Source organism: Erpetoichthys calabaricus, chromosome 3 (genome assembly GCF_900747795.2).
Source record: "Erpetoichthys calabaricus chromosome 3, fErpCal1.3, whole genome shotgun sequence".
Taxonomy (NCBI): domain Eukaryota; kingdom Metazoa; phylum Chordata; class Cladistia; order Polypteriformes; family Polypteridae; genus Erpetoichthys; species Erpetoichthys calabaricus.
The window spans coordinates 19,111,459-19,242,649 of NC_041396.2; the positions used below are offsets into that span (position 1 = coordinate 19,111,459).

General features: G+C 40.9%; 1 protein-coding gene and 1 non-coding gene across 2 annotated transcripts; both read right to left on the reverse strand.

The window, feature by feature from the left end:
- Positions 1 to 6,786: 6,786 nt before the first annotated feature.
- Positions 6,787 to 103,662, reverse strand: ipo9 (importin 9). Its single transcript, XM_051924408.1, has 24 exons — positions 103,423 to 103,662; positions 79,867 to 79,928; positions 56,800 to 56,886; positions 55,261 to 55,462; positions 49,742 to 49,830; positions 45,707 to 45,793; positions 45,298 to 45,417; positions 40,473 to 40,573; positions 40,223 to 40,281; positions 39,854 to 40,005; positions 39,400 to 39,498; positions 39,215 to 39,321; positions 35,086 to 35,225; positions 34,839 to 34,998; positions 34,287 to 34,513; positions 30,942 to 31,090; positions 30,484 to 30,612; positions 24,512 to 24,787; positions 23,976 to 24,142; positions 23,732 to 23,865; positions 20,890 to 21,015; positions 16,092 to 16,187; positions 12,893 to 12,969; positions 6,787 to 7,737 (listed from the first exon to the last, which is right to left on the reverse strand). Exons 1-24 carry the CDS (start codon positions 103,598 to 103,600, stop codon positions 7,627 to 7,629), a joined length of 3,135 nt encoding a protein of 1,044 aa, XP_051780368.1. The 5' UTR covers positions 103,601 to 103,662; the 3' UTR covers positions 6,787 to 7,626.
- On the reverse strand, positions 82,800 to 82,927 carry LOC114649761 (U6atac minor spliceosomal RNA). Its single transcript, XR_003715907.2, has one exon. It is a non-coding gene; the product is annotated as a U6atac minor spliceosomal RNA (small nuclear RNA).
- Positions 103,663 to 131,191: the final 27,529 nt, after the last annotated feature.

A 131,191-nucleotide genomic window follows, 5' to 3' on the forward strand; every position in this document is an offset into this window, starting at 1 on the left:
AGATGTCGATGTCATTTTAGAGGCTGTTTGCTCTTCACTACTCATGCATGAGCAGGGAATCGAGGTCAAATCAACAAAGCAACTTAACTTTCCTTCAACCAAAGAGAGTCGAACTAAAAGTAAGGGAGAGTTTTTTTTTGCAGTTTACAGCCAATTACCATCCTCTACCCTTAAATTTTGACAAAAGTCAACATCAGCCCTGAAAGAGTTAAAAGTAAGTGTCGGTCGTTCTAAAACCATTCACATGTGAGATGCCCGTGCACTGTGTCATCCCCGGGAGCCCAGGAATTACATGCGGGATTCCCGAATTCCCAGGAATGGATAAACCCATCCGGGAATGGGTCAGTAAGTGGACAGACATCGGATATGGACACAATACTAGATTAGATCTACGCAGAACTCTATCAGAGCTGGGCGACGTTAACAGTGGTGTCCAAAAGGGGTCAGTGCTGCGGCTGCTGCTATTTTTAAAATACATAATTTGGGGGTTCCTAAACTCGGTCCTGGGGATTCCCCTGGAGATGCAGGTTTTTGTTGCAAACCACATTCACAATAAGTGACAATAATTGATAATAATTGATCTCATTTAGGGCGGCACAGTGGCGCAGTGGGTAGTGCTGCTGCCTCAGAGTTAGGAGACCTGAGGTTCGCTTACCCGGGTCCTCCCTGCGTGGCGTTTGCATGTTCTCGTGTCTGCGTGGGTTTCCTCCCACACTCCAAAGACATGCAGGTTGGGTGCATTGGCGATTCTAAATTGTCCTTAGTGTGTGTGTGTGTGTGTGTGTGTGCCCTGCAGTGGGCTGGCGCCCTGACCGGGATTTGTTCCTGCCTTGCTGCCCTGTGTTGGCTGGGATTGGCACCAACAGACCCCCATGACCCTGTGTTAGGATATAGCGGGTTGGTAAATGACTGACTGATCTAATTTAGTTAGCTGGTCTTTTTTCCTCTTCTTTTATTCTACATTCAGAAAAGCACAGCATTATGATTGTTACAAGACATTTAGAAATATTTCTATAACTTTAAATGCTTAACTCTATTTTCCGATTATTTTTCCCTTACTCTGTGTAGTCTGCTCCCTTCACTGTATCCTCATAGTGACCATTAAAAACAAGCCAAGCAGACGCCTGGGCGAACAACACTAAATGATGAAAGGCTGCAACTTCTTCAGCATCAGACCCAACAATTAGTCAATAATGGAAAGGCAGAATGGAAATGAGGAGGATATATTTATACAGGGTGAGCCAAAATGAAGTGCCACATTTCTCAAGGTCATTGCATGAGGCAGAGGCAGCCAAGTGGGTTGGGGGGTCCTATGATAGGCAATCCCTTGTAGATGCGCTCCATGCTCTCACTGTTGAAGCGTTCTTCAAAAACGACCGATCCATCATCACTACATAACACACCTTTGTGTGTTTATTATAAAAAAAAAAAAAATTTTTAATAAAATATAAAAAAAAAACAAGTTAGACAAAAGTCGGTATGGCGTAACATTCTGGTGTGTTCAGTGACCAAGTTAACCGATAAGAAAGTTGGTACATTTCACATCTTTTTCTTTTCTTCATCCAAAAGTCAGTTATTATATTTTTGTAACAATGAGTCATACTCAAAAGTAATAAAGATAACAAAATACAATTTCACGTCAGGGACATACGGTCAGGGGAGGCAGGTGAGGATCATGAAAAGTAAAAAAAACTAATAATGATAACACAATAAATGTGTCCACTGGTCTGTGCTATAAATTTGTTTTCTGTACGATTCCAATAATAGAGATTACTTTTAATAGTCAAAAATCGCTGAATTGGCGCATTTTCTGTACAAATACAGGGGAGAAACGTGAGGTGCAGCAGCGACGAGCCTCACCTCTCCTCGGACTGCGCTCTCCCTCACACACGGCACCGATGCCTGCGATTGGCGCGTGCCCGTCGCTGTCTCTCTGTATGTTGCCAATATAATGTTTGCGGACACCCTGACTGTCCAAAGTCTGGCTAATATCTTTAATGAATGTGTGTGACATTTAGTCTTGCTGATCAGACATAAAATCGCAGTGAAAAGACACAAGGTGAGGTAGACAGTACCGTGCCGTCCTGAAGGGGGCACATGTGAGCCCAACAGGTGCTTGTTGCTGCCGTTCTTGAAAAGGTCAAAATCGAAATCAGTTTTTTTGTATACCACTCAAAACTTTGATTTGTATTGTATGAGTATGAATTGTGGATTTGCAACGGCAAATTTAGAACATATGGAGGGTGCAGAGCAAATGTGCTCTCTCTGCAATAAAAGTAACGTTTTTAGCCAAATATGTACCTTACCTGTGTGTGTGTGTAAAGAATGCTGATGAGATATGAAACATAACCAGTAGTCAGTGTGCATGCTGCAAGTTGAACAGTGAATAAGCTACTCTTTGGGGTTCATATATTTGTAAATGAGTCTGTGCCTCACCAGCCATAAACCTTACTCTATGTCACTGTTTCACGTATCAGTAGACAATATTAGGTACACACTCTTTAACAGCACTTTACAATGGAGTTATAAACAGAGAACAAAGCGGCTTGTAGTGGCTCAACGGCTTTCATACACGATAGACTGCAATTCAAAAGATGTGAAAATGGCATCAACTGGTGTGTGTCAATAGTGGAGAGTCTGCGGCTAATTGTGTCATTTCTTAAACATAACATTTTTTAATGTATACCCATTACAGTCATCTCTCTCTCTCTCTCTCATATATTTTATATATATATATATATATATATATATATATATATATATATATATACACACACACACACACACAGCACCCCATATTGACAGACAAAAAAAAGAATTTTTGAAATTGTTGCAGATTTATTCAGACCCTCTGCTCCGTATTTAGTAGAAGCACCCTTTTGAGCTAATACAGCCATGAGTCTTCTTTTTTCACACCTGGATTTGGGGATCCTCTGCCATTCCTCCTTGCAGATCCTCTCCAGTTCTGTCAGGTTGGATGGTAAACGTTGGTGGACAGCCATTTTTAGGTCTCTCCAGAGATGCTCAATTGGGTTTAAGTCAGGGCTCTGGCTGGGCCATTCAAGAACAGTCACAGAGTTGTTGTGAAGCCACTCCTTCGTTATTTTAGCTGTGTGCTTAGGGTCATTGTCTTATTGGAAGGTAAACCTTCGGTCCAGTCTGAGGTCCTTAGCACTCTGGAGAAGGTTTTTGTCCAGGATATCCCTGTACTTGGCCGCATTCATCTTTCCCTTGATTGCAACCAGTCGTCCTGTCCCTGCAGCTGAAAAACACCCCCACAGCATGATGCTGCCACCGCCACGCTTCACTGTGGGGACTGTATTGGACAAGTGATGAGCAGTGCCTGGTTGTCTCCACACATACCGCTTAGAATTAAGGCCAAAAAAGTTCTATCTTGGTCTCATCAGACCAGAGAATCTTATGTCTCACCATCTCAGAGTCCTTCAGGTGTCTTTTAGCAAACTCCATGCGGGCTGTCATGTGTCTTGCACTGAGGAGAGGCTTCCGACAGGCCACTCTGCCATAAAAGCCCTGACTGGTGGAGGGCTGCAGTGATGGTTGACTTTCTACAACTTTCTCCCATCTCCTGACTGCATCTCTGGAGCTCAGCCAAAGTGATCTTTACCTCTCTCACCAAGGCTCTTCTCCCCTGGTAGCTCAGCTTGGCCGGACGGCCAGCTCTAGGAAGGGTTCTGGTCGTCCCAAACGTCTTCCATTTAAGGATTATGGAGGCCACTGTGCTCTTGGGAACCTTAAGTGCAGCAGAAATTTTTTTGTAACCTTGGCCAGATCTGTGCCTTGCCACAATTCTGTCTCTGAGCTCTTCAGGCAGTTCCTTTGACCTCATGATTCTCATTTGCTCTGACATGCATTGTGAGCTGTAAGGTCTTATATAGACAGGTGTGTGGCTTTCCTAATCAAGTCCAATCAGTATAATCAAACACAGCTGGACTCAAATGAAGGTGATCTCAAGGATGATCAGAAGAAATGGAAAGCACCGGAGTTAAATATATGAGTGTCACAGCAAAGGGTCTGAATACTTAGGGCCATGTGATATTTCAGTTTTTCTTTTTTAATAAATCTGCAACAATTTCAAAAATTCTTTTTTTTGTCTGCCAATATGGGTTGCTGTGTGTACATTAATGAGGAAAAAAATTAATTTAAATGATTTTAGCAAATGGCTGCAATATAGCAAAGAGTGAAAAATTGAAGGGGGTCTGAATACTTTCCATACCCACTGATTATATATATATATATATAAAATCCCTATGTGCGTCCAGGTGTCCGTGTGTCTTCTGATGAAGTGCGCATGCGCGGGGCATGGTGCGATGCGCGATATTACTGTCAGAGAAAGTTACAGGCGTTTTACGGAAATACAAACCAGTATTACTGCGAGAGGAAATTAAAGGTACACAATACAGTGACGCATATTACAGCCACATATAAGCCAGTATTACTGTCAGAGGAGATTAAAGGCATATTACCGACGCGCACGTCTGTATTACCGCCAGAGAAAATTAAAGGTATATTATGGACGTACAAGCCAGCGGACGTACAAGACGGTATCCTTCAATAAGGGCGCGCACAAAAAGGCGAGCCTCAAAAGGGCGACCTCAATTGGGCGCAGCGAATAAAGGCGCGCGTAAATAAAGATCTGCACCTCTGTTTCTCTTCACATATTCCAGAGCCATTTGAACTAAATTATCTGCGAATGCCTTTATTCACCGCGCTCAATTGAGGTCGCCCTTTTGAAGCTCGCCTTTTTGTGGGCGCCCGTATTGAATAGAGCCGTACAAGACGGTAATACTGTCACAGAAAATTAAAGACACACAATACACGGCGGCAGCCCACGAAGAACGGTCAGCTCAGCAAGTAAACATCAACAAAAGAAAGGCTGAAAGAAAGAAAAATACAACCAACAAAAAGAATGAGGTCAAAGTCCCTTGCCATTTAATGTAGACTGTTCCTACTGTTTATGCACTACTGTTCTAGCACCCATTATTGTAACGGGCTAAATGACTAGTATATATATAAAATCCAATGTCCGTCCATCCGTCCATCTTTCACAAGAGAACTACTTAACGAATTTAGATCAGGTCTTTTTTTCTATAATTTGCTTGAACATTCCCGTTGATTTTGCAACTTCTCTCACGTAGTGAAGTATTATACTTTGGTTGCGGCACCAATTTATTCGTGCAAATCTGATAGACAGGCTGCAGGCTGAGGGGAGGAGGAGGCGGGACCACTGGAGTAGGGAGGCGGGCGGAGCCCTCCTCTCTCATAAGCAGGCCTGCATTCGAGTCACTATCTTTCACCACATGTTCAAGCATACCTTGCCTCCACTTAGCTAGCGATACCTGTTTGTTCAACAGACATGATCATCTACAGATTGTTAAGGAGCAACATTTGACATTTTTGAGAGAGAGAGAGATCAGAGCTATGTGTGTTTCTGCTCATTGGCAGAGATATCACGGCCATGTGATCTTCTCCCCACGCAGAGGACGCTCTCCCGTCAAAGCTGAACACGATCAGATACAGTGGCAACGTTTGACGTTGGAGCATACCTACCTTCAGCTTGGCCAAACATACCTTGCCAACTTTTAATATTTTTGGCAAAGAAATCACAGCTACATTCTCACCCCTGAAAACAAAGGCAAAAATATTGTATATCAAGTGGCCCTCTGATACGAAAGATATCAATATCAATTCTTCTCAATACAAATTATTCTTTTTTTTTTTTTTTTTTTTTTAATTGATTTTTTAAAGTTTCTCCTGTTTCACAACTACGTGAGCGGAGTCATGGCGGACAGCTAGTATCCAGTAATTAGCAACTAAAAATATCAGTATTCTCCTATGAAAGGAACTGAAATAAGTGCCCCATCTAGTCATTAGTATTAGCTAAAACACAGTAATTTGGTAAAACTATATAATTAAGTAAGAACTTGGAAAAAGAACTGTTTTATTGTAGAACAGGAATACAATGCGCAAGAAGATTAGGGGCTTGCTGCGATTGCTTGTGTATGTCTGGGACAGAAAATAAAGTCAGGGTCTGGGGGCCAGAGATTATTAAGTTAAGCTCCTGAAGCCCCCCACTTCCTTTTTTTAAACCCATCCTCTGTTTATATCAGCTGTGCCTTTCCTACATTATCACTTATTTCAAAAACCATTTAGATGCAGATTAATAACTTTGGTTCTTTAATAATCAATTAACAATCTGCAGATATTGTTCAATCAGTTCAGTTTTATTTATTGCTTTCGAATTCCATTTATTTCCAGAGAAGTAGTTAACTTACCTTAGGCTGCTGTGTGTGCTGTTTGCCTGCACGCTCTGCCCGGCGTCTTGACTCATTTGCATTAGGCATCCAAGCGACTGTCAGATAAATAAAAGAGGAAAACATACAACATACACAAGTTCAAGCAAACGCTCTCAAGGTAAAACTGAAACCCTAAACTCATTCCTAGTTGAAGTCACACAGAACGTTTCTCGGTTTTAAAATGGACGAGTTTGCGAATTCACCTGTGCTTTTTAATGGGAAATTTTGAAATTTTAAAACTTAATACAGCACGATAGGTTTGAAGTATCTGAACAAAAATTGAGCTGTCTCAACACATGTCTTTGAAGAATAAGCCTGTCACATCTCAACAAAGTTGGCTCGCAGAGGGCAGAATTTTCTCACGCAGACAGACAGGGTCTTTCTCAATAGGTACTTTGCGCATTGTATCCGAATGCACCTAACAAAGAAACAAATTGGATATTGAAATAAAAAAAAATAATGTAAAACTGCAAACATTTTTAATTATCTTTATTTTTTGTCACAAAATAAGATTTATAAAAGAAAAAAAAAGAAAGGCAAGAAACAGGTGTCATGAGACACGGCAGACTAAATTAACAGATCAAATCATAATGTTATGTGGAGCAGTCATTTACATGACCCACCCTCCACTCAGCCTTCAATTCTTAATGCTAGAAGGTCTCACCAAGGTGAAGGGGTTTTGTCCAATTAGTCCATTAGCCAGAATCAGGGTTGAGGGGATCCCCCATTTTTGCTTCTATTGAAGTGCACATCAGTCTCAAAACCTTCAAAAATGGTCTGCAAGCCTGCACTCGGATTTTTAATATGCGGCTTTAACATCCGCTTTAAAAGACAAAAACCACGGTGAGGTTAATCTGCACGTCCAGCTCTTAACTAGTCCATTAAAGTGCTCTTAGGCACCTTTTTTTTGGCTAAGATATGCCCCCTTTTGTACCATCTTGACTGACAATTCCCATCCGAATTCAATTCTGCTCCACTTGCATACAACTATCTTTTCCTTTCTCAAACCCAGTCCGTAAAACTCTGACCCTCACAAAAGTGTGCTGCTTCTTCACCAGCCTGCAAAAAAAAAAACACGTCATCATCATTGTGGGTGCCAGAGCTTCAAAAAATAAAGAGCAATAAGCTAAGTGCCTTGTAAGCATTAGTGTTTATCGCAGAGCAATGGAGCTTTAGTCAACCCACTCCCCACATCCCTGGACAAAGCCAATAAGTGTGCGAGGCTGGGTGTCCCACTAAGGATGATGAAGGAATGCAGACAGGGTTTGGGGGAGGGAATCACTAGATGGGCAAGAATAAAAAGCCACTTTCTTTAGATGGCAATTGACTGAAGAATCCTCCTCTCTGCCTCATTCAGGTGTCCCGAGAACATACTGTAGCATGGTTGCTGAGCAAATTGTCGCAGGAAATCCGTAAGGTAGGCCTGAAAAAGAATTAGGGGAAGCATCAGAAGTGTTCGTATTATGTTGTGTATTTTTTTTTTCTCCCAAATCTTTTACCCAATCAGTCAATCAACTTTCTTTTTTTTTTTTTAAATTACGCTGAATTGGGCCAAATAGGAAACATCATCTCCAAAGAGCAGAAATTAGATACTCTCCGAGCCCCAGCTACACCATAACATCAATTAATCTAAGATTTTATAGAATTTAGGAAACTGGACAGCTCAGCGTGTTGCTACCACAAACCTCTCCAGGGAAAGTTGAAGTGGCCCAAAAGTGTGCGAATGTCCGTTTAAATCAGGCTGAATGGCTTCTGACTTGCCTGTCATGCTACAGAAATAACATTAGAACAATCTGGACAAGAACAGACCATTCAGCCCAACAAAGCTCATCAGACCTATCCATTTAATTCTTCAAAAATAAAATCAACTCTAGTTTGAAAGTTCCTAAAGTCCTACTGTCTACCACACTGCTTGGCCACTTATTCCATGAGTCGGTGGGTCTCTGTGTAAAGAAAAACTTCCTAATGTTCTTGATGAACTCATTTTAAAGTCACTACCTCCATTCACCATAATAATTCCCTTTATAATTTTAAACACCTCAATTATATCTCATTTTATAAACCAAAGTGGCTCAGCTCTTTTAATCTTTTGTCATAACTCATCCCCTGTAACTCCTCTAAACCTACACCTGAACACCAGTAAAACCAAAGAGCTGGTGGTGGATTTTAGGAGGCCCAGACCCCTCATAGACCCAGTGATCATCAAAGGTGACTGTGTGCAGATGGTGCAGACCTATAAATATCTGGGAGTACAGCTGGATGATAAATTAGACTGGACTGCCAATACTGATGCTCTGTGCAAGAAAGGACAGAGCCGGTTATACTACCTTAGAAGGCTGGCGTCCTTCAACATCTGCAATAAGATGCTGCAGATGTTCTATCAGACAGTTGTGGCGAGCGCCCTCTTCTACGCAGTGGTGTGCTGGGGAGGCAGCATTAAGAGGAAAGACGCCTCACGCCTGGACAAACTGGTGAGGAAGGCCAGCTCTATTGTTGGCATGGAGCTGGACAGTTTAACATCTGTGGCAGAGCGAAGGGCGCTCAGCAGGCTCCTATCAATTATGGAGAATCCACTGCATCCACTTAATAGTATCATCTCCAGACAGAGGAGCAGCTTCAGTGACAGACTGCTGTCACTGTCCTGCTCCACTGACAGATTGAGGAGATCGTTTCTCCCCCAAACTATGCGACTCTTTAATTCCACCCGGGGGGGTAAACGTTAACATTCAACATTATACATAGTTATTGTCTGTTTTTCACCTGCATTATTATCATTCTTTAATTTAATATTATTTATTGTATCAGTATGCTGCTGCTGAAGAATGTGAATTTCCCATTGGGATTAATAAAGTATCTATCTATCTATCTATCTATCTATCTATCTATCTATATCAGCCTAGTCGCTCTTCTCTGGACCTTCTCTAGTGCTGTTACGTCTTTTTTGTAGCCTGGAGACCAAAACTGCACTCAGTACTCCAGATGAGGCCTCACCAGTGTGTTATAAAGACAGAGCAGGAGATCCTGTGACTTGTACTCCACACATCAAGGCGCTATATAACCTGACATTCTGTTAGCCTTCTTGACACTTCTCTCAACTGTCTGGCTTTAGGCAGTGATTGGTCCATTATGAGTCCCAGGACCTTCTCATAAAGGAGTACTTTCAAGTTTCAGAGCTCCCCTTGTGTATTCAAATCTGACATTTTTGTTGCCTACTTTACATTTACTGACATTAAATTTAATTTGCCACAAATCGGTCCAAGTCCCTCTGTGATTATTCAATGCATTTGAGATAATCTGCCAATTCACTGAGCTTGTAATCCCCTGTAGTCCTCTCATCAGCCGAGTTGCTCTTCTCTGGACCTTTTCTAGTGCTGTTATGTCCTTTTTGTAGCCTGGAGACCAAAACTGCACCCAGTACTCCAGATGAGGCCACACCAGTGTGTTATAAAGACTGAGCAGAATGTCCTGTGACTTGTACTCCACACATCAGGGGGCTATATAACCTGTATAGTGGGCGGACAGGTCCCATGCCCAGCCGGGACACCCCTTCTACATATGTTCCGGGGGAGCAGCCATGGGCATCTCACTACCTACCTCCCCCGGGACGTTTGGTGGCAGCCTCCCTGGCTGACGACGGTGCCTCAGTTTCTCGCAGGGTTTCATGGGAGATGGAGTTCTCCACAACCCTGTGGGGATCTAGGGTGGCCGCCAGGGCGTGCTGCATGGAGCCAGGAACCCACCTGGACATCTCTGCAGCCCCAACCGGAAGTGCAATTAGCCACAGGTGATCAAGCACCTGGAGCACTTCCGGGTGGGCTATAAAAAGGGCCAGCATCCACCACTCAGGAGCCAGAATCGGCAGGAAGAGGACGAGGTTGCCTGGGAGGAGTGGTGGCGGTGTTGTTAGAGGATTGTTTGTGCAATTTAAAGTGCTTGTGGGACTGTGTTGGGCCTGTGGGACATGGGGAAGGCGTGCCCCATGGCTGAAGAGAAATAAAGAAAGTCTGTTTATTTTACACGTGCCTCTGCGTCAGTCTGTGCCGGGTCGGGCGCTATATAGCGCCTTATTACACCTGACATACTGTTAGCTTTCTTATTGGCTTCTGAACACTGTCCGGCAGTTAACAGTAAAGAGTCCACTATGACTCCGAAATCCTTCTCATAAGATGTACTTTCAACATAAACAGACTACCATCCCTACACTCCAGTATATTATTATCTATCCATCCGTCTTAAAAACCTACTTAACTTTAGGGTCATTAACAGCTGGCAAAGATCCCCAGGACAGATTAGCTGTCTATCGCAGAATATAATCATTCTTGGACACCAGCATTCAGATGTAAAATGAACTAAAGGAGTTAAACAAAAACTAAAAAATGTTTCAAACAAACAATTCAGTCCTCTTGGAATTTAGCACAGATATGCAGAAATACTAGGACTGTCATGTAAACCAATGGTTTGGGTCTCAAACTCAGTCCTGGGGGATGGCTGGCCTTGTGGCTACAAGTGTTTGAACCAGTTTGTCAATTTATCAGTCATTATTACCCTTTATTGATCTCACTGTTTAATTTTTATCTTCTTATTTTATATTCAGAAAGGTGCATTAGTGTTATTTTCTATTTTATTCACCTTTCCTGTGGAATTTGTACTCCTAATTGTCTCCAAATACTGACAAGCATAGCAGACACTAGGGCCTGCTGAAGAATGATGATTTTAGTAAAAGTCATTTGTGTGCTTATTAGTAATTAATGCATATATAACCAGAAAATTAAAAGTAACATAATGCAAAAAAAAAAAAATTAAAGAATAATTCTCATGCACCAAAATTCTTATTAAATTAAAGTTGTCCCACTTAAAAGTTTTTCCAAAGTTGTATCTGTCCTGGTGTCCAGTTTCTGTATTACATCTTACCTGAAGAAAGGGACCTGAGCTGCCTCAAAAAGCCTGCATATTATAATCTTTTAAGTTAGCCAATAAAAGGTGTCATTTTGCTTGACTTTTCATTAACTAAATTTAGCATAATAAGTTTGTAATTTCTGGATTGACACAAATAAAAAAAACAAACTGGAAGAAACAGCCAGCTTAATTTATGTAATTTGACAGAAGAACGTGACAGGATTAAAAAACTGCAGCTTCAAGGAGCCTCCAGGGCTGATTTTGAGAATGACTGATCAAAACTGTCATCTGAAATCTCAATGTAATGTATTTCAGATGCATTAGCTTGAAAATTTTCAAATTGGGGAAGTGAGGCAAAAATTTCCTGATTCGTTCAATAGCACGGGAGTAGAGTGTAGTTATCGATGCCACTAGCTATACTGTATGCCTACATTCTTGCTAATCAGTCTGCAATGTGGCACCGTGCTGAGTTGATTGAGATGCCAATTTCAGACATATACTCTACAACATAGGTGACTTCAGCAACTGTTTTTTCTTTAAGCCAAAAATGGCACATCAAGTCATCGAATGTGAAAACAATGAAATGATATTAACGGACATGTTAATGAAGTTTCCCTCTGAAAAGACTATATTAATCAGCAACATTGCACTAAAATGCTGATGTGCCTGCGGGTAAGCATCAAGAGCTAGGGTGCATGCAAAACTGTTCTTGTACCACGACAGCGCACTCACAATGTTGTTTAAAGAGTTAATGTGACAAATTTTGCAAAGCAGCATTATGCATCTAGAACACATGCTGCTAACTGGAGACACTGAAAATTCAAGTTTTAATGCATTTTTTTAATATATTCAAAATTTAGACATGAATCTAGAATATACTGTTTGGCATCAGTGATACCTTTAATAATATGTCTGGAAAACCATTTATGAGTAGTTATGGTGTAAAAAGCAAGTGAGAATTTCATTGAGTTCCAAAAAGGTGACCCCATTGATGAGCCAATTAGTATGCAATAAATCATTGGTAATGGTCAGATAAAATAAGGCTGGTTGATTACTATTCATCTAAAGACAGGAGAAAAAGAACAATTCAACTTATGTTTGGTATTATGTTAAATATGAGAAACACCACCAATACCCCCCCAAAAAAAAAAACTTCAAGAGCTACAACTGAAGCCTAAGCACCACAGCAGAAAATAAATTAACATTTTTCCTAATGGCAGATAGAGTTGTAAACTATATTCTGAGATTTTTCAGGCAAGAACGACAGAAGCTTCAAGGAAAGGGTACAGCAAACAGTTCTACTCGCTAGTCATGGTGCCGGAGAATGGAAACGTGTTAAATGTTGATCAGACACGCACGTTTGAATAATGACCCTGTGGATGCATATGCTACATCAAGTTAAACTTACGGCCTCTCTGACCTCATTGAAAATAAATAAAAAACATTCTCTTGTTTATTTTTTTTTACTGTTACTGGATGAACTACATGAACAATTTAATCTTCACCTTTATTTGAGTAATTGAGAACTGTATCTGTGCAGTCAACTTTGGATCACAGGGGCTTCACTTACAAACTAAATTGGAAAAATGCTTTCCTTGTGGTCAAAACTAGTTCAAAATCAAAACATTTAATGTGCTCACAAATCAAAGATATTTTAAACTTTTTCAAAAATAATATTCTACCTGCAGATCAATTTGATAAATTGGATCCTTCATAGCATCAGGGTCATCATCTTCATCATCCTCATAATAGTCATCATCTGTCAAGGGAAAACAAAACGACACAATATTAAAGTAGAAAATGTCATGTGTCCAGCACATAACTAACTCTTTATAAAGGTGTCATTTTAGCAGTATTAGATTTCAAGTCAATACTTTGTCTATATGGAATGAAACAAAGGAATTCTGTCTTGTGGAAAAATTACACTGTTACTGTCCAGTTAGGTAAAAACAAACAAACAAAAATCATTCACCATCTCTATACAACTAAATCTATTGAAAAATCAATACACATCAATATTTCTTGACACTATTAAGTGATGATTCGTTTTCAACGTTTCCACGGACTGACATCCTGACATCTCTGATGTGCCTAAAACATTAACATCCATTTTAAAAACTTTTTTTTATATACCTACCTGTTTATACCTATGCTGTGTTAAAATTCATTTGAACTTTGGTTTGTTTGTTCAGTAATGTAAAAGACAGGAAAAGAGGAAAAATAAACAGACCCGGAAAAAATGTGGCTAAAGAATATTGTTTCACATTTCGATAAACCTGTGCTCAAATACCTGGTAGGCCATTGTGCACAATTTAAGCCCTCTTTACGACGTTCGTTTGTTTCTGGTATTCTGGTTTTCTTCTACATCGAAAAGAAACGCGCCTTATTTAAACTACATTTCGCCATATTGGCCCAATATGTCAGAATGTTGGGTGTGCGTCCTGTGGTGAACTGACATTCCATCCAAAGGAGAGATGTACAAGATACTATCCAGGAGAAGATCTGGCTTTCCTTTATGGGGAAAAAGCAGCTACAATTGAGCTTCTAATACCCTTTGCGGATGGATGGATGGATGGATGACTTCAACATGCAGTTTGCCAAGAAAGTGTGGCCACTGATCTTTCTGGTCCAGGCAGCTACCTGGAAAGTGCCTGGATAAGCTTCAAGAGCAAAAGGGGCCCACCTTATAATATTCAGAACATCAACAAATGTATTTATTGATTAAAAAAGGTGGGGGTTCAAAAACAAATTAATGTCATCGTTATAACTTAAGATTAAAATAGTTGACAATGAATTGTGAAGTCAGTTTGTTGCCCTGTTGCATATTCCATGCATCACTTAACTGACATACACCATTAATCATAATTTGGGATATGGTGGAGACATTGGATGTAAATAGGGCAGAAAGTCAAAGACCAAAGAACTCGCATGCAAATACTAATAGGAAACCATTTCTTGCAAGATCAGTAAAAATAAGCTCTCTTGATAGAGGAACAGAACCACAAGCTGCTGAAAACAACACACTTTGGTGTAGTGGTGATTCCTCTCTCAATGTCAAGGAACTGGTTACTGACTTTTACCACACCAAAGAGCGTTTATGTCTGATCACTATTCAGGAAGTGGGTGAAGGGGTGGTTCACGCTTACACTTGGGGGTCCACATCAATGACAGGATGTACTGGTCTTGTAACACAAAGGAACTGAAGAAGAAGGGGCAGAGCAGAATCTTTTGTTTTAGGAGCCTGTGGTCCTTTAATGTGGAAAGTGGCATCCTTCACATCTTCTATAACTCGTGATGGTCATTGCAATTTCCTATGCTGTAATGTTCTAGGTTGGTAACATCAGTTCCAAGAGAGGCCCACTGAATCAACAAGCTGATTACAGGGCAGGGACAGTTATGGGATGCACTTGAAGGTCGTGGCAAAAAAGAAAATTAAAACAAAACTGACTGCAATTATGAAAAATTCTGCACATCGTCTCCGTGACACATCAACACTGTGGACTTCCAGCCAACAAATTACTCATCAGAAGTGTGTCAAGATACGCTAGTGGGGCTACTTTATACCAACAGCAATACGTCACCATAATGACTCAATGTGACTGTAACAGCCAAGTAAGAACTTTACTTTTCTTTTGAATTTTCTTGCTTTATGGTTATTCTAATGTGTGTTCAGGCCAAAGTGTGAGTGTATATATTTATTTAATGAGCTTCTGTAAAAAGCCAAAATTTCCCCCTGGGGACAAATAAAGTTCTACCTACCTATCTACTGTATGTCCTTGATGATAAGAAGGATGAAAACAGCTGACAATGAATTATGTTGTTAATTAGCTGCCCATTTACATATTATATACACCACTTAATTGATGAAGTTTAATATTAATCATAATTTGAGATATGGTGGAAACATTGGATATAAATTGGAAAGTCAAAGACCAAAGAACTCTCATTCAAATATATAAAGAAATTTGAGTCTTGCAAGATCTGTAAAAATGAACTCACTTCGTACAGTTGCAAAGTGTAAAGAACACACTTTGAAGTAATGGCGATGGCTTTCTCATTTATACTTGGGAGATAATCCAGATGTACTCTCAGTGTTTTTTTTTTTTGTTTATGGCAGTTCAAAATCCCCATCTGACAGTGCAGAAGCAGTCAGCAACAAAATGGAAAAGTCCTTCTGCAGAGTTATTTCTTTTGATGATCGCCAACAGTGGCTCAGATCATTTAACAAATTTTACTGCCATCCAGTGGATAAAATCAAACAATACACTGTAGGCAACTTTTTTGTTGACACGTATCAATGGTTTCAGCGTATCTCCTTGATTTTGACACCAGCCTTAAAAGTGTTAAACTAGACTTTAGAGAGTTAGTAATAAGACTTGCTATGTACGTTTTGATAAATGTACTTGTAAAGCGTACTTGCACTAATGTTATAAAGGAGAGAACTGTGCAAATAAATATTTTTCACATACATGGCATCATCTTAGTTGTGCGTGCCTTTGGCATTCTTTGATTCTATCAGCTTAATCTGAACTGTCAAGTCCGGGAGTGTGTCATTTGTAAATAAAATGCTTGCAAATGCGTAGCATTTATTAAAACCCCAGAATAATCAAGTTTTTGGAATAATAATCACCCATCTAACCAACAGGTAACTCTGAAGTAACATACTGAAAAGGTTTTTAGACCACAATCAAAAGTGGCAAGGGGTTTGTTTCCCATTTACAAGTTATTAGTAGTTCAGATTTTTTATTTTATTTCTCGCCAAATAAATGTCTTCATTATGTCACTTCAAGACAACACATCCAGCCTACATGCTGGTATTCACGTTACTCTTACTGATCGCTAGTCTTATCAGTATTGGAATGAACCAAATTTAACTTTTACCATATTTATTGGATGAAATTAGATCTGAAAGCAGCTGCCCAGCAAGCCCTTCATCTTCATCGTCATCATCTTCATCTTCCCACATGTCATTGGAATCTATAAATTAAAAAATAATTTCCTTATCTATTCATGTTACAAGCTTCTCTCTGCTAGTCTGCATAAGTATGACAGAAGCACCAGGTCACTTTAGCGTCATACTGCATACCACCACACTTCAGGACTCTGGCACTCTCGCTCACTCTACTTTGTTCAGCTAATCTAATGATGTACTGTGTTTTTGGTACAACTGAATGCCACTCTGCCAGTAAACTATGGCATATGTTTGGAAAATTTCCAGAGTGCTCTAATATTACCAAATAATTAAATATTTCACATCTATACTTACTTTTCTGATTGTCTCACACTATACTTCTAACTAAACATCTTTCATAATTTATGTATTTCTAAGTTTATGTACCAAACAAAATAAAGCAAAAATAAGGAAACTGGAAACATCTTTTAAATTTTACATTGTTTCTAGAAAGACAACTAAAAGGCATTTAATAAGCAGAGTGTGAGCACCCTTTATGGGTTTGTACAACTGTTTTTGTTGCACAATAACAAATAAATGTGTTTTTATACAATTTAAACATTAATATCAAACATGGTGGTGGAGGTGTTATGACTTGGGCATGTTTGGCCTAGCACACTTCTCTTCGTTGATAATGGAACTGTTGACAGAAATGGCACAATGAATTCTGAGGTGTACAGAAACAACTGATCTGCTCAAGTTCCAGTAAAGGCCTCCAAACACAGTGGACAGCACTTCATCCTAACATCAAGATAATGATCTAAACACGCTGCTGAGGCAACAGTGGAGTATGTCAGAGCTAAGTAATTGAACATTTTTAAATGGCCAATCCTGTCACACAATTGAGCAGGCCTTCCATATACTGAAGAGAGAACTTAAGGCAGTGTTTTTCAACCTTTTCACTGGAGTGGAACCCTGCGCGAATGGTTACCTTGCTCACGGAACCCTGTGCAATTATCCACCAGTATGTCCTATATCATGTAATAAACCAGATGAGCAGAAAAGTAGCTTTTATGTTTAAACATACTATTTTCAAAATGTATGTTCGGCCTATTCACAGTTCACCAAGCGTTACTAACAACAATTTTTAAAAAAAAGTTGCATAAAAGTTAAAACCCGCAATTATCTATAGTAGAAATTTAAGATGATGCTTTTATTATAGTTACCATTCTATCGCAGTAGTCAAAAGTTCAATGAGAAATTTGCGCTTCATGATTTTAGCTGATAAGTTGAATTCTGGGTCGTGTTTTAGACAGACACACACACAAAGTTCTTCTTCGACTGACAACAGTCGTTCTTGCTTCTTGTGTTTAATTGTGGTTAAGGATAAAAATCCAAACTCGTAAAAGTAAGATGTTGAAAATTGCACCAACAGTCGCAGAGCTTTCTGAGCAATTGATGGGTACTCCTTTTCAACCAGCATCCAGAATGCATCCAGGTTTAACTCTGAGTGTTTAGCCTCAGTGTTCTGTCACTTGCAACACTAGCAAGCTGTTCCTCTTCTGACAAGGTGAACTGTCCTTCGGACGGTTCAAATTCTACAAATGGGCTTCGAACAATACACAGTGGTGAAGGGCAGTCAGGAACTCCCGTCCAAGTGAATCCCACAGCTAAGTAGTTGTCACTGTACTGGCAAACTTTGAGTTGCGGATTTTTCAGCAACTGCAGTTGAGTGGTTGCAGTGCTAACAGAAGCAGCTGCAGCTTCAATCAACTGCTCCGGAACCTGAGTATCGTCGTGTGCTGTGGCGTCTTCTAATTTACGCTTCTTAACAAATCGGTCCATGTTCGAAATCAAAACAATAATTTACAAAAATTAATGCAAACGACAAGCCTAACTGCTATTACACCACGTAAACTGCCATCCCCGCACAACCGCCACCTATAGCTAGTGAAAGCACACCGTCCTTATACTTTGGCCGTCATTTAACTTTGGGAGCGAGAGAGGGGCGGAGATAAGAACGGAGGAGCAGGCAGTTAACCGGCCTGTCAGGCAGATGAGAATGAGGCAGTAACATAGACTAACAGAGAAACAGCAACTGACTAAAGAACGATTAATAACCACATAAAACCACGATGCTGGATTTTGTCCCAACATTTTCCGGAGATTTAGGACTTTTTCGTCGGAACCCTTGGCTAGCACTCACGGAACCCCGGATGAAAAAACTGGGTTAAAGGGACAAGCCCCTGAAACAAGCAGGAGCTGAAGATGGCTGCATTGGCGGCTTGGCAAAGCATCACCAGAGAAAATCCTCAGCACCTGGTGATGTCTATGAACCACAGACTTTAAGTAGTCATTGCATGTAAGGGATATGTGACAAGGTCCTAAATATGACACCTTTAATAGACCTTCCATTGCTGTGTCCAAAACATTATGGTGCCTTGAAATGGGGGGGACCATGTAGAAAAAGTGTTGCCATTGCTACATTTTGTGATGGAAATTAATTCAAATGCCTTTAAATGGCAGCCTGGAAAATGGACACTTTAGTCATAGCTGAATTGTTTGATTTGTAATTTTAAACTGTGGGGCAGAGGAGTAAATCATAGAAAAAAAATCTCTTTGTCACAAACATTATGGAAGGAACTGTATATACTTTTTCCTCCCTTGAGCTTCTGTAAAGATTTAATTTTCCCTGGGGACAAATAAAGTAAATCAAATCTAAATCGCTTTACTTTATATACCGAGAATTACAGTGTATACCATTACAAAGTGCTCTACAAATCACAAAAATAATGCAATTCAAAGCACAAGATGCAACATGAAATTCAAATACCTGTGAAATCACAAGAATCTAAACTCTCTACAAATTAAATTTAATTGTTAGCACATAAAAGGAAAGAATCATTAAGACAGTGGTTGTCAAACTGTGGGGAGGGCCCCCCTAGGGGGGGCGCGAAGTAACAAAAAGCGGGGCGAAGATGTGAAAAAAAGAAAACAAGAATCAAAAATATGAAAAATACATCTATTGAAACCAAAACAAATTAACTCTGTTAAATCCTCATGGACCCCATGATCATCAGAGGTGACTGTGTGCAGATGGTGCAGACCTATAAATATCTGGGAGTGCAGCTGGATGATAAATTAGACTGGACTGCCAATACTGATGCTCTGTGCAAGAGAGGACAGAGCCGACTATACTTCCTTAGAAGGCTGGCGTCCTTCAACATCTGCAATAAGATGCTGCAGATGTTCTATCAGACGGTTGTGGCGAGCGCCCTCTTCTACGTGGTGGTGTGCTGGGGAGGCAGCATAAAGAAGAAGGACGCCTCACGCCTGGACAAACTGGTGAGGAAGGCAGGCTCTATTGTAGGCACGGAGCTGGACAGTTTGACATCTGTGGCAGAGCGAAGGGCGCTCAGCAGGCTCCTATCAATTATGGAGAATCCATTGCATCCACTAAATAGTATCATCTCCAGACAGAAGAGCAGCTTCAGCGACAGACTGCTGTCACCGTCCTGCTCCACTGACAGATTGAGGAGATCGTTCCTCCCCCAAACTATGCGACTCTTCAATTCCACCCGGGGGGGTAAACGTTAACATTTAACATTATACAAAGTTATTGTCTGTTTTTCACCTGCATTATTATAATTATCAATCTTTATTTTAATATTATTTATTGTATCAGTATACTGCTGCTGGATAATGTCAATTTCCCATTGGGATTAATAAAGCATCTATCTATCTTAAACTACATTCTGATACTAGAAAAATAAATATAGAGTTAGATAAATGTTGACAAACGTTAAGGAGGTATAATAAAATATGCAGCTATGAAATATCCATCCATTTTCCAACCTGCTGAATCTGAACACAGGGTCACGGGGGTCTGCTGGAGCCAATCCCAGCCAAAACAGGGCACAAGGCAGGAAACAATCCTGGGCAGGGTGCCAACCCACCGCAGGACACACACACACACAAACACACCCACACCCACACACAGTAGGGCCAATTTAGAATCGCCAATCCACCTAACCTACATGTCTTTGGACTATGGGAGGAAACCGGAGCGCCTGGAGGAAACCCACACAGACACGGGGAGAACATGCAAACTCCCCGCAGGGAGGACCCGGGAAGCAAACCTGGGTCTCCTAACTGCGAGGCAGCAGTGCTACCACTGTGCCACTGTGCCGCCCGCTATGAAATATCATTAATTAAAAAAGAACAAATTGGTATTAGTGGGCTCCTTTCAAAAAACGTTAGGGGGGCGCAATTAAAACTTATGAAAACTCGGGTCGCAAATACTTAAAGGTTGAGAAACACTGGATTAATAGATGGTTTTACAGCATTTACTCCATTTAGGGAAAAAGTCAACAATCATACTGTACTGTGATCTTATACAAGATCATGTGCCAAATGTAAAATAGTAATAAAATAATTGACTTAAAAACATGAATGATGCGTTTTGCACGTCACTTTGATATACTGTAAATGCATTTTCATTCAAATTTTGAAATATTGAAATCAGTCCCTTGTGAGGCCAGTATATGATAAAGAAAACTGCCATTTGGATATAGAACTCTGCATATATGTTATTCTGTTGCCTCCTAGAGTTTTTGATTTTTGTGTTATTGTTTCAAGACACGGTGTGCTTGACAAAATAAGATGTCTACATTTGTAACATAATGTTATAATGAAGAAACTGCTTTCAAATCTCACACTACAAAATCTCTTTGGGACTGGTGGAAATTGTGAACTGAAAAAAGAAGGGGAAAGGAAAGAGGTTCAAACCTCCATCTTGATTCCAATCTGCAGTTGCTGATCTTGATGTATTAGCCTCAATCACTGTGGATAATTCATTGATGATGAGTTTGAAGACCTTTACCAAAAGTGGTATGGTGGTCCAGCGCTCAGGATCTGCCATACATAGAGAGAAGGAAGTGGTCAACAACAAGACAAGATACCAGCTAAAGGGTTCATGTGTCAAAGTCCTAAATTATGAACTTCCAATTCTACAATAAAGGCATAACATTTCTGGTTTCTTTTATGCAATATAAAAGATATTTAGAGTTACTTTATGAGGTTAATAAAAACAAAGAGTAGCAAGGCTTTTTTTTTTTTAATTAAAGCACAACACAGAATAACAAAACACACTTCCAATTAGTACTATATTTGGTATGTAATAGAGAACATAGCAGGTACAATAATGTTACAAAGACAACCCATAAAGCCCAGTAATCAACCCTTCACTCAACTCAGACAGCTACACAACAAGGCTAGTCCAAATAAATTAGTTCTTCATAGAATACAAAAAAAGCAGATAAAATACTGATACAGTGGGATTTTTTGAGCAGTGGAGCATAACTCTAAGTCGTTGAAGTAGTCATATATGTTACCATAAGAGATCCCTCCATAGCACAATTTTGTCTTATCCAATGTTACCAATTACCTAATATTGCTGATAAAGGCATTAGGAGAGATTGAACTCCAAGACTATCTTAGATGTACAAATTTTTTTCCCAAAATCATTTGAAGTAGAATTTTCCCAGAACATGGGAAAGTGTGATCTTGGTCTGGTTCCATTTCAGACAATTTTAGACTAGATACACATGAATGATGAACACTTTTTAAGGTAATTAAATTGAGCATGGTATATATTGAATTAGAATGCATTTTGTAAATTGCAGAATTTCACTCAATTTCTGAAATATTACTTGAAAGATCATTTCTTGTTATTCTTCAAGATCATTAAGAGGCAGTTCCCTTAAAATGTGTTACTATGATCTAAAGATGTGTTAAGGTCTTAACTCAAACTAGCCAGTACCATCTCAAAGATATAGACAGACAAAACATGAAGTTGGGTTTGACAAAGTTTCTAATTTATACACGCTACAGAATAAAAAATGTGTTGCAATAGATTAAATATGGAGCCTAACGGTTCAAAGGACACAATACATTATCAATACAGAGACCTGCAAATGTGATAATACCCAATTATAGCCACAGTCTGAACACTGCTCTGGTTAAAGAAGGAAGAAAATGACAGGATTATTATGTCTAGGGGCAGAAGATAAGAAATTCTTTGTCTTACATTTCACATCTTTACCAACAGTTATGTGGACTTCTGGCAATTTCTAACAATTCAGCATACAAATATTTGCAGACCAGCAATAAAACTGAAAGTTAGGTAGTACAATGCTGCCTCCATATTTAGACCTCTGTACAGCAACGTCCACCATGCCCTCTCAGTCGCGAAAAGAAGATTATAGAATGTTATCATTGAATCAATGAATAGTTTTACTGTCAAATAATGCAAAGAGTACGCGACACATGTTTCGCCCTTATGTATTATTATTATTAATATCATCAGGCATACACACTCCACTCCTCGCGGGGATCGAAACCTCAGACAACCACCCATGTAATCAGATTGTGTTTCAGACTATGAATGCTACGAATACATTTATACGCACACACACACACAGTGCGCACATATATATATATATATATATATATATATATATATATATATATATATACACACACACACATACAGCATATACAGTACATACACAGATAATCAGAACATGTAAAAATGTAAAGTGTTGTACTCTTTAAATGGTTGTTCATTTACTTGCCATTTTTCTCACTTTAGATTAACAATACTTTCAGCACTTTACCCTGTGACAACTTTTCATAATTAAATTTACTCCCACCTTGTTTTATTCATTAATTTGAGTTTATACTACTATCATAACAAAGTGATCGACAAAAGGGAAATTAAAATAAACTGTTTTTAAGATTTTTAAGTTAAATAAAAACAATAATAATAATAATAACAACACATAATAATGCAATTTCATGTATTTAAAAAACAATTAATGATGAGCAGATACTGACATACCAAAACAAAACAAACTGAGTCGAAGTGAACACATCAATCATTGAGACACTTGTTATTGCTTTTTACCTATGGTTTTGGATATTTTTGTCATAGTCATTGAAAGAGCAAGTCTCATATTGTCTTTGGGAACTAATCAAGATCTTTGCAGCTTTGGCTTTTATAAGCAAATCTATCCTTGAGTAGGTGAAATTTACGCCCAGTTGGGGACCTCTGCTTAAGGCTATAAAGACAGTTAAAACAAGGTACAACTCAGAAGTGAATTACATCAAGTACATGGTGTGCATGAAAAGAGGTTTGAAGGGTGTATGACAAAACATATTTCACACATAATTTTAAAGAGCTTGTAACGTCTTTTGCCCAAAAAAAGACTTGGGGGGGGGGGAAAAACACAATAAGCATGTTGTATCACGTGCTATACTTTCTCTCTTTTCCACTATTCCAATAAGCACTAATCTGAACTAAAGACTAAAAAAGTTACTACTGGGTTTCTAGCTATAAGTAAGTCATCATCCAAATACTGGATAACTTCTTAACCCCATCATTCAGCTGCCACTCTGTATTTCAAATAACTTCATTAATTAGGCAAGAGGGCAAATACTGTTTTTTGGAGATCTCAATGGATGCAATATAAGAATAACAGGCCAGTTTCAGTTGGGGTTGAAAGTTTCAGAGTAGTCAGCAACTGGCACTTATAACAACTCAGAATTCCCCAATTTAAGAATAGCTTACTTTTTGCTGCTTTTGACCGGGTGCGAATGCCTTCATTGGGATCACAGATTTCCTCACCCTTTACAATTATGTCCTGAAGGCGTTTGTCATTTGTGTTGATACCATACTGAAGGAGTTTACAAAGTGCCACAGTGCTGGGGAAAAAAGACATTAAATATGCTCAATATGATTGAGAATAAAGTGCATACTATATAAAAATGTACCTCAAGCAGTGCCCATACATGAAATGTGAAGGCCTCCTTACCTGACTTTACCCTCATATTGTCCATAGAAAAGGTGCTGCCGGTTCATCCATTCAGCCATAACAAACTCTAATGCTGGTTTCCCAGTGGGGCCAGGAAGGCTGCACAAGAATTCCAACAGAGGTTCAAGCTGAGAATGTATGAGGTGAGCAAACACCATGATGAGAGACTGAGGAAACGATACAAAGAAAATGGGTGGTGAGGAGAAGGTTACATTTGGCTTTCCTTGTTATATACATCTTTGCAAGTTATCAATACAGGTAAATAATGTAATATCAAACAGGAATTACAATTTATAAAGGCTGGTTAAGATTTTAGATGGTTGGGAGTCAGTAACTGACAATAAAACACAAATAAATATTTATTCCTTTTGCAGTCAGAAGCCAAGAATGAACAAGGACGATTTTCTGTATGAAACCCAAACTAAACATGACATCGAACGCAACAAAAGAAAAAGCAATGAATCTCACATATCCATACATAATAATCCTAGTAACAGGGTCACGATGTGTTATAATAGCAACATCAAAAGGCACACCTGCATGACACTGAGGGTCTCTGCTTGCTGCATCTTACTTAAAATGGCTCTAAGGATCTGATCGAGGTTGTCCCCCAGTTGCGCACCAGCTTTGGCAATAAGTGTTGACACCAGACGACCAACAAAAGCAGCTGTAAACTCAGAGGTACGTGGATCCAGGAGTTGACTGACAACCTGCATAACATACCACAGACCACTGTGGCCCTGTTCATCATGCCATTGGGCAATCTGCTCCAGAGCAACAGACACGTAGGCTCGGAGGCACTCTCCACCATTCTAATAGAAGAGAAAAGAAAAAAAAAAACAAATCAAGTGAGTTAATAGATTATCTTTTCCCTTATTTACTTTTTAAACAGTGGTGAGAAAAGACCGATGTAGGCCTTTATCCTAAATTTTATTGTGAGGAAGAATTTCCACTTAAAAAAAGGTGGCTTGTTCTTTTCACATTTAAGATTCAAAAATTCTACATACATGAATGAGATATCAATAACCAAAAACCACTACTAATGCAAAATACATCTCTTTGTATTTAAACAATATTGTAATGGAAATTGATTCAGTAAATCAGCACGAACAAATATACCCTTACAGCCAGCTAACCATTCCTAGTGAACAATACTGAATACTTATACAGTTGTGCTTGAAAGCTTGTGAACCCTTTAGAATTTTCTATATTTCTGCATAAATATGACCTAAACCATCATCAGAGTTTCACTCAAGTCCTAAAAGTAGATAAAGTGAAACCAGTTAAACAAATGACACAAAAATATTATACTTGGTCATTTATTTATTGAGGAAAATGATCGAATATTACATATTTGTGAGTGGCAAAAGTATGTGAACCTCTAGGATTAGCAGTGAGTTTGAAGGTGAAATTCGAGTGCGGTGTTTTCAATCAATGGGATGACAATCAGGTGTGAGTGGGCACCCTGTGTTATTTAAAGAAGAGGGATCTATCAAAGTCTGCTCTTCACAACACATGTTTGTGGAAGTGTATCATGGCACGAACAAAGGAGATTTCTGAGGACCTCAGAAAAAGAGTTGTTGATGCTCATCAGGCTGGAAAAGGTTACAAAACCATCTCTAAAGAGTTTAGACTCCACCAATCCACAGTCAGACAGATTGTGTACAAATGGAGGAAATTCAAGAGCATTGTTACCCTCCCCAGGAGTGGTCAACCAACAAAGATCACTCCAAGAGCAAGGCGTGTAATAGTCGGCGAGGTCACAAAGGACCCCAGGGTAACTTCTAAGCAACTGAAGGCCACTCTCACATTGGCTAATGTTCATGTTCATGAGTCCACCATCAGCAGAACACTCAACAACAACGGTATGCATGGCAGGATTACAAGGAGAAAGCCACTGCTCTCCAAAAATAACATTGCTGCTCGTCTGCAATTTGCTAAAGATCACATGGACAAAACCAGAAGACTATTGGAAGAATGTTTTGTGGACAGATGAGACCAAAATAGAACTTTTTGGTTTAAATGAAAATCGTTATGTTTGGAGAAAGGAAAACACTGCATTCCAGCATAAGAACCTTATCCCATCTGTGAAACATGGTGGTGGTAGTATCATGGTTTGGGCCTGTTTTGCTGCATCAGGTCAATGACGGCTTGCCTTCATTGATGGAACAATGAATTCTGAATTATATCAGAGAATTCTAAAGGAAAATGTCAGGACATCTGTCCATGAACTGAATCTCAAGAGAAGGTGGGTCATGCAGCAAGACAACTACCCTAAGCACACAAGTTGTTCTACCAAAGAATGGTTAAAGAAGAATAAAGTTAATGTTTTGGAATGGCCAAGTCAAAGTCTTGACCTTAATCCAATCGAAATGTTGTAGAAGGACCTGAAGCGAGCAGTTAATGTGAGGAAACCCACCAACATCCCACAGTTGAAGCTGTTCTGTACAGAGGAATGGGCTAAAATTCCTCCAAGCCGGTGTACAGGACTGATCAACAGTTACCAGAAACGTTTAGTTGTAGTTATTGCTACAAAGGGGGGTCACACCAGATACTGAAAGCAAAGGTTCACATACTTTTGCCAATCACAAATATGTAATATTCGATCATTTTCCTTAATAAATAAATGACCAAGTATAATATTTTTGTCTCATTTGTTTAGCTGGTTTCTCTTTATCTACTTTTAGGACTTGAGTAAAAATCTGATGATGTTTTAGGTTATATTTATGCAGAAATATAGAAAATTCTAAAGGGTTCACAAACTTTCAAGCACAACTGTAAGTTGCCTTTCTTCAAGTGAACTTACTTGAGGATCTTACAGCTTACAGATGTTGCTAACAAACCTTAACCTTACAATCCTTCAATAAACACTCCTCAGGCTAGTGAGAATGTCTTTGACTCTCTATGCTTTTCCTTTCACAACAGTTTTTAAAAATTACTCTGCCAGTGGAGATGCTATGTGTACCAAGATGTGACCTAGCCATGCCAAAATTTTGATTGGTTCATTAATGAATGTTCTTTTCCTGCTACCTATACTTTACAATAGACCTGCATAAAAGATATTCTAATAATCATATTGGTGCTACTTCCTGCTCAATAGATGGAGCAGAAGTAACAACTCTTTCCATTTCTGTTTACAGCACCACAGAGTCAAAAGTTAACTTCTGCATACCTCTTACTATCCTAGGTACACAGAAAGGTCTCTTCCTTTTCTAAAGTTATAACCACTTCAAAGATGAAGTTGACGTCAACAGTTAATCACTTGGAATGCAAAGTTTGGTTTATTGATCAACTGATCCTGTTAGCTGCAGTGGCATATCAGAACAATTGCAAAACACCAAGGGTCTGTGTGAAGTCAGCATGCTCTGGCAGGGCATGCGTGTGTGTGTGTGTGTGTGTGCAAGGAGGTGGGGGGGTTCTTTTTTAATTTAAAACTAAATGTTTCACCTCGGTACAAAATGTTTCTGGGGCAAATTAATTCCACTGTTGTGAGAAAATAACTTCCATTTTCAAATTTCTTACTCCTTAAATTCACCTTCAATTATGAAGTACAAGTTCAGTACTGTATTTTGAACTTCATATTGTTTAAAAGGGGTTATTATTGTGGTTGCTGAATAGAAATTCCACAGATGAAGCATGTTGTCCTTCCATTCATTTTTAAACCTGCTTAATTTACTTCAGAGCAAAAGGGTCTGCAGGCTGCCCAGGAACCTTTGAGTATCAAGCAATAACTAAAGCCGTCTTTGTTCATCTGCCTTCGAATCTGTGCTTTAGTATATCCGACTTGTCTGTAGACTGCAGTCAGTATCCCTGTGTTTCGCCATTCAGCTGCATGGTAATGTGGGAAACTGCTAAGTGCATCAAAGTTGTCTTGACGGTTGTGGCGAGTGCCCTCTTCTACGCGGTGGTGTGCTGGGGAGGCAGCATTAAGAAGAAAGACGCCTCACGCCTGGACAAACTGGTGAGGAAGGCAGGCTCTATTGTTGGCATGGAGCGGGACAGTTTGACATCTGTGGCAGAGCGAAGGGCGCTCAGCAGGCTCCTATCAATTATGGAGAATCCACTGCATCCACTAAATTGTATCATCTCAAGACAGAAGAGCAGCTTCAGCGACAGACTGCTGTCACTGTCCTGCTCCACTCACAGATTGAGGAGATCGTTCCTCCCCGAAACTATGCGACTCTTCAATTCCACCCGGGGGGGGTAAACGTTAACATTTAACATTATACAAAGTTATTGTCTGTTTTTTACCTGCATTATTATCAATCTTTAATTTAATATTGTTTATTGTATCAGTACGCTGCTGTTGGAGAATATGAATTTCCCCTTGGGATTAATAAAGTATCTATCTATCTATCTATCTATCTTGACTAAACTGTGAAGAACTACAAGGTACTTAGCTATTCTCACACAGTGAGACACAAAAGTATCTAAAGAGGAGTGCAAACATTTCTAGGAGATGTATACTTACACAGCCTTACATGCATTCTTAATGAATTTGGAGTTTCCATTTTGTAAAAATGCTTTTATTTTTTTGGCAACACTTTAGCTACTGCAAAAATGCATGTATTACTCATGTACTGTCGAGTAACAAGGTAGTGACAAACACTTCTTTTGATTTTAATGACATTTACAAAGCATTAGTAATTCATCTCTGCAATGTGACGTATTAACAAAACTTCACTTTGGAGTGGTCTGAAGTGACTTAACTGAGACACATTTCGCTTGATATTACGTATTTAGTATAAGACTTACATTTACATTTTATGTATTTGGCTGACGCCTTTATCCAACTTACAACATTTATGATACAATTGGTCACATTTCTTTTGGTTTTTGCAAAAGGAGCACAGGCAGGTCAAGTGATTTGCTCATGGTCACACAGTGTCAGTAGCAGGAATTGAACCCACAACCTCAGGGTTTGAAGTCCAAAGCCTTACACAGTACACTACGCTGCCTGCAAACATTTATAAAATCCTTCAAACTAACAAGTAATTCTACCATTATATCAATATGCCACACTACACAGAGATTAATAAACTACCTACTGATGTTTTATAAGGGTTATGAAGGCCAAAAGAAGCCATCACAGCCCTACCTGTACCTTACACTACACAAAATGATACATAACAGGTGGAGTGGTGGCTCGGAGGCTAGGGATCTGCACTGGCAATCGGAAGGTTGCCGGTTCGAATCCCGTAAATGCCAAAAGAGACTCTGCTCTATTGGGCCCTTCAGCAAGGCCCTTAACCTGCAATTGCTGAGCTCTTTGAGTAGTGAGAAAAGCGCTATATAAATGCAAAAAATTATTATTATTATAACAAAAACCTGAAATTTAAAGCAAATATGCAACTTAAGAGTTTTGTTAAACTTGACTTGCTTGTATGGAATGTTGTTTGATTTCAATACAATCAATAAAATGTTTAAAAAAAAATTTTTTTTTTTAAATAAACTCTAAAAAAAATGACTATGACTAAAATAATGAAAAATGGACACACACTACTGGTATTTATTTGGTAACAGACAGCTGGATAGTGTTCTTTTTTAACAAATGTAACGTGAAAGGATTCAATGCGTGCCGTGCTTTCACGCAAGGTGCCCTGACAGGTTCACCATGCTGAATAACTCTTAAAGGCAGACAGGTCAACTGATTAGCTGACAAATGGTGGCATACAAGGGAGAGAACCACCAAAAAGAAAGATGGTTGGATAATTTTTTTTTTCTTCTTAGCAGAAGTCAGAATGTTACAATCTTTTATACCCTTTTCAGTAGCATATACTTGTCACCGAAATCTTATCAGTCCACAAGGATGTATCCTGTTAACAGTAGACCTTGAAGCTGAATACTAAACTTTTATTAACAGGTGATTCGTGCTTATTAAATTAGGGATGATTTTTTTCAACACTTCTTCTAATTAGGATGTTTATTCATGCCGTTAATAAATCAGACAGTCACACTGAAAATTCATGAGAAAAGCAGCCAGCTTCCAGCTTCCTGTGTCTACTTCATAGCAGCAACAAGACTGAAGAAATAACTGATAGCCTTGCCTTCTTTTAAATTTTGAAGAATGAACTTAGAGAACAGTCATTTTTAACAAAAGCACTTAGTACTAATGTTTAACTTATACACACCTATGTGTAAGGTTATATGTCTGTTAATACAAGAATTATAAAAACACTGGTCTACAACCATTACATACGATCGATAGATAGATAGATAGATAGATAGATAGATAGATAGATAGATAGATAGATAGATAGATAGATAGATAGATAGATAGATAGATAGATAGATAGATAGCAAAACTAAGTTTATTTGCATTTCAATTTACCCCAACATGTGAAAAACATTTTGAAAACAACTGAATTATGCTAAACAGTCAATTTACTATATTAATTGACGGACTTGCAAACCTGTTATTTCATAATTAAACGGTACACTGCTTTCCTTACGGACAGACTTAATCAGAAAAAAATAAATGCCCATCCCAACACCCTTTTTCACCCACCTGCATAATGGCATTGTCGTCTGTATTGAGAGTACACTGTGCAACAACAGGGAAGGCCTGGCAGATCAACAGCTCAGAGAGTGGAGGCTGTGTGTTCCTCACCACTGTTGTCAAAATATCAATAGCTGTCTGAGGCACAAGAAAAGTTGATTATTACGATGATCATGGCACACACAATGACTGCATAATGAAGAAAACGTTTGGACACAACCCAGTAGATCTCTCTATTGTACTGTATGGATTTGCATTGTTGAAATGATACAACAAAAATTTTACAAAATGTTACTAGAATTAATGTATATGTAACAAGTGAATTACTATACGAGACACATCCTAAGCAATATTATTACACACATTTTCAATAAACTAAAAAAGAAACCACATAGGCCAGAAAATTAAGATCTTAAAACAAAAGCCCGTCTGCTTTCGCACAATTTATCAGCAACTCTTCAACTCACCGCACATAGGCCAGAAGGAATTTTGTCAGCTGGAGCCTGCATAATGCTGACCAAAGTTGGAATAAGCCTCATCTGCATGGGCCCCTGGCAAGCTTCAATCTGGGCCAGTTCCTTGAAAATATCTTGGGCTAGAGAGGCAACAACTGGATCTGTAAATAAATAAATAAAAACTTTGTAACTAACTTACTTTTAGGTTTTACTTTCTGTGGAAATGCAGGTAAACAAATATGCACAAGAAAATCCATTATAGAAGATGCCAATGCATGTACAAATTGTTATAACATCTCTAGTGGGTAATAATGTTAGATACTGATTACATTGCAGCTTTCTCTCCCTCTCTCTCTCTTTTTTTTTTTTTTTAACACTTTTTAGTGTTTAAGATTTAGTTATAATAAATATTGTTTAAGGAAAACTCAGGGAACGCCACTATAATCTCACCGATTGCTGTCCTCAATGATACAGTAACGACGTCTTGCTTGATAGCACAGTGCACACTTGTTAGCACTTCACTTACTTAGTATCCTGGGGTTGAACCCTTACATATCAGGTTGTGAGAGTGCACTGATACAGTGCATTATCAAAACCCACCTATCAAAGTCTGTCTCTGTCTCTCAAAGTACTATCCAGAATCTGTTCTAAATATATAATGTATATACTACATATACCTGTACCTTTCTAGCTTGTTTTAAATAATAAATTACCAATTATGACATGACAAAGCTATTTGCAGCAGTTTAAGACAGATTTTATATAAAGATACATGTACAGAAGTAAAATAATCAGAAACACACTTAACAAGTGTGTGCAAACTTGCAGGCAGAAAGCTCTTTTGTGATTATGCTTTTGGATTTATTTAGATGCCTCTATTTAAATTTGTTTTTAGAATTTACAAGTACATAATACATACAGTTTGGGAACCCCTCTTAATTCTTTGGATTTTTGTTTCTCATTGGCTGAGCCTTCAAAGTAGCAACTTCCTTTTAATATGTGACATGTCTTATGGACACAGTAGGATTTCAGCAGTGACATTAAGTTTATTGGATTAACAGAAAATATGCAATATGTATCATAACAAAATTAGACAGGTGCATAAATGTGGGCACCCCAACAGAGATATGACATCAATACTTAGTTGAACCTCCTTTTGTAAATCTAACAGCCTCTAGACGCTGTCCTCCTATAGCCTTTGATGAGTGTCTGGATTCTGGATGGAGGTATTGTTGACCATTCTTCATACAAAATCTCTCCAGTTCAGTTCAATTTGATGGCTGCCGAGCATGGACAGCCTGCTTCAAATCATCCCATAGATTTCTAATGATATTCAAGTCAGGGGACTGTGACGGCCATTCCAGAACATTGTACTTCTCCCTCTGCATGAGAGCCTTTGTAGATTTCCAACTGTGTTTTGGGTCATTGTCTTGTTGGAATATCCAACCCCTGCGTAACTTCAACTTTGTGACTGATGCTTGAACATTATCCTGAAGAATTTGTTGATATTGGGTTGAATTCATCTGACCCTCGACTTTAACAAGGGCCCCAGTCCCTGAACTAGCCACACAGCCCCACAGCATGATGGAACCTCCACCAAATTTGACAGTAGGTAGCAGGTGTTTGTCTTGGAATGCGGTGTTCTTGTTCCGCCATGCAAAGCACTTTTTATTATGACCAAATAACTCAATTTTTGTCAGTCCAAAGCACTTTGTTCCCAAATGAATCTGGCTTGTCTAAATGAGGATTGGCATACAACAAGTGACTCTGTTTATGCTGTGAGTGCAGAAAGGGCTTCTTTCTTATCACCCTGCCATACAGATGTTCTTTGTGCAAATTGCGCTGAATTGTAGAACGATATACAGATACACCACCAGCGGCAAGATGTTCTTTCAGGTCTTTGGAGGTGATCTGTGGGTTGTCTGTCACCATTCTCACAATCCTGCTCTTCTGCCGCTCCTGTATTTTTCTTGGCCTGCCAGACCTGCTGGGTTTAACAGCAACTGTGCCTGTGGCCTTCCATTTCCTGATTCCATTCCTTACAGTTGAAGCTGACAGTTTAAACCTCTGAGATGGCTTTTTGTAGCCTTCCCCTAAACCATGAGACTCAACAATCTTTGTTTTCAGATCTTTGGAGAGTTGCCTTGAGGATCCCTTGCTGTCACTCTTCAGAGGAGAGTCAAAGGGAAGGAAGCACAACTTGGAATTGACCACCTTAAATACCTTTATATCTCATGATTGGACACACCTGACTATGAAGTTCAAGGCTTGACGAGCTCATCCAACCAATTTGGTGTTGACAGTAATCAGCATTGAGCAGTGACAGGCATTCAAATCAGCACAATGACAAGGGGACCCACATTTGTGCACAGCCAGTTTTTCACATTTGATTTAATTTCATACAACTAAATACTGCTTCACTAAAAATCTTTGTTCGGAAAACACCGCAGTACTCCGATGTTCCAAAGAAATGAAAGACATACCACTGTTATCATTTTTGTTGAAAGTAGAGTAGATTATTATGCAGGCTGAGAGGGGTTCCCAAATTTTTTCATATGACTGTAGTTTCCAAAAAACAGTGCACTAGCAGGTGAAACAAACTGAGGGTTACAATGTGAGGGAGTATTGTTAACTTTAACTTGTAGCAATTTAATGCACTGGTATTCGGAAAGGTTGCCAGTTCGAATCCCGTAAAATGCCAAAAAGGGACTCTGCTTTGTTGGGCCCTTGAGCAAGGCCCTTAACCTGCAATTGCTAAGCACTTTGAGTAGTGAGAAAAGCGCTATATAAATGCAAAGAATTATTATTATTAAAGAATTAAAGTAGCCCTTGTTCATAAAAGTAAACAGAAAAATGAGTCATAGTAAATTTGTTGCGACTTTTAAATCATATCAACAATACTTACAAGTAAGAATTATTAGTATCAAGACTTAAACATTAGTTAATGTGTGGAAAGGACTCTTTTTTTCCAAGTTGGACAGAGCAGTTTTAACACAAGAAAAAAAAAGTTTTTAAAAACCTCTTTTGACTACAGAGAAATACACAGACAACTTAAAAATGGGGCATAGTGCCAGTTAGAGCCTTTTCACATAAGAGGAACTGGTGACTAAATTCAAAATGCCATCAATAATGCCATCTACAGGCAGCACTGTTTCATTAAAAGAGGAGGAGGAGGAGGAAGAGAAGGCATATCTTGTCATCACATAATCTCTCTCTCTTTCACAGGAGGACCACCAAGGCTATCAATAAATAAGGAGGAATAGGTACAACATTAAAAAATATTACAACATGTAGTGGTGATGTAGAGGTGCTGCCTGCCAAAAGAAAGATGAAGCAAACAGTGGCACAAACTCTCACCATTACTATACTTGAGGAAGATAGCGATTGTAAGCGGACAGATCTTGTTTTCCACGCTAGATGTGAAATCTGGACTGACTGTGCATACAATGCACAGGGTCTCCATGACCAGCGTCAGCACCTCAGAACTGAACTGAGCTGCCAACTGTATGAGCCCTTCAAGAACGCTAGGTAGAAAAGGTTGTAAAATATGTGTGCTTTCTGAGATCTTCAACTGGTCACAGTACCTAGACAGAAAAGAGTAAATGATTACACTTTTGACAATATTCTATAAATGCTTTCACTTCATACTATAACCAGGTATTTCAAGGATCATATACAAATCAGAGCATCAATTTAGTTAAAATTTAGCCCGATTCCAATTTCATTAATCCAGAATAACTATATAGGGAATGGACTGTACAAATCTTAAAAATGCTTAATTTTTCCCCCCCAAGCTAAAAAGAAGTCTTTAATATCTGTAGTTAACCCACTACAACAAGCTTGACCATCCTGCTCATGAAGTACTATATCATCTAGCATAATGAGACACACTAATAAAAAATATCTCACCCCCAGATAGCACGGACAGCAGAGATCCTGACAGAAGGAGGCTGGTTTTCATGGAGACCACTAACTGTCGCTTGCAGGAATTGCTGGATGAGCTCAGGGGACATAGCAGCAGTAAAGCGGCTCGCTGCCCATAGGGCACGACCCAGGAGAAAAGGGGAAACTGCAAAGAAACAAAGAGTGGTGAGGAGGAGGAGGAGGTGACAGCTTCTGCTTTAGAGACAAAGAAGACAATAGAATATAATGTTACCCGAGAGGTTGAGGTCCGAAAGAATGACATTTGTGAGGAAACCATGCATATCAAACTGGATATGGCCATTCTTTACATTGTCAGTTATGATACTCTTCACAGAGCCAAGAGCCAACATACAGGCTTCATGTACTTTCCACCTACAGAAACAATGGTAAGATAATTGGTTAATGTCACAGGCAGTTTCAAGGCTGCACTCTGCATAATCCTCTTATCAAGGCTTTTACAATGATATAGTTGATGTCCTTAATTAAAATGACTTGCAAATCAAAATCACGTGTGTAGAGAATAGATATGTTTCTATATTATAGAACTGTGAGTATCATCAGATTAAGTAGCCCACTCAAAGTCACATATAGATCCAGTAGTGAGTCATCCAGCCGTGCAAGTTACGTTAAATCTGCACAGCCATAAACCCGGAATAAGTAACGGTTCCTCTCTATTGCTGTTATTTTTTTCTCCTATCAAGTAGGTTTATATGTCTAAATGAATCTATTTCAATTACGAATGGACATCTGCTCCACTGTAAAAGTACCAAAACAGAAAACGTGATATGTTCAGTTTACACAAAAAGCAGAATACGACATTTCTTGTGAATGGAGAGGAAACAAGCAAATTGATTTTTGCGTGCAAAGCATTATAACCATTTAGGGCAGTCGAAGCTCTCATTTTAGGTAGTTTGGGTTTAGACCACAATCTACACATGAAAATTCTACAAACCTGTTGGTGCACCCTGTTTTTATCCGAATAGATAAGGCACATTCTCCCTACATCCCTACACCCCAAATTGGCCATGTAAGAATGTAAGTGACTCCCATCCTACTCAGGGTTGGTTCTTAACATGTGCACAATTTTGCTGGGGGGGCTTTGGATTGGAATAAGCAAGTTTGAGGATGTTGTGACATATATCAGTATAAACTAAAAAGCACATCATCTTGTTGGATGACAAACAAAAGATATGCTGCACCCCTCAACCAGTGTTTTAAGAGAAATGCCTCTGCTATAATACTGTACTTATATGATTATGTAGCAAAACTCTCTAACCTTAGCCTGATTACAACTGGGCTGACACAAATACACTACTGGATGGAGTCAAAATGTGCTGTGCCAGTGAGGCCCTTACAGTATACCTATAAAGATTTCCCACAACAGAATAGACCCCTGATTTCTCTCTTTGCATGGTAGTTGCGAACACAAAAGTAGAGCAAAATTTACAGACCTGCCCATATGTTTACACTTTCCATGCAGAGATAAATGTCATATGAATCCTATACACCATACTTCATTACTGGGATGATATTTTCATGTTGCTATGCAATGTCCTTTATATGGTATATGTACTGTTGAGTATGCTTCCCAAACAACTCAACCATGGTTTCTAAAATCCACAAAACATTTTCCCAATACCACTGTGGAGCATCAAGATGGTATTTGGCAAAGTTTCAGAGTTGAGTGATGTTTTTATTTGGAGACTGGCTGCTTCCACCTTGGTTTCCTGCCATGGACACCATTTTGCCTTTTCAATGTTTTGTGTATGGTTGACTTATGAACAGAGATTTGAACCTGTTCCAGTGATTCTTTCAAACCTTTAGCTGTTACTCTACAGTGCTTTCTTTCACCTTGCTGAGCATTCCGAGATGTGCCTTTCAAATCACCTTGGCTGGATGCCCACACCAAGGGAAGTTAGCCGCACTACTAAATCATATCCATTTAAACATAGTTAGTCTAACTGCAGACAAATGAATAACTAAACGGTTTCAAATTCTTTCATAACCCTTTCCAGATTTATTGCAAATTAAAAATACTTGATCATAGATCTTCTGAGATCATTTTTGCAAGACATGCTTCATATCAGTACATGCTTCTTGTGAACCACAAACTCAAAATGGAGACTTTTTTTAGAAAGAAAAACAAAAAACACCTCAAAGTACTGTAGCTCTAAACCACACTTCCAAACTTGTTTGATTGGTTGATCTCTAGGTTTGCCAACTTTCTCCAGTTAGCTTTTGTTGACGTCATTAGCCTAGGAGTCCACAGAGTTTTTCCAACCTACACTGACAATGTTTGAATGGTGTGTTCAATATATACAAGAACAATACAATAATTTGTACATATCAGTTAAACCAAACTCTGCTTGTTCATTATTGTACATTAGATGGAGATCAGATCATTTTTATGACAAAATTTATATATAAACTCTGTTATTCCCAAAGAGATGACATACCGGTGCTGGTCATAAAATTAGAATATCATGACAAAGTTGATTTATTTCAGTAATTCCATTCAAAAAGTGAAACTTGTATATTAGATTCATTCATTACACACAGACTGATGTATTTCAAATGTTTATTTCTTTAAATGTTGATGATTATAACTGACAACTAATGAAAGTCCCAAATTCAGTATCTCGGAAAATTCGAATATTGTGAAAAGGTTCAATATTGAAGACACCTGGTGCCACACTCTAATCAGCTAATGAACTCAAAAGCCTTTAAATGGTCTCTCAGTCGAGTTCTGTAGGCTACACAATCATGGGGAAGACTGCTGACTTGACAGTTGTCCAAAAGACGACCATTGACACCTTGCACAAGGAGGGCGAGACACAAAAGGTCATTGCTAAAGAGGCTGGCTGTTCACAGAGCTCTGTGTCCAAGCACATTAATAGAGAGGCGAAGGGAAGGACAAGATGTGGTAGAAAAAAAGTGTACAAGCAATAGGGATAACCGCACCCTGGAGAGGATTGTGAAACAAAACCCATTCAAAAATGTGGGGGAGATTCACAAAGAGTGGACTGCAGCTGGAGTCAGTGCTTCAAGAACCACCACACACAGACGTATGCAAGACATGGGTGTCAGCTGTCGCATTCCTTGTGTCAAGCCACTCTTGAACAAGAGACAGCGTCAGAAGCGTCTCGCCTGGGCTAAAGACAAAAAGGACTGGACTGCTGCTGACTAGTCCAAAGTTATGTTCTCTGATGAAAGTAAATTTTGCATTTCCTTTGGAAATCAAGGTCCCAGAGTCTGGAGGAAGAGAGGAGAGGCACAGAATCCACGTTGCGTGAGGTCCAGTGTAAAGTTTCCACAGTCAGTGATGGTTTGGGGTGCCATGTCATCTGCTGGTGTTGGTCCATTGTGTTTTCTGAGGTCCAAGGTCAACGCAGCTGTCTACCAGGAAGTTTTAGAGCACTTCATGCTTCCTGCTGCTGACGAACTTTATGGAGATGCAGATTTCATTTTCCAACAGGACCTGGCACCTGCACACAGTGCCAAAGCTACCAGTACCTGGTTCAAGGACCATGGTATCCCTGTTCTTGATTGGCCAGGAAACTCGCCTGACCTTAACCCCATAGAAAATCTATAGGGTATTGTGAAGAGGAAGATGCAATACGCCAGACCCAACAATTCAGAAGAGCTGAAGGCCACTATCAGAGCAACATGGGCTCTCATAACACCTGAGCAGTGCCACAGACTGATCGACTCCATGCCACGCCGCATTGCTGCAGTAATCCAGGCCAAAGGAGCCCCAACTAAATATTGAGTGCTGTACATGCTCCTACTTTTCATGTTCATACCTTTCAGTTGGCCAACATTTCTAAAAATCCTTTTTTTGCATTGGTCTTAATTGATATTCTAATTTTCCGAGACACTGAATTTGGGACTTTCATTAGTTGTCAGTTATAATCACCAACATTAAAAGAAATAAACATTTGAAATACATCAGTCTGTGTGTAATGAATGAATCTAATATACAAGTTTCACTTTTTGAATGGAATTACTGAAATAAATCAACTTTGTCATGATATTCTAATTTTATGACCAGCACCTGTACTTTTTTTGTGCCACTATATCACAGTAGGAAGTCTTTCTGTGTAAATTACATTCCATAGAACTGTTTCTGGTCATCTTGAAATCCTGTGCCACATCTCTGATATGGCATTCTAAAGCAAAAAAAGCATTAAATTATGAAGAAATCTTCTATCCTGTGGGGACAAAAAGAAGTCCCTTTCTCTCCATCTCAAAGCTTGACTTAGGCCTCAAAAACATTTCTCGAGCCAGAAGTTTCAAACTAAACATCTCAGTGTATATTTTGCCTTTAGTTTCAACTTTCTGTCCCATTACCCCATTCTCACCAGTGTTCATTGCCTCCATTCTTTGCTTGCTCTGCCTCCTGTAAGTGCCGAGTGGCAGCAGCAGCCAAGGCAGCAGCACTCTCATTCTGAAACTCAGTGGCAACTGCCTAACATGAGGAAAAAAATATATCAGTTGCAAATTGTGCAGAAAATTCATCTAAAAACTACAGATAAATATCACACACCAGCAGTAAATCTTGAGCAGAAATCCGAACTGAATAGGAAAAGGTGTCATCGTCCTCGTCCTCAACAAACTGCTGTGGATTAGCGGTCCATACTTTTATCTGCATGTGAAAAACAGACATTTTTAAAGAAAAAAAAAGGCCTCACATTTTAAAACATATTCACACCCCATGCCTACAATTCTCATAGCGCTTCTGGTTTACATGATATTATTCAAAACTTAGTAGATCACCATGCTTTTCTAAGGAAACTGAAATGTTTAATAAAGTTTACATATTCACATCCCCATGCCTAGAATTCTCATAGTACTTCTTATTTACACAATATCATTTGAACTTCAGTAAACCACAATGCTGTTATATACTCAAATATTAATCCATATAATGAAAATGACTACTGTGAATGCCAAGGGAAATACATCAAAAAGTTAAATGTTGTTTGCAGTCTGGGCCTCACCTGGTCTTCTGTGATCTGCATGTATAGAATGATGTAATAAATGAGCTCAGGAAGGGCTTTCTTCACAGTACTTTTAAACTTGTTGTTCTCTAACAAGGTGTGCACAAACTCAAAGATGCTGAACACAAGGTTTTCAAAACCCAGAACCTCACCTATAGAAGAATACGATGGAAGGAGATCAGGAGAATTACCAAAAATGGAGGCTGTAATCCAACTATATGAATCCAAGACAGAAAATTATATAAACCTTGGCCCAAGCTGACTATTACTCCTTGTAATCAAAGTAATTTATCTTCGACTAACCTTCCGTCCTGATCCAAACACTAATAATAGGAATAAGTAGCAAAATGTATACACAAATAAACTCACCATCAGAGTCAACAGGATCATCTACTTCCTCGGTGTAGTTCACCTCTGTCCTCACATAGGTAAAACCAAGAAAGTTAAGGAACAAATACAAAGGAAGAAAGAATGAGACATGCAAGTAGAATGGCATGTCACTGTTCCCCAGCTGCCTAGTAAATCAATAACAAAACCTTCAAAGATATATAACAGCATTATTTACACTGAAATTGTGATTAATATCCATAACAAAATGTATCCATTACTAAAAGGATATAACGCAGCACTTTCAGTCAGTGTGTTCCACACAATTGGCAAGATCTGTTGCATTGATGACACCATATGCTTTGGGAAGTTCTTTACAAGTGCTGTCACTGCCTAGATTGAGAAGTCAGAAAGATTACCAAATCAGTGACATTTAAATTATACCTATAAAGGGTTACAGGAGGACCAGGACCTGGTCAGCCTTAGGTATACACCCAAAAAAGAAATCCACAAGTGTAATTTTAAGTTGACACCTTCACCAACAGGAAAAGACCATAAGTTCACCAGGAAAATCTGGTCAGGTAATAGTCCCAATTCACATCTTTCACTAAGTCTTTCCAGAGTCTTGAAGCTGAAGCCGTGTGTTGTACATCCCACAGACGTACGTATGTCTTTAATTTACAAAATTTTATAAAGATTTGTTATGGAATAAGCTTTGCAATGTCTTTAAGAATACTGAAAACCTGGATCAGACAAGTAGAAAACATTCCTTATATGAGACAAAAAGGTTCACTTTCAGCCAATGAAATTTTTAAACGCCCTTCACTGTATATTAACATTAGCTGCTCTTGTCTGTTCAGCTTCTATGGCTATCATGTTTTTTTCCCTTTATTGGTATACCACAAACACTACCAAATATTATAAACTTCTTTTCAGATTTCCTTTACAGATTAAGCAGAATGTCCTTTGACTTTAATTTTTATCCTCAAAAACAACATTCATCTTTCTAACTCACTTCTGTAAAGTACCTGGAGGATGAAAGGTTGACTCCAACATAAAGTACCTAGTCATTTTCACAGTTTACTCCTTACAGGTCAGAGTTGCCCATCTTTTATGTATACAGTCAATCCTCAATATTCGTGTGTTTAACCTATGCAACTTCAAGCATTCAAATTAGTTTATTTGTAAGCTCATTTTTACTTTTGCATTGGCAATCTTGCACATTTGCGGGCTTTACAATTAAGTGTCATAGAGAAAAAAAAAAATAAGGCAAGATGCATATAAGTCTGTGGAGCAGCTAGCTATCCTACTAGGTCTTTTAGTCTTGTTCTCCCTACTGTTGTAGCATAAATGCTCCCCGTGCATTTTTTTTCTTGCAATTATGCCCCCAAAAGCATAGTGAAAATCCTTCGGGCTCTAGGCCCAAGTGTGCAAAGTAATAATAAATCTTTACATTTATACAGTGCTTTCCTCACTATTGAAAGGGCTTACGTAGAGAGAGTAGGGAGAACTTCAACCACCACTAATGTGCGGCATCCACCTGGATGATGTGCCAACAGCCATTTTTGCGTCAGTTCACTCAGTACACATTAGCTGTTAGTTCATGAAGAGGTTAGAGGTAGTTAGCCAATTAGAGACAGGGATGATTAGGGGACCAGAATGACTAGGCAGTGGTGATTAATTTAGCATTACATCGGGATACACCCTACTCTTTACGAAGGATCTCTTATGACCACAGAGAGTCAGAACCTTGATTTTATGTCTCATGTGAAGGATGGCGCCATTTTTACAGCAGTGTCTCCATCACTGCACTGGGACATTGGGATCCACACTCAGACCACAGGGTAAGCACCGCCTACTGGTCTCATCAACACCTCTTCTAGCAACAACCCAAGCTTTTCCTGGTTGGTCTCCCATCCAAGAAATGGTTGGATGCAAACATGCTTTCCTTCAGATGGATTACCTGTTCTCAAGTGCATGAGGCTTAGTAAGAAAATAAAGGTGTTTGATAAACTTCACGATAGAATGTCGTCAGCTACTGTCAGTTGCAACCCGCTGGCTAGAGGCTATGATCAATGATGGGATCGGCAGTCTCAAAGTTATCACCTCTGACATGCTACCATATGACAAGACCCCTGAGGATCTCGAGCATTGCACAAAGCAAACTTTGCTGATGTATTATTTCAAGCCGGTCGCTTCATTCACAATCTTCAAAGCGATCTGCCAGCCGTGAAGGACAGTGTGTCAGAGGTGATGTTGAGACATCACCAGTCCATCCATCCGTCTTCCAATAGCAGCAACTAAAGTACTTTGAAGTAAATCTAAAAACTGGATAGATAATGAAAGAGTATTTGATCATTGATTAGAATTAAGAGTATGTTAAGTCATGTCAAGAACTGGATAAGAATATAATAAACTGGTTAAGCCTGCAGATGATACCAAGCTAGGTGGATTGGCAGATAATCTTGAATCAGTTGAATCATCACAGAGGGACTTGGACAGCATGCAGGCTCGGGTAGATTGTGCAAAATTAAATTTAACATCAGTAACTGTAAAGTATTACACATTGCATTTACTTTTCATTTTGTAAAGTATTACACATAGGAAGTAAAAATGTTAGGTTTGAAAACACAGTGGGAGGTCTGAAAATTGAAAGTACATCTTTATGAGACAGATTTAGGAATCGTAGCAGGTTCAACATTATCAACTTCCAGACACTGTTCAGAAACCATTAAGAAGAGTAACAGAATGTGAGATTATATAGCATGATGTGTGGAGTACAAGAAAAGGTTCTGCTCAAGCTATATAATGCACTGGCGAGGCATTGTCTGGAGTCCTGTGTGCAGTTTTGGTCTCCAGGCCACAAGAATGATACAACAGCACTAGGAAAGGTCCAGAGAAGAGTAACTAGGCTGATTAGAGGGCTACAGGGGATAACTTATGAGGAAAGATTAAAAGAGCTGTGCCTTTTCAGTTTAAGCAAAAGAATATTAATAGGAGACATGATGGAAGTGTTTAAAATTATCAAGGAATTAGTATGGTGGATCAAGACTTATTTTAAAATGAGATTCATCAAGAACACGGGGACACAGTCAGAAACTTGTTAAGGAAAAGTTTGCACAAACGTTTTCAACACAGAGAACCACAGGTACATGGAATAAGTGACCAAGTAAGGTGGTGGACAGTAGGACCTTAGGGACTTTCAAAACTAGACTTGATGTTATTACAAAAGAATTAAGTGGGTAGGAACGGCAAGCTTTGTTGGGCTCAACGGCCTGTTCTCATCTTCATTGTTCTAAAGTCACTTTTTAATGTAGATAGGCCAAAACGCTAATTTTTTAAAATACATACTCTAGTTACACAAGGGGGCTCCGCCCCCTGCTCGCTTCGCTCGCCTACCCCCGGTGTTTTGAACCTGTGCCCGCTGGGCAGCCACGTGTGAGGATGACGCACGTTTAATACGGAGCGTTCGCCCGTGTACCTGTTTATGACGTTTTACTTTGATTTCCACTCTGTCTTTTATTTCTGATCTCGCTTTATTCTACTTTTGTTTTAATGACACGTGGTCCGTGGTGAATATATTTTGCCTTTTTCGAGTAATAATGTTCATCTGTTTGCGATACTGTGATGTTTATCGAACTGTTAATAATGCATCACTGTAATGTGATTCACTTAGGGGGTTAAACGTTAACATTTAACATTCTACAAAGTTATTGTCTTTTTTTCACCTGCATTATCATCCTTCTTTAATTTAATATTATTTATTGTATTAGTATGCTGCTGCTGGAAAATGTGAATTTCCCATTGGGATTAATAAAGTTATCTATCTATCTATCTATCTATCTATCTATCTAGCTATAGTTTGGACGTGTGAGGATGACGTATGTTTAATACGGAGCATTCGCCCATGTCACTGTAGCTCTTTCCGAACTATTATGCTTTGTTTCTTTAATCCCTTTATGAAGTTTTACTTTGTTTCCAACTCTGTGTTTTATTTCTGACCTCGCTTTATCCCGCTTGCGGCATCTCTTTATGATGTTTTAGTTTGTTTCCTACTCTGACGGTTCGTAGTTTCTCCCGTTTTTCACTGTTGGGGGGGGTGGGGGTGTGGCGCCTGCGCACGTGCGTAGTCTCTCCCGTTTCACTGGGGGGGGGGGGCTTTGTGTGGCGCTTGCGCACTATGTCTTTTGCGTCCACGGGCATGTCCCTGCTTCCATATCCGGTTTACCATTCTCGTTTAGTAATATGGATCCTGAATGGTTCAGGCTTATTATGTAACCCTTCCCTGATTGTCACCCTTCCTGGAAGAAAACAATATCAGACATAGAAGAGCTGCTTTCCACGGCACCTACTGTGTTGCTTACATGTATGCAAATAAATTAAGTTTTGAACAGTTTGAATGCTACATACTTGCACAAAAGGCAAATACTTTACCAGCCACTAAGTCTTTGTGACAAATCCGATGGCCAGTGACGTTACCACCCCTTCAAGGATTTTTCCCACCAATGCAGACTTGCCTAGTGTAGGTGAACGTCTACATCATTAGCACGTTTGGTCATTTTAGTATGGAAGGATATATTTTCGTAAACAATGCAAACAAGCTAGTACAGATGAAGATAATTTTCTTTTTAAATGTAATCGTAGCAATGTGAACGCAGCCTCAGACTCCCTCCGACTACAGGTTAATCTCACATAAACCAATTCATATATAGTGACAATTAAAGTCAGAGGAACACCTCCCGCTATTCTGAAGTGGTCTGCTCAAAAAACACTTCCTCAGTCTTTGAGCACAGCTAATCTATAACCCTTAACGGTATGCTGTAATGTTCTTTAAATTCCAAAATTTCATTTGAAGCAATAGACTTGGCCAGAACAGGAATTTTCCCCCACTTGCTTAGTTACACAGGTGACATTATACTGCTACTGCTTACAAAGCATATCATCATCATGTTTAATGGTGTGATAGCCCTCTATTTTTTGCCTTTTGAGAACACCACCCTAATTGTACCAAAAGATGAATCCAAATGAAACATTTGCAGTACCTTTTAATTTTTTTTTTAAACTATGCAGCTCTGTCTGTTTTCAGACTATTAAGAATATTTAATTACTGTGTTTACCTTAAGGACTTCCATTTTCAACCCACTATCAGAGGAGAGGCCATCAGGCATCTGTAACGCTTGGACAAAAGCAGCTGTGAACTGTTGGACCACAGGAAATATGAGAGCCTTGGCAGCCCCCTGGCAAAAAAGAAATTAAGTAATATTCAATTCAGGTATTAAAAAAATAAATTGTAAAAAGAATTACAATGCTGCTGAATAAAACTTAATGACAGACAGCTGAAAATGTTTCAAAGTAAGCAGGTATTTAAAATATTTTAAAAACAAAGTTAACAAAAAAAGTCACACTGGACAAGTAATATTGTTATTGTTTACTAGTTTATTTTCTTCATTTATGTGTTTCTCTTAATAAACATCTTTTCTGAATATTGAAAAACATCAGTAGTTTATGGGGTGATGAGCCACCTACCTTCTCCACTTCATCGATGGCACATATGAGGTTGGCGCAGGTGGTGAATATCTCTACAGCACGGGACCTTGTCCGAATGCTATATACCTGTAATGAAAAAAGGGACAATTGTTAAAATTTTAAAATATCCATTTAGTTGGCATGAAAAAAGGTAAAATTGCTTTCATTACTGAAGGCATGCTGACTTGTATTAAAGCATCATAGTTTGCTGGATTAACTAAGTGGAACAGCGGATTATAACCACTTTAAACAAACATTTCCCTCACATTTCATTACCAGTCCCCCAACACATCCAATCACTTTAGGCAGCACCCCTCAGAGAATAAAAAGATATTTTACAATGCATACAATATTACAATTCACAGCAAAGCAATACAATGAAATAAAAGAGAATTCAAATTGATGGAAAAATAAAATATGAGAAGAGGAGAAAAACAAAAACAGATATGCTGAATGGCTCCTAATAAAACTCAATAAGTAGCACAGTGCAAAAGTCAGCAGCTCCAGAGTGACTCTTCACACCCATAATTTATACCAAACAGAACAAAGCATTAAAAATATCTATAAAGGCCTGGAAATTGGAACAAACTAATGAATTTACATCAGCCTGGTCAGCTGGAAATTAAATCCTGCTGTACTTCTTTATATGCCATGCTTTGTGCCCCAGTAAATACTAACTTCCGTCAACATAGCAAAAATACAAAATATGGAACCAATGCAGGACATACTTCAAGCAGAGAAGCTTTTATCCGTTGCTCCTCTCGACACTAATCACCCTTTTTAAACCTTCTCAAACCTGCTGAATATTCAATCTTTGGAAATCTCTCAGGATTAAGAAACTTGGGGAACTGTACATGGATAACATATTTGCATCATATGAAGTAGTACACTTCAAATCTTACCTTCTAGTAACACCATTTTTCCATTATTATCAAATGAGAGACTTAGTTAAAAGAAACCTACTCAATTTTTTACACCTCCCACCCGTTTCTATCCTAGAGGCAATACTGGTCATTCTTAAAAACTCAGACATCATCTCTGTACATAAATATCTCAAAGAAAGGTACGGTGGGAAAAGGACCCTATAATTAGCAGCACAGAAAAGGAGTGGAAGTCAGCCATACATAGAATATACTCCTAACCGATTCATTCAATCTGCACCAAAGTCTCACTTTGGGGTGAAGTGTGTAGATGGGTCCATCCATCCATTTTCCAACCCGCTGAATCCGAACAGAGAGTTATTGTGGAAGGACCTTTATAGAACTGGGGCATGTCAAGAGTGGTGTCCCTCACAGGTCTGTGCTAGGGCCGCTGCTTTTTAATTTCTTGTAAACAAAGTATAGGGAAAGTATTGTAATCGTCCAAAAGCTCAACATCAAGATTTTGATGCAGGGATAAACAAGGCACAAAAATCACAGTTATGGTAGCAAGAGTGACAGGTTAATGGAGAATGGGTTACATCCCAAGAGACTGCAACACTAAGTCAACATAACCACTGTAGCTGGCACCAGAATAATGGGATGCTATACTCCAGGCTTTTTCAATCACAATGCCTGAAGCAAGTACCAGTTCAATTTTCAAAAGCAACTCTGTTATACTAGAAAACAAAAAGTTCAGCAACCATTCTGCTGGAACAGAAAGCAGCCACGTTTTTGAAGTGATAGGGCTGATGCAGGGGACTCCGTCCTTGTTGGCTGCTGTTCTGTGTGTATGGCTGAATCTATTTCATACCCAAAAGTGACAACATGATGCATATTGTTCAGATAACAAGTAAGAATTACACTATATTATCTATACAAATAATACTAATATGTTATTACACACAATCTTGTCTTGTTTACCTGATGTACATACTGCCAACTTTCAATTATTTCCTCATACTGGCTCATGTATATAGAAAAAACCCTAAATATGAAAATTGAACGATTTATTATGATCTATCCATGTCTCCATCTATTATCCAATTGTTTAACCCTATTAAAGGTTATAGCAGCTGAAGTGAATGCTGGCAGCATAAGATGCAAGACCAGAACCAATCCTGGATGGAGTACCAGTGAAACTCCCATAAAGCTACTATACAGTCAATTTATGGCAGACTGAGTTGAAGCCATTCGTACTTCGAGTCATAGGCATTAGAAAAACGACAGGATAATGTTTTAGAAATTGCCAAAACCAGCAGCAGTAATAAATCTTTTTTATAATTAATATTAATTTAACAGAGTCTCATGTTTTCTGACTCTTGGAGGGCCCTTTAAGGTTTGTTTTGATCTGCGCTGCTCCACATGGCTAATTGTTATGCATTCAGCCTGCACCGCCTTCACTTACATCAGTGTTTCTCAATATTAATGGCTACATGACCTAGTTTTGTCTTTTTAAATTAAGTGATGAATCACTAGCAGCAATTGCAAACCATTCCCTTGGTGAAAGGAGTAAAAGCAGGTTCCACCTTGGTGATACGCGCTCACTTAGAAACGTGGAAATATATTGCAGTGCTGTTGATCGTTTATACCCCTGCAGCCCACTCGCAAACAAGTGATGGCAACCCGCGGCCCAGCAGCAGCAACCTGCGACTCACTCGTGACCCAACTTCAGCAACCTGTGACCCAAAAGTCAGTGATGACCCAGTGGTTGAGAAACACAGCCTTACATGGACGTGGCGTGCAGATACCAAGACAAAGATCAACCAGTGCTACCCAGTAGCAGCAGTTAAAGTATGGATACTGATGACCCACATTGCACCCACACAGCATTGTTTGCAATGTCCTGTATACTTTGTGACTGACATACAGTCAATCTGACATATGGCCAACTGGATATGTGAGTGACTGCATGACTTTATTATATTGCAATGAACATAATGAAAACAGGATACAAATATATACAGTAACTATTAATCTTCTGAATTCAGTTCACGTTAAGCAGTGACTTCAGCACATAAGCCAGATGCAGAGAACGATATTTTTACAGAGCCGACACAAAGGTTACTGGATACAATGACAATTCGAATCCGAAAACAAAGCTGCAAAAAATATACAGTAAAAGGCTTTAAAAGGAATACTCCACCCAAAAATATTTTTGCCAAAGTAAATTGTAGTGATGGCCAAGGAAAAATGTCAATCTCATGTTTTCATCCAACACAGGGATTAAAAAAATAAATAAAATAAAAACAGTTTGATATAATAAAAGCCAATGGGGACCAGTTGCCTTGCTGAATTAAAAATAAGACTCTTGACTAAAGAATGAGTGGGAGCGGCGGATCTCCAATTCAAAAATAGCAATCCCATGTGACTTGTGTTTCCTGTTTGTTGTGTGGTGATTTTTCCAGAAGTATCTATTACACTATATTTCATCAAAACACGCATGCGTTTTGAGTATTTCACTGGGTAACTGACATGTGCATTATGTCATGGAGGTTACGTTCATGGACATTTTTCACATTGTTTGCTGTTGTACAGCACTGGTCACCATTGGCATGTATTAAATCAAAGTTTGTATTTTTTAAATTATATTGATTCTGTATGAAATTCAAAAGTATGGGATGAAAAATGTTTCTCAGGCATCACTACAAGCTACATGGAGCAGGAAACATTTTTATATCATTTTTGGTGGAGTGTATCTTTAACATATCAAACTATGACCTTATTCCCAGTTGGTTTAAAATAAATATGTTTGGAATGGCAAAAAAACAAAAGTTTAAGACCTAATCTACCCTTAAAATTCCAATTTGTTGAACTCTTAAAGAATTTCTGAATGATTCTAAATAGTATGCACTTTTACACTATAACTTATTAAGTTTTATTACATAGGGAATTCACAAAAAATTCTTTTTGTTGCCGGTAGATGGCAGCACCTGCCCTGCATTCGTTTATTACAAGATATTTTGAGCAATTCTTTTGTCTTGCATTGTTTTCCTGCATTGCATTAAAAGTTGCATAATTAGATTTAGACCACCCTATATAACTATGTGCATATGAAGATCTACTATCAGCCAAAGAAAATAACATTCAGAACTTAGCTCAGCAAATGAGTACCAACCTCAGCCATGGTAAAAATCTTGTACATCTCAGGTAGAATCACTGGAGCCACAAGAGGCATCTGAGTGTCAGTTACTTCACGTGTAAATTCTACAATAAAAAGAAGAGAGTGGCTGAAGAACAAGTCAGTTCTCTGAAAAGGAGGAGGTTAAAAAAATGTACCAAAGTCATCAGGCGTGGCAGTAAGATACATTAAGAAATCACTGCTCACACTAATCACTGTATAACAAAGCTTCCATTTAGAAGCAACTACAGCTAAAAACTACTCTTTCACAATTCCACTACAAGTTTGCTAAGGTCACAACACAGTTGTATGTTAAAGTAGATCTTTCTAAAACATGGTCAGGTCCCCAGCATTACAGCATTAGCATTGAAGAAAAAGAAAAAAAAATAAATTATTTCTATAAACAGACAAGTTGGCAAAAGTATAAACTTAACAAAGATGCTATCAGCTGTAAAGAAAAGTCCATCGATTTTCTTTTTAATATGTTTAGCCATGGCAGACTAAGCCTGCCTACAGATTACCATGGATCAGATTCAACTTAACTTGAATTTAAGAATACTCGTTCAAATTAGTGCAAAAACTAAACAAAAATAACCCTTAGCCAAATATGTTGAAAGAGCAGATATTAGTTAAAGTGACAGAATGACATCCATCCATCCATCCATTTTCCAACCCGCTGAATCCAAACACAGGGTCACGGGGGTCTGCTGGAACCAATCCCAGCCAACACAGGGCACAAGGCAGGAACCAATTCAGGGCAGGGTGCCAACCCACCGCAGACAGAATGACATATAAGTTTGAATAGGAATTATCAATTAAGAAGTTAAAAAAAAAAAAAAAAAATCTAGTTACCTAAAAATGACTTTGTACTGATTTTTTATTTTTTTAAATGTCATCAGGATATCTGCTTCAGCTGTAATTAGAAATAAGGGCGGAGTGGTGGCTCTGAGGCTAGGGATCGGTGCCAGTAATCTGAAGGAAAACGCCAGAAAGTGATTACACTCCATAGGGTCCTAGAGTAAGGCCCTTAACCTGCAACTATTTTGTCATGGGTATGACGCTAATCTGAATCCACCCTGCAAGCAGGTCCTCCAACTTACAAGGAAAACTTGGGGGTTGGTGGCAAGATTGGCACTCCAGCCACCGTCATAAACCTCACACTGTTCCAGTGTGGTGCTGAGGTGTCACCTGCTGCACTCGGGTCCCAATCCAGGTGATTCATTGTGTGGTAGGTTTGGCAACGCGCTACTAGCACATGCTCCCAACCTCTGTAATTAGAACGTGTTCTCCAGATTAGGACTTTTTGAATCTGCCCTCTTATCTTGCATATGCACATGACTTATTATAAAACATGAAAGAATTCATCTAGGTAAACTACATCAAAGAAGTTACAAGATTTGAATTAGATCCTTAAGTAGCATTCTCTGAACAAGACTAAAAAGTCTCAGTGTTCTTAGCTCATCATAGCAGGAGATAACCTTTAACACAAAGAAACAGCTGATTTCAGTGTGTCATATCTTTTATTTGAAACTCTTTTTTAAATATAAACACTGTGATCAGAGCTGCATCATCTATTAAAAATGTCATTTGAGCATAATGTCTTCTAATTTAGATAGATAGATAGATAGATAGATAGATAGATAGATAGATAGATAGATAGATAGATAGATAGATAGATAGATAGATAGATAGATAGATAGATAGATAGATAGATAGATAGATAGATAGATAGATAGATAGATAGATAGATAGATAGATACTTTATTAATCCCAATGGGAAATTCACATTCTTCAGCAGCAGCATACTGATACAATAAATAATATTAAATTAAAGAATGATAATAATGCAGTGGTTTTCATGAGTAACTTACCACCTTATTACTTTAATAGCATCTGCCATAATCACCTCTGTAGGACAGTATTATTCATCTTATATTTTTTAATAATGTTCCTTTATTTACATGACTTGTCTGAATTGAGATTTCAAGCATCTGCCATATTTGAAGACTGTCCTTATCTTTCAAAACTGGTGTTACTGCCTCCAAAGTATTTGTTACTCAGATTTTGATGACATAAGCAAATTTCTAAAGTTTAGTTAATGTACAAAAATCCCTACTAGATTAAAAAAAAGTAACGATACTAATGCAGACCTTTTCAGCCTTTATTCTCCTCTTACATGCACTTCATTTTCTATTTATTAATAGACTTGTTATCCAACTTATGCCAATTCCAATTACTTCTAGGGTCATGTTACCTCCTTCTAAAAGTGAAAACTATTTTTTTTACTGTATATCCCTTGTTTTTGTCTAATAATTACTCGCTTGAAAAAGTCAGGTTTGCCTAGAAGGACGTTGTCTGGCTAAAGCTATGGTCATCACTTTCACAGAAGTAGTTTTTTTACTTTATTTCTATCAATTTTTATGATTTTACACAGAATAATTAAAAGGCTTAATGGCCTGTCATGACTGTGATCCATTTTAGTTTCTTCTTATTAGCTGGAATATCTTTTAACAACATTCCCACTACCTATCAAATCTGCAATTTAAATAAATACTGAAAAATGTATAAAGAATTAATAACCCTACAATATGTAAAAGTTCAGTTAAAACTACTGTAAGAAATGATTCTTAATACAAGGGCCACAAGCAGCTACTTGCAAAAGTCCCCTAAAATTAACAGTCCTAAATTATTATGTTGTGAAGTAGTTTAGGAGGGGTAATTGCTGAAACAAAAACATGCTATTCAACCTCCTACACAGAAGTATTTATTGTGCGATAGATGGCACACATGGGCGGTTTGGTCTCCCCGGCTGAGAGGCCAGTGTGATGCATGAACAGGAGGAGACAAAACATTAGGACTGCATGCTCCCCTGATAAACATGTACAGACACCCACAAGGCATGCTGGGAAGTGTAGTCCTGTGACTCAGCCTTGTCAGGTTCCATGGGGGCCTCCATGGGATGCTAGAAGGATCCATGATCCTTACTTTGTTGGGCTTCTGTTTGACCATGAAGTACTTCCAATAGGCTATGCCTTGGCACTGGAAGTTCTTCCGGGTCCAAGATAAAAAGTCACTCGACCTCATCCAAGTGAGCTGAGGTTGAGAGGTAGAGGACAAAGCTCACCTGCGGGAGTGGAAGGAGAAAGAAAAAGAGAATTGAGCTTGTGTTTATAATTAAAAGAAGCCTTTTGGTAACGTATTTATATAGATACACCTGAATTTCTGGGAATTAAGGTGATGCAATACATCTACTGGTCACAAACAATAAACCTCAAAGAAAACCATTTGCTGGATAAAAGTCAATGAAGTTGGGTAAAGTTCAATCCTGTCTACAGTTAGGTCCATTTGGACAGAGACAACTTTTTTCTAATTTTGGTTCTGTACATTACCACAATGAATTTTAAATAAAACAACTCAGATGCAGTTGAAGTGCAGACTTCCAGCTTTAATTCAGTGGAGTGAACAAAACAATTGCATAAAAATGTGAGGCAACTAAAGCATTATTTTAACACAATCCCTTCATTTCAGGGGCTCAAAAGTAATTGGACAAATTAGATAACTGGAAATCAAATGTTCATTTCTAATACTTGGTTGAAAACCCTTTGCTGGCAATGACAGCCTGAAGTCTTGAACTCATGGACATCACCAGATGTTGGGTTTCCTCCTTTTTAATGCTCTGCCAGGCCTTTACTGCAGCGGGTTTCAGTTGCTGTTTGTTTGTGGGCCTTTCTGTCTGAAGTTTAGTCTTCAACAAGTGAAATGCCTGCTCAGTTGGGTTAAGATCAGGTGACTGACTTGGCCATTCAAGAATTTTCCACTTCTTTGCTTTAATAAACTCCTGGGTTGCTTTGGCTGTATGTATTGTCCATCTGTATCATGAAACGCCGTCCAATCAATTTGACTGCATTTAGCTGGATTTGAGCAGACAGTATGTCTCTGAACACCTCAGAATTCATTCGGCTGCTTCTGTCCTGTGTCACATCATCAATAAACACTTGTGTCCCAGTGCCACTGGCAGCCATGCACACCCAAGCCATCACACTGCCTTCACCGTGTTTTACAGATGATGTGCTATGCTTTGGATAATGAGCTGTTCCACGCCTTCTCCATACTTTTTTCTTGCCATCATTCTGGTAGAGGTTGATCTTGGTTTCATCTGTCCAAAGAATGTTTTTCCAGAACTGTACTGGCTTTTTTAAGATGTTCTTTAGCAAAGTCCAATCTAGCCTTTCTATTCTTGAGGCTTATGAGTGGCTTGCACCTTGCAGTGCACCCTCTGTATTTACTTTCATGCAGTCTTCTCTTTATGGTAGACTTGGATATCGATACGCCGACCCCCTGGAGAGTGTTGTTCACTTGGTTGGCTGTTGTGAAGGGGTTTCTCTTCACCATGGAAATGATTCTGCGATCATCCACCACTGTTGTCTTCCGTGGACGTCCAGGTCTTTTTACATTTACATTTACATCATTTAGCAGACGCTCTTATCCAGAGCGACTTACAACAGTGTTGGTTAGTGTTTCTGCGGTGGGTTGGCACCCTGCCCAGGATTGTTTCCTGCCTTGTGCCCTGTGTTGGCTGGGATTGGCTCCGGCAGACCCCCGTGACCCTGTGTTCGGATTCAGCGGGTTGGAAAATGGATGGATGGTTAGTGTTTTCGCATACCCCTTGGGGTCAGAGCGCAGGGTCAGCCATTGTACAGCGCCCCCTGGAGCAATTACAGGTTAAGGGCCTTGCTCAAGGGCCCAGCAGAGTAGGATCTCTTTTGGCAGTGACAGGGATTCGAACCGGCAACCTTCGGGATACCAGCGCAGATCCTTAGCCTCAGAGCCACCACTCCACTCCACTCCACACCACTCCACACCACTTTTTGCGTTGCTCAGTTCACCAGTGCTTGCTTTCTTTCTCAGGATGTACCAAACTGTAGATTTTGTCACTCGTAATATTGGAGCAATTTCTTGGATGGGTTTTTTCTGTTTTCGCAGCTTAAGGATGGCTTCTTTCACCCACATGGAGAGCTCCTTTGACCACATGTTGTCTGTTCACAGCAAAATCTTCCACATGCAAGCACTACATCTCAAATCAACTCCAGGCCTTTTATCTGCTTAATTGATAAAGACATAACAACGGACTTGACCACACCTGCCCATGAAATGGCCTTTGAGTCAATTGTCCAATTACTTTTGAGCCCCTGAAATGAAGGGATTGTGTTAAAAAATGCTTTAGTTGCCTCCCATTTTTATGAAATCGTTTTGTTCACCCCACTGAATTAAAGCTGAAAGCCTGCACTTCAACTGCATCGGAGTTGTTTCATTTAAAATTCATTGTGGTGATGTAAAGAACCAAAATTACAAAAAAGTTGTCTCTGTCCAAATATTTATGGACCTAACTGTATATCAAATCTTCTGTTGTATTATACTATACAGAAAAAAATGCTGTTAGAGAAGCTCAAGGTTACATAGCTTGAAAGAATAAACTCTTATATATTGTTATGTAATTCTTGATGACATCTACATACCAGTTAGCACTCGCATACCGCCATGTACAGCATTTACATCTCCGCTGACCAGCATCTCCATGAGCAGGCTAAAGAGCTGTGGCCAGGCTTCTGGCCAATCCCAGTGAGCAATGGCTGAGATGGCATAAGCCACACTCGAACGTACTTTGCTGATGGATTCCCTTAAACCATTTGGAAGAAGTTCCCGTATAGCACTTTTTGCCTGCAAATAACGTATAGGGAAAAACATGTTAAAAAAGTAAAACATGGTAATAGCTGCTTCTGCCCAAGCTCGCTGGTACAATCTTAAACAGCTAATCCATCCATCCATTATCCACCGCTTATCTGAGGTCGGGTCGCGGGGGCAGCAGCCTAAGCAGGGAAGCCCAGACCGCCCTCTCACCAACCACCTCCTCCAGCTCCTCTTTGAGGACCTTGAGGTGTTCCCAAGCCAGCCGGGAGATATAATCCCTCCAGCGTGTCCTGGGTCTGCCCCGTGGCATTCTCCCAGTGGGACATACCCAGAACACACCCCCCAGGGAGGCGTCAAGGGGGTATCCAGACCGGATGCCCGAACCAACTCAACTGACTCCTCTCAATGCAGAGGAGCAGTGACTCTACACCAAGTTTCTCCCAGATAACTGAACTCCTCACCCTATCTCTAAGGGAAAGTTCTGCGGAGAAAACTCATTTCAGCCGCTTGTATCTGCGATCTTGCTCTTTCGGTCACTACCTAAAGCTCGTGGCCATAGGTGAGGGTAGGAACGTAGATCGACTAGTAAATTGACAGCCTCGCCTTTTGGCTCAGCTCTCTCTTCACCACGACGGACCATTGTAGAGCCTGCATTACTGCGGATGCCGCACCGATCCGTCTGTCGACCACCCGCTCCATTCTTCCCTCACTCGTGAACAAGACCCCGAGATACTTGAACTCCTCCACTTGAGGCAGTAATGTGTTCCCAACCCGGAGAGAGCATTCCACCCTTTTTCCGGCTGAGAACCATGGCCTCGGATTTAGAGGTGCTGACTCTCATCCCCGCCGCTTCACACTCGGCTGCGAACTGCTCCAGTGAGAGCTGGAGGTCACTGTCCGATGAAGCCAACAGAAGCAGCTAATGTACATACAAATCAATGCCAGTATACTACAAACAGATATAAATATTTGAATTTGAACATTGTTCTGCTAATAGTATATGAGATCTCTTACAAGACAATTACAATTACAGATCTGTACTATCAAATTCAAGGCAGGAAATTTAAAGGTAAAATGTTATGAGTGCAACACAAATGTATTGTAGCATGGCACAAGGAAGCATTCTGAAACTAGTTTACATAGCTAGAAATATCCTGTCATAAAATAGATGGCAGAAATATGCAAGCAAAGCCTATAAACACACCATCGTAAAATGCCATCAGGTGAGATCTTTTGAACTGTCATCAACTTGCAAACCTATGAGGAGAAAAGTGTTCTACACAGTTTACTTTGCTGGAATACATAGGCAAAAAAGATATAAAAAAAAAAAAAAAAAAAAAAAAAAAAAAAAAAAAAGGTGATCTTACCCTGTCTGTTGTCTCCGGGGGTCTGAATTTATCAGACTGAGAGCACCAATGAGTCTCAACATACTGTTTCAGAATCACTGAAGCCAACTGCAAGAAGAATAAATAAATAAATAAATAAAGAAAGAAAGAAAGAAATAAACCACACAACATACTGGTTACTGTCCACAACTAAATAAGTTTCACTAATGTGCCACTAAACAGGACATTAAAATGCCTACACCAAAAATAGAACATCAAAGGCTTAACTGCAAATGCTCTTGTTGCTGTGAGGGAGACCGAAAATTACAGTTTGGTTGCATTGAGGTTAACAGTGAAAAGCAATAAAGCTGTCTTTTGTACCTTTTATATTACTTAAACTAAAGCCAAAGTACACATATGTTTTTAGATAGATTAAACTTTATTTATCCCGAGGGGAAATTACTTTTGCATGACAAAACAGAAGTAGAACTGTCAGAAAGAACCCCGGCAGATAGACAGTTACAGCAAGGCCATTAATCCTGCATAATTTTCATGTAGATAATCAATGTGACCAAAAAGTAAAAGAATTTATGAACCTCCTGGACTCTTTTGATTTGAGACAGCTCGTTAATCAGCCTACACATAAAGCAGGTCATACGTTAGACTTAGTAATTACTAAAGGACTAAAAGTTGATATAAAGCAGGTCATTGATACGGGTCTTTCAGACCATTTTCTTCTACTTTTTAATATAGAAATAATGATAGAAAACACTCATGAGAAGCATATTGTTAAAAAACGCTTCTTTGACTCATCAGCAACTTTAAAACTTACAAACATTCTAACCAATCAGTCCGTTTATAGTGCCAACTATAATAGCGAGGAGAATGTAAATAGTAAGGTGGAAAGATTTAATACTAAAGTGAGGGCTGCTGTTGACATAGTTGCACCTGAAAAGACAGTTAAAAAATCTTCTAGCATTGTTATACCTTGAAGACCCAAAGAGTGTCTGATTTAAAGAGAACATGCCGTAGAGCTGAGCGTAAATGGAGGAAGACTAAACTAACTATTGACTATGAGATATTAAAAGTTAAAATAACAGAATACAATAACACAGTCCGTCTTGAGAGGCGCTGCTATTTCTCTAAGATTATAAATAACAATGCTAGTAATCCCAGAGTCTTATTTTCGACAATTGATCATCTGTTAAACCCAGGTAACTCAAAGGAATGCCTCCTAAGTACTTCCAGTAAAACCTGTGAGGCTATCGCTGTATTTTTCAATCAAAAAATTAATGATATTAGAAATAACATAGTATATCTCCCCAACACTAAGGATCCCCCGAAACCCCAGTACTCCATAATAAACAAATTAGAGTCTTTCACTAGGATAGATTTACCTGATTTACATAAAATAATTTCTCAAATGAAACCATCCACCTGTGCCCTTGACCCAATACCAACAAATTTTTTCAAAGAAGTATCGGGCGTGCTTATTGATAATGTTCTTGACATAGTAAATTCGTCATTAGATACGGGGGTCTTCCCAGACTGTCTTAAGACTGCGGTAATTAAACCCCTACTTAAGAAAAATAATCTCGACCCCTCTGCTCTTGAAAATTATAGACCCATCTCTAACCTGCCTTTCGTAAGTAAAATTCTAGAGAAGGCAGTCATTATGCAGTTAAATGAGCACCTCAATAAACATGCTATTCTTGATAAATTTCAGTCAGGTTTTAGAACAAATCACAGCACAGAAACTGCACTCGTTAAAGTAGTAAATGACTTGCGGGTAAATGCAGACAGAGGCCATTTATCTGTTCTCATCCTCTTAGATTTGAGTGCCGCATTTGACACTATTGATCATAATATTCTTAAGAATCGCCTTAGTCAATGGGTGGGCCTCTCTGGCAGTGTCTTAAACTGGTTTGAATCCTACCTGGCAGGGAGAAAATTCTTTGTTAGTTGTGGTAATTATAACTCAAAGACACATGATATTCTATATGGTGTTCCACAAGGCTCTATCCTGGGTCCGCTGCTCTTCTCAATCTACATGCTTCCATTAGGTCAGATTATCTCGGGACATAACGTGAGCTACCACAGCTATGCTGATGACACACAGCTGTATTTATCAATAGCACCTGATGACCCCAAATCTCTTGATTCGCTAACACAATGTCTAACCTGTATCTCAGAATGGATGAATAGTAACTTTCTCAAATTAAATAAAGAAAAAACCGAAATCTTAGTGATTGGCAATAATGGATACAATGAGGCTATTAGAAATAAACTGGATGCATTAGGATTAAAAGTCAAATCGGAGGTAAAAAGCTTAGGGGTAACCGTTGATTGTAATCTGAATTTTAAATCGCATATTAATAAAATCACTAGGACAGCATTTTTTCACCTAAGGAACATAGCAAAAGTTAGACCTCTTATATCATCGAAAGATGCAGAGAAATTAGTTCATGCGTTTGTCTTTAGTCGGCTAGATTACTGTAATGCACTCCTCTCAGGACTACCCAAAAAAGACATCAATCGTTTGCAGTTAGTGCAGAATGCAGCTGCTAGAATCCTTACCAGGAAAAGAAAATCCGAACACATTTCTCCAGTTTTGATGTCACTACACTGGTTACCTGTGTCATTCAGAATTGACTTTAAAATTCTGCTTATGGTTTATAAAGCTTTAAATAATCTCGCCCCGTCTTATATATCGGAATGTCTGACACCTTATATTCCAAATCGCAACCTCAGATCCTCAACTGAGTGTCTCCTTAGAATTCCAAGAGCAAAACTTAAAAGAAGTGGTGAGGCGGCCTTCTGCTGTTATGCACCTAAAATCTGGAATAGCCTGCCAGTAGGAATTCGCCAGGCTAATACAGTGGAGCACTTTAAAAAACTACTGAAAACACATTACTTTAACATGGCCTTCTCATAACTTCACTGTAATTTAATCCTGACACTCTGTATATCCAATTCATTATAATAACTATTCATTCAAAATTTGTACTAACCCTTACTCTCTCTTCTGTTTCCTTTTCCGGTGTCCTATTGGTGGTGGCTTGTGCCACCACCATCTACCCAAAGCACCATGATGTTCCAACAATGATGGATGGATTAAAAGCCAGAAGTCTGTATAACCATCAGCATAAAGTGACTCCGTGAGAACCCTAACTACAAAGAGGACTATTTCATTTATGTTAGGTAGAATGCCCAAAGGGGACTGGGCGGTCTCGTGGCCTGGAACCCCTACAGATTTTATTTTTTTTCTCCAGCCTTCTGGAGTTTTTTTTTGTTTTTTCTGTCCACCCTGGCCATCGGACCTTACTCCTTTTTATGTTAACTAAGGTTGTCTTATTTTAATTTCTTATTTGTCTTTTATTCTTCTTTTCTTCATTATGTAAAGCACTTTGAGCTACTTTTTGTATGAAAATGTGCTATATAAATAAATGTTGTTGTTGTTGTTGTTGTTGTAGTATTACCTTATCTTACCAGTAGCAAAAAGCTTTCATTTTCACTTCAGATATGCATGGCAGTCAGGTTGACTAAGACTACAGTAATCCCTCGCTATATCGCGCTTCGACTTTCGCGGCTTCACTCTATTGCGGATTTTATATGTAAGCATATGTAAGCTGGTTCGCGGATTTCTGCAGACAATGAGTCTTTTAATTTCTGGTACATGCTTCCTCAGTTGGTTTGCCCAGTTGATTTCATACAAGGGACGCTATTGGCAGATGGCTGAGAAGATACGCAACCAGAGCGCGCATTACCTATTAAATAAAACTCCTCAAATATATTGTGAGCACGGGGGCTGTTCGCACCCCTAGAAGATACGGCTGCTCCTCAAAAAACACTGAAAGATTACCTTTACATTGCTCTCTTCCTTGCTGGGCTTAAATGTGGCTGCTTTGTCAAGCGATATGCTTCCTGCATGGTGCTTCGCATACTTAAAAGATCAAACAGCACGTATTTAGTTTTGATTGTTTACCTTTCTCTCTCTCTCTCTCGCTCTGACATTCTCTGCTCCTGATGGAGGGGGTGTGAGCAGGGGGGCTGTTCACACCACTAGACCATACGGACGCTCATCTAAAAATGCTGAAAGATTATCTTCACGTTGCTCCCTTTCTTGCAGCTGGTTTGTCAAGCGATATGCTTCCTGCATGGTGCTTTGCATACTTAAAAGCTCGAACGGCACATATTGATTTTTAATTGTTTGTTTTTCTCTGTCTCTCTCACTCTCTCTGACATTCTCTGCTCCTGACAGAGGGGGTGTGAGCAGGGGGGGCTGTTCGCACCACTCGACGATACGGACGCTCCTCTAAAAAAATGTTGAAAGACTACCTTTACATTGCTCCCTTCCTAGCAGCTGCGTTGTCCGGCGGTGCTTCGCATACTTAAAAGCCCAAACAGCCCTATTGATTTCTGATTGTTTGGTTTTATTTCTCTCTCTCTGTCTCTCTCTCTGACATTCGCTGCTCCTGACGCACACTCCTTTGAAGAGGAAGATATGTTTGCATTCTTTTAATTGTGAGACGGAACAGTCATCTCTGTCTTGTCATGGAGCACAGTTTAAACTTTTGAAAAAGAGACAAATGTTTGTTTGCAGTGTTTGAATAACGTTCCTGTCTCTCTACAACCTCCTGTGTTTCTGTGCAAATCTGTGACCCAAGCATGACAATATAAAAATAACCATATAAACATATGGTTTCTACTTCACGGATTTTCACCTTTCGCGGGGGGTTCTGGAACGCAACCCCCGCGATCGAGGAGGGATTACTGTACATCCACACTGTTTTTGGTTTAATAATGCAAACATAAGTCTTCATTTATGCCTTTCAACCACACTATCCCAGCGTTTTTAAACCCTGAAAATGGAGACTGTTGAAAATGCTCTCCAATGCCATATACTTCTGAAAATACTGGCTCGGCAATGCAGTCCGGATGGATAAAAAAAAAAGTAAATAAAAGCTTTAATAACGTAGACTTTAATCCACTCTCTGATTTATCAATGCTTATTACATAACTTTTCCCTTCTGTTCTTTAGAACATCTCGCTTCCTGATTGGTCAATCCTTCACGGAAGAAAAGCACATTCCAACACCGCAAGCCCAGAGGAGTTGCTTTCCATAGCATGTTTGCGACGATACGGGTTTGCTGCATGCTCCCATCTGCTCTCCGGGAGCCCTGGAACCTGTCACTGTCGGTAATGCTACCAATGAGCTAAGCAGTGAGGCAACAACATAGCAAGGGGATGGTGCAAAAGTGTCAAGTGCTTTTATTTAAAACAACAGAACAAAAACAGTTGTGACAGACGACCGGCTATGGACTCCGGTCATCACCCCCAGGCCGCTAGGAGGAGCCCTCCGGACAGCATATTTGTGCCCCGAGTTCCAGCAGGGCCTTATGGACTTTGTAGTGTTTTGACACAGCCCTGCTGGATACCTTGGGGGCCGCCAGGAGTCGCTGTAGGGGGGCTAGTGGGCTCTGGCATGCCCTTTAACCCGGGAGTGCATCCCAGTCACGTGACTGGAAGAAGCGATGTGCTCCCGGGATGAAGAAAAGGACTTTGCCCTGACCCGGAAGGAAAACAGACTTGTGGGTTTGGCTTGGAGCCACTTCCGGGTCAGGGACTATAAAAGGACTATGGGTAAGCCCAGACACTGAGCTGAGCTGGGAGGTAGGGTGGCGACGTGTCTGGGAGAGGAGGAGTATTGTTTATTGAGAATAGTTTATTGTATATGAGTGTGTGGAGGAGAGTGCTTGGTGCACTACTGTATAATAAAAATAATAGTTATTGTACTTTCACCTGGTCTCAAGAGTGGTACCTGAGGGTTCGAGAGGTGGACAACACGCTTATCTGCTACACAGTGTTCAAATAAATAAGTGCAGTGCTTCAAATCTTCAATAAATAAATAATCCATAAAAACAATTGTGAAACGTGGAGGTTAAGAATCCATTAGAAATAATGTTTTAAAAACCGAAGTTAAAAACACACTGCAGGCAGCAGTCCTTTAAAATATCATTTCAAAGCCTGGTACCTTATTACTTGGCGGCTCCCCTACTTCTCCCGTCTGGACTGCTCAATAGGGGAGTCACCCTTCCTGCAGCTGGCCTTCTCTTCACTCTGCCGTTTGGATTGCCTCACCGATCCCTGGCTCCGGTAGGCACCACTGAACAGCGACTTGGGATTCCCCAACGACCAGGGCTCTCACGCTGGGGACACCATGTCCCAAGTGCTGACTCCCACTGCCTTCCGCGGAGAGTCATCCAACCTTCACCACTGGTCACTCCCGCTACATGATCACTCAGCGGGAGCGACCACTACTACTACTCCCGGGTGTCGGCCCAACACCGAGGCTTCCTGCACAGCTGCATGCGAGCCTGCACTCACTCGCTCTCTCCTGCGTCCTGCTTTCTCCTACAACCTCCGTTCGTTCTCGTTCTCTCTTTTCTTTCTTTCTCTCCCTAGCCAATTCGCTCTTCTATTTTATCAAGGGGGCGTGGCAGCTGTAGCAAATTAGCAGCCCCAGGAACAATCACGGATGCGGGCGGTCTCTCACCTGTGCACTTAGGTGAGAAACGCCCACATCGCGAATCACCCTGAGAACCGCTTCAGCCACACAACCACCACGCTCCCTCACTAAGCCGCGGTGATTATTTATTTTAAACTGGCCTTTGATGGTAGCTGTGGACCCACTATACCACACTTCTAAATTGGGTTTTGTACAATTTGAAGGCTGCATTCATGCGCAAAACTGAAATCATTTATTATAATAATTATACTGTAAAGTTCTGCAATAAATAGTGAGGCTGGCTGCATTACCACTGCTTCAAAGATTTTTCCACTGATATGCGCATGCCCAGTCTAGGCAAACATTTGCCTCAAACGATTTTTCGGTCACTGAAAATGCAGTAGTGTGGACGAAGCCAAAGTGTCTCAGCAGTTTCGGAGTTAACGCAATAAAGTAAGAGTGCTGGTTCAAATCTCATCCATAAATTGGCACTTCTACAATGTTCCAGCCAAAGTTATAATCTACTGTCATTAATACTACTATTCTAATATTGTATTTCTGAGGTAGCCATGATAGATTGGCCATCTAGTTCTGTGAAGAGGATCACTTGTATTCTGTTTTATGTGTGGTATTTGTGTTGGCTGGGATTGGCTCCAGCAGACCCCCGTGACCCTGTGTTCGGATTCAGCGGGTTGGAAAATGGATGGATGGATGGATTTACACCATTTCTGACACCCATTGCATGCCCAACTTACCTGGAAGGGGGTCTCTCTCTGAATTACCTTTCCCAAGATTTCTCCCATTTTTTCCCCCCCAAACAGTTTTTTGCGGGGGCTGTCAAAAAGCAGGGCCTGTTAAAGCCCATGGAGGCATTCCTTGTGTGATTTCAGGATATCTAGGATTTCACTAAAATGTTCAAAACCTGTTCTAGAGATATCAAAAGATATTTTCCCATTGAAACTATAAATTATGAACGAAGCAGAAAAAGAAACAAAACAAAGTCTGAATATTAAAGAAGAAACGTAGGCGGCCAGCTGGAGTTTATAGAGCTACTGAAAATGAACAAATCCCCACAGACAGAATTTCGTTATTCTCCCCCACCTTACACAGTACAATACAGCACATCTTTATCGGAATATAAAATATCATGCAGGTTTCAAATCTTCCACTTAAAATGTGATGGTAAGCTAATAATACAGAAAAAGGGGAAAAAGCAATAAGATATTCGTGGATCAAATGTATTCCACCTGGAATTACAATAAAGAAGAAAATAAATGTAATTTATTTTGAATGTCCCCTTTGGATTAATAAAATTTTCTAATCTAATAGCATGAGATTCTATGCCAGCAGCCACACTACAAGCACTTCAGAACAGGTCATCCATCTGAAGCTAAGCATGTTCTGGGACAGACAGTACTTGGATGGGCGACCATCTAGGAAAAAGCTTGGGGAGCTCACCCTGTGGTCTGAATGTGGATCCCAATGCCCCAGTGCATTGATGCGGACACAGTGTGGTAAAAATGGTGCTGTCCTTAGGATAAAATGTGAAATTGAGGACCAGACTCTCTCTGGTCATACAAGATCCCTGGGCATCCTTTGTAAAGAGCATGGCGTATTCCGATGTCCTGGCTAAATTGCCAATCACGGCCTAGTCATTCTGGCCCCCTAATCATCCCCTTTCTCTAACTGGCTATCTCACCACTTCATGACCTAATATCTCATGTTTGGCGAGTGTACTGGTACAAATATGGCTGCTGTCCCATCATCCATGAGGATGCTGCACATTGGTGGTGGCTGAAGTGGCTCCCCACTCATTATGTAAAGTGCTTTGGGTAGTGAGAAAAGTGCTATATAAATGTAAAGAATTGTTTTTATGACAGCTCCAAAGCCAATCAATAAACAGGAAAAGGAAGTAGTCCTAAAATGGGCAAGTCAAAACATTTAAGAACGTAAAGGTATTTCTAATATAGATGTATTTATGAAAGGTAAATTTCTGATAATCTACGTTAACAGAGATGCGCTTAACGGGCAAATTTGAAAGGCATTACCCTTGCCTGGCACACAATGAAAAAAGTTTATTCCATTAAAGGGGATTCCAAATGAACTGCTAAGAAACCAATTTTGAGATCCTGTTTCCAGAAAAATTGTATTATGAATGAATTAGTACGGTTTTGGAATAATTGCTTTACCAGTGGTGCGACTTTGCTGTGATATATAAATGAGTAGTGTGATGGATGGCTGGAGAGAGTTTCCGGCCCTCACCCCCAGGCCACCAGGAGGAGCTCTCCCGACAGCATGGATGGGCCCCGAATTCCAGCAGTGCCTCATGGACTTTGTAGTTTTTATGCACAGCCCTGCTGGATACCTTGGGGACCACTGGGAGTCGCTGTAGGGAGGCTCATGGACTCGTATGTGCCCTATAACCCGGAAGTGCGTCATAATCCCAGGACAGGAAGAAACGACGTGCTTCCGGGTTGAAGATAAGGACTGTTTACCCTGACCCAGAAGGAATGAGGACTTGTGGGTGATGGAACAGAAACACCTCCGGGTCAGGGGGTATAAAGGACTCTGGGAAAGCCCAGTACACTGAGCTGAGCTGTGAGGTAGGGTGGCGAAGTGTCTGGGAGTGGAGGAATTGTGTTTGATTATTGATAGTGTATTTATATGAGTAGTGTGGAGTGGAGGGTGCTTTGTGCACATAGTTATTATACAATAAATAATAATTATACTTATACCTGGTGTTTGGAGTGGTACCTGAGGGTTCAAGAGGTGGATCGGAACCTACTGCGACAGTAGCTATGTTGGTTCTGGTGAAAATTCTGAGTTGCATGTTATTGAGGAGTTGCTTTTAATAGTGGGTCTATGGACAAGAAAGAAGTTCAAAAGATGCAATCATATTTTTATCATTAAAGTGTCCACAGGTCTATATGTAATGACTGTGTCACATATTGAATATTTTAGAGGGGTTGTAAATACACGTTTAAGGTTGATTCATAAGGATATGATCAACTGTAACACCTCTCACTTAAGAAAATTATATGCACTGATAGATTCTTAGTGTGATGTAAAGCAACAGACTTTATTTAAACCAGACAATATGCTAGATCTCAATATGTTCTTCTCAATGTGGGAAGCCTCAGTAAAGCTCAAGAGCTATTGTCTCCTCTGAAAATACTGGAATACTAAAGCCAATTCATTTGTTTGTGATATGCCCTGAATACATTTGGGATTGAGACAACAGTTCAGAATTTCATCTTTAATTTCCTGTTAACAATATCCAGATGTGCTAAGCAATACAGAAGATAACACCTTTTTTTAGCAGAACACACAATTTCTTTAGAGGAGCAAATGTATAGGAACAGACAGCCTTGAAGGAAAACAAAGTAAATGAACGCTTGACATTTGGTTGCTTAACATCATCAACACTTGCGACTTAACGACATCACCAGGCAGTTGGTATCTTCTTTTGTTCTGCTTTTCCAGGCTGATACCACTGTCTCTTTCAGTTGTTGTTTTGTGTTTTTCCCCCTTCAGTCTCTTCTTCAAGCTCAGTTGGGTTTAAGGTCTGCTGATTGATTAGGACAATCTAAAATCTTCTACCGTTTCCCCTGAATAAATCCTTTGATAAGGTGTCTGTGTTTCAGATCATCATTTTGATGCATGAAGAAGCTCCTCCTGATTAGATTTGGATGCATTTCTATGTAAATTTCTGTAGACTTCTTGAATTCACTCGGCTGGTTCCATCATGAGTTACATCGTCAATTAAGATTAATAGATTAGTAACAACCCAAGCCATGACACTAACCACACTGCTCTTGACAGATGAGCTCGCATGTTCTGGATCCTGAGCAGATCCTGTCTTCCTCCACACTTTTCCGTCACTTTGGTTAATCTTGGTCTCTTTACTCCACAAAACTGTGTTTAGAGTTTTTGCAGCTCATCTTAGTATATTCCAGTCTGGCTTTCCAATTCTTACTACCGATAAGTGGTTTGCAACTTGTGTTATGGCCCCCAGTATTTCTGCTCGTCTTCTTCAAATAGTGGACCTGGATACCTTCACCCTGCCCAGTGGAGGTTCTTGGTGAAGTTACTGACTGTTTTTTTTGTGTTTTCTTCACAGCTCTCACAATGTTTCTGTCATCACCTGCTGCTGTTGTTGTTTTCCTTGGCTGACCAATTTAACGTCTGTTGCTCAGTACACCAATTTTTTTTTTTTTTTTTTATATAACATTCCAGATTTTTATATTGCCTATGCCCAATGTTTGTGCGATGCCTTGGACTGATTTTCCCTCTTTTCTCAGTTTCAAAATGGCTTGCTCTTCTCTCAGCTCTCTGGCCTTCATTATGGTTAACCCATTTCAATGGCAAATGAAGAGCTCAGTTCCAAAATCAGCTAAGTACAAAAGATAAATTTTGGAGATAAACAGGAAAATCTGGGTTCATAAGCAGATTTATATAGTGATACACTGTTGCAATTAGCAGGTTTTGAAGCTCAAACATATTTTCGGCGCATGGCCAACTGCATGAAAAGTCACAATCACGTGTTCACTAAATTTTACCAAAAGGTGTAATTAGCAGATTTTGGAACTCACATCTTCAAATGCAGTCTTCACAGGTGAAACCCAAGGCTAAAACCGAGAGTTCACATTCAGAGCGATTTACTGATTAATAAACAATCAATCTAACAGGACACACCCAGGTAACAAGAAACCCCTGTCAGTCACGTGTTCCTACGAAAATGGAGTCATCCTTTACATTATTCAACACAACTAGGTGTCAATACCAGAAAATAAAAGCTAGAATTTTAAACTCTTGTCCCATACTCATCTTTTCATCTCGTACCCAAATATCTTCAGTGCACTGCAAAAGCAAATGAAATTCATTTGTGACCACAAGAGGGCACCACTGAGCCTAAAACCCAAGACACAGTAATCTTAATACATAATTCGCCTGCCTCCTAACTCACTCACTCACGCCCGTCCGAAGCCGAATGCACAGTCGCCTTCTGCGCAGCTGCCGGAATAACCTTACAAGACCGACATCCAACCCCAACATCGCGGCAGGCGGCGGATTTGCGGCCACAAAAATTCAAAGAGAAAGGCGACTTCAATTAAAGCTCTAGAGGCCTGAAAGGCGATTTCGACTACAGCTCGAGGCCTAATTATGCATTCTGATTCAATTATGCATTCATTCAATACACCTATATCAGGTTTGTGGTGCTTATACTTATTACTGTTCCATATTGTACTGGAACATTCATCATTCAATATTATACTATAGGCCTGGAAAATTCATCAACTAACAGTACAAGCCTGTACAGTAATAAGTAAAGTGGACTACAATCATTACAAAACAACTTCTTCGTTATTTATCATTTGTTCTTCATACACTGCTGACACAAACTCGTGCCCGTTTCATCTTACTTGTCGAAACGGGCTCTGTCTAGTGCAACATATATCTTCTTCTATAATACGCTACCGTGGCTGTTCGTTTGTCTGTCCAGGATTTTAAAACACCAGTAGCTTGCAAACCATTTTACATATTGACTTGAAATTTGGTACACATATACTACGTGACGTCTACTATCCACTTTCGGGGTAATGATTTTCTTACTCTTTTTATTTTAATTTTATTTTATTGTAGAATCAACTCTCGGCCGCGCGCAACAGGGCGGCCGTGCAGCGCATGCGTATGGGCACCGTTCTCATTCCCTACCACCTTCGCTAATCATTCTTAAGGCAGATTGAAGACTTAAGTGCCAGATTAAGTGAAAAATTAAAGAAAATGTACTAAGTAATTGCAACACAAAAACTAATTTAATCAGTCAGAGAAAGAGGATGAACACTATGAATGCTCAAGTCAAGTGGATTCACTGCACGTTATCGTGCAGTGCGCCGTTACTGATTTTAGAATAAAACATTTTTACTCTTCCAAGCACCTCTTCACAATCCTTTTCAGCGCAATCCGCCACAACAAGACAAATTAACCAATAATAAACAATTCTTCCTCTTTCCTTTCTCCAGTTGAGTGTTGTCCGTTGCCTGTTGACTCTGACTCAAATGAAGTGAGGCAGTGGATTCCTTTTAAGTCGGAGCCGGGAATGCTTAAAGGTGTCAGGCTGTGTCCTCACGGAAGCACTTCTGGGCCAAAGAAAAACTAGAGATGTCCTCCCCTGACAGCACCCTCTATCAATCCCTAGGGACCCCGACAAGGCTGCACTTCCAGACTCCCAAGTCCCCCTGCTGGTGTTCCGACTGGGTTTAACATACGAGGACCACTGCCACTTAGTATATTGGGGATGGAATCACTCCCAAACCTTGGCTTTTCTCTTTCCGTCCATTAAATCATACCAGCTGTTGTGATGTGATATTTTGCATACAAGTTGATAAATATTTTGTATGTCTTTATTTGTAATTTAGGCAAAGCAATGTAATTTTAGTCTTACATTAGTGAGAAGCATTCATGTTTAGAAAAGCCAGGACTGAGTCTCTTTGGATTTTATGGCAGGATTTGGGGGAAGTGCCTGAAACAAGTTTGGTAAATGTTTCTCTGAAGTCTCTCAACTCCCACACAAAGCCAGGCTGCCTGACTGCCAAGCTTTACCTTAAACATATGGTTTTGGTGGATGGCAGGTGTTAAGATGTTCTTTGCCCCATTGGTCTGAAGTATGGCTGTTTGGAATTGGCTTGTATCAAAAGCCTTTAAGTATCATGACGCCCTATTGGCTGTAGGGGATGGACAGAAAGCCAATAAATTTGCTTGCTTTATCTCACTCTGTCTCTCTTACCAAACTGCTGAATGACCATCTCAGACACCATGAACTGAAAAGGACAACACAATGAAGAGCACAGCTCGGCAGCCATATTGAGACAGGCATGCGGCCTGTTCTGAAGAAAGCTGACCAGAAATGATACCTTAACTAGAGACATTTTTAAATAAGTAACAAGTCTGTGTGCCGCCTAAAACTACACATCACCATTTAATCAGGTTGTATGGTTGCCAATATTCAAATGAATTTTACCAATAATACATTGTTTAAATTGTAACTAAACTCCTGCTTGTCTTTTACTACACCTAATTGCCTGAGGTTATAGATGTAGAAGGGAAGGTGTGTAGAAGTTATATACTATAATACCTTATAAACAGTGGTAAGTCTGTGAGATTTGAGGCATTCTGACAAAGGCTACATATTAATAACACAAAAGGGGAAAGTAGAGCAATATATTACAGTAATCCCTCACTGTATCGCGCTTTGACTTTCACGGCTTCACTCTATCGCGGATTTTATATGTAAGCATATCTAAATATATAATGTGGATTTTTCACTGCTTCGCGGGTTTCTGCGGACAATGGGTCTTTTTACTTCTGGTACATGCTTCCTCAGTTGGTTTGCCCAGTTGATTTCATACAAGGGATGCTACTGGGAGATGGCCGAGAAGCTACCCAATCAGAGCACGCAGTTAAGTTCCTGTGTGCTGATTGGCTCAGCGACGGAGCGCCGAATTCGATTCCGCTGCATTAACCAGGAAGTCTCATCTCGCTCATTCAGCATCAACGTGTTTCACTGTGTAAAGAGTTAACTTTTGTGCTCTTTTTTGTTTATCTTTGCGCATAGTCAAGCCCTTCGTTATGGCTCCAAAACAATCTGCTCCTGCTTCAGGGGCTGTGCCCAAGCGTAAACGGAAGATGCTAACGATTGCCGAAAATGTACAAGTTTTGGATATGTTGAAAGCAGGGAACAGCTACACCGCTGTAGGATGCCATTACAGCATCAATGAGTCCACAATTCTTTTTATTTAAAAAGGAGGAAAAGCATATAAGATCTACGGCCACAGTGTCCTTTAACCAGGGCGCAAAACGAGTTGCAAGTGGATGTAATAAGGCGGTAGTCCGGATGGAATCTGCTTTAGGGATTTGGATTGAACACTTGAACACACATTGATTGGATAGGATGGTGTAATATAAAAATCTGAATGAGAGCATCATGGGGCAGCTGTACACATTGGTATGCTTCGCGGTGAGCATTCCTGTGTCCACTGCTTCTGTCGAGCGGACATTTTCAGCCCTAAAGCAAATTAAAATTATGCCAGAAATACGACAGGACAGGTTCAACTTTCAGCATTAGCTTCGATGGCGATAGAAAGGGACTTCGTGATGGAACTGAAGCGCATGGATAATCTGTACGACAGAGTAATTGAACTGTTTTTGAGGAAAGAGAGGAGGATGGATTTTGTTTACAAATAATCCAAATTTTTGGTGAGTAAAATGTTGCGATTTTCCTAACTAATATTGCAAGTTTATGAGTTATTATTGATGTTTTTTATGTGTGTCGCGGGCTGTAGCTGCAGTAGAAAGGAACTTGTTCACCCCTGGTTTGTCTATTCAATAAAGGCATTTATTGTGGCTACAGGAGTTATCTGTGATGCAACGACTCTTTATACTGTATTTCTGCATATTAAGATTGTTTTTCTAACCATAAATTAGTTTTTGAGGGGCGGGTTGATTCAGACGGAGCACTACTGAAGGCCTAGGTGTGAAATGCACGGTCCGCCACTGATATACAGTAGCGTTAGCTTTCTTGATCATCTCTGAGAATCTACTGATATTCCTACTTGCATGTCTGACCAACACGGAACTAGCCACCACTTTCTGGCACTATGATGAACAACAACATATTAAAATAAATACAGTCAATCCTCAACTTTCTCAGGGGTTACATTACATACAGGAAATGATACAAAAGCCAAAAACACAAATATTGATACATCAAACCTATGGGAAATAGGCAGTTAGGTTCTTGCAACCACCAAAAACTATAATCTCTCGCTACAGAATGCTCTTTTCTGCAAAGAATTTTGATAATATGTACTTTTCATAACATAGTAACTTTGAAATAACCCATAAAATGCAGCAATCAAAATAAAACAAGTAACATGCAAAAAAAAAAAAAAAAAAACTTGGGGGGCCCACTTGGGGCCATATAGATTTTTTTTTTTTAATTTTATTGTAAACATTCCATACAAATAGATCAATTTTACAAAAATAGGATTGAAAACAAATCAACCCCCACCCCTGAGAAATAGAGCATGGCCAACAGAGTAAAACTTAAAGCTTGTAAAAATAAGTAAATCAATGAGTTTAATAAGCGGATAAAGATAAATGGAGAAGAAAAAGAAATGGGGAGAGAATCTACTTCCTCAGTGCTTTAAGAGCTTAATCTAAAATGTTATTGATTAGATCCTGCCAGGTTTTTAAAAAGTTCTGCAGATCCTCTAACTGAGAATTTGATTTTTTCCAGTTTCAAATAAAATAAAACATCAGTTACCCACTGACTTAAAAGAGGCGAGTTAGAATTCTTCCAGTTGAGAAAAATAAGTCTGCATGCCAATAGTGTAGTAAAGGCCATTACAGTTTGTTTGTCCTTCTCCACTTTAAACCCCTCTGTGAGCCCACCAAACACAGCTGTTAATGTGTTAGGAAGGATTGTAACCCCCAAGGCTATCTGAAAGGCATTTAAAGATTTTGGCCCAGAATGATGTTAATTTGGTGCAGGCCCAAAACATGTGGCCCAATAAGGCTGGAGCTCGATTGCAACGTTCACAGGTTGGATCTTGCCCTAGAAATATTTTGGACAGTTTTAAGCGAGACAGATGTGCTCGATATATAATTTTGAGTTGAATAATTGTATGCTTTGTGCATATACAGCTCGAGTGAATTCTCTGCATTGCTACCTTCCACTCCTTTTCTGAGATATTGAATAAGAGACCCTTTTCCCACTGTCATCTTGGAAATTTGAAAGGGAGGGACAGTAACATGGTTTTATATATTGCAGAAATGCTATCTCAGTCCTCGAAACTGAGCAATATTTTTTCCAGCATAGAGAGAGGTGGGAGGTGAGGAAAATTGGGCAGGTTCTGTTTAACAAAGTTTCCTATTTGAAGGTAGTGAAAGAAATGTTTTGCTGGAAAGTTAAATTTGGAATGTAATTGTTCATAGGATGAAAAGACGTTGTCTATGTACATACAGATCTCTAAGTGATTTAATCCCAAATGTTTTCCAGATATTAAAAGCTGCATATGTTTGCGAAGGTTGAAAAAGGTGGTTCTCATGCAGAGATGCCACAGATAAATGATTCTCCATTTTAAAAAGCTTCCTACATTGGTTCCATATTCTGAGTGAGTGATGAACAACTGGGTTATTAGTATATTGGCAATAACTTGCATTAATTTGGGCACAAAGCAGGAAATATAAAGAAGTACTGCAGGATTTTATTTCTATTGCGGACCAAGCCTGAGTATGTTCATCTATTTGTGTCCAGGTTTTTATAGCTTGTATGTTTGCTGCCCAGTAATAAACCTGAAAGTTAGGTAGAGCCATGCCACCTTCTGCCTTAGGTTTTTGTAGGGTCGCTCTTTGGATATGTGGATGTTTTAAATTCCAAATAAATAAGGTTATGGTTGAATCTAATTGCTTAAAAAATGATTTATTAATGTATATTGGGATGTTTTGAAATAAAAAGAAGCTTAAGAAGGATATTCATCTTAACAACATTAATTCTTCCAGCCTGAGTGAGATAATAATAATAATTCATTACATTTATATAGCGCTTTTCTCAGTACTCAAAGCGCTATCGATGAAGGGTTGACCATCTATGCAAGTCTTGCTTAATTTCTTCCATACAGATGGCAAAATTTTGTTGATAAAGAGCTTTATGTTTACCCCTAGGTATTTAAACTGATCTGCAATAATAAAAGGAAAGGTGTCCAATCTAATACCGTGTGCTCGAGACTTCACTGCAAAGAGCACACTTTTATTCAAATTATTTCTGAGACCAGAAATGTTTTGAAATTCTGTAAGTGCTGTTAGGACTGCAGGCACAGTATTTTGTGATTTTTTTTAAACATTTTAATAACTTAACTAAAACAGCAGTTTCACAGTCTCGATGCAGTTGCTTCAGCGTTCAATGTCTTGTTACTATCCACTCTGACCTCAATGGCAGATGACGAATTGTACGCAGCTGCTGATCTTCTCGTTGAATGCTATAGCACCGACATTTCACCGCCATTTTGTGCTCAATTGTTGTCATTTCGTGCATGTTTTCAATCCATCCTGTCAACCAAGTCGACTGTTTTTGAAGTAGCTGAACTGTTGCTGATAGGCCACTGTGCACCAATGTCTACTTTCAGTGATGTTTGCACGGCTTACATGTTACTGCTGACTACACCAGTGACTGTTGCTGCGAGTGAACGATCGTTCTCCAAGTTAAAACCCATCAAAAATTACCTCAGAAGCACCACGTCACAAGACAGACTTAATAGCTTTGCTGTACTCTCAGTCAAAAATGAGCGGACCAGACAACGTGACGCCTCAAACATTGTTGAGACTTTTGAGCAACAGAAGGCACACAAGCGAGTATCTTAAGATACTATTGATATCAGAAGTAATATGATTTGTGACTTGTCAGTCAGTTCCACTTTTGTAAGCTTTAACGGTTTAACAAATCTGTAATTTGTTTTATTGTGCACATTAGTGTCGCTACTTGTGAGGATTTGTGAGCATGACCACTTTATGATGTCCATTTTCTCAGAACTTGTGTAAAACAAGTAGTAAACATTGTGTAGTAATATCCTGTCAGCCAGTGTTGTCGTTTAATTTGTTACAAATTGAAAGGCTTCATTTAAGAGCACAGAACAGTTTCTACTTTGTAGCTTACGTTATATTTTAATCATCTTCTTTCACAAAATTGTCTTGGAAAAATAAGCGGGTCCACATTTTACATAGATGTATGTACTAGTATGTTGTGGCGGATGGCCGGGGTCAATGCCTGCCTGGGACGCCCCTTCGTTATATGTTCAGGGGGAGCAGCCCTGGACGGTGCAATACCTGCCCCCTTGGTTGGAGCGGTGCCTCGGTTTCCCACAGGGTTCAATGGGAATTGGAGGTAGATGCAGCCCTGTCGGGTCCCGCAGCTGGGACTCCTAAGTCCGTATGGGCAACATATTCGCCACATCCAGAAGTGCAGCCGGAACTCGCCAATCAACCACCTGGAGAACTTCCAGATGGACTATAAAAGGACCCAGCAACCACCATTCAAGGAGCCTGAGTCAGGAGGAGGAGGAGGATGACGGAGCTTGGAGGAGGAATGGTGGTGTGCTTTATTTTGTGTGTTTTGGGACTGTGTTGTGCTTGTGGAGATCATGGGGAAGACATGTCACACAAGTTAAGAAAAATAAAAGTTCTTTGTTTTTACAAGTTCTTCCAGTGTGAGTCTGTGTCAGGTGAGGCGCCTATATAGTGCCTTTTACAATGTACTCACACCTCCCACATTCCATTCATACATTTTATTTTTGCTAATTTACAGCGGCTGTAATAAAGCCATTTCAAAAGTTATTCCAAATTTCATTTAGAAAGCTGGTTTGTTTGTCACCAGTGTGTAATAGTGACGTGATCGCGGACACCACTGCCCAGCTGACCCCTAGGATCTACTGTAGTTGCGAATAAATTACTAAGAGTTATGCTAGACAGGAGAGGCCCACCTCAGGGGCCAATCAGAGAGCAGGCTACGCCACTGGGTCTCAGTGTCACCTCCAACATGATAGAGGATGCACTGACTCGAAATAATCTGTCAGCAGCGTCTACTTCATGCGATGCTTAAACATCTTGCCAAATGTAAGCATAACCAAGTTTAGCGGATGTTTAACCGCGAGACTGAAATCGGTAATGGGACCAGTAGTATCAAAGTCTCTATCCAGCTGGTTGTTTCGTTAATATCAAAATCGTAGCTGACGATGGCTGCCCACCTTCGGACATGAAGTTTATCCAATACCTTTATTGTCTCACTAAGCCACATCACTGACTTTGCAAGCTTGAGCTTAGTGCCAAGATGACTTGCACCATTCTTTGGGGTCATAATTTCAACACAAAATGAGATATTTTAAGCAAAACAATTTTAAAAAAATGCAACAAATGCATGGGGAGCTCTTTTGTCTACAACAATTAAGTGAACAAGACCAGTGAAGCTTCCAGTAAGATATTCGTCGCAGGACAGTGACAGCAGTCTGTCGCTGAAGCTGCTCCTCTGTCTGGAGATGATCCTGTTCAGTGGATGCAGTGGATTCTCCATGATTGACAGGAGCCTGCCTAGCGCCCGTCGCTCTGCCACAGATATCAAACTGTCCAGCTCCGTGCCTACAATAGAGACCGCCTTCCTCACCAGTTTGTCCAGGCGTGAGGCGTCCCTCTTGTTTATGCTGCTTCCCTAGCACATCACCGCGTAGAAGAGGGCGCTCGCCACAACCGTCTGATAGAACATCTGCAGCATCTTATTGCAGATGTAGAAGGACGCCAGCCTTCTAAGGAAGTATAGTCGGCTCTGTCCTTTGTTACACAGAACATCAGTATTGGCAGTCCAGTCCAATTTATCATCCAGCTGCACTCCCAGGTATTTATAAGTCTGCACCCTCTGCACACAGTCACCTCTGATGATCACGGGGTCCATGAGGGGTCTGGGCCTCCTAAAATCCACCACCAGCTCCTTGGTTTTACTGGTGTTCAGTTGTAGGTGGTTTGAGTCGCACCATTTAACAAAGTCCTTGATTAGGTTCCTATACTCCTCCTCCTGCCCACTCCTGATGTAATCCTTGTAATGTAATGTAATCCTTATGGGTAATAGCAAACTATTTCAATACACTATTTGTAGGGATGGGAATCGAAAACCGGTTCTTGTTGAGAACCGGTTCCCACTGTTTCAATTCCTTGGAATTGTTTGCCATTTTGGCAAACGATTCCCCTATCGATTCCAGTCGCCTCGAATGATGTCACCATGTTGCGTAGCGTCATTTACACAGCAGGAAACATGGCGCCTAAGCGGCACAAACGCTCAAAAGTTTGGTTATACTTTACGAGAAAAGATGAGAACAAGGCAACTTGCAATACTTGCAAAGTAGATATTTCATCAAAGGGAGGAAACACTACGAATATGCAAAAGCATTTGCTCACAAAACACGTGATAACCTTAAATGAATGTCGTGTTTTTGATCCGCTCTGGACTAGTGAATCTCACCCCAGCAGCAGCGGTAACGTTTGCACGTCCTCACCCGTTAATACGGCAGGTAACTAATCAACTAACATTGCATATTATGTTGCCGCGATTTGCCTTATTGCAAAACCTGCTATTACTGTGCATTGCATTTAGATGACCATGACGAGAGAGACAGACAGTCTGGCTGGCTCAGATGCTGGCAGTTCTCGCTGCAGTCTACCGGTAGCTTCTCCTTTCACAAAGGTGGGGAAAAGTAAAATTTCCTTCCTGAAAAAGCAGATATGCTTATATTTCTGCAAAAGAATTGTTAATTCTCCATAGTTGATGGTTGCAGAATTGCACAGTGCACAGTTCCATTGGACTTGAGTTGATTGTATTTGTTGCTGGCTGATGTAGTTTTATTTTTGAGTGCTCAGCTAATATATACTTTTAAAAAGGAGAGTGTAAATGTTACTGGACATTCTTGTGTAATTGCCACAGAATAATTTATGTTATACTTTGTTGTTGCTACAGAAGAATATTTATTTTATTATTATTTTACATTTACAACATTTTTTTCTGGGGACCCCGTGGCACCCCATCAAGGAGCCGTAGGCTGTGGATCTCTTATGATCTCACTGTTGGGTTTGTAAGGTCATGCTACTCCTAAATTTCTATCTTGTTTAAAGATAAGATCTAAAACAAAGTTCTAAGCTAATCGACCTGTGTGTTCTCCTTTTTTAAAAATAAGAATCGATAGGAGAATCGATAAACAGGGTTCCCACTCTTTTTAAGAAATCATTTTCCAGGACATTTCCAGGAGCTTTTTCCGGAAATTCATGACAGGATCTGGTCATACAGTCATACACTTTAGTCGCAGACTTAATGCCATTTTAATTTCTCTTTGATTATGCAGGGACTTAGTGTCACCGATATGCTAAATTACATAAAAGGCAACACCAATTAATGCACTGATGTATAATGGAGTTGTTTGACCTCTTTTTGTTACACACTGTTTTAAACTGCAAAACTCTTTTAAAGAAATAAATGCCTCTTGGATTGTGGAAAACTATCCAAACACTGACATATACTGAGCAATTCCATAATGTTCAGTATAGAGCTGTTGATGACACCATGAAATAGGCTACCATAGTGACCTAATTTCAGTAAAAGTTACTTGCGTATTACATATTATGTCATTGTTTGTATCAAATAAATTTATGTACAATGTTTGTATTAAACAAAACTGCATAAAGCCAATTTATTGCCTATATCATGTGTATGATGCCTATAACACTAATATATGCAACAATTGGCACGCGACAAAACAAAGTCAGAGTTAACTTTCAACTGGTAGCTTTACTGGGAATACAGCAGCTGTAGAATTTGCATAAGTCAACGACAAAGATTATAATAAAAAACTTATCTTTGTGGGAAAAGAAGCAAAATACATCCATTTTAAATCATGATAGCCTTGCCATCAATTCCTGAGTTGAAAACTTGGTTAAACTAGAAAGAATACTAGGAACAAAGGATAAGAGCCTGAACTCCAGTATATTGGAAAAAAACAATCTAAGTCACTGTAGTGTAACCTATGAAAAAGGCATCTGGTGTAGGCCTAGGTTTAGAAACAATGCTGGTGTTGCTCCTTGAGGTCTGATAAAACTGCATCCAGACCGATGACCTCTTTCTTTTTTTCTTTTTTTTTTCAGCAACACTTTTACGATAGGCATTAGATTTTGTGAGCAGTGTAAAGTCCTGTTTTCTCTCAGCCTTCTCTGCCATTGCATCTGCTTCTTCTTGCATTGCCTCAATGCTAGTGATTATTTTCTGTCTCTTTGCTGCCACTTTTGTGATTTCAGAACTCTTCTCTTTGCTTGTCATTTTCAGTTTCCTTTTTCTTCTTTTTTTCATCATCAAGGTATTGGACATATCGCATCCTGGCATTTCTGCAATGCTGCAAGAGAAGCTTTGGCAATGCTCCATCAAATGAGCCACCAGTCAAAGAATCATTTATAAATATAATTGCCTATACATGTCTCAGTAGGTGGAGACATTGCGCAGCAGAGGCCACGACCTAGCTCAGCTGTCATCATATCTAGACTTACGAACACCAAGCTGTTTCAAACAGAAAAATTAAAAAGCGAAAACAGAAATAAAATTCCAGGACAAGAAAGATTATTTCCAGGACATTTGGCCATTTCGATCAGTTTCCAGGTCATTTCAATGACTGGAAAGTAACCCTCAAAATTTTCAGGTTTTCCAGGACGCATGGGAACCCTGGATAAAGAATCGAATTGTTAAACAGAATCGAAAATGGAATCGGAATCGTGAAAATCTTATCAATTCCCATCCCTAACTATTTGTCAGTATTTCCCCAATGATATGTTAGTATTAACCTTCTGGTACATCATACAACTCTTTTTTTTTTCTTCTTCTTCTTTTACACAATTTGTAAACTCTGTTAATTGTCTTTCCTTGTTTTGCCAATAAAGACCAAGAGTAAGAGAAACCTAGGGCAAATCAGCAAAGACCACTGTAGGCAAACATGATACTAACATAGCAGGTTATGGACACCTACCTGTCGAATTGCAAGGGCACCCTGGGGATCCACAGTGAGCTCAGCCAGGTGGACACCAAACTCTGAAAGAGAGAGAAGTAGAGAGATCTAAGACATTTAGCCAGACATAAAGAAAAGAAGTTGAAATGCAAGTTTTAACCAACCTTGTAGCCTTAACTAGAACATAATGTCTAAACAAGTTACACCATTTAATGACTTGCACAGCCAAGCTGATGTGAGCAATCTTTCTGTATCTTTAAGTTGATTACAGTGATCATTAATCTCTGGCACAGTTAATAGATAATTTTAGGAGACCCAGGCCCCTCATGGACCCCGTGATCATCAGAGGTGACTGTGTGCAGAGGGTGCAGACCTATAAATACCTGGGAGTGCAGCTGGACGATAAATTGGACTGGACTGCCAATACTGATTCTTTGTGCAAGAAAGGACAGAGCCGCCTGTACTTCCTTAGAAGACTGGCATCCTTCAACATCTGCAGTAAGATGCTGCAGATGTTCTATCAGATGGTTGTGGCGAGTGCCCTCTTCTACGCAGTGGTGTGCTGGGGAGGCAGCATTAAGAAGAAGGATGCCTCACGCCTGGACAAACTGGTGAGGAAGGCAGGCTCTATTGTTGGCATAGAGCTGGACGGTTTGACATCTGTGGCAGAGCGAAGGGCGCTCAGCAGGCTCCGATCAATTATGGAGAATCCACTACATCCACTAAACAGTGTCATCTCCAGACAGAGGAGCAGTTTCAGCGACAGACTGCTGTCACTGTCCTGCTCCACTGACAGACTGAGAAGATCATTCCTCCCCCAAACTATGCGACTCTTCAATTCCACCAGAGGGGGTAAACGTTGAACATTATTCAAGTTATTGTCTGTTTTTTTACCTGCATTTTTTTATTACTCTTTAATTTAATATTTTTTGTTGCTGGAGTATGTGAATTTCCCCCTGGGATTAATAAAGTATCTATCTATCTATCTATCTAGAATAAATGTATACTGGTATCTCTGCACTTGGTAGATTAAAACATTTCTCCCTATTATAATAAAAAAATCTTGGGACGAGACGTGACTTTCTCAGAGAAACACTTTCATGTCTCACGAGATGAGACTTTGTGCCAAGAGATTTAACTATGCCCAGTCCCAGAAATAAAAGACAAAGAGTAGATGACAAAGTAGAACGTCGTAAAGAATTTAAAAATGTTGGCGTGACACACATGCAGAGCAGGTTAGAGATAATGCAAGTACGAAAATTCCAAAGTCTCAAAAAAACAATAGTAAAGATCACATTAGCGCAAACGGAAATTATTACTCTGTGAAATAACAAAACAGCGAAGAGAGATTGAATATATTGTTTAGATTTAAACTTTAAGTCGGAGACTTGTAGATCGTCTAATTCGTGTTTCAATCAGGGAAAAGTAGTGTTTCTTCCCAATGAAGGCCTATCCGTGAGAATTAAAAGATTTGTTGTTTGGTGAAAGTGAATTCCTGCGAGAGAAAATTTCAAGCCCTAGGAGACAAGACTTTATGCAAAGAGATTTGGAAAAGTTCCACCCACATCTAAAACATTTACAACCACGCACACGGTTCAATCATTTCTCATTTGTGTGAATGCTATTGTCAGACACAGCTCATGTAGAGAGAAAGAAATGATATTCACTCACGGGCAGTTATATCTTGCGTTGTCATGATGTAATTCCAAACACGGAATCAAAATTCAATGCGATATTGACAAAAAGGTAAAAGTGAAAAGAGATCGAATATATGGACATAGGTGATATGACAGAAGTATGTAGATACTGTTTGGTTTTAAACTTTAAGTCAGAGACTTGTAGATCGTCTAATTCGTGTTGCCATCAGGGAAAAGTAGTGTTTCTACCCAATGAAGAGGGCTACCCATGAAAATTAAATGTTTTGTTTGGTGAAAGTGAAATCCACATATGCATGTGGCAGAGATGCAAAGTTGCCAGCAAGTAGCGCAGGCAGTGGGGTTGGTGAGTAAAACGAGCAGGGGGTGAAGCCCCCTAGTTAACTGTTAAATATATCATTGTGTTTGTTCTTTCAGAAGTTCAAACTTCTGGCATCAAAATGCACAAAGTGCTGCTAGACAGCTTTTCGTCAGTATTTCCCCCATGATATGTTAGTATTTATCTCCTGGTACATTATGCAGCCATACCACCAGTGCTTGAATGGGACACCATCTATAGGAAAAGCTTGGGTTGCTGCTTGAAGAGGTGTTGGCGAGACCAGCAAAGAGTGCTTACCCTGTGGTGTGAATGGGGATCCCAATGCCCCAGGGCAGTGATGGGGACACTGTGTTATAAAAATGGTAGCCATCCTTTGGATGAGACAAAAAAATTGAGGTCCTGACTCTTTGTGCCTGGGCATCATTTATAAAGAGTAGAGTGTATCCCAGTGTCCAGGCTAAACTGCCCATTACGGCTTAGTCATTCTGGCCCCTAATCATCTCTCTCTTTTTCTACTTCACCACCTAACACTTAATGTATGGTGAGCGTACTGGCGCAAAAATGGCTGCCGTTGCATCATCCAGGTGGATGTTATAGTTAGGTCCATAAATATTTGGACAGAGACAACTTTTTCCTAATTTTGGTTCTGTACATTACCACAATGAATTTTAAATGAAACAACTCAGATGCAGTTTAAGTGCAGACTTTCAGCTTTAATTCAGTGGGGTGAACAAAACGATTGCATAAAAATGTCAGGCAACTAAAGCATTTTTTGAACACAATCCCTTCATTTCAGGGGCTCAAAAGTAATTGGACAAATTAAATAACTGGAAATAAAATGTTCATTTCTAATATCCATCCATCCATTTTCCAACCCGCTGAATCCGAACACAGGGTCACGGGGGTCTGCTGGAGCCAATCCCAGCCAACACAGGGCACAAGGCAAGGAACCAATCCCGGGCAGGGTGCCAACCCACCACAGAAAACATGGTTAGAGATGCCACGAAGTAGGTGGCAATGCCTTAACCGTATATGTGTTGTAAGGCCACTAGGACCTCTTCCATCCTTGTCAAGGGGAGTGCTAACCTTCTCTCCTTTCATATTTGGTTGAAAACCCTTTGCTGTCAATGACTCCTTTACAAAAGGAGGCTCAGCTAACAGCCTCTAGACGCTGTCCTCCTATAGCCTTTGATGAGTGTCTGGATTCTGGATGGAAGTATTGTTGACCATTCTTCATACAAAATCTCTCCAGTTCAGTTCAATTTGATGGACAGCCTGCTTCAAATCATCCCATAGATTTTCGATGATATTCAAGTCAGGGGACTGTGACGGCCATTCCAGAACATTGTACTTCTCCCTCTGCATGAATGCCTTTGTAGATTTCCAACTGTGTTTTGGGTCATTGTCTTGTTGGAATATCCAACTCCTGTGTAACTTCAAGTTTGTGACTGATGCTTGAACATTATCCTGAATAATTTGTTGATATTGGGTTGAATTCATCTGATCCTCGACTTTAACAAGGGCCCCAGTCCCTGAACTAGCCACACAGCCCCACAGCATGATTGAACCTCCACCAAATTTGACAGTAGGTAGCAGGTGTTTTTCTTGGAATGCGGTGTTCTTCTTCTGCCATTCAAAGCGCTTTTTGTTCTGACCAAATAACTCACTTCTTGTCTCATCAGTCCAAAGCACTTTGTTCCCAAATGAATCTGGCTTGTCTAAATAAGCATTGACATACAACAAGCGACTCTGTTTGTGGCGTGAGTGCAGAAAGGGCTTCTTTCTTTGTGTAAATTGTGCTGAATTGTAGAATGATGTACAGATACACCATCTGCAGCCAGATGTTCTTGCAGGTCTTTGGAGGCGATCAGTGGGTTGTCTGTAACCATTCTCACAATCCTGTTCATATGCCGCTCCTGAATTTCTCTTGGCCTCCAAGACCTGTTGCGTTTAACAGCAACTGTGCCTGTGGCCTTCCATTTCCTTATACCATTCCTTACAGTTGAAACTGACAGTTTAAACCTCTGAGATGGCTTTTTTGTAGCCTTCCCCTAAACCACAGGTGTCAAACTCCAGGCCTGGAGGGCCGTAGGTTTTCATTCTAACCATTTTCATAACAAGTGACCAGTTTTCACTGCTATTACCTTCTTTTCTTTAGCCCTGTTTTAAGGATTCAGTCCGCTGAATTGATTAGAAACAGATTATCAATTAAACTGGGGATTCAAACTCCAACCAATTTCACTCCAACCAGTTTGTTAATGAGATGCTGATTCTTGTTGTTAATTGAACCCGTCATTTAATTCCATGGCTTGTTGCTGCTCTCGTTCTGCCACAGCAGACATTTCCAAAACTGTTGATTGTCTGTTTTACTGAGACCGTCACCCTTCTTTATTTTCAGCTATTGTGTGATGGGCACAGGGGAGCTGGTCATGTGGCTGCTTGTTTTGTGTCTCATTATTGTTTGTCTGCTAATTAAGGACAAAGAAATAACTAAGGGGTCTGAGTCACATCAATTAAAACAAAGGCATAAGAAGTTAATTAGCAGGAAAAACTGACCACTAATTAAGGAGATGGTTAGAAGGAAAACCTGTACCCACTGCAGCCTGGAGTTCGACACCCCTGCCCTAAACTATGAGACTGAACAATCTTTGTTTTCAGATCTTTGGAGAGTTGCTTTAAGGATCCCATGCTGTCCCTTTTCAGAGGAGAGGCAAAGGGAAGGAAGCCCAACTTGTAATTGACCACCTTAAATACCTTTATATCTCATGATGGACACACCTGTCTATGAAGTTCAAGGCTTAACGAGCTCATCCAACCAATTTGGTGTTGTAAGTAATCAGCATTGAGCAGTGACAGGCATTCAAATCAGCACAATGACCCACATTTGTGCACAGCCAGTTTTTCACATTTGATTTAATTTCATACAACTAAATTCTGCGTCACTAAAAATCTTTGTTCAGAAAACACCGCAGTGCTCAGATGTTCCTAGGAAATGAAAGACATACCACTGTTATCTTTTTTGTTGAAAGTAGAGTCAATTATTATACAGGCTGAGAGGGGTTCCCAAACTTTTTCATATGACTGTATATATTTTGGGCGGCACGGTGGCGCAGTGGGTAGCGCTGCTGCCTCGCAGTTGGGAGACCTGGGGACCTGGGTTCACTTCCTGGGTCCTCCCTGCGTGGAGTCTGCATGTTCTCCCCGTGTCTGCGTGGGTTTCCTCCGGGCGCTCCGGTTTCCTCCCACAGTCCAAAGACATGCCGGTTAGGTGGATTGGCGATTCTAAATTGGCCCTAGTGTGTGCATGGTGTGTGGGTGTGTGTGTCCGTCCTGCGGTGGGTTGGCATCCTGCCCTGGATTGGTTCCTGCCTTGTGCCCTGTGTTGGCTGGGATTGGCTCCAGCAGACCCCCGTGACCCTGTGTTCGGATTCAGCGGGTTGGAAAATGGATGGATGGATGTATATATTTTTAAGTTTAGTCTCATGTTTAATGTCATTTAGTTTTTGTTAGTCAATACAACATCGTAACAGCCTTAAAAGCCAAACTTTAACAGGGTAGGGTGCTGAAACGTAGCCTCATAATTCATGCTGGCAGTGATAAAATGTTTTGCATCTTGTATGTTGTGTGCTTTCAATCAATCAACCATAGTAAATATAACAGTCTAATTACAAATAGAGGAGTCTGAGTCGGTGGTAGCAGAAAACTGAGGAGTCAGAGTGGGGAGTCAAAGTTTTTATGTACCAACTCCACAGTCCTGGCAGGATACATACTGCTGTCTCTTCCATAAAATATTTGACTCCATCAAATTGTAGGTGGCTTTAAATGGTGGGTGTTCCCTTAGTGCTGCAATGCAATAGGTGGGTCATATATCCCCATCACTGCCCTAGAATAATTTAACACAGATTATTACAACTGAAAGGGACATCACTTCATTATACAGTAAACCCTCGTTTATCACGGTTAATCCGTTCCAGACTCTAACGCGATAAATGAATTTCCGCGAAGTAGGATTCTTTATTTATAAATCGAATATTTCCGCAGTTAGAGCATAGAAATCCTGTTTACTGCCTTCTAAATACATTTTCTAACATTATTAGAGCCCTCTAGACATGAAATAACACCCTTTAGTCAAAAGTTTAAACTGTGCTCCATGACAAGACAGAGATGACAGTTCTGTCTCACAATTAAATGAATGCAAACATATCTTCCTCTCCAAGGAGTGCACGTCAGGAGCAGAGAATGTCAGAGAGACAGAGAGAAAAGAAAACAAATCAATAGGGCTGTTTGGCTTTTAAGTATGCGAAGCACCGCCAGACAAAGCAGCTGCAAGGAAGGGAGAAATGTGAAGGTAGTCTTTCAGCATTTTTTAGAGGAGCGTCTGTATCCTCTAGGCCAGTGTGCGAACAGCCCCCCTGCTCACACCTCCTCCGTCAGGAGCAGAGAATGTCAGAGAGAGTGAGAGAGAGAGACAGAGAAAAGCAAACAATCAAAAATCAATATGTGCTGTTTCGAACTTTTAAGTATGCGAAGCACCGTGCGGGAAGCATGTCGCTTAACAAAGTAGCTGCAAGGAAGGGAGCAATGTGAAGATAATCTTTCAGCATTTTTAGATGAGCGTCCGTATCGTCTAGGGGTGCGAACAGCCCCCCTGCTCACACCCCCTCCGTCAGGAGCAGAGAATGTCAGAGAGAGTGAGAGACAGAGAAAACCAATCAAAAATCAATACATGCTGCTCGGTCTTTCAAGTATGCGAAGCACCGCGTGGGAAGCAGATCTTAGATCATTGAGGAGTTTTATTTAATACGTAATACGTGCTCTGATTGGGTAGCTTCTCAACCATCTGCCAATAGCATCCCTTGTATGAAATCAACTGGGCAAACCAACTGAGGAAGCATGTACCAGAAATTAAAAGACCCATTGTCCGCAGAAACCCGCAAACAAGCAAAAAATCCGTGATATATATTTAGATATGCTTACATTTAAAATCCGCGATGGAGTGAAGCCGCAAAAGTCGAAGTGCGATATAGTGAGGGAATACTGTACATCAGGCCATAACCGATTGTCTTCTGTACAGGTAAGATCACCATAAAGTCTGGCATGAAGCCTTACAAGAAAGATACTTATTATGCACTAAAACAACACTTTGTTTGCTTCATGCATTCTCTCCATACTTAATGAACATTAACTCACATATAAAGTGAAACGGCTGTGGTACATTGCGAACATCTTGCCCTGCTTATGTTTTGTGCTTTCCCCAAATTCAAAAGGAAACCAATAATTAACGGTTGGTAAGGTGAGCCTTTTAGCACTTGCCTCATACTAGCACCAATTCCTAAATTTTCACACTTGGCTGGATGGTGTACACACAAATGACTACGCAAGTTTGTTTTTTGTGAATATTTCACAACAATCCTGCTTAGTCATCCAATAACTTCAGTTAATCTTTTAGCACACTACTGTCATTTGTTTTGATACTGAAGTATTGCAAAACCGCCAAGGCTGACTTCTTCTTAGGTACCAGTTAGGTCATCTGTGCTTTTCTATATTAAATGATGTTCTTTTGTACCTTGTTGCAATGTCACTTGGTCAAACTGAAAATTATAAAGAACAGTGATGGTGGTTTGCTCAGTCAAAACAGTGATCTCCAACTCCTGGATGTTCAAAGGGACATCTGATTGACATGAGAACTCTACACATTGTCTAGCCCTACTCCATTTACGTGTTTCTTTGTGTATTTTTTGGCCGTTTGCTTTCTAATGCATTTTTCAATGTTGCTCACAGTGAAAGAGGATTATTAAAGCATTTGATGATAAAACTACTTACCCCTCATCATCCTCACACAATCTCACAATCCACAAACTTAACTTTCATTTCTTGCTTCTTCTGGGTGCCGTGTAAACAGCAAACTTTTACAGGAGCTCTCTCTCAATCTCTCTCTCTCCTTTTTTTGAGACAATTTTCTTTATTTTTTTTTAGGTTATTAACCAATTTATTTAATTATTATTAATGATAATGTTAAGATGAGGCTTCTGGCTTGTTACCATTAATCGGAAAGGATTTTTTAAATAGAAGACATGCTTCTATCATCGCAGACATAGACCTGAGCGGTCAGCCCATATCAACTGATTTTTGGATTTTGGGGGAACTTTGAAAGTGATCACAGAGTGAATGAAGAAGTTCAGAAGAATCAAGATGGCTACCTAGGTCTTTAACATTGGAGATAGGAGACTCTGGGCACTTAGAGACAAATACTAAATGTCCCCCTAGTCAGCTGGTAGGTCTGCGATTACTGCCGACTGTTGTACCTTATCATAGAAGCAGCTCGTCCAAAGAGTACGGTGCAAGGATAAAAGTAAGAACCGGCCCGACTCCATAAATGTGAAAATGTTCAATCACTTTTAAAGAAGTTGAATGGACTTTTAATTTTTATGGCAAGGTGGCATTTGTGGTGGGTCAGTGATGGTCTGGGGAGGCATATCCATGGGACGCATAGACCTCTACAGGCTAGACAAACGGCACCTTGACTTGAAGTTGGTATCGGGATGAAATCCTTGGACCCATTATCAGACCCTATGCTGGTGCACGATAATGCCCGGCCTCATGTGGTGAGAGTATGTAGGCAGTTCCTGGAGGATGAAGGAATTGATATTATTGACTGGTCCCCATGCTGGCCTGAACTAAATCCAACGGAACACCTCTGGGACATTATGTTTCTGTCCATCCGACGCTGCCAGGTTGCACCTCAGCCTGTGGAGGAGCTCAGTGATGCCCTGGTCCAGATCTGGGAGGAGATCCCCAAGGACACCATTCGTCATCTCATTTTGAGCATTTCAACAATGACTGAACTTGGTCCGGCATGCATACAAGCACGTGGGGGCCATACAAACTAAGGAGTACAATTTTGAGTTGCTGCAATGAAATTTTGGTAAAATGGACTCGCCTGCCAGCCTGCTGCATCATTTTTACACTTTGATTTTCGGGGTGTCTTTGAATTCAGCCCTCTGTAGGTTGATAATTTTCAATTCCATCAAATGATGTGGCATTCTTTCATTCCTAACACATTACCCAGTCTATATCGGTATAGATATCCAGCAGGATTTTTTTCCCCATTGAGATCTGATGTGTTTTCAAAGTGTTCCTTTGCTTTTTTTGAGCAGTCTATTTTCGGATGCTATTTAATGCAGTCCAGTTTTCATAGTGGTAAAAGAGGACAGGTTCTGGAGACTTATGAAGGAGATGCAAGCTCAATTACAATCAACACCAGTAGGTGTGATACAGACTTTGAAAAATGGACTGAAGTTGTCCATGTTACTTCCTAGGAGCAGCTGCATTGGATGGATGGATCGATGAGTAATTCTGAACCAACGGCATGATCCTTTTTCAGACACAAAAAGCTTTATTCAAATGAACATCCGGACAGGTCTTACGATCTAAATGCCACCTATAGCACTGGTATTGATTGCAGCAGTTCTCCAGTATCAAAGCCAGAAGTTCTTATGTGTGTGTTTTTTTTGGGGGGTGTTGCAGTTTGTTTTATTTATTTATTATACAGTAATCCCTCCTCCATCGCGGGGGTTGCGTTCCAGAGCCACCCGCAAAAGAAGAAAATCCGCGAAGTAGAAACCATATGTTTATATGGTTATTTTTATATTGTCATGCTTGGGTCACAGATTTGCGCAGAAACACAGGAGATTGTAGAGAGACAGGAACGTTATTCAAACACTGCAAACAAACATTTGTCTCTTTTTCAAAAGTTTAAACTGTGCTCCATGACAAGACAGAGATGACAGTTCTGTCTCACAATTAAAAGAATGCAAACATATCTTCCTTTTCAAAGGAGTGCGTGTCAGGAGCAGAGTCTGTCAGAAACAGAGAGGAAAGCAAACAAATCAATAGGGCTGTTTGACTTTTAAGTATGCGAAGCACCGCGGCACAAAGCTGTTGAAGGCGGCAGCTCACACCCCCTCCATCAGGAGCAGACAAAGTGAGACAGAGTTTGTTTTTCAGTCAAAAATCAATACGTGCCCTTCGAGCTTTTAAGTATGTGAAGCACCGTGCAGCATGTCGTTTCAGGAAGCAGCTGCACAAAAGATAGCAACGTGAAGATAATCTTTCAGCATTTTTAGACGAGCGTCCGTATCGTCTAGGTGTGCGAACAGCCCCCCTGCTCAATCCCCATACGTCAGGATCAGAGAAAGTCAGCGCAAGAGAGACAGAGAAAAGTAAGTTGGGTAGCTTCTCAGCCATCTGCCAATAGCGTCCCTTGTATGAAATCAACTGGGTAAACCAACTGAGGAAGCATGTACCAGAAATTAAAAGACCCATTGTCCGCAGAAACCCGCGAAGCAGCGAAAAATCCGCAATATATATTTAAATATGCTTACATATAAAATCCGCGATGGAGTGAAGCCGCGAAAGGTGAAGCGCGATATAGCGAGGGATTACTGTATACATATTTCTCTCTTGGGCTTCAATAAAATTCTAATTTCTCCTTGGGAACAAATAAAGTACATCTATATCTATCTATAGCCTTACACTTCCTTCAAAATGCCTCATGGATAAGTATGCTCACTGTAAAAGTCCAACTATCCGACCATTTTGCAACCCTACCTTCTTCATTTCAGGATGACAGGCAGCCCAACAGCAGAAGGCATAAAGAGGCAACTATTCTCAAACAGAGACACGATTTCATCTCAGTATTTACTCACACAAACAGCCACATTCATTCATACGGAGCCAATAAAAAGTCAACTTTGAAAAGTGGTGGGAGAGAAGAGCAACTGGTTTGTGAGCAGTGAGAGTGTAATAAAGTGCATATGATAATGTATATGACTTTATGGTAGTGGGAAAATACATCAAGCTGTGATGTCTTAATATATAAAATGAACAATTACAAAAAGAGGCGCTTTACCTGGAAAGAGTGGAATTCAGTGCAAATGCGTTAATGTGTTACTTCTTTGTCTTGTCTTTGCACAATGTCTTGTTTGTGTTTTAATTTTAAAATTTAATTTTTAATTCTAATTTTATTTTTTTATTTGCACTGCATGTTGTTACACTGTGGACCCTGAGCTTCGCAATTTCGTCTATCTGTATACTTGTATATGGTTGAGATGACAAAGTTCGCTTTGACTCGACTTTGAAGAGACTGGAAACCGGACAGGGAGGGAAAGCAGTCTCTGGATCCTCATCACCCAGCTGTGGGCAGAACAGAGGTCTGGATTAGGAGAAGAGGAGACGTTTTTCTGTGTGAAATGACTCAAAGACATGATGTGAGCACTTGAGGGTTTTATACTGACTGCCTGATTAAAACAGTCTTTCCATGTTTTCCAGGTCTGTGGAGTCCATGAGTGCCGACTTATTTAAACCTCTGTGGATAAATTAGATAAATATGTGTGTACATTTTAGGACTAGGGGGTTTATTAAGTAGTGTAAGAGACGGCCGGGATGCCTCTAAGATGGAAGGATGGGGGAAGGCAGCTTTTCTAGGACACTGCCACCCCCAAGACACTAGATGGCAGCTTCCCTGGACTGCAGCGGTGTCCCAGATTCCCGCAGGGCACTATGGGACATGGAGTTCGGCAACACAGCCCTGCTGGGTACCGCGGGTGCCACCAGGTGATGGTGGTAGAATAAATTCTAATCTAGCCCAGAAGTAGTTGTGGATCACGAGGACGGAAACCCCGAACTACTTCTGGGCTGAAGAACAACTCAAGTTGTCCACCTGACCCGGAAGTGCTGGCAAGTCAAAAGGAGGAAGAACAGAAGCACTTCCGGGTCAAGGACTATTTAAAGGACTGCTGAAGACCCAGCAGGCGAGCCACAGTCGGGTGGAAGACGCTTGCTGGGAGGTGTGGAGGAGATACAGAGAGAGAAAGAGTTGTGATTATTATTATGGCTTCACTTGTGTTTATTATGGCTGTGGTGCTTGCAGGCACTGAAAAGGAAGAAAAATTAAAGCTCTTCTTAGTGCTTTTCTCCAGCCACCATAAATAAACCTCACACTGCTCCATTCCATCTGAACTAGTGTGGTGCTGAGGTGTCGCCTGTTGCATGGCTGCACTCGGGTCCTAATCTGGGATCCTAAGTTGGTTTGTCGTGTGCTGCAATGCGCTGTATCAGTGTGTGCTACTAACCTCTATCTCTCTCTTAGTGATTTTACTTTGTGTCCTGGGTGTCTGTCTGTTGGGTTTAAAGGGGCAACAGTGCCACCTAGTGTTCACAGTAGGTTATTTTCCTGTGCATTTTGTGAATAAAATTATGGCAATTGCACGAAGGCATTACTGCCACAATATCGTGCTGTGGTGATATTAGTTGGAGGACGCTCAAAATGTTCATGTTATATTGAGTGAAATTGAAGTGTAAGACTGTCTCTGTTAGAAAGACCTCTACTGGGCATTTCATTCTACTATTCTAAGAGTTTGGTTGAATCAATTGGTCAACAAGTTAATATTCCGTTTCTCTTTATGTCCTTTACAGTGCTGTGCTGAAGAGGTGCATATCTCTACATTAAGATGGAGGCTACAGAAATTTTGTAAAATAATCTCTGTGTGGGTTCTGAGTTCAAAGTAATACTGTGCTTACATGCCGTGTTAGAGGCTTAGCAAAATCATTACAAATATCCATGACAGATTAATCGCGGAGAGCATAGGGCAGTGGTCCTGGGGGGCCCACAGTGGCTGCAGGTTTTTGTTCAAACCCAGTAGCTTAATTTGAAACCAATCCTTACCAATAACAGATCTTATTTCATTTCATGCCCGGTTAGTATTTTAACTCTGCCATGTCAGGCCACTCTTCAATCGCACATTTTCTTTTTCTTTCCAAGGATATCATCCACATGATTAGAAGGTCTCAGTTCTTCACTTGTTCCTCATCAGTTTCCTTCCAAATATTTTATTACACCAGGTAACACTAATAATAACACTAACAGGATGCTTTTTGTTTTCTTTCAAAATAATATAGAGTTATGTATTAATGAAGAGGATGATAAATAGAAAGGCCGTTGGTCCATATGACATACCTATGGAAGCATGGAGGTGTTTAGGAGAGATGGCAGTGGAGGTTTTAACCAGATTGTTTAATGGAATCTTGGAAAGTGAAAGGATGCCTGAGGAGTGTAGAAGTAGTGGACTGGTGCCAATATTTAAGAATAAGGGGGATGTGCAGGACTGTAATAACTACAGGAGGATAAAATTGATGAGCCACAGCATGAAGTTATGGGAAAGAGTAGTGGAAGCTCAGTTAAGAAGTGAGGTGATGATTAGTGAGCAGCAGGATGGTTTCATGCCAAGAAAGAGCACCACAGATGCAATGTTTGCTCTGAGGATGTTGATGGAGAAGTTTAGAGAAGGCCAGAAGGAGTTGCATTGCATCTTTGTGGACCTGGAGAAAGCATATGACAGGGTGCCTCGAGAGGAGCGGTGGTATTGTATGAGGAAGTCAGGAGTGGCAGAGAAGTATGTAAGAGTTGTACAGGATATGTACGAGGGAAGTGTGACTGTGGTGAGGTCTGTGGTAGGAGTGACAGAGGTGGGATTACATCAGGGATCGGCTCTGAGCCCTTTCTTATCTGCAATGGTGATGGACAGGTTGACAGATGAGATTAGACAGGAGTCCCCATGGACTATGATGTTTGCTGATGACATTGTGATCTGTAGTGAGAGTAGGGAGCAGGTTGAGGAAACCCTGGAGAGGTGGAGATCTGCTCTAGAGGGGAGAGGAATGAAGGTCAATAGGACCACCAAGACAGAATACATGTGTGTGAATGAGAGGGAGGTCAGTGGAATGGTGAGGATGCAGGGAGTAGAGTTGGTGAAGGTGGATGAGTTTAAATACTTGGGATCAACAGTAAAGAGTAAAGGGATTGTGGAAGAGAGGTGAAGAAGAGAGTGCAGGCAGGGTGGAGTGAGTGGAGAAGAGTGTCAGGAGTGATTTGTGACAGACGGGTATCAGCAAGAGTGAAAGGGAAGGTCTACAGGACAGTAGTGAGACCAGCTATGTTATACGGGTGAGAGACGGTGGCACTGACCAGAAAGCAGGAGACAGAGCTGGAGGTGGCAGAGTTAAAGATGTTAAGATTTGCACTAGGCATGATGAGGAGGGATAGGATTAGAAATGAGGACATTAGAGGGTCAGCTCAAGTTGGACGGTTGGGAGACAAAGTCAGAGAGGTGAGATTGCATTGGTTTGGACATGTGCTGAGGAGAGATGCTGGGTATATTGGGAGAAGGATGCTAAAGATAGAGCTGCCAGGCAAGAGGAGGGCCAAAGAGAAGGTTTATGGATATGGTGAGAGAGGACATGCAGGTGATGGGTGTGACAGAGCAAGATGCAGAGGACAGAAAGATATGGAAGAAGATGATCCGCTGTGGCAACCCCTAACGGGAGCAGCTGAAAGAAGAAGAAGATTCTTTACATTTATATAGCACTTTTCTCACTACTCAAATAGCTTTTCACAGTGAATGGGGAGCCACTTCAACTACCACTAATGTATAGTATCCACCAGGATGATGCAACGACAGCCATTTTTTACACCAGTAAACTCGCCACACATTAGCTGTTAGGTGGTGAAGTCGGTGGTACCAGGAATCGAGGAATCGGGAGTCAGACTTGGACTAAAGGTTTTGTGTACCAACTCCACAGACTTGGCAGGAGACATACATCACTCTCCCACAAAGGAATTGATTCCAACAAATTATGAGTGGCTTTGAAAGATGGCGGTTCCGTTAGTACGGCGATGTAATGGGTTGGTCACATATACCCATCACTGCCCTGCAAATCAGAGACAGGAGAGGATTAGTAGGCCAGAATGACCAGGCCATGAAGGGGAATTTAGCCAGGACATCAGGATACACCATATGCTTTTCAAAGGATGTTCAGGTATCTCTTATGACCACAGAGAGTCAGAAGCTCAATTTTATCTCTCATCCGAAGGATGGCACCATTTTTACAGCACAGTGTCCCCGTCACTGCACTGGAATCCACATTAAGTGAAACAGGGTAAGCGCCCCCTACTGGTCTCATCAACACCTCTTCTAGCAGCAACCCAAGCTTTTCCTGGTTGGTCTCCCATCCAAGTAATGGTTGTGTGAAAACAGATGGATTACCTGTTCTGAAGTGCATGAGGCTTAGTAAGAGAATAAAGGTGTTTGATAAACTTCACGATAGAATGTCAGCAGCTGCTGTCGGTTGCAACCCCCTGGCTAGAGGTTGTGATCGATGATGGGATCGGCAGCCTCAAAACTATCTCCTCTGACATGCTACCATATGCCGAGACCCCTGAGGATCTCAAATAGTGCACAAAGCAAACTTCGCTGATGTATTACTTCAAGCCGGTGCGTCGTTCACAATCTTTAAACCCATCTGCCAGCCGTGAAGGACAGCGAGTCAGAGGTGATGTTGAGACATCGCCAGTCCATCCACACACACACTGGCCTCACCAACACCTCTTTCAACAGCAACCCCAAGCTTTTCTTAAATGGTCTCCTATGGCACCTGAACATGTTCAGCTTCCAATGGATGACCTGTTTTGAAGTGCATGTGGTATGGCACAGAAGTGTACACGGAGACATGTTAAATGGGGGACTGCCATTTCCTTTGTCATTTGCATCTTATCTTATATATAATTCGCCTGCCTCCTCACTCACTCACTCACTCACTCACTCACTCACCCCCGTCCAAAGCTGAATGCGCAGTCTCCTTCTGCGCACTCACTGACGTCAGTCCGAAGCCGAATGCGCAGTCGCCTTCTGCGCCACTGCCCGAAAAACCTTACGAGACCGAAATCCACCCCCCAACATCGCGGCAGGAGGCGGATTTAGCCTATGCATTATACAACTGTCTTCAACAGGTACATTCATGACTTAAACATTTCAAAGTTCGTCTCACTTCCAACTTATACAAATGCCTCCAAAGAGAAAATGTGCTTCACCCGACGAACATCTGTCCTAAGCCGAATGCGCAGTCGCCTTCTGTGCATCCAACCCCAACATCGCGGCAGGTGGTGGATTTAGCCTACGCATTATACAACTGTCTTCAACAGGTACATTCATGACTTAAACATTTCAAAGTTCGTCTCACTTCCAACTTATACGAATGCCTCCAAAGAGAAAATGTGCTTCACCCGACGAACATCTGTCCTAAGCCGAATGCGCAGTCGCCTTCTGTGCATCCAACCCCAACATCGCGGCAGGTGGTGGATTTAGCCTACGCATTATACAACTGTCTTCAACAGGTACATTCATGACTTAAACATTTCAAAGTTCGTCTCACTTCCAACTTATACGAATGCCTCTAAAGAGAAAATTTGCTTCATCGCGGCAGGTGGCGGATTTAGCCTACGCATTTCGGGATTATTATTCTGAAATCCCAAATCCTTCCGCCCAGGCGTAGGATTTTATACCCGATCACAGCCAACCCTCACACTCAAAATAATACGTAAGAACATATTATTAAGTACTTTCAGCGGGCGAGTGATGTGAAGGTGCAAGTTAAAGATGGGCCACATCAAGGGAAATTACTACCAAACAGTGAGAGTGTCTTCACAAAAAATGTAGTCTACAGAGAGATTTTACAACTTTAGTTGCATACTGACAGGCCTCCAGTATACAAACAAAAAACGTTGTCATAGATAGCATGTCTTTTTTAAGTGTACAGTATTTTTTGCCGTGATAAAGTCATACATATCCCAAACCTCTTAGTTAATTATCATTACTTACATCACTTTATTTATTTCTTACTTATCATTTGTTCATCATACACTACTGACACAAAGTTGTGCCCGTTTCATCTTACGTTGTCGAAACTAGCTTTTTGTCTAGTTGCTAATAAGAAGCAATTAAAAAACAGTGAACGCATCTGTTTAAGACTAAAATTAGCAATTAAGGGTGGGAAATGTTAACAAGCGAGACGACAAAAACAAAGCAGAAAAATGTCACTTGAGCAATGAGTGCTTTATCAGCAATAGAACATTAGAACACTCTGGACGAGAACAGGCCATTCAGCCCAACAAAGCTCGCCAGTCCTGTCCACTTATTTCTTCCAATAAAACATCAAGTCGAGTTTTGAAAGTCCCTAACGTCTTACTGTCTACCACACTACTTGGTAGTTTATTCCAAGTGTCTATCGTTCTTTGTGTAAAGAAAAACTTCCTAATGGATGTGTGAAATTTCCCCTTCACAAGTTTCCAACTGTGTCCCCGTGTTCTTGATGAACTCATTTTAAAATAACCATCTCGATCCACTGGACGGATTCCCTTTATAATGGAAAACACTTCAATCAGGTCTCCTATTAATCTTCTTTTGTTTAAACTGTAAAGGCTCATCTCTTTTATTCTTTCCTCATAGCTCATCCCCTGTAGTCCTCTAATCAGCCCAGTCGCTCTTCTCTGCAACAAATGACTTCTCATTAAGAAACTGGGCTGGAACAAAAAACTGCAACCACTGCGGCCCTCCAGGACCTACTCAGGTTGCTCAGCTCTGTCCTAAGACGAGAGGTTTATCCTGGTGCCTGGAACACCATGTAAGTTACAAAATCAGAAAATATTAATGAGACAGCTAACAGGCTTGCTCTGCAACCTTAGAGATGGCAGATGCAACAGCGTTCACTTAAATACTTAGGGGTGGAGTGGTGGCTCTGAGGCTAAGGATCTGTTCTGGTATCCCGAAGGTTGCCGGTTCGAATCCCCGTCACTGCCAAAAGAGATCCTACTCTGCTGGGCCCTTGAGCAAGACCCTTAACCTGTAATTGCTGCAGGGGCGCTGTACAATGGCTAGCCCTGCGCTCTGACACCAAGGGGTATGCGAAAACTAACAAATTCCTAATACAAGAAATTGCAGAAGGCGAAATAAAGAACAAAAAAACTACAGGGACAAACAAACAAAAAACATCAAAGACATCCCACTTTGAGTACCATTTAATGGACAATTTCAAAGTTTTTATTTCTTACTTGCATAGCCGAGTCCTTGGGGATTGAGCACTGCAATTATTATTTCTTCCCTTGTATTATACGCTTTTAGTCTTTAATTGTTACAGCGTGGAGAACCCAGTGACAAGCTGTACAGTGTGTTTTAGAGTTTAATTCTCGAGTTCTGCCCCAAACTAACTGGTGCTCTCTGGACAATAGGGCCTTCAGCTCTGCAGCACCCAGACTTTGACATGGATTCTCTAAAAATAATTAGATCTGCTGACTCGAGGCATTCTTTTAAAAAACCTTAAAACTCATTTCTACAGAAAGGCATTTAACTTAGCCTGATATTCCGCTCCTTTCTTTAAGTCTACCCTCTCCATCCAGGTGCTCAAGACACTATGCACTCGTATCACAAATTAGGTTATTTGTTTATGGGTTTTTTTTTTTTATTTAGTTCTTATTTATTGTCTCCAATTCCAAGATACGGTTTTGTGCTTCCTGTATTTATCTTTATTGTTTTATTATCATTTTCTATCTAATGTGTATTGATCTTTTCTTTTATTCCTGCTCATTCCCATTCTCTACATATTTCAAAGAAATTCAGAAAGGTGCTACAGTAATAATTATTAAGTTTATACAAATGTCGAATATTCCTGTGGTCCTTTTAAAAACAGCATAAGAACATTAGAGCACCACAGACGAGAATAAGCAATTCAGCCCCACAAAGCTTGCCAGTCCAATCCACTTCATTCTTCCAAAATAACATCTAGTTACTTTTTGAAAATTCCTAAAGTCCTAATGTCTGCCACACTACTTGGTCACTTATTCCAGGTGTCTGTGATTCTCTGTGTGAAGAAAACCTCCCTAATGTTTGTGCGAAATGTATCTTAAGTTTCCAACTGTGTCTCCATGTTCTTGTTGAACTCATTTTAAAGTCACTATCTCGATTTAGTGGGCTAATTCCCTTCATAACTTTAAACACTTCAATCAGGTCACCTCTTAATCTCCATTTGTTTAAACTGTAAAGGCTCAGCTCTTTTAATCTTTCCTCATAACTCATCCCCTGTAGGCCTCTAATCAGCCCAGTCGCTCTTCTCTGGACCTTCTCTAGTGCTCTTATGTCCTTTTTGTAGCCTGGAGACCAAAACTGTACCCAGTACTCCAGATGAGGCCTCACCAGTGTGTTATAAAGACTGAGCAGAACCTCCTGTGACTTGTACTCCACACATCAAGGCGCTATATAACCTGACATTCTGTTAGCCTTCTTAATGGCTTCTCAATACTGTCTGGTAGTTGATAGTGTTGAATCCACTACGACTCCTAAACCCTTGTCATAAAGTGTTCAAGTACAGGGGTCCTCAGGTTACGACACAGTTCTGTTCCTACAACAGTTATGTAACCCAAATTTTGGTGTAAGTCGAAACACACCCTAGCCTAAGTCACTTACCTATCCTAACACATTTGAAATATCATAATCTAGAACATAAAAAAACAACTAAGCCACAGAAAAAGGAAAAGAACATAAATATACAGTGAACCCTCGTTTATCACAGTTAATCCGTTCCAGACTCTACAGCGATAAATGAATTTTCGCGAAGTAGGATTCTTTATTTATAAATCGAATATTTTCGCAGTTAGAGTATAGAAAACCTGTTTATGACCTTCTAAATACGTTTTTTAACATTATTAGAGCCCTCTAGACATGAAATAACACCCTTTAGTCACCATTACACTCGTATTACCCAATATATTAGACAAAATAAGAGAAAATAAGACATATTAGACGTTACAAATATATTATTATTATTATTGTACTGTACATTTAATTACACACACACACAGTTCTTACACACAACCACTAACCTACGAAGGCACGAGCTCAGTAGGAAAGTCTTCAGGTTGTAAGCTGGAGCGCTGATCGCACCCTCAGATGACACAGACGCCCCTGGAAAAACCCCTGAAACAGCTGACAGTCTACTTTCACACTGCTGTTTACTTGCGCTGTAACGCGCCTCTCAGCTTTGGATCTCTCTCTCTCTGACTTGTCACGGAGCACGTTTAAACTTTTGAAAAGAGACAAATATTTGTTTTCAGTGCTTTGAATAATGTTCTTTTTTTTTCTACAACCTCGTGACAAGGTGGTGCAGTATCTTCAGCAGGTGCGTCGTTGTCTTCTTCCGCTGAAGAAGTACTAGGAGTAGGCAGTGGGTGTCTGGGTGCGCGGCTGAAGAACATCTTGATAGGCAGTTGCTGGCGCTGTCTTTTCATATGCGTTAGGAGGCTTTTGTAGGGTTTTGCCATCTTTGATCATATCCAAGAGTTTCACCTTCTCCTGGATGGTAAGCATCTTCCTCCGGCGCTTAGTTTCATTCTCAGAAGGCTTAGAAAAAGCAGCACGTTTAGGAGCCATCGTGGGGCTTAGATAAAAGTTCTCAGAAAGCGCATGCGTAGTGACGTAAGCATGTATGAGAAAAAAATCGCGATAGAGTGAAGCCGCGAAAGTCGAAGCGTGATATAGCAAGGGATCACTGTACTAACAGACAAAAATGACAAAAAATGTGTTAAAAAAAAAATCCCTTACCGTTATTCCTTCTCATCTCTTTACAATGTCTAATTTCACTTTCATTGTTATGCCTTCCCTCTTCTTCGAAGCACTACCATCTGAAGACTCTGACTTTCATTTAGGAGCCATGATAAGGGCCAAAAAGTCAGCAAACAAAGCAACACAAGCGGAACACTTGTGCCGCGCACAACCAAACTAGTTCGCCCACATAGTCTGTAAGTACGACGCCAACAGTGTAAGCTGAAATACTCACGTCTCAATTTTTTTAAGTTTTTATGGGAGTGAGCGTTGTAAACTCGAAACGTCGTATGTTGAGATGTTGTAACCCGAGGACCCCCTGTATTCAAAACCTAACATTTTTACTTCCTAGGTGTAATAATTTACATTTATTTACATTCAGTTTCACCTGCCACTAAAGTGAAATGCTGCTAATAAGAGAATACTACTTTTCAAAGTCAAATCATTACCCTTCTTAGCACCAGAGGGTAAGGTCACAGTCAAAATATGTGGTGGACCAGTGGCACTACATTTTGATTCACATTATGCAGAAAAATGTCACAATACTGAATCACAATATTCTAATACTAGTACAATGTAAAATGAATTATAATAATTTTTGAATCTCAGTATACAGTGGACTCTTGACTTACAAACTCAATTCGTTCGCGAGGGCTGGTTGTAACTCAAGTTGGTTGTAAGTCGAGACTATTTTTCCCATAAGAAATAATGGAAATACCCATAATGTGCTCTGAACCTCCTACAGCAACACTTACTTAACCTTTTCATAATAAAAAGGGATGTATAATGTGCATAATTTGCCAAAAACATCAATAATTTTTCTAATGTACTAACCAAAAAGATATAAAAAGTGCCTAGCCTAACAGAAACAACAATTTCATACTGTACTCGCCATTTAAGTTGACATCTTTGGCTTGCAGGAAGGGAGGAGGAGGAGAATGAAATGGAAGGTGGTTAAATCTTTTCTTTGTAAAATTGTCGAGATGGTGGATTTCGACATGCTGTACATATTAGCGAGATCGGTCACACGAACGCCACTCTCAGATTTCCGCATAATTTCCTTCTTCGTTTCGATTGTGATCGCTTTCTTTACCTTCGTTACCTTCTCTTCCTTCCTTAGCTTATTTTCTAGCTTTTTTGGGGCCATTTTGATAGCAATTATCAAAATAAATTATATAAAACACTGCACTGACCGAAATTACATCCACAAACACATGTATTTGGGCTCCGTCTGATGCTTACGAACGCTCTCGGCTGTTTGTTTACAATCGCACAAGCGGATACACGTGACCGCATTCAGGTCGTAACGCCAGACGTTGGTCGTAATTCAAAACAAAAATTTTGGTCGTAAACCAAGTTGTTCGCATGTCAGGCCGGTCGTATATCGAGGGTCGACTGTATTTTAGTGTGGCACAGGACACTGCAGTATAACAAACAGGAGTGACGAATGGTAACTACAATGGGGTATTACTCAAGATTTTTCCCTAAGGTTTCAGGACATGAGTGCACAGAGACAGGAGTAAGGAGTACATGAGATAACTCCATATTTTTGAAAAAACAAACAAAAATCATCTTATGTATTTTAATAATAATTCTTTACATTTATATAGCACTTTTCTCATTACCCAAAGCGCTTTACATAGAGAGAGGCGAGCCATTTCAACCACCTGGATGAAGTGACAGAAGCCATTTTTGCGCCAGTACACACACCACACATGAGCTGTTAGGTGGTGAAGTGGTGAGTGAGACAGACAATTAGAGACGGGGGTGATTAGGGGGCCAGAATGACTATGCCATGGTGGCCAACTTAGCCTGGACATTCGGAAACACCCTACTCTTTACGAATATATTCATCTTTACCACCAGAGACTAGCAGCATGTTGTATATTGCTTGAACCTGCAAATAAAAATGACCTGTAATTTGTACACAAGACAATACTACTAAATGAGGAGTGGCTGAAGCAGAAACTTTAAAAATTTTCAAAAAAAGAATGTGAATGAGACAATTGAATTGAGACAACTCGGCTATCAAACAATTTTGACAGAGTGAATTGCCATCTCTTATTTGGCTCACATGTTGCATTCATTTGAGTACACAAAGAAAGGCTTCACAAACATAATTAAAAATGCAGCTCCAAAAGACACTACATAAAAAGAAGGACTGACCCAATACACAAGACAAAACTTTTCACTAATAACCTATATATTTCTGAAAACCTTGGGATTTATTTTTATGAGGTCTGCTATACAAAGCTTAATTTAAAGGTGATGCTGGAGAAAGCCACTACAAAAGGTATCGAGTGAAATGAAACTTTACTACTTATCAAAGCCCCCAAATCAAATCACAAAGCATTCACTGAGTACCAATAGCTTACTTTAAGTTTATTTTACTTAATATCTTAAAAATTTAATTTTTCAAGTTCATTACAAATTATAAAGCATCCGATTGTATTCACTCATAAAAGAACAATGCAAAACTCGAGGAATAATTGACAACGCCTAACGCTAAAACGATCATCTCCCTATTGGCGCATCACAAGCCTCTCGATCACCACCAGTAAGTGCCCACTTGCCCGAGAGTCATGTTCTTCCGTATTGTTGTTTTGTAACTGTGATACATGTGAATGGCACTGTATAAAATATGAATCGATTCCTTCGGTATCTTCTTTGCAGTAAGTGGTACCCAGGAAACTTCCCTCCTCACCATCGACCCCGTTACCGGCTCGATGAAACCCTACCTTGTCACAAAGCCCCAGAAACCCTTCACTCGTCGTCAACTGAAGCCCCCTTTTCTCATTACATTTGCTCGTCAATAGACTTCCAAATTCAGATTATTACCACTCACCACTTCCACACTGGCGGCCCTCCTGCTCATCCCCTAATGCCCACCCTTGCCGCTTTCCCGCGCCCCACTCTCCCAAGTTTCCGTTCATTACTACTGGGCCTAAGTCACATCATGCACCCCTTCCAATCCACTGCACCCAGCCCTTTTCATCGCTCCCAGTCATATCCTCCGTCATTACTTCGGCACTCATTTTGTGGCAAGAACCAGAACCCTCGTGCAACCTGCAGCTGTAACAAGTCACCCATCTACCTCGCACGCGTGTCTACAACTCACCCTCTGTCACCTCCAGAACTTTGATCTGCTCTTCAGCCGCCGCCCGCACCTCCTGTACGGGAGACAAAATAGCGGTGAGCGTTTCTATCAGCGCTTCTTTTAGTCCTTGCTGCACCGGACCGGACGCCGAAGCCGAGCCCGCTGATGAGCCGGGCCCTGAGCCGCTCACTCCCGCCATCTTCCTGCTTGCGCTACTGCGCCGCGCGCGCCAAGGCTCGAGCCGCCGGTGCCCCGCCCCCAACGCGAACTGCCCCGCCCATTTCATAAAAACGTCACTCGTCAGCTTTTCTTGTGCTGGCGCGCTGAGTCGGCGTCAGGGGAAGTGTCGTGCTGCGTCTCCGGTTAAGAAAACAGAAAAAAAATAAATAAATAATGACGGGTAAATAATGAGCGTCGGCGCAAACTGCATCTCGGTCCGAAGAGCACTGCGATCTCATTTACAGTTTGCTAAACAGACGTCATCATTTATAGACTGTTTTGAATTTTACCTCTCAAAAATAGGAAGTTTGGAACTATAACAGCATTGCTTTCAAAACAAATTGATACGCACCGTGACATTACCGGCGAATGAGTGCCCACCAGCTGCACGGACGGGATGCATGTAATGACTTTAATTTTAGCAGTTCTGGGTAGGGCGAACAAATGGAACTGAATACGGTACAAGCCAAAGTCCACTTCAGACCTGACTTATAGAGCCCTCCATAATGTTTGGGACAAAGACACATTTTTGCTTGATTTAGTCCTCTGCTCCAAAATTTAAAATTACAAGTCAAACAAAGTTTGATTAAAGTGCACATTGCAGACTTGCAGCTAAAGGGATTTGTGTACTTTTTGGTCAAACAACACTTTTTCTAGCCCCATTTCAGGGCATTTTACTATTTGGTGCACAGCAGGTTTATTAAAACTGTCATATTTAGGACTTTGTCGCATTTCCCTTACATGCAATGACTGCTTGAAGTCTGAGATTCATAGACATCAGTAGGTACTGAAGATCAAGAGCGGCAAGTGGGGCAATCGTCACAGGCCCCGCGCCTAAGGAGGCCCCGCTTTTGAGGTCCGCATGTCCCATTCGAGCGGATTTGTCAAGTTATATTCTCTAGTATACAGTTAGGTCCATAAATATTTGGACAGAGACAACTTTTTTCTAACTTTGGTTCTGTACATTACCACAATGAATTTTAAATGAAACAACTCCGATGCAGTTGAAGTGCAGACTTTCAGCTTTAACTCAGTGGGGTGAACAAAACAATTGCATAAAAATGTGAGGCGACTAAAGCATTTTTTGAACACAATCCCTTCATTTCAGGGGCTCCAAAGTAATTGGACAAATTAAATAACTGGAAATCAAATGTTCATTTCTAATACTTGGTTGAAAACCCTTTGCTGGCAATGACAGCCTGAAGTCTTGAACTCCTGGACATCACCAGATGTTGGGTTTCCTCCTTTTTAATGCTCTGCCAGGCCTTTACTGCAGCGGCTTTCAGTTGCTGTTTGTCTGTGGGCCTTTCTGTCTGAAGTTTAGTCTTCAACAAGTGAAATGCCTGCTCAGTTGGGTTAAGATCAGGTGACTGACTTGGCCATTCAAGAATTTTCCACTTCTTTGCTTTAATAAACTCCTGGGTTGCTTTGGCTGTATGTTTTGGGTCATTGTCCATCTGTATCATGAAACGCTGCCCAATCAATTTGACTCCTGTATTTAGCTGGATTTGAGCAGACAGTATGTGTCTGAACACCTCAGAATTCATTCGGCTGCTTCTGTCCTGTGTCACATCATCAATAAACACTAGTGTCCCAGTGTCACTGGCAGCCATCACACTCCCTCCACCGTGTTTTGCAGATGATGTGCTATGCTTTGGATAATGAGCTGTTCCACACCTTCTCCATACTTTTTTCTTGCCATCATTCTGGTAGAGGTTGATCTTGGTTTCATCTGTCCAAAGAATGTTTTTCCAGAACTGTGCTGGCTTTATTCGATGTTCTTTAGCAAAGTCCAATCTAGCCTTTCTATTCTTGAGGCTTATGAGTGGCTTGCACCTTGCAGTGCACCCTCTGTATTTACTTTCATGCAGTCTTCTCTTTATGGTAGACTTGGATATCGATACGCCGACCCCCTGGAGAGTGTTGTTCACTTGGTTGGCTGTTGTGAAGGGGTTTCTATTAACCATGGAAATGATTCTGCGATCATCCACCACTGTTGTCTTCTGTGGACGTCCAGGTATTTTTGCGTTGCTGAGTTCACCAGTACTTGCTTTCTTTCTCAGGATGGACCAAACTGTAGATTTTGCCACTCGTAATATTGGAGCAATTTCTCGGATGGGTTTTTTCTGTTTTCGCAGCTTAAGGATGGCTTCTTCCACCTGCATGGAGAGCTCCTTTGACCGCATGTTGTCTGTTCACAGCAAAATCTTCCACATGCAAGCACCACACCTCAAATCAACTCCAGGCCTTTGATCTGCTTAATTGATAATGACATAACGACGGACTTGATTACACCTGCCCATGAAATAGCCTTTGAGTCAATTGTCCAATTACTTTTGAGCCCCTGAAATGAAGGGATTGTGTTCAAAAAATGCTTTAGTTGCCTCACATTTTTATACAATCGTTTTGTTCACCCCACTGAATTAAAGCTGAAAGCCTGCACTTCAACTGCATCTGAGTTGTTTCATTTAAAATTCATTGTGGTAATGTACAGAACCAAAATTAGAAAAAAGTTGTCTCTGTCCAAATATTTATGGACCTAACTGTATATATATTTGAGATGCTTTTAAGAGGAACCCTTTTAAAATTCCTCTTCAAGGTCAATTTCCATACATATACGTCCACCTTCATCGCCTGAAAAGGGTTGCCAGTATAATCCCTTCCTTAAATAGGTATAGCCCATTAGGCCCTGGGTTGGCTTCTCCTATTTATAGAAAAAGACATTGCATCCAGATTAGACTACGAAGATGTCATCAATGACTTTTCCAATGGGAATGCAAGAAAAGTGGATTTTTGTCTCTGAACCTGGAAACTGGTAAGAGATTTCATGATGATACCTCTACGTTAATTTCACACTTCCTGTCAAAACACTGAAACTCACATTTTTATTTGTAGGCCATAAACATGTACGAATATTAATGCAAAAAAACATGTAATGCTAATGATAACCAGCTGACATAACTTTAACGTGAGTTATGACTTTGACATCCTGCATATCGAGACTCAGAGTATACTTGCAATTTGGGTACTTTTCTAGAAGAGGCCCTGCTAATTTCCCTTGGTCTTTGAATTATGGGGCAGAGTCGATTGTTGGCTAAGAGCAGGAACAATAAAAAAAAAGGATGGTCTAACTGATGGCCTGACATCCTAATGAACGCTCTCCCCTATTTCCTTGTCCATCCGATCCAGCAAGTCAAGTCAACTCAAGTTGGGGAGCATGCACTGGTACAGTGCGTTGCTGCATCCACCACACAACAAAACAGCTCGGGATCCCGGTTGGCAACCCCCCAGGCAGACACATGGTCCAGTCCCACACTCCGGAAATGATCCCCTATCTGCCGCAGCCAAGTGTTACATGGGTGACCCCTTGGCCTGGTCCGGCCACTTGGGTCCCCAACAATGAGGATCCTACGAGCTGAATCACCTTCAAGGAATCGCGCCACATGGCCGTAGTGTCATAACTGACTCTCCCTTATAATGCAGGTCATGTGCCTCATTCAGGACTCCATGAGCAACACAAAGTCAAACTAACGGTACCCAAGGATTTTCTGGAGAGACACAGTACCAAAGGAGTCCAGTCTTCGTCTCAGGTCACTGGATAGCGTCCATGTCTCGCAACCATATAGCAAGACAGGAAGATCCAGCAACCAGAGTAAATATCCATGGATGACTTCATAGCAGTCCACGTGCACCACCGGATGGCCCCACAAGTCGAGTATTCTGAACAGTTGTCACAAGTCTCACAACAGGATGTGTTGTTATTCCTGAGTCTGCCCATCGCAAGTCAAAAACATTTGTCAACCTGAAGGATAAGCACACATCTCTTCCCTTCTGCTTCAGGGGTAGGGAGGTGGGCCATACCAGCACAAAATCCTGGGCGTGAGGAGAAAGGTTTTATTTTGCTGTCAATCCCTTATCCCTTCCTTGCACTGGGGTGGTTGTAGTCAATGGGCATAAAATAACCACACTTACAGATTACGGCAGCAACATTTCTATTGTTGAGTGCCGTTACGTGCTTCCACAACAGTGCCAGTCTAACCTGTATCCACGGGGAAACTTGATGGTACAGGTTTGCCTCTTATATAATCACTTTTCAGGGGGTAACCTGTAAGATCCAGGTGACTGTCATGTGCAGTTCACCTTATCCAGTGATACTGGGGTGGTACTGGTCACAAATCAAAAGCAGAGAAGCACAGACCACCCTATGTAAAAACATTGGGCCTTGCAATTGACAGTGATCCCATCTCAAGCTGTTTCCATACCATGTTGTTAACCAGCCACAGAGTGAAACCACGTAGCCACCCAGTATGACATGAGTGATGTAAAGCCAATGGAGACAGAAGGCGAGATGTCATAGAACATCACCCCACCCACTGAAGTCACTCTGGACACACTCTCGAGGTTACTTTTCCAGTTTAGGGAAACTCTTTTGAATAAAGAGAATGGAACAATGAGCCCCTCATGTTTGCCAAAAATGAGGTTGTTATGATCGATGAGTAACATGCATCACTTCCAATGCCACTGGGTCCACACTTTGTGCTCAAAAATGATATGCTGTACCATGTGGCTGAGCACGAGGGTGAGATGAGGTCATTGAAGTTGGTCCCGCAAAATTACTGGCAGCAGGTTTGTGAACATTCACACACCCACCTACTAGGTGCCTAACTGGGAACCAAAAAGACATTCCAGTAAGAACTGTACGCTGCTATGTTAACAACAAGCCATGGATTACAAGTGACATCAAGGGCCTTTTGAACGAGAAGAAAAGGGCTTTTAAAGACGGTGATCAGCATGAGCTCAAGCGCGTGCAGAAGGAACTCCGAGTCCAGCTCAGGGTGGCGAAGGAGCAGTACAGGAGAAAACTGGAGCAGAAGCTGCAGAATAACAGCATGAAGGAAGTGTGGGATGGGATGAAGATCATCACTGGCTGCAGCTCGAAGCGGGGTACCACCATTGAGAAAGACGTGAAAAGAGCAAACCAAATGAACAACTTCTTTAACAGGTTTGACCACCCTAACCCACTCTCACTCTCACCTTGGAGTACTGCACCCTCCACACATCCTTCTGCTGATACCAGCATAGGAGAGACATTCCCACCCATAATTACAACAGCGCAGGTGAGCAGAGAGCTGAGGAGACTTCGTGCCAGCAAAGCAGCGGGTCCAGATGGAGTATCGCTACGACTGCTGAAGGTCTGTGCATCGGAGCTGGGGGGTCCTCTACAGCGCATCTTCAACCTGAGCCTGGAACAGGGGAGAGTCCCGAGGCTTTGGAAAACATCTTGTATCACCCCAGTCCCAAAGGTATCACGTCCTAGTGAGCTGAATGACTTCCGGCCTGTTGCTCTGACATCACATGTAATGAAGTCCATGGAGAGGCTGCTGCTTCACCACCTTAGGCCACAGGTTCAACACGCCCTTGACCCTCTGCAGTTTGCATATCAGGAGAAGGTGGGAGCGGAGGATGCCATCATCTACATGCTACACCGATCCCTCTCTCATTTGGACAGAGGCAGTGGTGCTGTAAGAATTATGTTTCTAGACTTCTCTAGCGCCTTCAACACAATCCAACCTCTGCTCCTTAGGGACAAGCTGACAGAGATGGGAGTAGATTCATACCTGGTGGCATGGATCGTAAACTATCTTAAAGACAGACCTCAGTATGTGCGTCTTGGGAACTGCACGTCTGACATTGTGGTCAGCAACACAGGAGCGCCACAGTGGACTGTAATTTCTCCGGTCCTGTTCAGCCTATATACATCGGACTTCCAATACAACTCGGAGTCCTGCCATGTGCAAAAGTTCAATGATGACACTACTATCGTGGGCTGCATCAGGAGTGGGCAGGAGGAGGAGTATAGGAACCTAATCAATGACTTTGTTAAATGGTGCGACTCAAACCACCTACACCTGAACACCAGCAAAACCAAGGAGCTGGTGGTGGATTTTAGGAGGCCCAGACCCCTCATGGACCCCGTGATCATCAGAGGTGACTGTGTGCAGAGGGTGCAGACCTATAAATACCTGGGAGTGCAGCTGGATGATAAATGAGACTGGACTGCCAATACTGATGCTCTGTGCAAGAGAGGACAGAGCCGACTATACTTCCTTAGAAGGCTGGTGTCCTTCAACATCTGCAATAAGATGCTGCAGATGTTCTATCAGACAGTTGTGGCGAGCGCCCTCTTCTACGCGGTGGTGTGCTGGGGAGGCAGCATAAAGAAGAGGGACTCCTCATGCCTGGACAAACTGGTGAGGAAAGCAGGCTCTATTGTAGGCATGGAGCTGGACAGTTTAACATCTGTGGCAGAGCGATGGGCACTGAGCAGACTCCTGTCAATCATGGAGAATCCACTACATCCACTAAACAGGATCATCTCCAGACAGAGGAGCAGCTTCAGCAACAGACTGCTGTCACCGTCCTGCTCCACTGACAGATTGAGGAGATCGTTCCTCCTCCACACTATGTGACTCTTCAGTTCCATCCGGGGGGGGTAAACGTTAACATTTAACATTATACAAAGTTATTGTTTGTTTTTCACCTGCATTATTATCAATCTTTAATTTAATATTATTTATTGTATCAGTATGCTGCTGCTGGAGAATGTGAATTTCCCATTGGGATTAATAAAGTATCTATCTATCTATCTATTAGAATGGGTTAAGTTCTGATTTTATTAGCCGGGAATTAACAAGTAGGTCCACAATTTTTGTGCTTTGTGTCCAGAATGTAAATTACGGCAGATTCCTAGGAAGGACTGTTCTCCTCTTGTTTTCCTCCCACCACTCATTGACATACCATTGAAGCGCATAGGACTTGACATTGTAGGACCCCTTGAACCCTTTGCATGTGGTTATAAATATATCCTGTTGATAGTTGACTATGCTACTCGGTGCCCAGAGGCCATTCCCTTGATAGTGGCCAATTCCAAAAATATCACACGGGAACTGGTAGGGATCATTGCGTGTGTTTTCACCTTGGAAACATTCAAAGCGGTTGCCAAGTTACTCCATATTAAGCACCTTAAAACCTCATTGTATCATCTTCAGACTGATGGTTTAGAGGAGCAGTTTAATCAGACCCTCAAACAAATGCTACACAAGGTGGTCAGCGAGGATGAGAGGAATTGGGATCAGTTACTCCCCCTTGTGCTAATTGCATATTGGGCGGTCCCACAAGCCTCCACAGGTTTCTCACCTTTTGAATTATTATATGGATGGCAACCTCTGGGAATACTGGACATATTAAAAGAAGGATGGAAGGAAGAAGCATTTCCTTCTACCAATATTCTTGAATATATTGCGCGATAGATTTGAAAAAATTCAACCAATACTAAAAGAGCATAAGGAGCATGTGCAGTCAGTACAGGCTTGCTGTTATAATTGTGGCATGTCTCTTCAGAAATTCTAACCCAGAGACAGACTCATGGTGTTTATTCCCACTACACATTACTGGCATATTGGCAAGGGCCATATGAAATCAAGGACAGAAAGGGGCTGGTTAATTATTTAGTTAAACACTCAAATCGTCAACCAGCTGAACGAGTATACCACGTCAATTTGTTGAAACATGGAAGGACAAGGGACCCCAATTCCTACTCCGGATAACCTCACTCATTCTTTGCTGAAAAAACAAACCTTAATTTTGGTACAAATTTAACGCCAAAACAATGACAAGCGCTTGAAGTAGCCATCTTGTCTGTCCCAGAAGTGGTGGATGAGCAACCCAGAAGAACTTCCTTGATTGCACATGACATTATCACTGAACCTGGGGTATTTTTCCAAGAACGCCCATATTGTCTCAAGGAAGCAAAGAAAGCAGAAGTGGAGCCAAGGACATTCTGAATGGTAAATCTTGGTGTAATAGAGGAAAGTGCCTCCCTGGTCTAGCCCCATCATTTTGGTCCCAAAGCTTGATGGAAGTTGGCTCTTTTGCATTGACTTCCATTGGCTTAATCAGGTCTGTAAATTCAATGCTTATCCGATGCCGCGAGTGGACAAATTAATGAAATGGCTCAGAAAGGCTCAATTTTGACCACTCTTGACAGAATGAAAGAGTACTGGCAAATTCTTTTAATGGAATCTGCTAATGGCCCTAGCGGCCATTGGCAGCATCGTGTTCTCCCATTTGGATTCCACTTGGCTCCCATGACTTTCCAGCCTTTGGTGGATAGAGTGCTCTGACCCCACAATTCCTATAGTATCACTTTTGTAGATGATGTCATCATCAATTCGAGCACATGGAAAGAACACATACAATAAGTGCGTTCTGTACTCCTGGCACTGAGCAAAGTGGGCCTCAGGATCAGTCAGTCATTTTCCAACCCGCTGAATCCGAACACAGGGTCACAGGGGTCTGCTGGAGGCAATCCCAGCCAACACAGGGCACAAGGCAGGAACCAACCCCGGGCAGGGTGCCAACCCACCGCAGGACAAGGATCAATCCCAAGAAATGTTATTTTGGATTGACTGAGGCAAAGAATTTAGGCTACCTACAGTCTGATCACAATGTGCCAAAGATGATGCCCTCATGAAATGGCCCAGTCCAAAGACTAAGCGGCAGATCCAAGCCTTCTTAAGGTTTAGTGGGGTACTGCTGTTGGTTTATCCTTCGCTTCATTGAGAGGGCGGCCCCCTTGACTGACTGATCCTACAAAGAAGTAGGCCCCTAACAGGATGGTATGAGCTGCTAAAACAGATGCCACCTCCCGTGACTTAAAACAGGCACATACATCAGCACCTGTGCTAATTCCTGAGAGCTTCCTGATTTCTCCTCACCTTTTGTCTTACAGGCCAACGCTTCGGACACAGGTCTCGGTGCAATGCTGAGTGAAAGCATCGATGGTGTTGAACACCCCATCATGTTCCTGAGCTGAAAACGACTGGATTGGGAGACCAGGTATGCAGCAGTGGAAAGAGAAGCCTTTGCGATAAAGTGGGCTATTAACCAAATGAGGTGCTTCCTCTTGAGCCGTGAGTTCACTCAGGTGACAGACCATTCAATCCTCCAGTGGATAGCACTTGATACGGAGTCCAATCCACGTCTCACCAGGTGGTCCTTTTTGGCTCAAAGCCCTTCATCATAAAGGTTATCTCCATGCCAACAATGATGCTCTCTCTCATATCCACGATCTTATGGTTCAGGCTGCCTGACCCAACAGGTCTGGGCTAAGGTGGGGGGTGGTCTTGAAACACACGTCCATATAGAGGATAGCTTAAGTGCTCTGGGGTTGGCGCTGTGTTCTATTGCCTGTTCTCTTTGTCCCTCTGGAGAAAGGATGATTGACAGCTGTAACACGTCTGCCGTCACGTCCGGCGTCCGTCCGCCTGGACCCGCTTCTTCCTCCCAGAAGGACATATAACTGGAAGTGCGACCATTTTAAAATGGGTTCACTGTGGAACTCCTTTTTGTAAAGACATTCCTTGCAATTATTGCTTGTTTTCCACTTTTAAATTATATGGGGTCACCAGGACATGTCCCAGTATTTGATTTAGATAGATAGATAGATAGATAGATAGATAGATAGATAGATAGATAGATAGATAGATAGATAGATAGATAGATAGATAGATAGATAGATAGCTTTATTAATCCCCAAGGGGAAATTCACATACTCCAGCAGCAGCATACTGATAAAAAACAATATTAAATTAAAGAGTGATAACAATGCAGGTAAAACAGACAATAACTTTGTATAATGTTAACGTTTACCCCCCCGGGGTGGAATTGAAGAGTCGCATATTGTGATGGATGAACGATCTCCTCAGTCTGTCAGTGGAGCAGGACGGTGACAACAGTCTGTCGCTGAAGCTGCTCCTCTGTCTGGAGATGATCCTGTTTAGTGGATGCAGTGGATTCTCCATAATGGACAGGAGTCTGCTCAGCGCCCGTCACTCCGCCACAGATGTCAAACTGTCCAGCTCCGTGCCTACAATAGAGCCTGCCTTCCTCACCAGTTTGTCCAGGCATGAGGTGTCCCTCTTGTTTATGCTGCCTCCCCAGCACACCACTGCGTAGAAGAGGGCGCTCACCACAACCGTCTGATAGAACATCTGCAGCATCTTATTGCAGATGTTCAAGGACGCCAGCCTTCTAAGGAAGTATAGTCGGCTCTGTCCTTTCTTGCACAGAGCATCAGTATTGGCAGTCCAGTCTAATTTATCATCCAGCTGCACTCCCAGGTATTTATAGGTCTGCACCCTCTGCACACAGTCACCTCTGATGATCACAGGGTCCATGAGGGGCCTGGGCCTCCTAAAATCAACCACCAGCTCCTTGGTTTTGCTGGTGTTCAGTTGTAGGTGATCGTCGTCTGTCTAATCTTTTATAACATATAAAAAGTGTTGTCATTTCCACGTGGTGTGACTGAGATGTATGAAAATCTCCATAAATAAAAGTCTGCCATGTGCACTCTCTGTAGTCTAAATCAGGGGTAGGCAACGTCGGTCCTGGAGTGCCACAGTATGTGCAGGTTTTTGTTCCAACCCAGTTCCTTAACGAGAACTCAATTATTGCTGATGAAGCACATATTGCTTAAGTGACATTTTAATGCTTCATTTTAGTGGTCTCGCTTGTTAAGGTTCTCCAACCTTAATTGCTTATTTCAATCTTAAACTGCTGCATTCAGTGTTTTAATTTTTTTTTTTTTTTTGTTCTTTGTTTCGCCTTATACAATTTCTTGTATTAGGAATTTGGTAGTTTTCGCATACCCCTTGGGGTCAGAGCGCAGGGTCAGCCATTGTACAGCGCCCCTGGAGCAATTACAGGTTAAGGGCCTTGCTCAAGGGCCCAGCAGAGCAGGATCTCTTTTGGCAGTGACAGGGATTTGAACCGGCAACCTTCGGGATACCAGCGCAGATCCTTAGCCTCAGAGCCACCACTCCGCCCTATTGCCCTATTGCGCCCTAAGATGTAAAAGACAAAGCAGCCAGCAGTTCTCCAGCTAGCTTTTTTCCAATTACATCTGTGTGTGTTCATCATGCACGGTTTGATTTAATAAAACACTTAATAGAAAAATGTGACAGACTGAAAATGATCTGTTTTAGGCTTCATATCATTTGGATGATATCTTTGGAAAGGAAAAAAATCTACGATGTAAAAGCCTTACATTGCACAGACTAACAAGCCATAAAATTAAATAAGGTCTGAGACTGGCAATGATTGGTTTCTAATTAAGCAATTGGGTCGGAATGAAAACCTGCACATACTGTGGCACTCCAGGACCGACGTTGCCTACTCCTGGTCTAAATGGTTTGATTTGTAATCTGTGAAGCACAGGGGTAACTCAAGGAATATCCCAAATACTATGGAGGACACTGTACAGTACCTTTAATTTCACTTCTTATTGTCTGAGGGCTACTCAATGAGGAGAACTAATTACAACAGGAACTGCCATGCAGCGTGATGTGCCCAGCAAAAGAGAATGCCAGCCCGCTGCTGTATTCTGTCCAGTTCTGAATGATCAGGGGGTCAGGTGAGTCATTTGACTGACCCCAATCTGCCAGTGGTCCAAAAAAGCATATACTGTTTGTAAAAAACTTTTCTTAAAAAATACAAAGCACACAAATTAAATACATAAATTAAAACCACTGTGCATGTTGGAATGCGGAAAAAATGTGTTGCTACCGTAAATCAGCTGGTTCACCCATTTTTCAATATACTGTAAGTTGAAATAGTGAAACCAGAAGTAAGTCTATTTTTGAAACTGAATAAAATGCTGATGAAGCGTTTCATGATAAATTGGCCACTTTTTTTTTGTCATGCATTTTTCTTTCACAATTGAACAAATCTTGTGTATATAATGTTGCAGTTTTTCAAAAGTTGATGATTCATTTGTATATATCACTTGTGGACTGTAGAGGGCACTCCAGCTCCCCAAGCACCCAACACAGACAGGCTCCAGGCCACAAGTCTCAATAAAAGAGGAAGGTTTTTATTTGTGGGAAACTCTTCCCCAAGCATTTCCCACAGCACAAGCACAATAGGTACAGCAAGCACACAGCAACTCTTTGCCTCATCTTGTCTTCCGGCAAACTTCATCCTCCTTCCTCTCGACTTTGCCTCCCGGAGATGTGGCAGGCAGCTCCTTTTGTGTTACACCCGGAAGCACTTCTGGCGCTCCAAAGCAAAGTTGGGCTCTCCAGTCCCCATGGAACCCAACAGGGCCGAGTCCAAGAACTCCAGTTCCCATGATGCCCTGTGGGAGACCATGGTGCTGGTGCTGCTGCTGCAAACCCAGGAGGGTTGCCATCTAGCAGTCTGGAGGAGACAATGCTGCAGGAGTGCCATCTCCCCTTGTCCTTCCATCTTGGGGACATCCTCCCGGCGATGTAAGGATACCTTCCAGCCCTCACACATTGAAGGTTTTATGTGATTATTTATTTTATAATTGAAATAGGAGCAAAATTAGGCAGCTGTGCTATTCACTGAACAAAAGTGGTGTGTTGGATTTATTTTTAAAAATGAAGGCAATTTTTTGGTTGTCCTTTTTTAAGTAGATTCAGTATAGGAGTTTCTACTTATTGTATGCTAGGAAAAATGTGTCTGTAATATGTACATTTTAAAGTTAAGTTAAAATGTTGATGTGTACAAATTTATTTTATTGGTACCCCTCCACAATAAAGAGAGCCCACAATTGTCTCTGAAATTACTTGAAACTGACAGATGTCTGAAAATCAGCCAATCTCCTCCTGGTAAGAAGACATCAGGTTTATACAGACCACGCTCCGGTACTGCGGATATACTGTACTCTCGCTGAAGTCCGCCGTGAGCAAATAGTGCGTAAAAGTGGGCAGGGACAACTAGATGGCTCACTGAGTGTCACATTTTTAAACCAATCCAACGCCTCATGAAAGCGGCGCTCAAAAAAGGGGCGGTGATTTTCAACTACAAAGACCAGCGGTGCTCTCGTTATTATAGTCCGACAGACAGCAAAGCTTCTAATTACGATAAAGAGTCGAAAAGTCTCCTAAAGAAAATCCTATTAGACATAGAAATGTATGTCGCGCGTGCAGAAAGCACATCACCTGTTTTAAAAATAAACATAACCTGACGTTTCTGTAGAATCAGACTATACATCTGCATCTGACGGCATCAATGGACGAGTGGTAAACGTGAACAATGTGTTGTCGCAGGTGCTGTGCGTGCTGTCTGTTATTCAGCGTTACGACGGTAGTGTAGGAGTCGATGTAAGGTTGAAACCAATTGGCAGCTTTGTTCATGAAAATATAAACAGTACAATATGCAAATAGTGTGTCACACGCCATCAAATGGGCTGTCATTTATTCAGATCTCTTTTAAAAAATAACTCGTAATAATTTAGGACAATTTTACATTTCACACGTATGAATTACACTTGAGCTTCTCAAAATTCCTCGATGTGAAAATTACTTGTACAAGTCAAGCGAGAACAAACTCGCGTCTCGAGAAGGTCCTCCCAGCTGGTCGCGAGATGAGGCGGAGACGGAGGACAGAGGGGCGTGTACTTACGTGGGTGGGGTTATGATTTCAGACCCGCCCATGTAACGTTATCGGTGTTTACTTAGGTAGATGTGTTCGGCTCGGAGTTTGTTGCCCCATCCCATATTGTTTGCCGCTACGGGTAGATTAACTCGATATGCCAAAGGACTTCTTCGTTTTCCCCCGGTTCATAATTTTTTTTTTCCCGATTAAATTAGCAGTTACTGTTTTAGTGTTTTCCTTAATTTTTCCAATCATATTCACGCAGTGATTGCGTTGTGAGGAACATTGCCACAGACAAACTTTCTTGCTTATTTATTTGATGATGCATTTGAGAAAGGACTTGATGCTACGTTTGATTTGTAAGTACTGCTTTTAGTATGACTTTGAAGTGTCACCAATTTAGATACGGGGAGAACTTGCAAGCGCCACGCAGGGAGGACCAGGGACGTGAATCGTGGTCTTCTTAACTGCGAGGCAGCAATGTGTACCACTGCGCCACCATGCTTCCCAAGTGCTTGTATGTCTTTACTTAATAATAATAATAAAAAAAACAACAATCAATAAAACTGCAATACTTGCTTTGAGTGATTGCTTAGGAGCAAAAGACTAAATGCTTCTGAAAAGGGGGCCACCTTGTGCCAAACAATAAGACATGGCGGTGCTCTGGGATGCGCCACCTAAACTTGGCACAGTAGTAGTTGACAGATTGGCGCACAAAAGCCACTTGATTCCAGGACTGAGCATCATAAGATGTCTTGGTTATGTACTGTAAAATCACGGGTTTTTTTTTTTTTTTTTGAGTAAGAGAAATCGTTAAAGCGCTATTAAGTTTGATTTGTAAAAAAAAGTTTTTAATCTAATAAATACTCTTTTTAAAAACCATGAAGTGTTGTACTGACTACCCTTCAGCCATTTGATGCTTCTTTTTTTTTACAATAAACAAGTGATGGCCATTTATTTTTGGGTGTGTAATTTAGGTGCAATAACCCAATAGTGCAGGGGTGAGCAGCATCGGCCCTAGTGGGTCGCAGTGTGTGACGATGCGGGTTCGCTCCATGCTCCCATCCGGCTGCTGGGAGCCCTTGAACGCGACGACGTGAGCAGTGAGGCACAACAAAGCAAGGGGATGGTGCAAAAGTGCTTTTGTTAAAACAGTAAACAAAAACAAAGTGTCCAAATTAAATAAAGTGCAGTGTATCAAATCTTCAAATAAGTTATTAAATAAATACAGTAATCCATAAAAACGAGTGATAGGTGGAGGTTAAAAATCACAATTCATCATTTTAAAAACAAGGTTAAAACAATGCCTGGGAGCAGTCTCTTTAAAAAACACAAAGCACGGTTCCTTCTTTTACTGGTGACTCCCATGCTTCTCCCATCCAGGCTATGCACCAAGGGAGTCACCCTACATGCTGCGGACCTTCTTCTGCTCAACTGGGCTGGTGGCCTCCCGATACCTGGCTTCGTTCAGCCCCCGGCCAGACCGAGACTTGGCTTCCCCCATCGGCCAGGGCGCTCACGCTGGGGATTCTACACCAAATCTCCAACTCCCGCTGCGGCGAGCCAACCTTGTCCAGGTTCCCCCCTGCTCCCAACAATAGCTCAGCAGGAGCGACCACTACCGTCGGGTGCCGTCCAAACACCCCACTCGGGCTCGCCTCTCCCAGCACCCTGCATAAATACATCCATCCATCCATCCATCCACTCACTCACTCACTCACTCACTCTCTTCTCTCCTTCCTTCCTACGCTTCTATTTATTATGGGGACGTGGATCAGATGTGGCAATTAGCAGCTTCCGGCACCAATTATGGATGCGGACGACTCCTCACCTGTGCACTTAAGTGAGGACCATCCGCATCACGCATCACACGGGAACTTCTCCCGCCACACATACCACGCCCCCTCACTAAGCCACGAGTGCGGCGATTACTTATTTAAAAAGTGGCCTTTTTGACGTGAGCTGTGGACCCGCTACACCATACAGTGGCAGCAGGTTTTTGTTCCAACCCAGACACATTCACGAGAACTCAAGCCCTTATTGCTCAAGTAACATTTTTCTGGGGTGGCAGATGCACTAATGCAGGGGTGCCCAACTCCAGTCCTGGAGGGCCGCAGTGGCCACAGGTTTTCATTCTAACCCTTTTCTTAATGAGTGACCGGTTTTTGCTACTAATTAACTTCTTTTGAATTCATTTTCTTTGACTTGCTCTTGGAGACTCAGACCCCTTAATTGTTTTTTTCCTTAATTAGCAGCCAAACAATAACGAGACACAAAATGAGCCAAAACAGGCCCAACAAACAGTGACCATCATACAATATCTGAAAATAAAGAAAGGTGAAGGTCTCAGGAATGCTGATCTGCTCTTAGAAAAGAGAAAATCCTTAATTTTGGAAATGTCTGCTATTGCACAATGAAAGCGGCAACAAGCCATGGAATTAAAGAAAGGGCTTAATTAACGACAAGACTCAGCGCCTCATTAAGCAGCTGGTTGGAGTGAAATTGGTTGGAGTTTGAGGCCTTGACTTAGCTGGCCTTCTGTTGGCTCACTCACTTCACATATCACTTCTGTGTTGGTGCCATTTAAGGAAAGAAATGAAGCAATTCAGAGGAACGACGAAGAAATTCAGGGAAACATTTCTTAAAAACCAAGTTAATTAAACTTAATTCAAAAGACGTTAATTAGCAGCAAAAACAGGTCACTAATTAAGAAAATGGCTAGAATGAAAACCTGTAGCCACTGTGGCCCTCCAGGACTGGAGTTGGGCACCCCTGCACTAATGCATTAAACCAGGGGCAGGGGCGGCCTTAGGCATGTGCAAGCTGTGTACCTGCACAGGACCACCGCGCCAATATATATTGAATATAAAACAGAAAGAGAAAATAACGACACAGCTGACGGCAATGTGGCCGAAAAACATTGTGTTTCTTGTTAATTAGTACGCAGTATTTACTAATGTCGCTGGAGTTGGAGCAGTAAGCTATATGTAGCATTATAACGTTCTGCCGTAATGAGAATATCATGGGCCGCCACTTGGTTTTCAAGTTACAGACACAAGCATATAGAAGCGAAGCTAGTGCAAGTGAGCGAGTCGTCTTACAGGTTAATGTTTCACCTAGTTTTAATAAAGTATTAGTGTTAGCGCAATAGTCATAGTGAATACCTGGTCGGATAGAGGACACAAGACATTCGCATACCCATTCTAAGTAAAATGAAGAGATTTCGAGTACACGAATCTGGTTATTCGAAAACGCAGCGGCAAATTTCGACAAAAGTTAAACGCTTGTGTCATGAGCACGAGGCGGCTGTGCAGTGTCGGCAACGGACATGGCCATCCGCCTTGCATAAGATACCATATTGACATTAGCAGGCGAAGGGGCCACCGATTCTTTCTGTGCCCAGGGCCGCCCCTGCCAGGGGTGTCGAACTCCAGGCCTGGATGGCCGCAGTGGCTGCAGGTTTTCATTCTGACTATTTTCCTAATCAGTGACCAGTTTCCACTGGTAATTAAGTCATTTTCCCTTCATTTTAGTAGCCCTGTTTTTAAAGATTCAGTTTTCTGAATTGATTCATTTCTTCATTAAATTGACAGCCAAACAGAAATGAGATGTGAAACGAGCCAACAGATGACCAGCTAAACTGGGGCTTCAAACTCCATCCAACTTCACTCCAACCAGTTTCTTAACAAGAAGTCAGCTCTCTGTGTTAATTAAACCCGTTATTTAATTCCATGGCTTCTTGCTGCTCTCATTCTGCCACAGCAGACATTCACAAAACTGTTGATCTTTCGTTTTTTTTCTAAGACCACTGTCAAGATGTTTTGGTGACCTGAGAGATCAGCTTTACCGAGACCTTCACTTTTCTTTATTTTCAAATATTGTGTGATGGGCAAAGGTGAACTGGTCATGTGGTGACTTGTATTGTGTCTCATTATTGTTTGGCTGCTAATTAAAGAAAAAGAAACAACTAAGGGGGTCTGAGACAAGTTAATTATAAATAAGGCAAAAAGTTAATTAGCAGCAAAAACTGGTCACCAATAAAGTTTGGTTAGAATGAAAACCTGTAGCCACTGTGGCCCACCAGGATTGGAGTTCGACACCTGTGCATTAAGCAGACCAGGGTTCACTTCCCGCCTGGGGTTTTCCCTGTGTCTGTGTCGGACATGCAGGTTAGGTGGATTGCCGACACTAAATTGGTTCGAGTGTATGGTTGGAGTGCGTGTTTGTCCTGTGATGGACTGGCACCCTGTCCAAGGTTCGCTCCAGCCTTGCACCCTGTGCTAACCGGGATAGGCTCCAGCAGACCCTGTTGAGGACTAAACAGGTTAGAAAATGACTGACTGGGACTTTGTGAAGTGGGGTCTTCACTCGAGCTCCATATGAGCAAAGCATACAATTATTTAATTCAAAATTATATATCGAGCACATCTGTTTTGCCTAAAACTGTCCAAAATGTTTCCAGGACAAGAGCCAACCTGCGAACACTGCAATCAAGTCCCAGCCTCACTGAGTCACATGTTTTGGGCCTGCGCCAAATTAACATTATTCTGGACCAAAATTTTTAAGTGCCTTTCAGACAGCTTTGGGGGTCACAATCCCTCCTAATGCACTAACAGCTGTGTTTGGTGGGCTCACAGAGGGGCTTAAAGTGGAGAAGGACAAGCAAACAAACGGTTATTGCATTCACTACACTTTTGGCACACAGACTTATTTTGCTAAACTGGAAGAATCCTAACTCTCCTCTTTTAAGTCAGTGGGTAACCGATGTTTTATACTATTTGAAATTGGAAAAAATCAAATATTCAGTTAGAGGTTCTGTACAGAATTTTTTCAAAACCTGGCAGGATATAATCAATAAAATTTTAGAATAAGCTCTTAAAGCACCGAGGAAGTAATTATCTCCACATTTCTTTTTCTTCTCCATTCATCTCTATTGCCCTATTAAACTCATCAATTTAGGTATGTCTACAAGCCTTAAGTTTTACTCTGTTGGCTATGCTGTCTCTCTCAGGGGTGGGGGGCGACTTGTTTTCAATCCTATCTTTTGTAAAAATTGATCTATTTGTATGGAATAATTACAATAAAATTAATTTAAAAAAAAAAAGACAATGACTGACTGACTTAGGAGAAAACTCAGGTCAGGTCAGGTCGGGTCGGGTAATTTGTACTGGTACAGCACATTGCTGCACCCATCACATGATGAAACTGCTTCAGATCCTGGTTTACAAAAGGCAGACCACACCAGTCCTGCCCCACCACCTGGAAATGACCCTTTCTGCCACAGCCAGGTGTGACGTGGGCGTCCCCTTGGACAACAATGAGGATCCTATGAGCTGGATCACAGTCGGGGAATTGGGCCACATGGCTGTAGTGCCGTAACTGACACTCCCTCACAATGCAGGTCATGTGCCTCATTCGGGACACCGTGAGCAACACAAAGTCAAACCAGCGGTAGCCAAGGATTCTCTACAGAGACACAATACCAAAGGAATCCAGTCTGTCCAGTCAGACACACCGTACCAAAGGAGTCCAGTCTTCATCTCGGGTCACTGGATAGCGTCCATGTCCTGCAAACAGGAAGCACAAGGACTCTACAGACTTTGACCTTCGTCCTTTAGCATAGATATCAGGAGCGCCACACACCCCTTTCTAGCGACCTCATGACCCCACATGCTCTCCCAGTCTGTCTACTGACTTCATAGGAAGAGTCATCAGAGACTTGAATGTCACTGCCGAGGTAAGTAAACCTCTCAACGAGGTCGTCACTCTCTCTACAGACAGACACACTGCTGATGGCCGTGCCCAAGAGGTCATTAAAGGCCTGGCTGTTGGTTTTTATCAGGACACTCGCAAGCCCAGACGCTCAGACCCCTCACTCAGTCTCTCGAGTGCACCGATCAGAGCCTCCATCGAGATCACAGCATCGTTGGCAAAGTCAAGAAGGAAACTGAAAAGGGGGAAAAAAAAAGTAAAGGACCAAAAATGGATGATACCACTGGTCAACAAGCATTTTGCTACTGGGATTCTTTAACAAATTTCACTTGCTGACTCCAAATCTGAAAACCATTTTCGTTCAGCACATCCCATTTTTTATGTTGTGATGTTCCAAGTCTTGAATAACTAGGGTGACTGGGCAGTAAAGGCGATGTGTTTCAGCATTTAAGAAATAAGTTTGGTCTCAAGAAAAGCAAAGCCAAAATGAAGGAAGGTGTCTTTGTTGGCCCTGAAATCTGTGAACTGATGCTTGACGAGGAGTTCAAAAGGAAACTGAAGCCCACTGAATCAGCACCCTCATTCGTGCGGGTTGTCCAGAATTTTTCAGTCACAGAGCAGAGAATTATGCTAAGCTTGTGGAGAATATGCTGAAAGTATATCAGCTTACAGAAGCCAGAATGTCACTGAAAATGTCATTTTTTCCATTCTCATCTCGACTTTTTTCCACCAAATCTAAGCGATGTCAGAGATGAGCACGGGGAAAGATTTCATCAAGATATAAAGGTGATGGAAAACTGATATCGGGGAAAAATTCACTCCGAGCATGATGGGTGACTACTGTTGGTTCTTGCAAAGAGAGACGGATGTGCAGTCCAAGCGCAAAAGCAAGGGGCTCCAACATTTTTGGGCATGTTGACCTCATTTTTATATTGAGGTAAATTGACATAACTATACTTTAACGTGTCTCTGGTATCGTCTTCTGGTTTGTTTTCAGAATAAACACATCAAAACAATTTTGGTGGGGCAGAATCCAAACTCTTGAATATCAATATATCAATACAATATCTAAAGTGTCAAAACGTCAATGATGTGTATTTCAAAAAACCTGACGTGCGGCTTAATTCCGATTTCAAATATGAAATTAGTGTAAAAAATGTAATAAAGAGCTGATCTGAAGTTCCCAGTAGCAAACAAAAAATATACTTTTTTTGTAGACCAGTGTACCCTTAGCAAGGAATAAGGTCTACGATCTAGAGATCTGCACTAGCAATCGGAAGGTTGCCGGTTTGAATCCCGTAAATGCCAATAGGGACTCTGTTCTGTTGGGCCCTTGAGCAAGGCCCTTAACCTGCAATTGCTGAGCGCTTTGAGTAGTGAGAAAAGCGCTATATAAATGCAAAGAATTATTATCAAAGAATTATTAAGAATGATCTGACATTGCCGAGTTAAAATACTAAAAAGCCCTGAAATTAATTATGCTATTGTCAAGGACTGCTTGCTCACCCCCTGCCTTAATGCAGAAGCGGTTAAATACTGCATACATGTGCAGAAGGGCAAATATCACATTTGTGATAACTCCGGTGACCAGCAGCCATGACATCCCTTCACACGTCCACTTGTAAGCAAACAGCTACATCACATGCGGTTTTTTTGGTTGTTTCACTGTGGACGGAGATAATGTTTGGGACAAAGACCCATTTCTCCTTGGTTTAAACCAGAGTTTGCCAACTCCGGTCCTAGAGGACCACCATGGCTGCAGGTTTTCATTCTAACCCTTTTCTTAATGAGTGCTGTGTTTGTACAGCTAATTAACTTCTTGTGAATTCATTTTAATTGACTTCTCTTTTAAGATTTGTACCCCTGAATTTCTTCATTGTTCCTCTGAATTGCTTCATTTCTTTCCTTAAATGGCACCCAAACAGAAATGAAATGCAAAGTGAGGGAGCCAATAGAAGACCACATAAGTCAGGGCGTCAGACTCCAACCAGCTGCTTAATTAGGTGCCAAGTCTCATTGTTAATTAAACTCGTTCTTTAATCCAGTGGCTTGTTGCTGCTCTCATGGTGGATTAGCAGACATTTACGAAACTGTTGATTTTCTCTTTTCTAAGAGCACTAGTAAAATGTTTTGTGGACCTCAGCAGATCGACATTCCTGAGACCTTCACCTTTCCTTATTTTCAGATATTGTGTGATGGACACCAGTTGTTTTGGCTCATTTTATATCTCATTAATGTTTGGCTGCTAATTAAGGTAAAAGAAACAATTAAGGGGTCTGAGTTTTCAAGAGCAAATCAATTTAAATTAGTTTAAAAGAAGTTAAAGGCAAAAACATGTCACTAATTAAGGAAAGGGTGAGGATGAAAACCTGCAGCCACTGGTGTGGCCCCCCAGGACCAGAGTTGGTGACCTCGGGTTTAAACTGCTCTACGGTTTAAAATTACAAATCAAACGATTCAAATGTGATTGAAGTGCACATTACAGACATTTCAGTCACATCGTGTAGGAATGACGACACTTTTCATATACAGTCAACAATGGCAATACAGCAATTTAAACGTCAGACATTGAGTTTGCTGTTGAAGTGAATGATCACCAAATGGAGGTCCAAAGAGCTCGACCTGCCAACTTGTCCAGGCCAGGCTGCCCCACTCCAGTTTAGGCGAAGAGCAGAATGCAAGATAATGAAAGGAGCAGCTAAGAACCCTCGAATTTCCTTGCAGTACTTTGTCGTACAGTTGAAGTGAGTCGTTTCCGTTCACTTTGTATGAATTCTTTCAAACTCACTTTATAAGCCCTCCACGGATTTCATACCAACAAACTCTAAATTTGTCATATCGTTTAAGACGTCTACTCTGTGCAGGGCAAGTCATTTTTTCACCAATGTTCACAGACCGTTTCACTTTTTCTTGACCAGATCACAATTCCAGTGCGTCACACGTTTCCATACACTTTGTTAACTGGGCCTTGAAACAGCTTGGAACATTCTAGAAAATGACGTCAAGCCTTTAGGCACAGACAATTAGCTTCCGATCGCCCATTAGCCTCATTGGAGTCAACATGTGGATGGATGTTAAGGCCAACCATCAAACTCACCGCCTCTCTGTTTGACATAATTGGAAAAATCAAAAGAAATCAGCCAAGACATCAGGAAAAAAATGTGAAACCCCCACAAATCAGGTTCATCCTTGGGAACAATTTCCAAACATCTGAAGGTTCCACGGTGAACTGTACAACAATAAAACACACATATAAACATCATGAGACCACTCAGCTGTCTTATCACTCAGGATTGTGGTGCACTGTGTCTCCTAGAGAAAAACGGACTTTGGCACGAAAAGTGCAAATCAGCCACAGAACAACAGCAGAGGACCTCAGAGATGCTGGAGGACACGGGGAGACAAGTATGGATATCCACAGTCAAATGAGTCCGACATCGACATAACCTGAAAGGCTGCTCAGCCAGGAAGAAGCCGCTGCTCCAAAGCCGCCATCAAACAGCCAGACTGCAGTTTCCAATGGCACATGGGGACAAAGATCTGACCTTCTGGAGAAATGTCCTCTGGTCTGGTGAATCCAAGATTAATCTCAATGGGATTAAGTTATGGGGAGTTTCTTGGCCATGGACCCAAAATGTCGATGTTTTGTTCCCCAAGCCACTTAGTTCTCACTTTTGCATTATGGACCGGTGCTCCATCATGCTGGATTGTTCATTGTTAGTCACCAAACTGTTCTTGGATGGTTGGGAGAAGTGGCTCTCAGAGGGTGTTTTGGTCCCATTAATCCCATTGAGAACTTGTAGTCAATCCTCAAGAGGTGGGTGTACAAGCAAACCCCCCCCAATTCTGACAAAGTTCAAGCATTGACTATGCAAGAATGGACAGCTGCCATAGGATGTGGCCCAGAAGTTGATTGTGCTGCTGCCTCGCAGTTAGGAGACCAGGGTTCACTTGCATGTTTGCATGTTAACATTATTCAAAGTTATTGTCTGTTATACCTGAATTTTTATTACTCTTTAATTTAATATTGTTTTTGTATCAGTATACTGCTGCTGGAGTATGTGAATTTCCCCTTGGGATTAATAAAGTATCTATCTCGTTTCGACACGCTGCTCTTTCTTCACTTAGTCATTGACGTGTCATCTAAAACGTATAAGTGCTCAGAGCACAGGAAGTGTGTCTGCCAAAAGCTTTCCAACAACTGAGAGGTTAGATGACTGTGGTCTTGTTTGAAAATGGTTGTAAGTATGACGTGACTTGAATGAGACGGGACGTGAAAGTGTCTCTTCAAAAGATCATGTCTCGTCTCTGGATAAAAACTCTTGTCTTGTCCTAAGATTGATTTATTTATATACTAGGGGGATGTGCCCCTTACTCACTTCGCTCGCTCACCCCATAACCCCCAACCCCGGGGGCACGCTTCACGCTAGCCACTTCGCCGCTCTCATTGTGAAGGGGGTGTGGGAGGTGGGCTGAATGCACGCTAAGGAGATTCGGATGGATCAGATGCTGGCTGTCTGTTATCTGCTACCACGCTGCGTGTTCTGCATGTCGCACTGCACGTTGATCATTTAAAAACCTGTACAGCCGCTGTCCTTTTGTCTTACAGGACGTTAAAGTGTATCAGAGAAATTGTTAGTAGGGCATGACGTGCAGGAAGTCTCGCGAGACTTCAAAGTGTCTCACCAAGATGATCACATCTCAACCCAAGATTTTTTTTATAGAACAGATTTATTTTTATTACTAATAAATGTCACAAAAGATTTCAGGTACATCAGGAAACCATAGAATATCCAATGTCTGTCTGTTTTTCACATGAGAACTACTTAACGGATTTAGATCGTTTTTTTTCTATAGCTTGCTTGAACATTCCAGTTGATTTTGCGACTTCTCTCATCGTGCTAAGAATCATAGTTCGTTTGCAGGAGCGATATACTCACGCAAATCCGAGACAGAGGCTGCGGGTCGAGGGGAGGGGGAAGAGTGACGTCGGGAGTAGAGAGCTGGGCGGGGCCCTCCTCGCTGTCCTGTTTCACTATTACGTGGGCCTAGCCACGGGGGATGGCTAGTAGCTTATAAAATGAATCTGTTTTTTGTTTCTCTGATCATTCCGACTACGCTGTAACAGACTGCTCCCTCAAAGGCATTTTGCCGAGGAGCAATTAAAAGATACAATGAACGGCTTTTCTCCTGCCCGATAACTGATTTGTCCTGTTAGAGGATGCGTTTTTCTTTAATATGATGTTAAATTTCTACCTCGTTACATAAAAGTTAATGAGTACCAGATGCATTATTGCAGTACCTAAAGGTTTACCTTTCCATTCTGTCGTGGTACTTAAAACATAAGACAAATGAGCTCCTCTTTCTGTTTTCATGAAGTCCTAGCCGTGTTTCTTATTCCTCTCTGTGGCATTATATGCATTGTACTTCTGGACGAGCATTCATTGGTTGTCAGCTGTCATGCACACAGAATCCGTCCCTACAACTTAAAACCAAATCAAAAAACCACTTTGATTTTACCGGAACGAGTTGTGGACTAATTTGTAGTGAGTCGATCGATTTATCACATTATCAGATTGGCTTTGCAGGAGTGCGCCACTTAATGCCCCTGATTCGCCAAGTAAATGAAGGCTATGACTGAAAATCGGTGGAAAAGTCAAGTAATGTGACCAGGCCTTTACTTGAAGAGGCGGGAATTGGGAGGAAGGGGACAAAGTATGCTTGAGAAGAGTGAAGGAGGAACCGAAACGTATTGTGAGTGTAATGTATTAATTCGTTAACTTGTGTTAAGAAAAAAAACTGTGTGGACCTGGGACGTGATTGACTTTGTGAGTGAGCAAACTTAGAAATTCAGCAGGGGATCAGATACTTATTTCCCCCTCACTGTAGGTCACAGGTGCCAGAGCCTAACAGGGGGACCAGTACATCGCATGCGCACAACAAGTTTCATTTAGAATTTTCAAAATAAGCAGACAAGGAAGACTTTTGGATTTCAGAAAGAAAGGCAGCGCACCAGATGCTGAATCCATGAAGCAGCAGCACAAACCACATCTCTTCATGCCACGTCACTAAAGGAAAAAATGAGCAGTTGATTAGGAAATTTATAATAGATACTTGCAAATCAATACAGCATCCCCAAAGGAGAGATAACACAAACTTTTCTGTCCAGTACATAACACAACAAGAACAGACAGCAGTATAAACTTTCTTAAAAGCGCAGATTAATATGAATCATAAATTAACAGATAACACAAACTTTTTTGTCCAGTACATAACACAATAAGAACAGACAGCAATATAAACTTTCTTAAAAGCGCAGATTAATATGAATCATAAATTAACAGTCAGAAAACCTTCACTATCTCCTTATAATGACGGGTGGTGATGACTAGTGATGTATTATTCTCCACAGCCTCCCTTCATTAAAGGATAAGTTTGGCATTTTTCATTGCTCTCTTCACAAACTTGGTACATGTGCATTTGCCGTGCAAAATTGTGTTCTAAAATTAAGAGCTTTCTATAAATTAAAAATATATATCTTGCCTGCACTAACATTTTACATTGTAGGTTAAATGGCATGGAGAAAAATGATCCACATCTTGTAATTTACACACACATTGTGAAATGGTTTACACGTTATTTTTGAACAAAACACACAGATATGAGATTGTTATTGCACACAGCTGGTCTTCTTTTAAAAATGGCCAATGAGTCTTACTGTGCAACAACCTTCTCTCCTCTTCCCCGCCCCCCCCCGCCCCCCCCCCAATCACATTGAAGTGTTCACACCACGTGGTTGGTTTTGTTAAGATTTACTTCCACATTTAAGGGAGAACTCGCAAAAGCAAATACAAAATGCACCCTTACCTCGAGAAAAATACTACCATGAATATACTGCTGATGGTTTACAAAGCCTTCAATAATCTGCTCCATCCTGTATTTCAGAATGTCTTGTCACCTTACACTCCAAATCGTAACCTTAGATCTTCAAATGAGTGTCTGCTTAGCTAAACTTAAAAGAAGTGGTGAGGCAGACTTCTGCTGTTATGCACCTAAAATCAGGAATAGCTGACCGATACGAATTCGCCACACAGTGAAGCACTTTAAAAAAACTGCTAAAACCCATTATTTTAATTTAATATGGTTTTCTCATAGCTTCACTTTAGTATAACCCTGATATTCTGTATATGCATTGAATTATCGTTTTTATCATGGCTCCACAATCCATACTAACCCCTACTTTCTCTGCTGTTCTTTTTCCAGTTTTCTGTGGTGCCAATCTGTGCCACCACCAGCTGATCAGGGCACCATGCAGTCCCTACATTGATGGATTGAAGACCAGATGTCCACATGACCAGAAGAAACCTGAAAACCATGAGGACTGATTGAGATCATTGATGTTAGGTAGAATGCCCAGTGGGGGGCTCGGTGGTCTTGGAACCCCTGCAAATTTTTTTTTCTTCCAGCCCACCTGGAAGAGTTTTTTTTTTTGTTTTGTTTTTCCTGTCCTCCCAGCCATCAGACCTCACATTATTCTTATTTTGTATTGCTTAATTTTTATTTTATATAAACTTCATCTTGTAAAGCACTGTGAGCTACATCATTTGTATGAAAATGTGCTATAGAAATAAAAGTTGTTGAATATGCCATTAAATGAGTATTTCCAGATCCCTTTTGTCGTCATGAAGATGAGCCTGAAACACAGAAGATATGGATCAATATAGTCCATATATGGCCCAATCCGGTTTTAAGGCTGAGCTTTCATCAATGGGTCGGGGTGGTCTGGTTTCCGAATAAATTAAAAGACCTCAAAAAACCAACCGTACAGCACTTCACATTTCTTGGTCATAGCCACCCTGATCTCTTTTGTGTTATTTCACAAGGACAATTTACAAAGAAAATTTAATTCTCAACATGGAGAGAGGGGGAGGTTGGGAGCCTGCGCCGATTACAGCTTGAACACCCACCCAATAGGCAACACCTCATGCACGGTGGCTGGAGTGCCAATGCTGCCACCAACCACCCCATTTTCCCTATAATTTGGAGGACCTGCTTGCAGATTAACGTCATTCCCAGGACAAAGCAATTGCAGGATAAAGGCCAATGCTCAAGGGCCCAATGGAGTAGAGTCACTTCTGCCGTTTACGGGATTCACACATTTCTCTAGACCTTGAGGACTGAACAATTTTTTAATCTCTCCTTTCATCTTCTCTTCTCTAATGGCAGCTTTTTCTCAAACCCTGTCACCTTTTCTTCTTTCATCTGCCCTGGTTTTGCTCTCTCCTTTGACTCCTATATACACTATAGGACACTATATGTTAGCTGCTGTGTCCTCTTCAGTTGCACACCTGATGAAACAGCCAAAACATTTGTTTCTTTTACAAGCTTTCGAAACTTT

Excerpts from the sequence above, each read along its gene's own strand:
- ipo9 (XM_051924408.1), bottom strand. The coding sequence starts at position 103,600 with ATGGCGGGAGTGAGCGGCTCAGGGCCCGGCTCATCAGCGGGCTCGGCT. Across the intron at positions 24,143-24,511 it reads AGACCCTCAGTGTCATGCAG|TCTCTCATCATGGTGTTTGC; the intron begins GTGTGCCTTTTG and ends TCGTTTCCTCAG. Across the intron at positions 7,738-12,892 it reads TTTATCAAATTGATCTGCAG|GCCTACCTTACGGATTTCCT; the intron begins GTAGAATATTAT and ends ATTCTTTTTCAG.